The 117,723-nt window shown below is 46.1% G+C and overlaps 4 protein-coding genes across 10 annotated transcripts in view; 2 read left to right on the plus strand and 2 right to left on the minus strand.

Annotated features, from left to right (window-relative positions):
* Nucleotides 1–3,891, minus strand: part of mapre3b (microtubule-associated protein, RP/EB family, member 3b) — a 66,125-nt gene extending 62,234 nt beyond the window's left edge. Inside the window, exon 1 of one of the 2 annotated variants that reach the window (XM_071412375.1) lies at nucleotides 2,439–3,891. The gene's annotated coding sequence lies outside the window, so the exon portion shown is untranslated. Of the gene's footprint in view, nucleotides 1–2,431 lie in introns of both variants that reach the window. The other variant, XM_071412374.1, reaches the window with a different exon arrangement.
* LOC139582411 (kinesin-like protein KIF3C) lies at nucleotides 3,025–31,392 on the minus strand. Of its 2 annotated transcripts, none has more exons than XM_071412371.1 (8): nucleotides 28,776–31,392; nucleotides 14,451–14,552; nucleotides 9,161–9,283; nucleotides 5,957–6,075; nucleotides 5,195–5,317; nucleotides 4,418–4,526; nucleotides 4,154–4,299; nucleotides 3,025–4,057 (listed from the first exon to the last, which is right to left on the minus strand). In XM_071412371.1, the coding sequence occupies exons 1-8, from the start codon at nucleotides 30,210–30,212 to the stop codon at nucleotides 3,970–3,972; spliced, it is 2,247 nt and encodes a 748-aa protein (XP_071268472.1). In that variant the 5' UTR covers nucleotides 30,213–31,392; the 3' UTR covers nucleotides 3,025–3,969. The 2 variants fall into 2 exon arrangements, with proteins under 2 accessions (XP_071268472.1, XP_071268473.1); XM_071412372.1 differs by having other exon boundaries at nucleotides 5,201–5,317; nucleotides 28,776–31,391.
* Nucleotides 31,393–44,162: 12,770 nt separating this feature from the next.
* Nucleotides 44,163–71,665, plus strand: rab10 (RAB10, member RAS oncogene family). The gene is made up of 6 exons (XM_071412380.1): nucleotides 44,163–44,858; nucleotides 54,143–54,203; nucleotides 56,167–56,305; nucleotides 65,104–65,193; nucleotides 68,694–68,795; nucleotides 70,031–71,665. Exons 1-6 carry the CDS (start codon nucleotides 44,732–44,734, stop codon nucleotides 70,115–70,117), a joined length of 606 nt encoding a protein of 201 aa, XP_071268481.1. The 5' UTR covers nucleotides 44,163–44,731; the 3' UTR covers nucleotides 70,118–71,665.
* Nucleotides 71,666–71,798: 133 nt separating this feature from the next.
* On the plus strand, nucleotides 71,799–113,319 carry gareml (GRB2 associated, regulator of MAPK1-like). 5 transcript variants are annotated; one of them, XR_011676359.1, is made up of 9 exons: nucleotides 71,799–76,003; nucleotides 78,113–78,253; nucleotides 92,821–92,951; nucleotides 93,038–93,203; nucleotides 94,210–94,424; nucleotides 104,384–105,019; nucleotides 108,662–108,822; nucleotides 108,989–113,128; nucleotides 113,159–113,319. XR_011676359.1 is itself a non-coding variant. In XM_071412378.1 (8 exons), the coding sequence occupies exons 1-8, from the start codon at nucleotides 75,889–75,891 to the stop codon at nucleotides 109,575–109,577; spliced, it is 2,154 nt and encodes a 717-aa protein (XP_071268479.1). In that variant the 5' UTR covers nucleotides 71,799–75,888; the 3' UTR covers nucleotides 109,578–113,319. The 5 variants fall into 5 exon arrangements, 1 of the variants encoding a protein (XP_071268479.1); XR_011676360.1 differs by having other exon boundaries at nucleotides 113,206–113,319; XR_011676361.1 differs by having other exon boundaries at nucleotides 108,989–113,095; nucleotides 113,206–113,319.
* The last annotated feature ends 4,404 nt before the right edge of the window (nucleotides 113,320–117,723 follow it).

Below are 117,723 nucleotides of genomic sequence, written 5' to 3' on the forward strand. Positions count from 1 at the left end.
TGGGCAGCTCTCGGCTGTGCTTCCCTTTGTAGTCTGTAATGGTTTGCAAGCCCTGCCACATCCGACTAGCGTCAGAGCCGGTGTAGTACGATTCGATCTTAGTCCTGTATTGATGCTTTGCCTGTGTGATGGTTCGTCGGAGGGCATAGGGAGATTTCTTATAAGCTTCCGAATTAGAGTCCCGCTCCTTGTAAGCGGCAGCTCTAGCCTTTAGATGTTGCCTGTAATCCATGGCTTCTGGTTGGGGTATGTACGTACGGTCACTGTGGGGACGATGTCCTCGCTGTACTTATTGATAAAGCCAGTGACTGATGTGGTGTACTCCTCAATGCCACCAGGAGAATCCCAGAACATATTCCAGTCTGTGCTAGCAAAACAGTCCTGTAGTTTAGCATCTGCTTCATCTGACCACTTCTTTATTGACCGATTCACTGGTGCTTCCTGCTTTAATTTTTGCTCGTAAGCAGGAATCAGGAGGATAGAATTATGGTCAGATTTGCCAAATGGGAGGGTGAGGGAGAGCTTTGTATGTGTCTCTGTGTGTGGAGTAAAGGTGGTCCAGATTTCTTTTCACTCTGGTTGCACATTTAACATGCTGATGGAAATTTGGTAAAACTAATTTAAGATTCCCTGCATTAAAGTCCCAGGCTACCAGGAGCGCCGCCTCTGGGTGAGCGTTTATGGCGGAATACAGCTCAATGCTGTCTTAGTGCCAGCCCGTGACTGTGGTGGTATGTAAACAGCTACGAAAAATACAGATGAAAACTCTTTAGGTAGGTTGTGTGGTCTACAGTTTATCATGAGATACTCTACCTCAGGTGAGCAATAGCTCAAGTCTTCCTTAGATATCGTGCACCAGCTGTTATTTACAAAAATAGATAGTCCGCCATCCCTTGTCTTACCAGACGCCGCTGTTCTATCCTGCCGGTGCAGAGTATAGCCAGCCAGCTGTATGTTGATAATGTCGTCGTTCAGCCACGTCACCGTGAAGCATAAGATATTACAGTTTTGAATGTCCCGTTGGTAGTTTAATCTTCCGCGTAGGTCATCTATTTTATTGTCCACAGATTGCACGTTGCAGAATGGAAGGAAGTAGAGGTTTATTCAATCGTCTACGAATTCTCAGAAGGCAGCCCGCCCTCCGGCCCCTTTTTCACCGCCTCCTCTTCACGCAAATCACAGGGATCTGGGCCTGTTCCTGAGAAAGCAGTGTATCGTTTGCGTCGGCCTCGTCTGACTCATTAAAGGAAAAAAAGGACTCTGCCAGTCCGTGGTGAGTAATCGCAGTCCTGATGTCCAGAAGTTATTTTCGGTCATAAGAGACGGTATCGGCAACATTACGTACAAAATAAGTTACAAACGACGCAAATATATATATATATATATATTCTTTTTAAATCGGTATGCACGTAAAACGTCTGCCTTCTTCTCCGGCGCCATCTTACTAATGACCCTCCTACATACTGCTGCTACATGCCCATAAACGTGACACCTATAACACTACAGTGTATTTGGCACAAAAAAAATGTAACAGCATAACTCATATATCCTTACATGACTTTGTCAGGTAAAGACTATGAAACAAAGCTCAAAAGAACAGACTGTCACCTCTGTTTCACCACGCTCCCCACCGGATCTGCGTTGCAGAGCTCCTCACAACACCTTCTACCCCTTCCATTTCACCTCCAGAACTCAAACTGCCATCACTCTGTTTGAACTTGACACCAATCTTCCTCGACATACTCTCTCCCTTGTTATTACTAGACTCAAACCCATCCTCTGCCTCAGTGTTTTCAACCTCCTCTCTCTTTCTCTCCAATCCTCCTCCCTTAACCAATTACCTGACTCCTTCTGAAAATGTTAAACTTTTCCAAGCCAAAATCTATTTTTAGCCTCCTTGAGAGACATGCTAAGCCCTGTACTCCCTCCACTTCAAACTCGAGCCATCCAACATGTCAGTTCAAGCTGCAAGAGCTCTTGATAGGTTGGAAGACGTCCTCTGCAAGTTGTCATAATTACTGTGTAAGTCTATGGAAGGGGGTGAGAACCATGAGCCTCCTAGGTTTTGTATTGTAGTCAATGTACCCAGAGGAGGATGGAAGCTAGCTGTCCTCCGGCTACACCATGGTACTACCCAAGAAGTTGCTGTTGAAGCAACTGGAATACTTCTATATATTTTTATATATATATATGAAATTCACTGAGGAGGATGGTCCTCCCCCTCCTCTGAGGAGCCTCCACTGACATACACATATGCCAATAAAAACACATGGCATGCCCTCACCCCACATAGCTGCAACCACATCCACCCCACTTCTCCCTCTCTCCCCACATTGCCATACCTCCATCCCCCTCTCACCCGATCTCTCAGTTTTAGTCAACTTAGCTGAAAAGATGCTCAGAACACATTAGTTCCACACCAATAACTCACCACTGACCCATGTTGTGGACCTCAGCAACATCCATTCCAATGAGACGCTCGCGGAACAATGATGTTTGAAGTAGGCATCAGCATTTCTCTGAGCCAACAAAAGTTTCAGGAGTTCCTCCATCTCACTTTGATCCGGTATGCGGCAGCGATTCCTTGAGAGTTCAGAACACGAACCTGATCCTTGATTATTGAAATCAGAGGAGAAACTACTATTACCATCGATCGGCTCGTATCTTTAGTTCAGTGTTCATAGTCTGTAGGTAGACAGGCCATAACATCTTGTTTCTTTAGTTCAGTGTTCATAGTCTGTAGGTAGACAGGCCATAACATCTCGTTTCTTTAGTTCAGTGTTCATAGTCTGTAGGTAGACAGGCCATAACATCTCGTTTCTTTAGTTCAGTGTTCATAGTCTGTAGGTAGACAGGCCATTATGTCTCGTTTCTTTAGTTCAGTGTTCATAGTCTGTAGGTAGACAGGCCATAACATCTCGTTTCTTTAGTTCAGTGTTCATAGTCTGTAGGTAGACAGGCCATTATGTCTCGTTTCTTTAGTTCAGTGTTCATAGTCTGTAGGTAGACAGGCCATTATGTCTCGTTTCTTTAGTTCAGTGTTCATAGTCTGTAGGTAGACAGGCCATAACATCTCGTTTCTTTAGTTCAGTGTTCATAGTCTGTAGGTAGGACAGGCCATTATGTCTCGTTTCTTTAGTTCAGTGTTCATAGCCTGTAGGTAGACAGGCCATAACATCTCGTTTCTTTAGTTCAGTGTTCATAGCCTGTAGGTAGACAGGCCATAACATCTCGTTTCTTTAGTTCAGTGTTCATAGTCTGTAGGTAGACAGGCCATTATGTCTCGTTTCTTTAGTTCAGTGTTCATAGTCTGTAGGGAAGGAGAGGTGTAGAAGTAGGAAGAGAGAGGGAGAGATATGGACGGGAGAAAGAGATATGGAAGGGAGAGAGAGATATGGAAGGGAGAGATTGGAGAAGGAGAGAGAGATATGGAGGGAGAGATATGGACGGGAGAAAGAGATATGGAAGGGAGAGAGAGATATGGAAGCGAGAGATATGGAGAAGGAGAGAGAGATATGGAGGGAGAGATATGGACGGGAGAAAGATATATGGAAGGGAGAGAGAGATATGGAAGGGAGAGATATGGAGAAGGAGAGAGAGATATAGAGGGAGAGATATGGAGAAGGAGCGAGAGATACGGAAGGGAGAGATATGGAGAGGGAGAGATACGGGAGGGAGAGATATGGAGAAGGAGAGAGAGAGAGGGAGAGATACGGGAGGGAGAGATATGGAGAAGGAGAGAGAGAGATGGAGAAGGAGAGAGAGATATGGAAGGGAGAGATATGGAAGGGAGAGATATGGAAGGGAGAGATATGGAGAAGGAGAGAGAGAGATATGGGAGGGAGAGAGAGATATGGAAGGGAGAGATATGGAAGGGAGAGATATGGAGAAGGAGAGAGAGAGATATGGGAGAGAGAGAGATATGGAAGGTAGAGGGAAAGAGGGATAGGTAGTGAGGTAGGCTGCTCTTCACTGGGTGGCAGTGGGCGTGGCTGTAGAATGGGTTGCCAGGGAAGCGGTGGAGGTGGAGGAAGTGATGGCTCGCGGAGTCTGACACCTGGAACAGGAAGAAGATATTACATCACACAGGGACAGGATATGACATCACACAAGGACAGGTTAAGAGACACGTGATCTGGAGGAGATGTCTCACCAGGATCGTGACATGCGGACACGTGCAGCTCGCTCCTTGCCTGTCGGGTAGGGGCTATAATTAGGCCCCACCTCCGATGGCCGGTGGTCCAAAGAGACAGTGGTGGGATGAGTCATGTCCAGCTCCAGGAACATGATGTTCTCAGCCTACACACACACACACACACACACACACACACACACACACACACACACAGCTTTTTTTAAAGAATTGGATTACATAACTACAGAGCATTTTCACTCTCCCTATCTCACACACACTTACCCGGTATCTGGAGTGGGCTCCCATCGCTAAGGAGACCCGTGCGTACTGGCTGATTGGTCGTTTGTATCCGACTGCAGAAGCCGGCCTCTTCTTCATCCGGCTGAACCGACTGAGAGAGGGAGAGAGACAGAGCGACAGAGAGAAAAGAATTTGAAATACTTTATTTAAATCCACATATCACATTAAAGTCAAGAAAGAGTCAAACATTTCAGAGGTCACAAATACAAGGACACAGATACAGAAAGCACCTCCTTCTCCATACAGCTAGACTGACCAGACCAGCTGAAACAGAGCAGTACCTTCTCCATACAGCTAGACTGACCAGACCAGCTGAAACAGAGCAGTACCTTCACCATACAGCTAGACTGACCAGACCAGCTGAAACAGAGCAGTACCTTCTCCATACAGCTAGACTGACCATACCAGCTGAAACAGAGCAGTACCTTGCTAGCTGCTTTGACTGTGTACAGACTGTGTACATGGCCGAGACAGTACAGACTGTGTACATGGCCGAGACAGTACAGACTGTGTACATGGCTGAGACAGTACAGACTGTGTACTAGACTGACAGCCAAATATCTAATCTCCAAGGCTTTTTAAGCGTGAGACACAGATACAGAGAGACACAGAGAGACACAGATACAGACACACAAAGACACAGAGAGACAGAGAGACACAGATACACAGAGAGACACAGATACATAGAGAGACTCAGATACACAGACACAGATACAGATACAGATACAGCCACAGACAAACACAGTAGCACACACCCACCCTGACCTCTCTGCAGGGACGAGGGGTGTGAACTTCCACTGGTCCTCCTCAGGGTCAAAGGTCAGTCTGTTCATGATCTTATTCTTCTCCTCCGGAGGAATGAAGTTCTCTATGATCAGATACCTACACACACACACACATTAATATACACACGCACACACACATTAATATACACACATACACACACACATTAATATACACACACACACATTAATATGCATTAATACATACACGCACACACACATTAATATAAACACATACACACACACACACATTAATATACACACATACACACATGCACACATGCACACTCTTGCACACATAGTAAACAAAGTAAAAATTGACCAACTGGGGACATTTTGTTAGTCCCCACAAGGTCAAATGCTATTTCTAGGGGGTTTAGGGTTAAGGTTAGAATTAGTGTTAGGGTTAGAATTAAGTTAAATATTAAGGTTAGGAGCTAGGGTTAGTTGTAGGGTTAGGGTTAGGAGCTAGGGTTAGGATAAAGTTTAGGTTTTTGGGTTAGGGTTAGGGTAAGAGTACGGGTTAGGATTAGGGTTAGGTTTAGGGTTAGGGGTTAGGGAAAATTGGATTTTGAATGGGACTGAATTGTATGTCCCCACAAGGTTAGCTGTACAAGACTGTGTGTGTGTGTGTGTGTGTGTGTGTGTGTGTGTGTGTGTGTGTGTGTGTGTGTGTGTGTGTGTGTGTGTGTGTGTGTGTGTGTGTGTGTGTGTGTGTGTGTGTGTGTGTGTGACTTACTTGAACTTGAGTTCCCTGGTGAGTTCGTTCTGCGTCTGCTCCAGCTCCTGTCGACTCCTGACGTGCTCATCATTAACGTCCTGGATCTCAGCCTTCACACACTGCAGCTTAGCATAGAGCTACAACACCGTAGAACAGACACACTGCAGCTTAGCATAGAGCTACAACACCGTAGAACAGACACACTGCAGCTTAGCATAGAGCTACAACACCGTAGAACAGACACACTGCAGCTTAGCATAGAGCTACAACACCGTAGAACAGACACACTGCAACTTAGCATAGAGCTACAACACCGTAGAACAGACACACTGCAGCTTAGCATAGAGCTACAACACCGTAGAACAGACATACTGCAGCTTAGCATACAGCTACAACACAGTATAACAGACACACTGCAGCTTAGCATACAGCTACAACACAGTAGAACAGACACACTGCAGCTTAGCATAGAGCTACAACACAGTAGAACTCTGTCCATTCCCCCAGCAGTCTCCCACCCTCTCATTGGTCCAGTAGAGAGGGCGTAGGTCATCGTGCGGTGTCGGAACACGGGCCAGGTTTGCGTAAGGGTTCATGGATGAATGTTAATCTCAAATTCAGTAGTCATGTGACCCGCAGTCAGGATGTATGATGTCATATCTGGGATGTGATTACCTTTAGCCAGCATGCTAACAGCTAACTGATGTTATCCCACAGAGATGGATAGAGTCCTTTAGCGGCCAAAAGCCAGTTTTAGCATGGGCAGCACCATTGAGGACTTTCACCATTTTGAAGTAGTCAACTGGGTGGGACTTTCTATGGGTTAAGGAAGGATCATATGAATCCGTCATTGTCATTAGGTATGATCAGCCAATGAATTCAACTCCCGTGTGGTGCAGCGGTCTAAGGCACTGCATCGCATGGTTGCGGAGTCACTACGGCCTGGGGTTCGATCCAAGGCTGTGTCACAACCGGTCGTGACCGGGAGTCCCATAGGGCGGCACCGGATTAGGGGAGGGTTTGGCCGGCGGGGCTTTACTTGGCTATTCTACAGTATCTTAGTCACTTAATAATGTTAACATACTCTTGCATTGCTCATCTCATATGTATATGCTGTATTTTATACTATTCTACTGTATCTTAGTCCGTTCCGCTCTGACATCGCTCGTCTATATGTACAGTTGAAGTCGGAAGTTTACATACACCTCAGCCAAATACATTTAAACTCAGTTTAACAATTCCTGACATTTAATCCTAGTAACAATTGCCTGTCTTAGGTCAGTTAGGATCACCACTTTATTTTAAGAATGTGAAATGTCAGAATAATAGTAGAGAGAATGATTTATTTCAGCTTGTATTTCTTTCATCACATTCCCAGTGCGTCAGAAGTTCACATACACTCTATTAGTATTTGGTAGCATTGCCTTTAAATTGTTTAAACTTGAGTCAAACGTTTCGGGTAGCCTTCCACAAGCTTCCCACAACAAGTTGGGTGAATTTTGGCCCATTCCTCCTGACAGAGCTGGTGTAACTGAGTCAGGTTTGTAGGCCTCCTTGCTCACACACGCTTTTTCAGTTCTGCCCACAAATGTTCTATAGGATTGAGGTCAGGGCTTTGTGATGGCCACTCCAATACCTTGACTTTGTTGTCCTTAAGCCATTTTGCCATGACTTTGGAAGTATGCTTTGGGTCATTGTTCATTTGGAAGACCCATTTGCTACCAAGCTTTAAGTTCCTGACTGATGTCTTGAGATGCTGCTTCAATATATCCACATCATTTTCCTGCCTCATGATGCCATCTATTTTGTGAAGTGCACCAGTCCCTCCTACAGAAAAGCACCCCCACAACATGATGCTGCCACCCCCGTGCTTCACGGTTGGGATGGTTTTCTTCAGTTTGCAAGCCTCCCCCTTTTCCCTCCAAACATAACGATGGTCATTATGGCCAAACAGTTGGCTATATTTGTTTCATCAGACCAGAGGACATTTCTCCAAAAAGTACGATCTTTGTCCCCATGTGTAGTTGCAAACCATAGTCTGGCTTTTTTATGGCGGTTTTGGAACAGTGGCTTCTTCCTTTCTGAGCGGCCTTTCAGGTTATGTCGATATAGGACTTGTTTTACTGTGGATATAGATACTTTTGTACCCGTTTCTTCCAGCATCTTCACAAGGTCCTTTGCTGTTGTTCTTGGATTGATTTGCACTTTTCTCACCAAAGTACGTTCATCTCTAGGAGACAGAACGCGTCTCCTTTCTGAGCGGTATGACAGCTGCGTGGTCCCATCGTGTTTCTACCATATTTTTTTTCTGAGGTCTTGGCTGATTTCTTTTGATTTTCCCATGATGTCAAGCAAAGAGGCACTGAGTTTGAAGGTAGGCCTTGAAATACATCCACAGGTACACCTCCAATTGACTAAAATGATGTCAATAAGCCTATCAGAAGCTACTAAAGCCTTGACATCATTTTCTGGAATTTTCCAAGCTGTTTAAAGGCACAGTCAACTTAGTGTATGTAAACTTCTGACCCACTGGAATTGTGATACAGTGAATTACAAGTGAAATAATCTGTCTTTAAACAATTGTTGGAAAAATTACTTGTGTCATGCACAAAGTAGATGTCCTAACCGACTTGCGAAAACTATAGTTCACAAGAAATTTATGGAGTGGTTGAAAAACAAGTTTTAATGACTCCAACATAAATGTATGTAAACTTCCGACTTCAACTGTATGTATTCTTAATTCATTCCTACTTAGATTTGCGTGTGTTGGGTATATGTTGTGTAATTTGTTAGCTATTATTGTCGGAGCTAGAAGCACTTCGCTACACCCTCAATAACACCTGCTAATCACGTGACCAATAACACCTGCTAATCACGTGACCAATAACACCTGCTAATCACATGACCAATAACACCTGCTAATCACGTGACCAATAACACCTGCTAATCACGTGACCAATAACACCTGCTAATCACATGACCAATAACACCTGCTAATCACGTGACCAATAACACCTGCTAATCACGTGACCAATAACACCTGCTAATCACATGACCAATAACACCTGCTAATCACGTGACCAATAACATCTGATTTGATTTTGATTTGATTAGTGGTGTGTGCGTGTGATATGTGTGTATATCACTTTTCTTTGCTTTTATTGAGACACTTCAACAACAGTTAATGAGAAACAATACCGTGCTTTAAGTGTGGTGTTTTACCTTTTTTAGTTTCTTGGTCTTGGCCTCCACTTCCTGTTGCAGGGAGGAGAATGTTTCTTTGAGTTCTAGAGTCTCTTCATCCTGAACCATCACCTGCTGCTGAATCTCCCTCTCTCTACGACTCTACAATACAAACACAACTTTATTAACACTACAACACAAACACAACTTTATTAGCATCTCCCTCTCTCTACGACTCTACAATACAAACACAACTTTATTAACATCTCCCTCTCTCTACGACTCTACAATACAAACACAACTTTATTAACATTTCCCTCTCTCTACGACTCTACAACACAAACACAACTTTATTAACATATCCCTCTCTCTACGACTCTACAATACAAACACAACTTTATTAACATTTCCCTCTCTCTACGATGCTACAATACAAACACAACTTTATTAACACTACAATACAAACACAACTTTATTAACACTACAATACAAAAACAACTTTATTAACACTACAATACAAACACAACTTTATTTAGATGTCACTCTCTCTAGAACTGTAGACCATAAACATAATATGTAATAACATGTCTGTGAAGAGAACTGCATTGGTACCGAACCCTGCGTGACACCTCAACACAGCAGTGGTACCAGCACTAAATCCTGGGTGACACATGTAGATATTACAGACTCTGTCATGGAGAGGTTGAAAATGTCAGTGAAGACATTTGCCAGTTGGTCTGTGCATGCTCTGAGTGCACGTCCTGGTAATCTATCTGGCCCCACGGCCTTGTGACTGTTGACCTGTTTAAAGGTCTTGCTCACATCGGCTACGGAGAGCGTGATCACACAGTCGTCCGGAACAGCTGGTGCACTCATGCATGCTTCAGTGTTGCTTGCCTCGAAGCGAAGGCATTTAGCCCATCTGGAAGGCTCGTATCACTGGGCAGCTCGCAGCTGGGTTTCCCTTTGTAGTCCGTAATAGTTTGCAAGCCCTGCCACATCCGACAAGTGTCAGAACCGGTGTAGTAGGATTCAATCTTAGTCCTGTATTGACACTTTGCCTGTTTGATGGTTCGTCTGAGGGCATAGCGGGATTTTTTACAAGCGTCCGGATTAGTGTCCCGCTCCTTGAAAGTGGCAGCTCTAGCCATTAGCTCGGTGCGGATGTTGCCTGTAATCCATGGCTTCTGTTTGGGAAATGTACGTACGGTCACTGTGGGGACAACGTCGTCGATGCACTTAGTGATGAAGCTGCTGGCTGAGGTCGTATACTCCTGAATGAATCCCGGAACATATTCCAGTCTGTGCTAGCAAAACAGTCCTGTAGCTTAGCATCCGCTTCATCTGACCACTTCTGTATTGAGTGAGTCACTGGTACTTCCTGCTTTAGTTTTTGAATTATAGTCAGATTTGCCAAATGGAGGGAGCGCTTTGTATGCGTCTCTGTGTGGAGTAAAGGTGAGAGTTTATTTCCTCTGGTTGCACGTGACATGCTGGTAGAAATGAGGTAAGACGTATTTAAGTTTGCCTGCATTAAAATCCCCGGCCACAAGGAGTGCCGCTTCTGGATGAAACCTCAGTGACACCTCAACACAGGCACAGACAGCGTACACATGTTGTGAAAAGTGTTATTTAATGTAATGTCATGTAATGATTTTTATTGTATATAACTGCCTTAATGTTGTTGGACCCCAAGAAGAGTAGCTGCTGCCTTGTCAGGAACTAATGGGGATCCATAATAAACCCCAGGAAGAGTACCTGCTGCCTTGTCAGGAACTAATGAGGATCCTTAATAAACCCCAGGAAGAGTAGCTGCTGTCTTGGCAGGAACTAATGGAGATCCATAATAAACCCCAGGAAGAGTAGCTGCTGCCTTGGCAGGAACTAATGGGGATCCATAATAAACCCCAGGAAGAGTAGCTGCTGTCTTGGCAGGAAATAATGGGGATCCATAATAAACCCCAGGTAGAGTAGCTGCTGCCTTGGCAGGAACTAATGGGGATCCATAATAAACCCCAGGTAGAGTAGCTGCTGCCTTGGTAGGAACTAATGGGGATCCATAAAAAAACCCAGGAAGAGTAGCCGCTGCCTTGGCAGGAACTAATGAGGATCCATAATAAACCCCAGGAAGAGTAGCTGCTGTCTTGACAGGAACTAATGAGGATCCATAATAAACCCCAGGAAGAGTAGCTGCTGTCTTGACAAGAACTAATGAGGATCCATAATATACCCCAGGAAGAGTAGCTGCTGCCTTGGCAGGAACTAATGGGGATCCATAATAAACCCAGGAAGAGTAGCTGCTGCCTTGGCAGGAACTAATGGGGATCCATAATAAACCCCAGGAAGAGTAGCTGCTGTCTTGGCAGGAACTACTGAGGATCCATAATAAACCTCAGGAAGAGTAGCTGCTGCCTTGGCAGGAACTAATGGGGATCCATAATAAACCCCAGGAAGAGTAGCTGCTGCCTTGGCAGGAACTAATGGGGATCCATAATAAACCCCAGGAAGAGTAGCTGCTGTCTTGGCAGGAACTAATGGGGATCCATAATAATCCCCAGGAGGAGTAGCTGCTGCCTTGGCAGGAACTAATGGGGATCCATAATAAACCCCAGGTAGAGTAGCTGCTGCCTTGACAGGAACTAATGAGGATCCATAATAAACCCCAGGAAGAGTAGCCGCTGTCTTGGCAGGAAATAATGGGGATCCATAATAAACCCCAGGTAGAGTAGCTGCTGCCTTGGCAGGAACTAATGGGGATCCATAAAAAAACCCAGGAAGAGTAGCCGCTGCCTTGGCAGGAACTAATGAGGATCCATAATAAACCCCAGGAAGAGTAGCTGCTGTCTTGGCAGGAAATAATGGGGATCCATAATAAACCCCAGGTAGAGTAGCTGCTGCCTTGGCAGGAACTAATGGGGATCCATAATAAACCCCAGGTAGAGTAGCTGCTGCCTTGGCAGGAACTAATGGGGATCCATAAAAAAAACTAGGAAGAGTAGCCGCTGCCTTGGCAGGAACTAATGAGGATCCATAATAAACCCCAGGAAGAGTAGCTGCTGTCTTGACAGGAACTAATGAGGATCCATAATAAACCCCAGGAAGAGTAGCTGCTGCCTTGGCAGGAACTAATGGGGATCCATAATAAACCCAGGAAGAGTAGCTGCTGCCTTGGCAGGAACTAATGGGGATCCATAATAAACCCAGGAAGAGTAGCTGCTGCCTTGGCAGGAACTAATGGGGCTCCATAATAAACCCAGGAAGAGTAGCTGCTGCCTTGGCAGGAACTAATGGGGATCCATAATAAACCCCAGGAAGAGTAGCTGCTGTCTTGGCAGGAACTAATGAGGATCCATAATAAACCTCAGGAAGAGTAGCTGCTGCCTTGACAGGAACTAATGGGGATCCATAATAAACCTCAGGAAGAGTAGCTGCTGCCTTGGCAGGAACTAATGGGGATCCATAATAAACCCAGGAAGAGTAGCTGCTGCCTTGGCAGGAACTAATGGGGATCCATAATAAACCCCAGGAAGAGTAGCTGCTGTCTTGACAGGAACTAATGAGGATCCATAATAAACCTCAGGAAGAGTAGCTGCTGCCTTGGCAGGAACTAATGGGGATCCATAATAAACCCAGGAAGAGTAGCTACTGCCTTGGCAGGAACTAATGGGGATCCATAATAAACCCCAGGAAGAGTAGCTGCTGTCTTGGCAGGAACTAATGAGGATCCATAATAAACCTCAGGAAGAGTAGCTGCTGCCTTGACAGGAACTAATGGGGATCCATAATAAACCCCAGGAAGAGTAGCCGCTGCCTTGGCAGGAACTAATGAGGATCCATAATAAACCCCAGGAAGAGTAGCTGCTGTCTTGACAGGAACTAATGAGGATCCATAATAAACCCCAGGAAGAGTAGCTGCTGTCTTGACAGGAACTAATGGGGATCCATAATAAACCCCAGGAAGAGTAGCTGCTGCCTTGGCAGGAACTAATGAGGATCCATAATAAACCCCAGGAAGAGTAGCTGCTGTCTTGACAGGAACTAATGAGGATCCATAATAAACCCCAGGAAGAGTAGCTGCTGTCTTGACAGGAACTAATGGGGATCCATAATAAACCCCAGGAAGAGTAGCTGCTGTCTTGACAGGAACTAATGAGGATCCATAATAAACCCCAGGAAGAGTAGCTGCTGTCTTGACAGGAACTAATGAGGATCCATAATAAACCCCAGGAAGAGTAGCTGCTGTCTTGGCAGGAACTAATGGGGATCCATAATAAACCCCAGGAAGAGTAGCTGCTGCCTTGGCAGGAACTAATGGGGATCCATAATAAACCCCAGGAAGAGTAGCTGCTGCCTTGACAGGAACTAATGGGGATACATAATAAACCACAGGAAGAGTAGCTGCTGCCTTGGCAGGAACTAATGGGGATCCATAATAAACCCCAGGAAGAGTAGCTGCTGCCTTGGCAGGAACTAATGGGGATCCATAATAAACCCCAGGTAGAGTAGCTGCTGTCTTGGCAGGAACTAATGGGGATCCATAATAAACCCCAGGAAGAGTAGCTGCTGCCTTGGCAGGAACTAATGAGGATCCATAATAAACCCCAGGTAGAGTAGCTGCTGCCTTGGCAGGAACTAATGGGGATCCATAATAAACCCCAGGTAGAGTAGCTGCTGTCTTGGCAGGAACTAATGGGGATCCATAATAAACCCCAGGTAGAGTAGCTGCTGTCTTGGCAGGAACTAATGGGGATCCATAATAAACCCCAGGTAGAGTAGCTGCTGTCTTGGCAGGAACTAATGAGGATCCATAATAAACCCCAGGAAGAGTAGCTGATGCCTTGGCAGGAACTAATGGGGATCCATAAAAAAAAAACAGGAAGAGTAGCTGCTGCCTTGGCAGGAACTAATGGGGATCCATAATAAACCCCAGGAAGAGTAGCTGCTGCCTTGGCAGGAACTAATGGGGATCCATAATAAACCCCAGGAAGAGTAGCTGCTGCCTTGGCAGGAACTAATGAGGATCCATAATAAACCCCAGGAAGAGTAGCTGCTGTCTTGACAGGAACTAATGGGGATCCATAATAAACCCCAGGAAGAGTAGCTGCTGTCTTGACAGGAACTAATGGGGATCCATAATAAACCCCAGGAAGAGTAGCTGCTGCCTTAGCAGGAACTAATGGGGATCCATAATAATAGACACAGAAGATAAGGTTGACAAACCAGAAGAATAAAAAAACAACACAAATTGTACTTTAAGGCAATTATTTGTGTGTGTGTGTGTGTGTGTGTGTGTGTGTGTGTGTGTGTGTGTGTGTGTGTGTGTGTGTACCTGCTCAGCGATCTCCTGTCTGCGTATCTCCAGGGTCTTCTGCTGTTCGTTGGTGTGATCCATGATGTTCCTCCCTCCAACCAGCAGCTTGCTCTCCATCGCCTAGCAACCACAACACACACACACACACACACACCATCAGCTTCCGACACACACACACACACACACACACACACACACACACACACACACACACACACACACACACACACACACACACACACACACACACACACACACACACACACAGAGATACTGTACAGAGCAGTTGTTATGGAGAGAGGGGATGGTACTGGAAAACGTGGCAGTCTTTACTGAAACGCTCTTTGTTTTGTTTTGCAATTTATATGTGTGTGTGTGTGTGTGTGTGTGTGTGTGTGTGTGTGTGTGTGTGTGTGTGTGTGTGTCGGAAGCTGATGGTGTGTGTGTGTGTGTGTGCTCCAATTTCCTTAGTTCATTCCTGAGAGTGAGAGGAAAAAAAGAGAGAGAGAAAGAGAGTTAGAGGGAAAAGAGAGAGGGAGGGAAAGAGAGTGGGGGGAAAGAGAGAGGGAAAGTGAGAGAGAGGGAGGGGAGGGAAAGTGAGAGAGGGGGAGGGAAAGTGAGGGAGAGGGAGGGAAAGTGAGAGAGGGGGAGGGAAAGTGAGGGAGAGAGAGAGGGGGGGAGAGAAAGAGAGAGTGAGGGGGGAGGGAAAGAGAGAGTGAGGGGGGAGGAAAAGAGAGAGAGAGGGAGGGAAAGTGAGCGTGAGTGTGAGAGAGAGAGAGGGAAAGAGAGAGTGGGAGGGAGGGAAAGAGAGAGGAGGGAGAGGGAAAGAGAGAGAGGGAAAGAGAGAGGGGGTGGAGAGAGGGAGGAAAAGAAAGGGAGGGAAAGAGAGAGAGGGAGAGGGAAAGAAAGAGAGAGAGGGAAAGAGAGAGGGGGACGAGAGAGGGAGGAAAAGAAAGGGGGGGAAAGAGAGAGAGGGAGAGGGGGAAGAGAGAGAGGGAAAGAGAGAGGGAGGGAGAGAAAGAGAGAGTGAGGGGGGAGAGAGAGGGAGGGAAAGAGAGAGAGAGGGAGGGAAAGAGGGAGAGAGAGAGGGAGGGAAAGAGGGAGAGAGAGAGGGAGGGAGGGAAAGAGAGAGGGAAAGAAAGAGAGAGGGAGAGAGAGAGGGAGAGAGCGAGGAAAAGAGAAAGAGAGAAAAAGAGAGCGAGGGGTCTGTGTTCTATAATGCATGGGACTGCTTTCTCCACTACCCCTCAGTCAAAACACAGCACATACAGACAGAAAAACACACACCTATCTCATCAATATTGCAGTGTTGCAGTTCAGCATGCTAAGGGATGGAGATTAGTTATTCTCTTTCTGCTACTCACCCCCTACTCTCCCGCCCTCATTCCCTCTCTCTGCCTATCCCTCTCTCTGCCTATCCCTCTTTCTGCCTATCCCTCTCTCTATTTCCCTCTCTTCTTCTCTCTCTGCCTAACCCTCTCTCTTCTTCTCTCTCTGCCTATCCCTCTCTCTTCTTCTCTTTCTGCCTATCCCTCTCTCCTTCCTTCTCTCGAGACATCTCACTCCCTCCTTTTTCTGGTTCATATAAAGTCAATGAACTAAGCAGACCAGAACTGTGAGAAAAAAATGATATGGTAAACTGCATTTAAAAAAATGTAACCTTTATTTAACTAGGCAAGTCAGTTAAAAGAACACATTTTTATTTACAATGATGGCCTACCCCAGCCGACACTGGGCCAATTGTGCGCCGCCCTATGGGACTCCCAATCACGGCCGGATGTGATACAGCCTGGATTCAAACCAGGGACTGATGTGACGCCTCTTGCACTGAGATGCCGTGCCTTAGACCATTGTGCCACTCGGGAGCCCAAACATGAGTGGGACATCTTAATCTATCCACCATCTTTTCTGTCCACTAGGCCATGTGTCGTTCCCTCACACTTCCCTGGCACTACCACTGCCGACACCTATCCAGACAGGTTAAAGGTTAAGGGTCAACAGTTATTGCTATACATATGGGTTAGGGGTCAAGGGTCATACCTATCCATACAGGTTAATGAGTATACCTATCCAGACAGGTTAAGGGTTCTATCTATCCTGACAGGTTAAGGGTTAAGGGTTCTATATATCCTGACAGGTTAAAGGTTAAGGGTCAACAGTTATTGCTATACATATGGGTTAGGGGTTAAGTGTCATACCTATCCAGACAGGTTAATGAGTATACTATTGTGAAAGAGGAGGGGAGGAGAGGAGAAGTAATCACCCACAGGAAACAGCAGGGGTGAAAGAGCAGGGGAGGAGAAGTAATCACCCACAGGAAACAGCAGGGTTGAAAGAGGAGGGGAGGAGAGGAGAAGTAATCACCCACAGGAAACAGCAGGGGTGAAAGAGGAGGGGAGGAGAGGAGAAGTAATCACCCACAGGAAACAGCAGGGGTGAAAGAGCAAGGGAGGAGAAGTAATCACCCACAGGAAACAGCAGGGTTGAAAGAGGAGGGGAGGAGAGGAGAAGTAATCACCCACAGGAAACAGCAGGGGTGAAAGAGGAGGGGAGGAGAGGAGAAGTAATCACCCACAGGAAACAGCAGGGATGAAAGAGGAGGGGAGGAGAAGTAATCACCCACAGGAAACAGCAGGGATGAAAGAGGAGGGGAGGAGAGGAGAAGTAATCACCCACAGGAAACAGCAGGGGTGAAAGAGGAGGAGAGGAGAAGTAATCACCCACAGGAAACAGCAGGGGTGAAAGAGGAGGGGAGGAGAGGAGAAGTAATCACCCACAGGAAACAGCAGGGATGAAAGAGGAGGGGGGGAGTAGTAATCACCCACAGGAAACAGCAGGGTTGAAAGAGGAGGGGAGGAGAGGAGAAGTAATCACCCACAGGAAACAGCAGGGGTGAAAGAGGAGGGGAGGAGAGGAGAAGTAATCACCCACAGGAAACAGCAGGGGTGAAAGAGGAGGGGAAGGAGAAGTAATCACCCACAGGAAACAGCAGGGTATGAAAGAGGAGGGGAGGAGAGGAGAAGTAATCACCCACAGGAAACAGCAGGGGTGAAAGAGGAGGGGAGGAGAGGAGAAGTAATCACCCACAGGAAACAGCAGGGATGAAAGAGGAGGGGAGGAGAAGTAATCACCCACAGGAAATAGCAGGGTTGAAAGAGGAGGGGAGGAGAGGAGAAGTAATCACCCACAGGAAACAGCAGGGATGAAAGAGGAGGGGAGGAGAGGAGAAGTAATCACCCACAGGAAACAGCAGGGATGAAAGAGGAGGGGAGGAGTAGTAATCACCCACAGGAAACAGCAGGGATGAAAGAGGAGGGGAGGAGAGGAGAAGTAATCACCCACAGGAAACAGCAGGGGTGAAAGAGGAGGGGAGGAGAAGTAATCACCCACAGGAAACAGCAGGGGTGAAAGAGGAGGGGAGGAGAAGTATTCGCCCACAGGAAACAGCAGGGATGAAAGAGGAGGAGAGGAGAAGTAATCACCCACAGGAAACAGCAGGGGTGAAAGAGGAGGAGAGGAGAAGTAATCACCCACAGGAAACAGCAGGGATGAAAGAGGAGGGGAGGAGAAGTAATCACCCACGGGAAATAGCAGGGATGAAAGAGGAGGAGAGGAGAAGTAATCACCCACAGGAAACAGCAGGGATGAAAGAGGAGGGGAGGAGAGGAGAAGTAATCACCCACAGGAAACAGCAGGGATGAAAGAGGAGGGGAGGAGAAGTAATCACCCACAGGAAACAGCAGGGATGAAAGAGGAGGGGAGGTGGAGAGAAGTAATCACCCACAGGAAACAGCAGGGATGAAAGAGGAGGGGAGGAGAGGAGAAGTAATCACCCACAGGAAACAGCAGGGATGAAAGAGGAGGGGAGGAGAGTAGAAGTAATCACCCACAGGAAACAGCAGGGGTGAAAGAGGAGGGGAGGAGAAGTAATCACCCACAGGAAACAGCAGGGGTGAAAGAGGAGGGGAGGAGAAGTAATCACCCACAGGAAACAGCAGGGATGAAAGAGGAGGGGAGGAGAGGAGAAGTAATCACCCACAGGAAACAGCAGGGATGAAAGAGGAGGGGAGGAGAAGTAATCACCCACAGGAAACAGCAGGGATGAAAGAGGAGGGGAGGAGAGGAGAAGTAATCACCCACAGGAAACAGCAGGGATCACACAGGAAACAGCAGGGATGAAAGAGGAGGGGAGGAGAGGAGAAGTAATCACCCACAGGAAACAGCAGGGATGAAAGAGGAGGGGAGGAGAGGAGAAGTAATCACCCACAGGAAACAGCAGGGGTGAAAGAGGAGGGGAGGAGAAGTAGGTGAGTAGCTACAATCATACTGCTGAAACCAATGATTCAGGGAGTTGGTTTATGATTTCAACTCTAATTTGATGGCAAGTTTTAAAACATGTTTTATTAAAACATTTGTCGTCACGTGACTATCATTAATGTGATGACTGTGTCATGACTCTCCTGTGAGGATACAAAGGATCAGGTTGCAGTGAGTCCACTCTACAGCGCTCTCTCTCTCGCAGAGGGAGAGGGGGAGGGGGAGAGGGGTGAAGTTGGCCGTTTTATGACGGTATTAAATACCTTGTAGAAACTCTACCTTTGGGCTCTGCGGGATGGAGGGGAAAGAAACATTTTGTTACAAGGAGATTCCAAAAGGCGGGATAATGAAACAATATTTCTGTAATACAAACATTGGGAATGGTCCGTAGGTATTTAAAGAATAACCATGTCCAACAGTTGTTGTTTTGTGATATCATTAAGGATGGTATAACTAAATAACTGTACCTCTACAAATGTATACGTCCCAGTTATCAGATTCACATTTAAATGTTGTGGAACATATGATTAAATTTAAATCTCTAGACTAGTATATTGCCAGGTTGCTACGGCGTGTAAAATGGTTCTAGCTCCACATTAGACCAGCGTGATCGACAGCGTGAGCTGAAAGGTACGGAATGGTTATAAACTCTGAAACTCTGGTTAGAAACTCTGAAACTCTCTATCGAAGAAGACGACACAGGAACATTCAGTATGCAGCTGTTTAAGTACTTTAATCTAGGAAACTCGACAGAAGACGAGAAGACAAAGAACAATTTACTCTCACCACCATAGATACCTCTATTCTAATGGACAGAACCCGCTGAACTATGCGGGGTAGACCTCTGGAGGATCCGTTCTAACACAACCAGAGGCTTACACAACCAGAGACTTTCTGGCGAATTACTCCCCATAGATGGATCGAGTGTTTTCAACAGAGACAGCAAAGACATACACACATAACTATGTACATTGCAATTATTTCGAATGAGCGGCTGTTCATGTGCAAAGTATTTGCATTTTTATTTAGTTAGTTAGTAAATAAATAATTAAGCCAATTTGTATATCGCTGATTCATCATTTATGTTCAGGTTCGTGCAGATATCCAACAATTTTGTGACATTCAGAATGAAGACTGAAGGTAAATAAGAATTAATGAATTGACTGATGTAAGAGATATTTATATCTTTAGAGTTTAGCCGGGAGATAGTAACTCGTTAAATAACTTTCCCGTTACTACTTAATGTTATATGATTAATTGAATCGCGTAATAATTGAACGTGGTATGTAATTATTTTATAAAATAACAGTCAAACACATTAATGATAGTCAAGACACGACAACTGCTATTCATTGAAAAATGACCTACTACGTTTAATTATTACTTGATTAAATGAATCATGTAACAATTAACTCATTAGGAATTTGGGGCACCACAGGAAAAGTTTGTTTAACTTCTTTGGGATAGGGGGCGGTATTTTGACGTCTGGATGAAAAGCGGGCCCAAAGTAAACTGCCTGCTACTCAGGCCCAGAGGCTAGGATATGCATATAATTTGTAGATTTGGATAGAAAACACTCTAAATATTCTAAAACTGTTAAAATAATGTCTGTGAGTTTTACAGAACTGAAATGGCAGGCGAAACCCCGAGGACAAACCATCCCCCCCAAAATAATATTTCATCCTACCACTAATTTCAATGGCTGGCACTTTTATGATAAGGCGAAATCCTCCCAGGTTGCAGTTCCTAGGGCTTCCACTAGATGTCAACAGTGTTTAGAAAGAGTTTCAGGCTGGTTTTTGGAAAACTTAGCCAGAAATTGTAGTTTTTCTAGGTGGCTCCCATTTTGGCTTGTTTCCAAGCGCGTGAATGAGAGCGCGTTCTTTGGTATTTTTCTCCAGTAAAGACAATAACGATTCTCTGTTTTAAATGTTATGGTTTATTTGCGTATTAGGGTACCTGAGGTTTGATTATAAATGTTGATTGACTTGTTTGGATAAGTTTATTGGTAACGTTTGGGATTCATTTTGTATGCATTTTGAAGGAGGGAAACCGAGTGGATTACTGACTGAAGCGCGCCAGCTAAACTGAGTTTTTATGGATATAAAGAAGGACTTTATCGAACAAATGAACCATTTGTAATGTAACTGGTACCTTTTGGAGTGCCAACAGAAGAAGATATTCAAAGGTAAGGCATATATTATAACGCTATTTCTGACTTTCATGTCGCAACTCCCTGGTTGAAAATGATTTGTTATGCATTTGTGTGCTGGGCGCTGTCCTCAGATAATCGCATGGTTTGCTTTCGCCGTAAAGCCTTTTTGAAATCTGACACGGCTGGATTAACAACAAGTTAAGCTTTATTTTGATATATTGCACTTGTGATTTCATGAAAGTTAGGGTTAGGGTTAGTAATATTTATATTTATATAATAGTTATATTTATAGTAATTTTGTCACGATCGTTATAAGGAGTGGACCAAGATGCAGCGTGGTATGTTGCCATCCTTTTATTTAGAAGAGAAACTTAATGAACAAAAACAATAAAACTAACAAATGAAACGTGAAGTTTAGAGTAGTGCTCACAGGCAACTATACCTAGACAAGATCCCACAAAGCACAATGGGAAAATGGCTACCTAAATATGATCCCCAATCAGAGACAACAATAAACAGCTGCCTCTGATTGGGAACCATACTAGGCCAACATAGAAATATAATTCACCTAGATAACCCACCCTTAAATCACACCCCGACCTAACCAACATAGAGAATAAAAGCTCTCTATGGTCAGGGCGTGACAGTACCCCCCCCCCCCAAAGGTGCTGACTCCGGCCGCAAAACCTGACTCAATAGGGGAGGGTCCGGGTGGGCATCTACCGTCGGGGGCGGCTCCGGTGCGGGGCGAAGTACCCACTCCGCTCGTGAACACGTCATCAGAGGAACCGGACCGTGAATCATCGCCGGATGCTCCGGACCGTGGATCGTCGCCGGGGGCTCTAGGCCGTGGAGCGTCGCCGGAGGAACCAGACCGTGAATCGTTGCCGGATGCTCCGGACCGTGGATCGTCGCCGGGGGCTCTAGGCCGTGGAGCGTCGCCGGAGGAACCAGACCGTGAATCGTCGCCGGAGGCTCCGGACCGTGAATCGTCGCCAGAGGAACCGGACCGTAGATCGTCGCCGGGGACTCCGGACCGTAGATCGTCGCAGGGGACTCCGGACCATAGATTGTCGCCGGGGACTCCGGACCGTAGATCGTCGCCGGAGGCTTCGGACTGGGAACCCTCGCAGGAGGCTCCGGACCGCAGACCATCGCTGGAGACTCTGGACCGCAGACCGTTGCTGGAGGCTTTGGACCGTAGACCGTCGCTGGAGGCTTTGGACCACAGACCGTCTCAGGAGGTTCCGGACAGTGAACCGTCTCAGGAGGTTCCGGACTGTCGACCGTCTCAGGAAGTTCCGGACTGTGGACCGTCGTAGGAGGTAGGAAGCAGTGCTCTCTGGGGTGATCATATGAAGACAGAGCAGCTGGAGAAGCAGTGTCCTCTGGGGTGATCATATGAAGACAGAGCAGCTGGAGAAGCAGTGCTCTCTGGGGTGATCATATGAAGACAGAGCAGCTGGAGAAGCAGTGCTCTCTGGGGTGGTCATATGAAGACAGAGCAGCTGGAGAAGCAGTGATCTCTGGGGTGATCATATGAAGACAGAGCAGCTGGAGAAGCAGTGTTCTCTGGGGTGATCATATGAAGACAGAGCAGCTGGAGAAGCAGTGTTATCTGGGGTGATCATATGAAGACAGAGCAGCTGGAGAAGCAGTGATCTCTGGGGTGATCATATGAAGACAGAGCAACTGGAGAAGCAGTGTTCTCTGGGGTGATCATATGAAGACAGAGCAGCTGGAGAAGCAGTGTTCTCTGGGGTGATCATATGAAGACAGAGCAGCTGGAGAAGCAGTGTCCTCTGGGGTGATCATATGAAGACAGAGCAGCTGGAGAAGCAGTGCTCTCTGGGGTGATCATATGAAGACAGAGCAGCTGGAGAAGCAGTGCTCTCTGGGGTGATCATATGAAGACAGAGCAGCTGGAGAAGCAGTGTTCTCTGGGGTGATCATATGAAGACAGAGCAGCTGGAGAAGCAGTGCTCTCTGGGGTGATCATATGAAGACAGAGCAGCTGGAGAAGCAGTGTCCTCTGGGGTGATCATATGAAGACAGAGCAGCTGGAGAAGCAGTGTCCTCTGGGGTGATCATATGAAGACAGAGCAGCTGGAGAAGCAGTGCTCTCTGGGGTGATTCATGTCTCCGTCACGGCCAAAAAGTCAAGGGACTGAAGGGCAGCCTAGGCTGAGATGTACACAAACAACCGTAACATATCTTCAGTCACAACACAGTGTGTGTGTGTGTGTGTGTGTGTGTGTGTGTGTGTGTGTGTGTGTGTGTGTGTGTGTGTGTGTGTGTGTGTGTGTGTGTGTGTGTGTGTGTGTGTGTGTGTGTGTGTGTGTGTGTGTGTGTGTGTGTGTGTCCGCGTTACTGTATTCCATCTCTCTCGCTATCTGCCCTCTCACCTAGCTACATGCCTCCCATTGGTTTACTGAACAGGGGGGAAAATGCAGCCTGCAGATGGATGATGTTGATTGGACCAACTGGCTTCAGAACAAACAGTATAGTAGTTAGGGTTAGGATCAGAACAAAAAGTGTGTAGTAATTATATACAGTGGGGAGAACAAGTATTTGATACACTGCCGATTTTGCAGGTTTTCCTACTTACAAAGCATGTAGAGGTCTGCAATGTTTATCATAGGTACACTTCAACTGTGAGAGACGGAATCTAAAACAAAAATCCAGAAAATCACATTGTATGATTTTTAAGTAATTAATTTGCATTTTATTGCATGACATAAGTATTTGATCACCTACCAACCAGTAAGAATTCCGGCTCTCACAGACCTGTTAGTTTTTCTTTAAGAAGCCTTCCTGTTCTCCACTCATTACCTGTATTAACTGCACCTGTTTGAACTCGTTACCTGTATAAAGGTCCACACACTCAATCAAACAGACTCCAACCTCTCCACAATGGCCAAGACCAGAGAGCTGTGTAAGGACATCAGGGATAAAATTGTAGACCTGCACAAGGCTGGGATGGGCTACAGGACAATAGGCAAGCAGCTTGGTGAGAAGGCAACAACTGTTGGCGCAATTATTAGAAAATGGAAGAAGTTCAAGATGACTGGCCAAGATAAAGCAAAGCAGTGCGACACAAACAACAACACTGAGTTACACATGGAAAAAACAAACGTACAGTCAATAATACAGTAGAAAAAGTCTATATACAGTGTGTGCAAATGAAGTAAGATTAGGGGGTTAATAACTTCTTGAGAATACAGGGGGTGCTATTTTCCCATTAGCATAATTTGCTCTACAGATTAAACTGCCTCTTATTCAATTATTGCTCTTACTATATGCATATAAATAATACCATTGGAAAGAAAACAATCTCTAGTTTCTAAAACCGTTTCAATTTTGTCTCTGAGTGATACATAAGTCATTTGACAGCACTTTCCATGACCAAGAAGAAAAAAGCAAGATGTGTTATGCCAGCTTCAACGCTCTGCCTATATATGGTCGTGCCCCCTATGACCCGGAACACACCTCATTGGCCTTCCTCTGGGTGACAAGAGGACGTCAGAGGAAAAATATCTTGTTTATCTGGGACTGACGTGAAATGAGAGCTAATTCTTTGGCGTGACCGACAACTTCCGGTTCTCTATATCGTGCGACTTGGAGCTGCGATTGTCTTCTGTTGTACGGCCATTATTATCTCCGTCTCGAAGTTTGTTTGATACATGTGACCAGATCATCGTAATGTATGTTTTTTCAATATAGTTTAATCAGATTATTTGAATTTTTTCGGGAGTTTTGCGGTGTTCCGTTGTCTGATTTTATTATCGTTTGAGAAATCCGTGCCACTCGACCAGTACCTGTGCTAAATGGAGTGGGAAAGGAACCATTCTGAACGCAACCAACGACTCATCTTGACAAAGGACACTTTGATCAACATTCTGATGAAAGATCAGCCATAGTAAGACCCAATTTACGATGTTATATCATATCTGTTGTGCATGTGAACTGGCCGTGGGCGCCCAGCCGAATCTGCCTGGTATAGCTATGCTAATTTAGCGCTACATTTTGTTTTCGTTATAAAACATTTAATAAATCTGAAATATTGTTTGGATTCACCAGATGTTGGGCTTTCAATATCTGTACGCTGTGTATTTTTCTGAAATGTTTTAAGATGAGTAATTAGTTATATGACGTTGGTCTCTGTAATTGTTCTGGCTGGGTCGGCACTATTTCAGATTGCAGCTGCAATGTAGAACTGTGATTTATACCTGAAAAATGCACATTTTTCAAAAAAAAACTATGCTATACCATAAATATGTTATCAGACTGTCATCTTATGAAGTTGTTTCTTGGTTAGTGGCTATATATATTTTTATTTAGTCGAATTAGTGATAGCTACTGACGCAGGAAAAAACTGTTGGGAGTAAAAAAATCGTGTCCTTTGCTAACGTGGTTAGCTAATAGATTTACATATTGTGTCTTCCCTGTAAAACATTTTAAAAATCTGAAATGGTGGCTTTATTCACAAGACCTGTATCTTTCATCTGGTGTCTTGGACTTGTGATTTAATGATATTTAGATGCTACAAGTTACTTGTGACGCTATGCTAGCTATGCTACTCAGTGGGGGGGTGGTGGGGGGTGCTCCCGGATCAGGGTTGGTGACTCGTTAAAGGTCAATAAATAGGCCATAGAGGCGAAATAATTACAATTTAGCATAAACACAGGAGTGATAGATGTGCAGAAGATGATGTGCAAGTAGAGATATTGGGGTGCAAACGAGCAAAAACATTTAAAAATAACAATATGGGGATGAGGTAGTTGGATGGGCTATTTACAGATGGATTGTGTACAGGTGCAATGATCTGTGAGCTGCTCTGACAGCTGATGTTTAAAGTTAGTGGGGGAGATATAAGACTCCAGCTTCAGTGATTTTTGCAATTCGTTCCAGTCAGTGGCAGCAGAGAACTGGAAGGAAAGGCAGCCAAAGGAGGAATTGGCTTTGGGGTGACCAGTGAGATATACCTGCTGGAGCGCGTGTTACGGATGGGTGTTGCTATGGTGACCAGTGAGCTGAGGTAAGGCGATGGCCAGCCAACGAGAGCATACAGTATCAGTGGTGGGTAGTATATGGGGCTTTGGTGACAACAGATGGCACTGTGATAGACTACATCCAATTTGCTGAGTAGAGTGTTGGAGGCTATTTTGTAAATGACATCGCCGAAGTCAAGGATCGGTAGGATAGTCAGTTTTACTTGGGTATGTTTGACAGCATGAGTGAATGAGGCTTTGGTGCGAAATAGGGAGCCGATTCTAGATTTAATTTGGATTGGGGATGCTTAATGTGAGTCTGGAAGGAGAGTTTACAGTCTAACCAGACACCTAGGTATTTGTAGTTGTCCATATATTCTATGTCAGAACCGTCCAGAGTAGTGATGCTAGGCGGGCGGGCGGGTGCGGGCAGCGATCGGATGAAGAGCATGCATTTAGTTTTACTTGCATTTAAGAGCAGTTGGAGGCCACGGAAGGAGTGTTGTATGGCATTGAAGCTCGTCTGAAGGTTTGTTAACACAGTGTCCAAAGAAGGGCCAGATGTATACAGAATGGTGTCGTCTGCGTAGAGGTGGATCAGAGAATCACCCGCAGCAAGAGTGACATCATTGATATATACAGAGAAAAGAGTCGGCCCGAGAATTTAACCCTGTGGTACCCCCATAGAGACTGCCAGAGGTCTGGACAACAGGCACTCCGATTTGACACACTGAACTCTGTCTGAGAAGTAGTTGTAGGCGAGGCAGCCATTTGAGAAACCAAGGCTGTTGAGTCTGCCGATAAGAATGCGGTGATTGACAGAGTCGAAAGCCTTGGCCAGGTCGATGAAGATGGCTGCACAGTACTGTCTTTTATCGATGGTGGTTATGATATCGTTTAGGACCTTAAGCGTGGCTGAGGTGCACCCATGACCAGCTCGGAAACCAGATTGCATAGTGGAGAAGGTACAGTGGGATTCGAAATGGTCGGTGATCTGAAAGGCAGGGCAGGATGGATATACTGTAGGTCTGTAACAGTTTGGGTCTAGAGTGTCTCCCCCTTTGAAGAGGGGGATGACCGCGGCCGCTTTCCAATCTTAGGGGATCTCAGACGATACGAAAGACAGGTTGAACAAGCTAGTAATAGGGGTTGCAACAATTCCGGCAGATAATTTTAGAAAGAGAGGGTCCAGATTGTCTAGCCCGGCTGATTTGTAGGGGTCCAGATTTTGCAACTCTTTCAGAATATCAGCTGTCTGGATTTGGGTGAAGGAGAAGGGGGGGCTTGGGCAAGTTGCTGTGGGGGGTGCAGAGCTGTTGGCTGGGGTAGGGGTAGCCAGGTGGAAAGCATGGCCAGCCATAGAAAAATGCTTTTTTGAAATGATTGATTATCGTAGATTTATCGGTGGTGACAGTGTTTCCTAGCCTCAGTGCAGTGGGCAGCTGAAAGGAGGTGCTCTTATTCTCCATGGACTTTACAGTGTCCCAAAACCTGTTGGAATTAGTGCTACAGGATGCAAATTTCTGTTTGAAAAAGCTAGCCTTCGCTCTCCTAACTGACTGAGTATATTGGTTCCTGACTTCCCTGAAAAGTTGCATATCGCGGGGGCTATTCGATGCTAATGCAGAACACCACAGGATGTTTTTGTTCTGGTCAAGGGCAGTCAGGTCTGGGGTGAACCAAGGGCTATATCTGTTCTTAGTTCTACATTGTTTAAATGGGGCTTATTTAAGATGGTGAGGAAAGCACATTTAAAGAGCAACCAGGCATCCTCTACTGACGGGATGAGGTCAATATCCTTCCAGGATACCCGGGCCAGGTCGATTAGAAAGGCCTGCTCGCTGAAGTGTTTAAGGGAGCATTTGACAGTGATGAGGGGTGGTCGTTTGACCGCGGACACATTACGGACGCAGGCAATGAGGCAGTGATCGCTGAGATCCTGGTTGAAGACAGCAGAGGTGTATTTAGAGGGCAAGTTGGTCAGGATGATATCTATGAGGGTCCCCATGGTTACGGATTACAGTACGAACTCTGAAGATAGATGGGGGGCAATCAATTCACATATGGTGTCCAGGGCACAGCTGGGGGCTGAGGGGGGTCTATAACAAGCGGCAATGGTGAGAGACTTATTTCTGGAAAGGTGGAATGGTCCAGAGATGATCCGGTGTAATGGTCCAGAGCTTGCAGTAGGAATCCAGAGATGTGGTAGAGAAAAGCAGTCCGATATGCTCTGGGTTGATATCGCGCTGTGCAGACTGGCAGGTATTGACCGAGCTGAAGCTGGCTGGTGTCTGAGTTAACGGTGAAGACCGCTAGCAGTGGCTAACTGACTACTAGCTAGTAGCTAGTTAGCTGGCTGATGTCCGAGTTAACGGTGAGGACCGCTAGTAGTGGCTAACTGACTACTAGCTAGTAGCTAGTTTGCTGGCTAAGTTCTGAAGGGGGTTCTGGTTCTAAAGTATAAAAATAGCAGATCGGTACCACGTTGGGTGAGGCGGGTTGCAGGAGAGTATATTCAGTCCGTAAAAAAAGTGAGATAACAATACATATGAAATATATATGGGGGAAAAAACGAGGAAAACAATTATTGACACGGGACAAGACGGGACAAGACAAACACACGTATGACTGCTACGCCATCTTGGATCGAATTAAGGTTAGGTTTAGAACAAACAGTGTGTAGTAATTAGGGTTAGGTTCGGAACAAACACTGTGTAGTAATTAGGGTTAGGTTCAGAACAAACACTGTGTAGTAATTAGGGTGTAGTGGGGAGTGTTGTAGTGATAGACCTAATCTCCAGATCATCAGATTATCCACCAGCCTTAAATCTGACACACTGGGATTACGCTGACTCAATACTGTGTGTGTGTGTACGGTACCTTGTACTTGGCAGTCAGCTGCTCGGTGGCGTCCCGCTCCTTCCTCAGATCTCCCATCATCCTCTCCTTCTCTCCCAGAAGCCTCTGCTTCTCCTCAGCCAATAGTGATCCGTCTTCTCTGATGGCCTCCTTCTCCTCTTCCAGCCTCTCCTCCTGCAGCGTCCTCTCCTTCTCCACCTCCTCCTCTCCCTCCTCATCCCCCTCTCCATCCCAGCCCTCCTCTCCATCCTCCTTCCTGTGTTTGCCCCTCCCTTCCCTGTGGCTGAGCTGTGCGCGGAGCCGTGCGATCTCCTTCTGGAACTCTCTGAGCAGGGCGTCTTTAGGGTCTTCGTTAACTCTTGGTTGGTTCTGGATGTTCTTAGCTCTGTTAGCGTAGCGGAGCGTGGTGAGGGTCTCCTCGTAGTGTTGGGGGGCGGGGCCTAGTGTAGCCACCATCACCGTCTTGGCGTTGCCTCCCAGAGAGTCCTGTAATAACCGGGTCAGTTTGGAGTCCCGGTACGGAACGTGGCCGCTACGCCCGTCTGCCAGGGCTGAGATCACGTTGCCTAGCGCCGACAGAGACAGGTTGATCTTAGCGGCCTCCTTCAGGCGTTCTCCGTGGACGCCCGTCTTGGCCTGCCGCTCGCTGCCCGCCAGGTCAACCAGGTTGAGCCGGCCAACCCTGATGTGCTGCCGTCCATCCGGCCCCGGCAGGGAACACTCCACCGTGATGAGGAACAGGGTGTGGGAACGGGAAGAGTGTTCGTTCATGTCTGTCGCTCCCACCGAGCGCACCTGGTTCCCTACGTTCATCAGCTCCTGTATCTCCTTCACGCTCTTACACACGCACGACGTCAGGTCACGCACATACACCCCGCTCTCCGGGCTCTCTCTCAGCTCCAGGGTGCGGTGGGTGTGAGTGTGCACATTGGGGACATGAGGGGCGTGCACGTTGGGATCCAGTAGATCCCTTATCTCCTCTCGGTAGATCTCCAGGTAAGAGGCTCTGACCAGGTACTGGCGGTCAGCGGCGGAGCGGGAGATCTGGGTGAAGACGTGTTCGAAGGCGTTGGGGATGACGCCCCGCTTCTCTGGCTCTAGCCACACCCCCTGCATGGTGTAGGTCTTCCCGGTACCCGTCTGGCCGTAGGCGAAGATGGTTCCGTTAAACCCGTCTAGGACGGAATCGATCAGCGGCCGCACCGTCTCATCATAAAGATCACGCTGTTTAGACGAGGGGTCGTACACAGAGTCGAATGTAAACGTCTTACGCGGCTCGCCGGGCGGACCGCGAGGGTTCCGTAAGACCACCTGACCCAGACGCATGTCCATTTCTACGATCCCGCCCACTCCTCCCGGTGTCCGGGTAACACCAGCCGCTGCAGCCTCCTCTTTCCGGTTTAACGGGCGACAGCGGATTACTACCTTCACCGTCTCACTACTCTTTACCTTAGACATCAGGACTATCTATTATCTATTACTATATATTATAGATTAATATCTACAATTATATCATATATCTTTCTCCTTACTGGATGCTGTTTCCTGTGTATTGATCAGGTATTGATCTGACTGGGATATCTGATCTGTTATTGTATCAATGGGTAGCTATGCCTTCTGGTACCGCCAGAATGGTGCCAAATGGTTCAAATTAAACAAATTCATAGGCCTCGAGCAGTTACTATGTTATTATCATATTATTACTAATTAACTGACTGGTTATTTCTGTAGTCCAACAGTGAAATAAAGTGATCCACTATTAGTCATGCTACAATAATTCAGTAGGCCTATATGACTACAGTAACAGGCAGGCTACAATGTAACAACAGGCCTTATTCAAGTCCTTCCTTGTTACAGACCTAGTGGGGTAAATTAACCTGTATTCAAAAAGGCCTAACCTAGCCTGTTTACCAAGAACATTACATTAGCCAGTTAATTAATCATATTAATCATATTAGTAATATTACTAATCATAATCTGTCGCTGGGCTCTCAGTTAAAACACATTTATTTATGTATTTTCTAAAATTCTCTCTGTCTGTTTTCAACTAGAATCTCTCTGGCACCCAGGCCTTCTCATATCGATTATTATATAATACTTCTTAGATGTTATACTCTCATTCTTAATCCTATCCATCCGTGTGTTTCTCACCGACAACAGTAATGATTTAATCCACAGAATGGATCGCGTTAACCGGTGGTATTAGCTCCGTAATCAGCCTAGCTGACGCTCAGTACAGAGATAAATAGCCTAATCACGAGCTCTCACCGCGCCTGGGCGACGGTTCCGTTGCGGTCCCGGTGCATTCTGTCTGTCGGTAGGGGGTTCAATCCGTAACAAAGCAAGCTCCGCCTTCACACGTCCCGGTAAATCCAAACACTCATCAACGGTTTTACCATAATCCTTGTTCCTCATGTCTGGTTCTGCAGAGCGGAGATACTGTGTGTGCTACTGACAGCTAGCTCTGGGATGAACGAGAGCACTCGCACACACGCACACACACGCACGAACACACACACACAAACACACAAATTACCTCATTCAACCACTCCCCACATCACTGCAGAAGGGGACCGTGGGAAAATGAGTTCTACACCATAATAGTCTGTTAACATTATTATCATAGATCCATGTTACACCCATCCATGTTAAGATCAATAATAAGAAACCAATACCTCCAATACCCTATTGTACAGTAGCTAAGCTCCACCCCTCCCGCTCCTCCAATACCCTATTGTACAGTAGCTAAGCTCCACCCCTCTCGCTCCTCCAATACCCTATTGTACAGTAGCTAAGCTCTACCCATCCCTCTCCTCCAATACCCTATTGTACAGTAGCTAAGCTCCACCCCTCCCGCTCCTCCAATACCCTATTGTACAGTAGCTAAGCTCCACCCCTCCCTCTCCTCCAATACCCTATTGTACAGTAGCTAAGCTCCACCCCTCCCGCTCCTCCAATACCCTATTGTACAGTAGCTAAGCTCCACCCCTCCCTCTCCTCCAATACCCTATTGTACAGTAGCTAAGCTCCACCCCTCCCTCTCCTCCAATACCCTATTGTACAGTAGCTAAGCTCCACCCCTCCCTCTCCTCCAATACCCTATTGTACAGTAGCTAAGCTCCACCCCTCCCTCTCCTCCAATACCCTATTGTACAGTAGCTAAGCTCCACCCCTCCCGCTCCTCCAATACCCTATTGTACAGTAGCTAAGCTCCACCCCTCCCTCTCCTCCAATACCCTATTGTACAGTAGCTAAGCTCCACCCCTCCCGCTCCTCCAATACCCTATTGTACAGTAGCTAAGCTCCACCCCTCCCTCTCCTCCAATACCCTATTGTACAGTAGCTAAGCTCCACCCCTCCCTCTCCTCCAATACCCTATTGTACAGTAGCTAAGCTCCACCCCTCCCGCTCCTCCAATACCCTATTGTACAGTAGCTAAGCTCCACCCCTCCCGCTCCTCCAATACCCTATTGTACAGTAGCTAAGCTCCACCCCTCCCGCTCCTCCAATACACGATTGTACAGTAGCTAAGCTCCACCCCTCCCGCTCCTCCAATACCCTATTGTACAGTAGCTAAGCTCCACCCCTCCCGCTCCTCCAATACCCTATTGTACAGTAGCTAAGCTCCACCCCTCCCTCTCCTCCAATACCCTATTGTACAGTAGCTAAGCTCCACCCCTCCCTCTCCTCCAATACCCTATTGTACAGTAGCTAAGCTCCACCCCTCCCTCTCCTCTAATACCCTATTGTACAGTAGCTAAGCTCCACCCCTCCCTCTCCTCCAATACCCTATTGTACAGTAGCTAAGCTCCACCCCTCCCTCTCCTCCAATACCCTATTGTACAGTAGCTAAGCTCCACCCCTCCCTCTCCTCCAATACCCTATTGTACAGTAGCTAAGCTCCACCCCTCCCTCTCCTCCAATACCCTATTGTACAGTAGCTAAGCTCCACCCCTCCCTCTCCTCCAATACCCTATTGTACAGTAGCTAAGCTCCACCCCTCCCTCTCCTCCAATACCCTATTGTACAGTAGCTAAGCTCCACCCCTCCCTCTCCTCCAATACCCTATTGTACAGTAGCTAAGCTCTACCCCTCCCTCTCCTCCAATACCCTATTGTACAGTAGCTAAGTTCCACCCCTCCCTCTCCTCCAATACCCTATTGTACAGTAGCTAAGCTCCACCCTCCCTCTCCTCCAATACCCTATTGTACAGTAGCTAAGCTCCACCCCTCCCTCTCCTCCAATACCCTATTGTACAGTAGCTAAGCTCCACCCCTCCCTCTCCTCCAATACCCTATTGTACAGTAGCTAAGCTCCACCCCTCCCTCTCCTCCAATACCCTATTGTACAGTAGCTAAGCTCCACCCCTCCCTCTCCTCCAATACCCTATTGTACAGTAGCTAAGCTCCACCCCTCCCTCTCCTCCAATACCCTATTGTACAGTAGCTAAGCTCCACCCCTCCCTCTCCTCCAATACCCTATTGTACAGTAGCTAAGCTCCACCCCTCCCTCTCCTCCAATACCCTATTGTACAGTAGCTAAGCTCCACCCCTCCCTCTCCTCCAATACCCTATTGTACAGTAGCTAAGCTCCACCCCTCCCTCTCCTCCAATACCCTATTGTACAGTAGCTAAGCTCCACCCCTCCCTCTCCTCCAATACCCTATTGTACAGTAGCTAAGCTCCACCCCTCCCTCTCCTCCAATACCCTATTGTACAGTAGCTAAGCTCCACCCCTCCCTCTCCTCCAATACCCTATTGTACAGTAGCTAAGCTCCACCCCTCCCGCTCCTCCAATACCCTATTGTACAGTAGCTAAGCTCCACCCCTCCCTCTCCTCCAATACCCTATTGTACAGTAGCTAAGCTCCACCCCTCCCGCTCCTCCAATACCCTATTGTACAGTAGCTAAGCTCCACCCCTCCCTCTCCTCCAATACCCTATTGTACAGTAGCTAAGCTCCACCCCTCCCTCTCCTCCAATACCCTATTGTACAGTAGCTAAGCTCCACCCCTCCCGCTCCTCCAATACCCTATTGTCCAGTAGCTAAGCTCCACCCCTCCCGCTCCTCCAATACCCTATTGTACAGTAGCTAAGCTCCACCCCTCCCTCTCCTCCAATACCCTATTGTACAGTAGCTAAGCTCCACCCCTCCCTCTCCTCCAATACCCTATTGTACAGTAGCTAAGCTCCACCCCTCCCTCACCTCCAATACCCTATTGTACAGTAACTAAGCTCCACCCCTCCCGCTCCTCCAATACCCTATTGTACAGTAGCTAAGCTCCACCCCTCCCGCTCCTCCAATACCCTATTGTACAGTAGCTAAGCTCCACCCCTCCCGCTCCTCCAATACCCTATTGTACAGTAGCTAAGCTCCACCCCTCCCGCTCCTCCAATACCCTATTGTACAGTAGCTAAGCTCCACCCCTCCCGCTCCTCCAATACCCTATTGTACAGTAGCTAAGCTCCACCCCTCCCTCTCCTCCAATACCCTATTGTACAGTAGCTAAGCTCCACCCCTCCCGCTCCTCCAATACCCTATTGTACAGTAGCTAAGCTCCACCCCTCCCGCTCCTCCAATACCCTATTGTACAGTAGCTAAGCTCCACCCCTCCCGCTCCTCCAATACCCTATTGTACAGTAGCTAAGCTCCACCCCTCCCGCTCCTCCAATACCCTATTGTACAGTAGCTAAGCTCCACCCCTCCCTCTCCTCCAATACCCTATTGTACAGTAGCTAAGCTCCACCCCTCCCGCTCCTCCAATACCCTATTGTACAGTAGCTAAGCTCCACCCCTCCCTCTCCTCCAATACCCTATTGTACAGTAGCTAAGCTCCACCCCTCCCGCTCCTCCAATACCCTATTGTACAGTAGCTAAGCTCCACCCCTCCCGCTCCTCCAATACCCTATTGTACAGTAGCTAAGCTCCACCCCTCCCGCTTACACCACTGTAACCATGCCAGCCCAGTACCTCCACAAACCGGCTTCTTTACCTGCAGGATCGTCTCAGACCAGCCATCCGGACGGCTGTTGAAACTGTGCGTTTGCACTACCAAATAATTTCTGCACTAACTGTCAGAAACCGTGTAAGGGAAGCTCATCTACTTGCTCGGCGTCTTCACCTGGGTCTTGACTTCACCTGGGTCTTCTGAGCCCTCTCCTGTACTCCCTGTTCACCCACGACTGCGTGGCCATGCACGCCTCCAACTCAATCATCAAGTTTGCGGATGACACTACAGTGGTAGGTTTGATCACCAACAACGACGAGACGGCCTACAGGGAGGAGGTGAGGGCCCTCGGAGTGTGGTGTCAGGAAAATAACCTCATACTCAACGTCAACAAAACAAAGGAGATGATTGTGGACTTCAGGAAACAGCAGAGGGAGCACCCCCCTATCCACATCGACGGGTCAGTAGTGGAGAAGGTGGAAAGTTTTAAGTTCCTCGGTGTACACATCACGGACAAACTGAACTGGTCCACCCACACAGACAGCGTTGTGAAGAAGGCGCAGCAGCGCCTCTTCAACCTCAGGAGGCTGAAGAAATTCGGCTTGTCACCAAAAGCACTCACAAACTTCTACAGATGCACAATCGAGAGCATCCTGTCGGGCTGTATCACCGCCTGGTACGGCAACTGCTCCGCCCACAACCGTAAGGCTCTCCAGAGGGTAGTGAGGTCTGCAGAACGCATCACCAGGGGCAAACTACCTGCCCTCCAGGACACCTACACCACCCGATGTCACAGGAAGGCCATAAAGATCATCAAGGACAACAACCACCCAAGCCACTGCCTGTTCACCCCGCTATCATCCAGAAGGCGAGGTCAGTACAGGTGCATCAAAGCAGGGACCGAGAGACTGAAAAACAGCTTCTATCTCAAGGCCATCAGACTGTTAAACAGCCACCACTAACATTTAGCGGCCGCTGCCAACATACTGACTCAACTCCAGCCACTTTAAAAATGGGAATTGATGGAAATTATGTAAAAATGTACCACTAGCCACTTTAAGCAATGCCACTTAATACAATGTTTACATACCCTACATTACCCATCTCATATGTATATATACTGTACTCTATATCATCTACTGCATCTTGCCATCTTTATGCAATACATGTACCACTAGCCACTTTAAACTATGCCACTTTATGTTTACATACCCTACAGTACTCATCTCATATGTATATACCGTACTCTATACCATCTACTGCATCTGCCATGCCGTTCTGTACCACCACTCATCCATATATCTTTATGTACATATTCTTTATCCCTTTACACTTGTGTGTGTGTGTAAGGTAGTAGTGTGGAATTGTTAGGTTAGATTACTGTTGGTTATTACTGCATTGTCGGAACTAGAAGCACAAGCATTTCGCTACACTCGCATTAACATCTGCTAACCATGTGTATGTGACTAATAAAATTTGATTTGATTTGATTTGATTTGACCTGACTGCAGTTCGGCGTCGTAACTGACTTCAGTGGGAAAATGCTCACCTTTGATGGCCACTGGCACGCTGGAGAAGTTTGCATTTCACGGATGAATTCCGTTTTCAACTGCAGACAGTTTGTGGAGGTACTGGGCGAGTTGTGGGGGGCGAGTTGTTTGCTGATGTCAACGTTGTGAACATAGTGACCCATGGTGGCAGTGGGGTTATGGACTAGGCAGGCATAAGCTATGGACAATGAACACAACTGCATTTTATCGATGGCAATTTGAATGCACAGAGATACCGTGAAGAGATTCTGAGCCCCAGTGTCGTCCATTTATCCGCCTTCCAATTCCTGGAAGCTGAAAATGTCCCTGTTCTTCCATGGCCTGCATACTCACCATGACACCCATTGAGCATGTTTGGGAGGCTCTGGATTGACGTGTAGGACAGCGTGTTCCAGTTCCCGCTAATATACAGTAACATCGCACAGCCATTGGAGGAGTGGGACAACATTCCACAGGCCACAATCAACAGCCTGATCAACTCTATGTGAAGGAGACGTGTCAGGCTACATTAAGCAAATGGTGGACACCAGTTTTCTGACTGGTTTTCTGATCCATGCCCATACCTTTTTTGCAAGGTATCTGTGACCAACAGATGGATATCTGTTTTCCCAGTCATGTGAAATCCATAGATTAGGGCCTATTGAATTTATTTTAATTGACAGATATCCTTACACTACATGAACTGTAACTCAGTAAAATCTTTGAAATTGTTGCATGTTGTGTTTATATTTTTGTTCAGTGTAGAAAGTTATATGTAACGTTTACCAGTAGGCTTGCACAACTGCCATGCTCTTTTCACCTGTCCCGTGTTTTCAGATCAGATGAAGGAGAGGAGGAAAACACTATAGAGTTGAGATCAGTGAGATGTGATGAATTATGAAGAAACATCAGCACCAGCTGGTCCTCAGTGATTACGCAGCTTCTGCAATTCACCATCTGTCCAGCGGGGGCAGCAGAGGGCCCAGCCAGGAGTCTGATGGTGAGCATAGAGTAGAGGACTTCACGGATCTACCCCAACCCGATTACACAAGATCCGACCTGTAGTTAACCCTTGGATCAGATCCAACACAATGGTAATGGGCCTCGGATCTGTGTGAAAATATGTGAAATACTAGTATCCGAAATGGCAGCCTATTTGAATGACTCAAATGTAAGAGTTGCACACATTTACATTGTATTCTCTTAAATGATTGTCAGGGGTCCCCTTTCATCAAATCAAATGTGCCAATATAATTTTGTGACAAAATGGCACATTCGCTTTATGAAAACCAGCCACTGCTCACTGCCCGTGATGCGCGGTGAAATAGGCTATAGGCCTACTTGTTGTGGGAGAGGAGGGAATGATAGCCTAGGCCAGGGGGTACTCAATTACTATTTGAGGTCAGTTCTGTCTCAACGACAGGGTCAAATTGAACATTGTGCTGGTTTAAAGCCCATTTCCTGCAATTCTACGCATTCTTCCATGTCTTATGTGTGTTTACGTGATACCAGGGTTAGGGTTAGCCTAACCCTAACCCCCGGTCCGTATTGACCTGTTTTTGGTCCGGATCCGGTTCGTGGTCTGCCAGTTGAGTATGGGAGGCCTAGGCTGTATAATCTTAGCTGATGGTTATATTTTAGCAGAAGAAACTGAATGAAAGAGAGTACAGGGTGGAAAAACCAACAGGCAAATTGTCTGTATTAGCCTCACATTGTGGATACAGAGTGGAAAAGGTTGCCTATATTTTCATGAACTGAGCTATTTAATCGAATTGTTTTATTTATCCAATTTACTAGTTTATTAATGCTATTTAATTTATTTGTCAAGGATTGGCCTATTTAGTAGGCTATGTTGCTATTTTATTGGGTATTTTCTTTAGTTTGTTAACTAATGTTGAATAACTCTAGTCATATTAACTTGTGTGATATTTGTCAGCATAAAGATGATTGACTCATTCCTGCTCTAGTTTTGTGGCTTCCGGTCAAAATAAATAAGTTATACTGTAGAGTTACCAACACATTCTTTCTGTTAGTCTTTAATAAATAGCCTAACATGTTTACCAAGTTAAACTGCTAATGTTGTCTGTGTATGTAGACTGGTAGCCACAGACTTATCTTCAGAAAATATTGTAGCCTAATGTTGAAAGGCTGCCGATTGATTGATTGTGTAAGGCATGGATAGGTATAAGAAATATCAATATCTCTCTTAAATTATGAATCTTGAATTAACTCACTGGATTACACAGCCTTGGTGTTAATGACTGTGGGCCTACACAGCCGTGGTGTTAATGACTGTAGGCCTACACAGCTATGGTGTTAATGACTGTAGGTCTACACAGCCGTGGTGTTAATGACTGTAGGCCTACACAGCCTTGGTGTTAATGACTGTAGGACTACACAGCCGTGGTGTTAGTGACTGTAGGCCTACACAGCCGTGGTGTTAATGACTGTAGGACTACACAGCCGTGGTGTTAATGACTTTAGGACTACACAGCTGTGGTGTTAATGACTGTAGGCCTACACAGCCGTGGTGTTAATGACTGTAGGCCTCCACAGCCGGGGTGTTGATGACTGTAGGCCTACACAGCCGTGGTGTGGATGACTGTAGGCCTACACAGCCGGGGTGTTAATGACTGTAGGCCTACACAGCCGTGGTGTGGATGACTGTAGGCCTACACAGCCGGGGTGTGGATGACTGTAGGCCTACACAGCCGGGGTGTTAATGACTGTAGGCCTACACAGCCGGGGTGTTAATAAATGTAGGCCTACACAGCCGTGGTGTTAATGACTGTAGGCCTACCCAGCCGGGGTGTTAATGACTGTAGGCCTCCACAGCCGTGGTGTTAATGACTGTAGGCCTCCACAGCCGTGGTGTTAATGACTGTAGGCCTCCACAGCCGGGGTGTTAATGACTGTAGGCCTACACAGCCGGGGTGTTAATGACTGTAGGCCTACACAGCCGTGGTGTGGATGACTGTAGGCCTACACAGCTGTGGTGTTAGTGACTGTAGGCCTACACAGCCGTGGTGTTAATGACTGTAGGCCTACACAGCCGTGGTGTTAATGACTGTAGGCCTACCCAGCCGGGGTGTTAATGACTGTAGGCCTCCACAGCCGTGGTGTTAATGACTGTAGGCCTCCACAGCCGTGGTGTTAATGACTGTAGGCCTCCACAGCCGGGGTGTTAATGACTGTAGGCCTACACAGCCGGGGTGTTAATGACTGTAGGCCTACCCAGCCGGGGTGTTAATGACTGTAGGACTCCACAGCCGGGGTGTTAATGACTGTAGGCCTCCACAGCTGTGGTGTTAATGACTGTAGGCCTACACAGCCGTGGTGTTAATGACTGTAGGCCTCCACAGCCGGGGTGTTAATGACTGTAGGCCTACACAGCCGTGGTGTGGATGACTGTAGGCCTACACAGCCGGGGTGTTAATGACTGTAGGCCTACACAGCCGTGGTGTTAATGACTGTAGGCCTCCACAGCCGGGGTGTTGATGACTGTAGGCCTCCACAGCCGTGGTGTTAATGACTGTAGGCCTCCACAGCCGTGGTGTTAATGACTGTAGGCCTCCACAGCCGGGGTGTTAATTACTGTAGGCCTACACAGCCGTGGTGTTAATGACTGTAGGCCTCCACAGCCGGGGTGTTGATGACTGTAGGCCTACACAGCCGTGGTGTGGATGACTGTAGGCCTACACAGCCGTGGTGTGGATGACTGTAGGTCTACACAGCCGGGGTGTTAATGACTGTAGGCCTCCACAGCCGGGGTGTTAATGACTGTAGGCCTCCACAGCTGTGGTGTTAATGACTGTAGGCCTACACAGCCGTGGTGTTAGTGACTGTAGGCCTACACAGCCGTGGTGTTAATGACCGTAGGCCTCCACAGCCGTGGTGTTAATGACTGTAGGCCTACACAGCCGTGGTGTTAATGACTGTAGGCCTACACAGCCGGGGTGTTAATGAATGTAGGCCTACACAGCCGTGGTGTTAATGACTGTAGGCCTACCCAGCCGGGGTGTTAATGACTGTAGGCCTCCACAGCCGTGGTGTTAATGACTGTAGGCCTCCACAGCCGTGGTGTTAATGACTGTAGGCCTCCACAGCCGGGGTGTTAATGACTGTAGGCCTACACAGCCGGGGTGTTAATGACTGTAGGCCTACACAGCCGTGGTGTGGATGACTGTAGGCCTACACAGCTGTGGTGTTAGTGACTGTAGGCCTACACAGCCGTGGTGTTAGTGACTGTAGGCCTACACAGCCGTGGTGTTAATGACCGTAGGCCTCCACAGCCGTGGTGTTAATGACTGTAGGCCTACACAGCCGTGGTGTTAATGACTGTAGGCCTACACAGCCGGGGTGTTAATGACTGTAGGCCTACACAGCCGTGGTGTTAATGACTGTAGGCCTACCCAGCCGGGGTGTTAATGACTGTAGGCCTCCACAGCCGTGGTGTTAATGACTGTAGGCCTCCACAGCCGTGGTGTTAATGACTGTAGGCCTCCACAGCCGGGGTGTTAATTACTGTAGGCCTACACAGCCGGGGTGTTAATGACTGTAGGCCTACACAGCCGTGGTGTGGATGACTTTTCTATCAAACCCGGATCCAAACTAATTTCAGGCTGTATAGGCTGAAGGATGTAAGCCTAAAGGATACATCTACATTATATGTAGAACAAACTATATTAGGCTATTATAATGAGTTAGACCTGAGTTATAGACATTGCCTACCAAAATATGTCTAACACACAGCACTCGCTGACTATTTAGCATCTTAAAATCACCAGATAAAAATCATCTAATCTCAAAGATGTGGTCAACAGAAACTAAATAAACAGATCCATGAAAACCTCCAAATATTCTCCATCCCATTACAGTGTTGTCATAGCAACAATACTAACCTACACCTACATATCACCATTTTTGGAAATCACACCGGAATGCAGATGGGGGACTCCATCCTTCCCTAGTCTACTCAGATTTGATTTTGAATTTAGCCTAAATCAATGGATAGCAAACCAGTTAAAAAGCCTATTGTAAGGTTGCTCAGTAAAATAATAGACATACAGAATATTAGGTTACAGAGAAAAGTGAACTATTCGCTGCTCTCAATCCGGCACGTGATGATCGTCACATAAAAAATCCTCCTACTCAAATATTTGGTCAACAGAAATAAGGAAGACATATTTGAAAACCTCATAATGTTCTAACTATAGGGACAAGGTTATGAAAATACTAAGTTGTAGACCACAAATACATTATTTTAGATACAACTGAAAATGCACTTTGAAGTTCACTGACAGGCGAGTAAAACACAATGTGCTGGCTTGCACGGCAATAAAGCTGCATTCATTATCTATTGGATCCATTCGGGTCGGATACAGACCCGACCCAATTTTGGATCTGATTCTCTTTCAACTCTGACAAGTTTTGGGTTGGATCTTGTCCACCTCGGATCCGAATCGGATATTGATCAAAATAAAAAGAACTGGACCCTGTCGGGGTCGTGTAGAAATTTCAAGGGCAGCGCCATTGAGTGCTTCTACCATCTGAATGTAGTCAACTGGGTGGGACTTCCAGCTTCTTTGGCTGATCCCTCCTGTTGACCCTGTTGGAGTAATGTCCAACCCGGCCATCAGGAGGGATCAGACAATTGTGACTACTTCAAAATGGAGATTGCCTCACTGGCACTACCCATGCTGTCACAGACGCTACAATGGCACAGATACAAAGATGAGTCCTCTATATGTCTCTATAGATGGGAGACAAGTTCAGGACATGTTGTAGTGGGATGTCCTGTTTTTACTGTGTGTGTGTGTGTGGCGTCTGTACTTGGCTGAATGGCCAGAGAGCATACCCTGCATGTCTGTACTTGGCTGAATGGCCAGAGAGCATACCCTGCATGCCTGTACTTGGCTGAATGGCCAGAGAGCATACCCTGCATGTCTGTACTTGGCTGAATGGCCAGAGAGCATACCCTGCATGTCTGTACTTGGCTGAATGGCCAGAGAGCAAACCCTGCATGTCTGTACTTGGCTGAATGGCCAGAGAGCATACCTTGCATGCCTGTACTTGGCTGAATGGCCAGAGAGCATACCCTGCATGTCTGTACTTGGCTGAATGGCCAGAGAGCATACCCTGCAAGTCTGTACTTGGCTGAATGGCCAGAGAGCATACCCTGCATGTCTGTACTTGGCTGAATGGCCAGAGAGCATACCCTGCATGTCTGTACTTGGCTGAATGGCCAGAGAGCATACCCTGCATGTCTGTACTTGGCTGAATGGCCAGAGAGCATACCCTGCATGCCTGTACTTGGCTGAATGGCCAGAGAGCATACCCTGCATGTCTGTACTTGGCTGAATGGCCAGAGAGCATACCCTGCATGCCTGTACTTGGCTGAATGGCCAGAGAGCATACCCTGCATGTCTGTACTTGGCTGAATGGCCAGAGAGCATACCCTGCAGGGATGTACTTGGCTGAATGGCCAGAGAGCATACCCTGCATGCCTGTACTTGGCTGAATGGCCAGAGAGCATACCCTGCATGTCTGTACTTGGCTGAATGGCCAGAGAGCATACCCTGCATGTCTGTACTTGGCTGAATGGCCAGAGAGCATACCCTGCATGTATGTACTTGGCTAATGGCCAGAGAGCATACCCTGCATGTCTGTACTTGGCTGAATGGCCAGAGAGCATACCCTGCATGTCTGTACTTGGCTGAATGGCCAGAGAGCATACCCTGCATGTCTGTACTTGGCTGAATGGCCAGAGAGCATACCCTGCATATCTGTACTTGGCTGAATGGCCAGAGAGCATACCCTGCATGCCTGTACTTGGCTGAATGGCCAGAGAGCATACCCTGCATGCCTGTACTTGGCTGAATGGCCAGAGAGCATACCCTGCATGTCTGTACTTGGCTGAATGGCCAGAGAGCATACCCTGCATATCTGTACTTGGCTGAATGGCCAGAGAGCATACCCTGCATGCCAGGAGGAGTGTCAGAGTGTGTCGAAGCAAGACTGACAGACATGTTCCTCTCTCTGATTAGTGATTGATTGATTAATTGGCCAAATTATTGATCAATTGATCAATGAACAGTCTTGTACACAGGGCCGGACAGGGACAGGACCTATTATACACACACACACGGTTGGTCAGTAAACAACTGAAGTTAAGCCTATACTTGCTGTTGTCAGACTGATGAGTTGTGCATGTTTGGACAAACCCAGAAAGACACTTCTGTTTTTTTGTAACAGGACACCCCAGACACTCCAGTCTGTTTAGAAAAGATGGAAATTACAAATATCCCTGTTATGTTTGATGTGTTATTATTGGACTGAATAATACCAGAAGTCTGTGCCCTGTGGAAAGTACTGAAACTGTACTATAGTAGCGGAATTTAGAGTTATGGAAAACGACCGTGCCATTTACAGGATAACTTATGACATCACTCAGCTTGACTAGCAGCTGGGATGTCAAACCTCTGGCCCAACCTCAACCCAATGTCTGGCCAGCCACCAAACAGCCAACACACCCTGCCCAGAGAGGAAGAGGCAAAGCGAGAGGTTTCACTCTGGCCAAAATCTGTCTAAAATAAGTCCAAGGCTTTTCTATGGGCTTATTTTGGACCTAAGCTTGTCACATTGCCTTCCCGCCATTGGACAACAACTTCCATTGTTAGGATTGAGACATTGGTATCTCGTCATTACATACAGATATCTGACATCGCCAGCCAAGACGAAAATCGGCGGCCATTTTGGATCAAACAGTTACGTTCCACCAGTCAAATGAACTGAGAGTCTGAGCCTGGAAAGGTCCGGAATGGCCATGCAAAAACATTTGCCGTCCCTACACGTCAACCACCCCTTGACAATTGACAATCTGACCAATCGGGTTCAGCTGTATATTTGACAAACAGTTCCCAGAGCCAATCGCCGAGCGAAATTTTGACAATAGTGGCAGGGAGTAGGCGTGTATGTAAACTAGGGTGTCGCCGAGGTGGCTGTATTCGAAGGCGACAGTCTGTTCCGCTAATCATTGACAAAGCAAATAATGTGATAACATCGGCAATTTGACCTCCAAAATTTATAATTCTTCTTGATCGAGAGTCCCAAAATGTTTGGAATGACGGGGTATGCCGATCATTTAATGAGCTCGGTGGTAGTTTGAAGAAAGAGTAAGTCGGGGAGCCATTTTGTCTCGGCAGGGTGAGAGAAAGAAAGTGGAAAAAGGGAATCACACGGGAGAATATATTTTTGTTGGTTTTTATTCACATGCTGTAAGAGAAACGGTTCTGTTTTGGAAATAACATTAGCTACTCGTCGGATACTGTTGCGACACTCTACCCCCTGCGGTATTTAGTTAACTATCAAACTAACTTGGACATCAACATATCAAAATTACAAGCAGATATTATACAGCGTTCCTCTGCTTGGAACGCGGGCTGACTCTAGACCTGCGGTAGATAGTTTATCGTCTGTCTGGCGAACACATCTGGTTTCTCAATGGCGAAGAAGACCTACGACCTGCTTTTCAAACTCCTACTGATCGGGGACTCGGGCGTGGGGAAGACCTGCGTGCTGTTCAGATTCTCAGACGACGCCTTCAATACCACCTTCATCTCCACCATAGGTGAGTTGCCGGGACAGGGGTGTCAACAATCCTGGGGCACAGCTGTTTTGAACCACCAGTAGCTAGCTAGGTAAGTTAGCTAACTTTAGCCATGTAAAGTGTGAAGATGCTAGCTAGCTAACGTTACATAGCTTGTTAGCTACCTAGCTGCTAGCTGATAACAAAAAGGCACAGGCAAGTTTGCTAAACTCAAGTGATTGCCACCAATAACTACCTAGCTAACTTGAGTGTACTAAATGGTTAGTTAAACGTTATAATTACACAATGCCAGTCAAGCTAGCCCGTTTGTTCGGGTGCATTATCCCTGAAGTAGTTATTGCTAAAGTTTCACTTACGCCATTTGTTTGTCTACAGACTTGGAATAGCCATGCTAACGCTAACTAACGACTTCCAACTAACTAGTCTAGTTTTAAAGAAATTAGCTGCCTTTGACTATTGTAAACCTCCTTGTTTTTCATACCATGTAGCTAACTGGTGTAACTATGTATCTAGAAATGCTGGCATGCCAGGCCGGCATCAGGGTTGGCACTAATTACCACAGCCACAAAGTAAAATTTGCCTATGTCGTAAAAATTAATGCAAACACCATTTATTTTTGGAATTAATTTAAGGTTGGGGTTCGGCATAAGGTTAACCGTGTGGTTAAGATTATGGTTAGGTTTAAAATCAGATTTTAAGAGGAGAAATTGCAGAGATGGGCGGGGTTTAGCCGAGAGGATTCGATTAATCTGGCCTGTGCGCCCGGGTAGACGTGTTTTGCAGCGGGTGAACGTTTTGGCACCGGGTTGCCAACCGGACAGTGAGCCAGGTGCCCTTTAGAAGCCCACACCAATGTCAACTCAAAACAAAAGTGATGTAATTAAGCACGTGGAGTAATGAGTAGGATTCTGTGTTTTCACATGCAAAAGTGACTGCCTTCCCAATGAAAACTAGTTTGAATTTTCAAACATATACACTACATGGCTCACTGTCCAAAAGTATGTGGACACCCCTGTTGCTGATGGGTGTATAAAATTGAGCACGCAGGCATGCAATCTCCATAGAAAACGGCAGTAGAATGGCCCGTACTGAAGAGCTCAGTGACTTTCAACGTGGCACCTAAATAGGATGCCACCTTCCCAACAAGTCAGTTTGTAAAATTTCTGCCCTGCTTTAGCTGCCCCGGTCAACTGTAAGTGCTGTTAAGTGGAAACGTCTAGGAGCAACAACAGCGGCTCAGCCGTGAAGTTGTAGGCCACACAAGCGCACAGAACGGGACCGCCGAGTGCTGAAGCATGTAGTGAGTAAAAATCGTCTGTCCTCGGTTGCAACACTCACTACCGACTTCCAAATTGCCTCTGGAAGAAACGTCAGCACAAGAACTGTTCGTCGGGAGCTTAATTAAATGGGTTTCCATGGCCGAGCAGCCGCACACAAGCCTAAGATCACCATGCATCGGCTGGATTGGTGTAAAGCTCAAGTGGACGTGATGATTCACGCTTCACCATCTAGCAGTCCGACGGACGAATCTGGGTTTGGTGGTGCCAGGAGAACTCTGCCTGCCCGACTGCATAGTGCCAACAGAGTATATGCAAATTGCCATCATACAAACTGAGGCAGCAGACTTTGTGAAAATTAATATTTTAGTCATTCTCAAAACTTTTGGCCACGACTGTAGAATTATAGTGAAGACATCAACTATGAAATAATACATGGAATCATGTAGTAACCAAGAAGGTGTTAAACAAATCAATATATATATATATATATATATATAAGGTTGCACATTTTGGGGAATATTAAGAGGTGGAAAATTTCCGTGGAAATATTTGGGAATTAATGGAGAAACTCAGCATAAAAAGAAACGTCGCTTTTTCAGGACTCTGTCTTTCAAAGATAATTTGTAAAAATCCAAATAACTTCACAAATCTTCATTTTAAACACTTTCCCATGCTTGTTCAATGAACCATAAACAATTAATGAACATGCACCTGTGGAACGGTCGTTAAGACACTAACAGCTTACAGACAGTAGGCAATTAAGGTCACAGTTACGAAAACGTAGGACACTAAAGAGGCTTTTCTACTGACTCTGAAAAACACCAAAAGAAAGATGCCCAGGGTCCCTGCTCATCTGCGTGAACGTGCCTTAGGCATGCTGCAAGGAAGCATGAGGACTGCAGATGTGGCCAGGGCAATAAATTGCGATGTCCGTACTGTGAGACGCCTAAGACAGCGATACAGGGAGACAGGACAGACAGCTGATCGTCGGTACATCTGAACATCACACCTGCGGTACAGGATGGCAAAAACAACTGCCCCGAGTTACACCAGGAACACACAATCCCTCCATCAGTGCTCACTGTCCACAATAGGCTGAGAGAGGATGGACTGAGGGCTTGTAGGCCTGTTGTAAGGCAGGTCCTCACCAGACATCACTGGCAACAATGTTGCCTATAGGCACAAACCCACCGTCGCTGGACCACACAGGACTGGCAAAAAGTGCTCTTCACTGACGAGTCGTGGTTTTGTTTCACTAGGGGTGATGGTCGGAATCAAATCAAATTTTATTGGTCACATACACATGGTTAGCAGATGTTAATGCGAGTGTAGCGAAATGCTTGTGCTTCTAGTTCCGACCCTGTAGTAATATCTAACAATTTCACAACAACTACCTTATACACACAAGTGTAAAGGAATGAATAAGAATATGTTCATATAAATATATGGATGAGCGATGGCCGAACGGCATAGCCAAGATGCAGTAGATGGTATAGAGTACACTATATACATATGAGATGAGTAATGTAAGGTATGTAAACATGATATAAAGTGGCATTGTTTAAAGTGACTAGTGATACATTTATTACATCCAATTTTTAATTGTATGTTGGCAGCAGCCACTCAATGTTAGTGGTGGCTGTTTAACAGTCTGATGGCCTTGAGATAGAAGCTGTTTTTCAGTCTCTCGGTCCCTGCTTTGATGCACCTGTACTGATCTCGCCTTCTGGATGATAGCGGGTTAAACAGCCAGTGGCTTGGGTGGTTGTTGTCTGTTATGATCTTTTTGGCCTTCCTGTGACATTGGGTGGTGTAGGTGTCCTGGAGGGCAGGTAGTTTGCCCCCGGTGATGCGATGTGCAGACCTCACTACCCTCTGGAGAGCCTTGCAGTTGTGGGCGGAGCAGTTGCCGTACCAGGCGGTTATACAGCCCGACAGGATGCTCTCGATTGTGCATCTGTAGAAGTTTGAGTGTTTTCGGTGACGAGACAAATTTCTTCAGCCTCCTGAGGTTGAAGAGGCGCTGTTGCGTCTTCTTCACCACGCTGTCTGTGTGGGTGGACCATTTCACTTTGTCCGTGATGTGTATGCAGAGGAACTTAACTTTCCACCTTCTCCACTACTGTCTCATCGATGTGAATAGAGGGGTGCTCCCTCTGCTGTTTCCTGAAGTCCACGATCATCTCCTTTATTTTGTTAACGTTGAGTGTGAGGTTATTTCCCTGACACCACACTCCGAGGGCCCTCACCTCCTCCCTGTAGGCCGCCTCGTCGGTGTTGGTAATCAAGCCTACCACTGTAGTGTCATCTGCAAACTTGATGATTGAGTCAGGCGTGCATGGCCACAAAGTCATGGGTGAACAGTGAGTACAGGAGAGGGCTGAGATCCACACCGTTATTGGGCCCCAGTGTTGAGGATCAGCGGGGTGGAGATGTTGTTACCTACCCTCACCACCTGGGGGTGTCCCGTCAAAGTCCAGGACCCAGTTGCACAGGGCGGGGTCGAGACCCAGGGTCTTGAGCTTGATGACGAGTTTGGAGGGTACTATGGTGTTAAATGCTGAGCTGTAGTCTATGAACAGCGTTCTTACATAGGTATTCCTCTTGTCCAGATGAATTAGGGCAGTGTGCAGTGTGGTTGCGATTGCGTCGTCTGTGGACCTATTGGGGCGGTATGCAAATTGGAGTGGGTCTAGGGTGTCAGGTAGGGTGGAGGTGATAGTCTCTCTTGACTAGTCTCTCAAAGCACTTCATGATGACAGAAGTGAGTGCTACGTAAACACACCAGCCAGCTGGTCTGCGCATGCTCTGAGGACGCGGCTAGGGATGTCGTCTGGGACGGCAGCCTTGCGAGGGTTAACACGTTTAAATGTTTTACTCACGTTGGCTGCGGTGAAGGAGACTCCGCAGGTTTTGGTAGCGTGCCGTGTCAGCGGCACTGTATTGTCCTCAAAGCGAGCAAAGAAGTTGTTTAGTCTGTCTGGGAGCAAGACATCCTGGTACGCGACAGGGCTGGTTTTCTTTTTGTAGTCCGTGATTGACTATAGACCCTGCCACATACCTCTCGTGTCTGAGCTGTTGAATTGCGACTCTACTTTGTCTCTATACTGAAGCTTAGCTTGTTTGCCTTGCGTAGGGAATAGCTACACTTTTTATTTTATTCGGTCATGTTTCCGGTCGCCTTGCCTTGCTTAAAAGCAGTGGTTCGCGCTTTCAATTTTGCGCGAATGCTGCCGTCAATCCATGGTTTCTGGTTGGGGAAAGTTTTAATTGTCTCCATGGGTACAACATCACTTGCTGCACTTGCTAATAAACTCGCTTACCGAATCAGCGTATTCATCAATGTTGTTGTCCGATGCTATCCGGAACATATCTCAGTCCACATGATCAAAGCAATCTGGAAGCGTGGAATCAGATTGGTCGGTCCAGCGTTGAACAGACCTGAGCGCGGGAGTTTCCTGTTTTAGTTTCTGTCTATGGGCTGGGAGCAACAAAATGGGGTCGGGGTCAGATTTGCCAAAAGGAGGGCTTTGTATGCGTTGCGGAAGTTAAAGTAACAATGATCCAGAATTTTTCGAGCCCGGGTCGCGTAATCGATATGCTGATAAAGTTTAGGGAGCCTTGTTTTCAGATTAGCCTTGTTAAAATTCCCAGCTTCAATAAATGCAGCCTCAGGATATGTGGTTTCCAGTTTACATAGAATCCAATGAAGTTCTTTCAGGGCCGTCGAGGTGTCTGCTTGGGGGGGAATATACACGGCTGTGATTATTATCGAAGAGAAATCTCTTGGTAGATAATGCAGTCGGCATTTGATTGTAAGGATTTCTAATTCAGGTGAACAAAAGGACTTGAGTTCCTGTATGTTATGATCACACCACGACTCGTTAATCATAAGGCATACACCCCCGCCCTTCTTACCAGAGAGATGCTTGTTTCTGTCGGCGCGATGTGTGAAGAAACCAGGTGGCTGTACCGACTCTGATAACGTATCCCGAGTGAGAATGTTACAATCTCTGATGTCTCTCTGGAAGGCAACCCTTGCTCGGATTTTGTCTACATTGGCTAGTAGTCTACTTGGGAGCGGTGGGCGATGTGCCCGTCTACGGAGCCTGAACAGAAGACCGCTCCGTCTGCCTCTTCTGCGGCGCCGTTGTTTTGGTTCGCCTGCTGGGATCCGATTCATTGTCCTGGTGGTGGTCTAAACAGAGGATCCGCTTTGGGAAAGTCGTATTCCTGGTCGTAATGTTGGTAAGTTGACGTTGCTCTTATATCCAATAGTTCTTCCCGGCTGTATGTAATAAGACTTAAGATTTCCTGGGGTAACAGTGTAATACATAAAAAAAACAAATACTGCATAGTTTCCTAAGAACGCGAAGCGAGGCGGCCATCTCTGTCGGCGCCGGATGTATTCACTTTTAATGAGCGTTACACCGAGGCCTGTACTCTGGAGTGGGATCGATTTTGGAGGTGGAGGGTCCGTCATGGACTGGGGCTGTGTGTCACAGCATCATCGGACTGAGCTTGTTGTCATTGCAGGCAATTTCAACGCTGTGCGTTACAGGGAAGACATCCTCCTCCCTCATGTGGTACCCTTCCTGCAGGCTCATCCTGACATGACCCTCCAGCATGACAATGCCACCACGCACAGAACGAGCAGTATGGCTGATTTCCTGCAAGACAGGAATGTCAGTGTTCTGCCATTGCCAGCGAGGAGCCTGGATTTAAGAGCAGTTGGAGGCCACGGAAGGAGTGTTGTATGGCATTGAAGCTCGTCTGGAGGTTTGTTAACACAGTGTCCAAAGAAGGGCCAGATGTATACAGAATGGTGTCGTCTGCGTAGAGGTGGATCTGAGAATCACCAGCAGCAAGAGGGACATCATTGATGTTTACAGAGAAGAGTCGGCCTGAGAATTGAACCCTGTGGCACCCCCATAGAGACCGCCAGAGGTCCGGACAACAGGCCCTCCGATTTGACACACTGAACTCTATCTGAGAAGTAGTTTGTGAACCACGTGAGGCAGTCACTCGAGAAACCAAGGCTGTTGAGTCTGCCAATAAGAATGCGGTGATTGGCAGAGTGAAAGCCTTGGCCAGGTCAATGAAGACTGAACAAATTCTTATTTACAATGACGGCCTACTCCAGCCAAACCCGGACGACACTGGGCCGATTGTGCACCGCCCTATGGGCTGGCCGGATGTCATACAGGCTGGATTCGAACCAGGGACTGTTGCACTGGGATGCAGTGCCTTAGACCGCTGCGCCACTCGGGAGCATGAAAGGCTAAATGATTTTCATGCTCGCTTCGAGGCAAGCAACACTTAACCATGCATGAGAGCACCAGCGGTTCCGGATGACTGTGTGATCACGCTCTCTGTAGCCGATGTGAGCGAAACCTATTTAAACGGGTCATTCACAAGGCCGAGGGACCAGACGGATTACTAGGGCATGTACTCAGAGCATGTGTTGACCAACTGTCAAGTGTCTACACTGATATTTTCAACCTCTCCCTGACCCAGTCTGTAATGCCCACATGTTTCAAGCAGACCACCATAGTCCCTGTGCCCAAGAATGTGAAGGTAACCTGCCTAAATGACTACTGCCCTGTAGCTCTCAGGTTGATAGCCATAAAGTGCTTTGAAAGGCTGGCAATGACTCACATAAACACCATCATCCCGGAAACCTTTATACCCACTCCAATTCGCATACCGCCCCAACAGATCCAAATGTGATTTATAGCATATTTATTTTCATCAGGATATTTTCTACTTGCAGCCTGCAATGTTTTTATTTGTTTGTTTTATGTAGGCTGTTTTTACAGAGTTGGCAATAGAAGTTTGTTTATCATTTAGAATATTAACCACATAACAATGGTTTTGAGATTCAAAGACATTATTATAAATGAAATGAAACTGTTCTACAAAAACATGCATATGAAAACCCTAACTGGCATGCAGATCAGTGAAAATGGCAAATTGGCACTCGACTGAAACAGTTTGCTGACCCCTGGTTGTAGCTAATTACTGGCACCTTCAGGAGTGGTAGGTGGATGGTTGGGTTGGTAGCAGGTCTCTGGCTCCTTCAGGTAGGAGGATGGTCGGGTCGGTAGCAGGTCTCTGGCTCCTTCAGGTAGGAGGATGGTTGGGTCGGTAGCAGGTCTCTGGCTCCTTCAGGTAGGAGGATGGTCGGGTTGGTAGCAGGTCTCTGGCTCCTTCAGGTGGGAGGATGGTCGGGTCGGTAGCAGGTCTCTGGCTCCAGGTGGGAGGATGGTCTGGTTGGTAGCAGGTCTCTGGCTCCTTCAGGTAGGAGGATGGTCGGGTCGGTAGCAGGTCTCTGGCTGCTTCAGGTAGGAGGATGGTCGGGTCGGTAGCAGGTCTCTGGCTCCTTCAGGTGGGAGGATGGTCGGGTTGGTAGCAGGTCTCTGGCTCCTTCAGGTGGGAGGATGGTCGGGTCGGTAGCAGGTCTCTGGCTCCAGGTGGGAGGATGGTCGGGTCGGTAGCAGGTCTCTGGCTCCTTCAGGTAGGAGGATGGTCGGGTCGGTAGCAGGTCTCTGGCTCCTTCAGGTGGGAGGATGGTCGGGTCGGTAGCAGGTCTCTGGCTCCTTCAGGTGGGAGGATGGTCGGGTCGGTAGCAGGTCTCTGGCTCCTTCAGGTGGGAGGATGGTCGGTAGCAGGTCTCTGGCTCCTTCAGGTGGGAGGATGGTCGGGTCGGTAGCAGGTCTCTGGCTCCAGGTGGGGGGATGGTCGGGTCGGTAGCAGGTTTCTGGCTCCAGGTGGGAGGATGGTCGGGTCGGTAGCAGGTCTCTGGCTCCAGGTGGGAGGATGGTCGGGTCGGTAGCAGGTCTCTGGCTCCAGGTGGGAGGATGGTCGGGTCGGTAGCAGGTCTCTGGCTCCAGGTGGGAGGATGGTCGGTAGCAGGTCTCTGGCTCCAGGTGGGAGGATGGTCGGGTCGGTAGCAGGTCTCTGGCTCCAGGTAGGAGGATGGTCGGGTCGGTAGCAGGTCTCTGGCTCCTTCAGGTGGGAGGATGGTTGGGTCGGTAGCAGGTCTCTGGCTCCAGGTGGGAGGATGGTCGGTAGCAGGTCTCTGGCTCCAGGTGGGAGGATGGTCGGGTCGGTAGCAGGTCTCTGGCTCCAGGTAGGAGGATGGTCGGGTCGGTAGCAGGTCTCTGGCTCCTTCAGGTGGGAGGATGGTTGGGTCGGTAGCAGGTCTCTGGCTCCTTCAGGTGGGAGGATGGTCGGGTCGGTAGCAGGTCTCTGGCTCCTGGTGGGAGGATGGTCGGGTCGGTAGCAGGTCTCTGGCTCCAGGTGGGAGGATGGTCGGGTCGGTAGCAGGTCTCTGGCTCCAGTTGGGAGGATGGTCGGGTCGGTAGCAGGTCTCTGGTTCCAGTTGGGAGGATCGTCGGTAGCAGGTCTCTTGCTCCAGTTGGGAGGATGGTCGGGTCGGTAGCAGGTCTCTGGCTCCAGGTGGGAGGATGGTTGGGTCGGTAGCAGGTCTCTGGCTCCAGTTGGGAGGATGGTCGGGTCGGTAGCAGGTCTCTCTCCCTCCCTTGTGTCATTTGTGTCTGAATTATTTTGTCAGTGTGTTTAAAGCATCCGACAATCTCGGTGCGTATAATTGATTTTAATTAAAACACATAGGTCTATATATGAAAAATACACTTAAACATTTTGCACTTGCTCAAAAGACTGCTTTCAATCTGCCAATATATTATTTTGAGTTGGACAGCCCTACTGTTGAAATTCCTGCTTTAAAGGATGCCTATATTAAATACCTAATTTCCTGTTTTCTAAAATTGTTACATTTTTTCACATGATGTACAAAACTGAAAGTAAAAAGAAACCAAAATCAAACTTCTGAAGCATAGAAAAATTGCACATAGAATGGATAATGCTTATTAGACTTGTTTGCGGTGAGTGACAGATCTATTATTTACATTTCTTTCTGAAATGAGTTGGGTCTATAACAGACCTTTTAATGGGCTCTGCTCTATATTAATGTGCGCTTCTTTGTTTCTGTGTGTTTTCCAGGAATAGACTTCAAGATCAAAACTGTTGAACTCCAAGGAAAGAAGATCAAACTACAGATATGGTGAGTGGAGGAGGTGTGTGTGTAACAGGGACGCATCGGAGCGGTTCAACGCCATCACCACCTGCTATTGTGAGTGCATAAAACATTAAGGACACCTGCTCTGTCCATGACACAGACTGACCAGGTGAATCCAGGTGAAAGCTACGATCCCTTATTGATGTCACTTGTTAAATCCACTTCAATCAGTGTAGATGAAGGGGAGGAGACGGGTTGAAGAAGGATTGTTAGACCTTGAGCCATGGATTGTGTATTTGTGTCATTCAGAGGGTGAATGGGCAGGGCAAAATGTAGGTGCCAGGCGCACCGGTTTGTGTCTAGAACTGCAAAGCTGCTGGGTTTTCCGTGCTCAAGAATGGTCCACCACCCACAGGACATCCAACCAACTTGACACAACTGTGGGATGCGTTAGGATCAACATGGGCCAGCATCCATGTGGAACGCTTTCAACACCTTGTTGAGTCCATGCCCTGATGAATTCAGGGTGTTCTGAGGGCAAAATACATTTTTTAAATATTACATTTACATAAGTATTCAGACCTTTTACTCAGTACTTTAACCTTTGGCAGCGATTACAGCTTCGAGTCTTTTTATGTATGACGCTACAAGCTTGGCACACCTGTATTTGGGGAGTTTCTCCCATTCTTCTCTGCAGATCCTCTCAAGCTCTGTCAGGTTGGATGGGAGCATCGCTGCACAGCTATTTACAGATCTCCAGAGATCGGGTTCAAGTCCAGGCTCTGGCTGAGCCACTCAAGGACATTCAGAGACTTGTCCTGAAGCCGCTCCTAAAGGGTTAAACAAATAAAAATATATTTTAGTAGCCACCCTTTGCCTTGATGACAGCTTTGCACACTCTTGGCATTCTTTCAACCAGCTTCATGGGGTTGTCACCTGGAATGCATTTCAATTAACAGGTGTGCCTTGTTAAAAGGTAATTTGTGGAATTTCTTTCCTTATTGCGTTTGAGCCAATCAGTTGTGTTGTGACAAGGTAGGGGTAGGGGTGGTATACAGAAGATGGCCCGATTTTGGTAAAATACCAAGTCCCTATTATGTCAAGAACAGCTCAAATAAGCAAAGAGAAATGGCAGTCCATTACTTTAAGACATGAAGGTCAGTCATTCCAGAAAATCTCCTGATGTACTGGCCTGTCTCCTGGTAGCGCCTCCATGCTCTGGACACTACGCTGACAGACACAGCAAACCTTTTTGCCACAGCTCGCATTGATGTGCCATCCTGGATGAACTGCAGTACCTGAGCCACTTGTGTGGGTTGTAGACTCCGTCTCATGCTACCACTAGAGTGAGAGCACCGCCAGCATTCAAAAGTGACCAAAACATCAGCCAGGAAGCATAGGAACTGAGAAGTGGTCTGTGGTCACCACCTGCAGAATCACTCCTTTTTTGGGGGTGTCTTGCTAATTGCCTATAATTTCCACCTTTTGTCTATTCCATTTGCACAACAGCATGTGAAATTTATTGTCAATCAGTGTTGCTTCCTAAGTGGACAGTTTGATTTCACAGAAGTGTGATTGACTTGGAGTTACATTGTGTTGTTTAAGTGTTCCCTTTATTTTTTTGAGCAGTGTATAATGTGTTTAACAGGGACACAGCTGGTCAGGAGAGGTTTATATATAATGTGTTTAACAGGGACACAGCTGGTCTGGAGAGGTTTATATATAATCTGTTTAACAGGGACACAGCTGGTCAGGAGAGGTTTATATATCATGTGTTTAACAGGGACACAGCTGGTCAGGAGAGGTTTATATATAATGTGTTTAACAGGGACACAGCTGGTCTGGAGAGGTTTATATATAATCTGTTTAACAGGGACACAGCTGGTCAGGAGAGGTTTATATATCATGTGTTTAACAGGGACACAGCTGGTCAGGAGAGGTTTATATATAATGTGTTTAACAGGGACACAGCTGGTCAGGAGAGGTTTATATATAATGTGTTTAACAGGGACACAGCTGGTCAGGAGCGGTTCCACACCATCACCACGTCCTACTATCGAGGCGCCATGGGCATCATGCTGGTCTATGACATCACCAACGCCAAGAGCTTCGAGAACATCAGCAAGTGGCTCCGCAACATCGACGAGGTACACACACATTATACACACGCACACACACACACACATTATACACACGCACATTCTCACACAAATATAGATAGAGATACAGTTGAAGTCGGAAGTTTACATACACATAATACATTTAAAATCAGTTTTTCACAATTCCTGTAAAAATTCCCTGTCTTAGGTCAGTTAGGATCACCACTTTATTTTAAGAATGTGAAATGTCAGAATAATAGTAGAGAGAATGATTTATTTCAGCTTTTATTTCTTTCATCACATTCCCAGTGGGTCAGAAGTTTACATACACTCAATTAGTATGGTAGCATTGCCTTTAAATTGTTTAACTTGGGTCAAACGTTTCGGGTAGCCTTCCACAAGCTTCTCACAATAAGTTGGGTGAATTTTGGCCCATTCCTCCTGACAGAGCTGGTGTAACGGAGTCAGGTTTGTAGGCCTCCTTGCTCACACACGCTTTTTTAGTTCTGCCCACAAATTTTCTATAGGATTGAGGTCAGGGCTTTGTGATGGCCATTCCAATACCTTGACTTTGTTGTCCTTATGCCATTTTGCCACAACTTTGGAAGTATGCTTTGGGTCATTGTCCATTTGGAAGACCCATTTGCGACCAAGCTTTAACTTCCTGACAGTGTTTTTACTGTTTTATTTCTCTACCTACCTATTGTTCACCTAATACCTTTTGTGCGCTATTGGTTAGAGCCTGTAAGTAAGCATTTCACTGTAAGGTCTACTACACCTGTTGTATTTGACGCACATGACAAATAAACTTTCATTTGAGGTCTTGAGATGTTGCTTCAATATATCCACATAATTTTCCTACCTCATGATGCCATCTATTTTGTGAAGTTCAGTCCCTCCTGCAGCAAAGCATCCCCACAACATGATGCTGCCCACCCCTGTGCTTCACTGTTGGGATGGTGTTCTTCGGCTTGCAAGCCTCCCCCTTTTTCCTCCAAACAGAACGATGATTATTATGGCCAAACAGTTCTATTTTTGTTTCATCAGACCAGAGGACTGTATTTGGTTTTAAATATACTTAAGTATCAAAATAAATGTAATTGAGAAAATGTACTTAAGTATCAAAAGTAAAAGTTTAAATAACTTAAAATTCCTTATTAAGCAAACCAGATGGCACCATTTTATTTACGGATAGTCAGGGGCACACTCCAACACTCAGACATAATTTACAAACAAAGCATTTGTGTTTAGTGAGTCTTCCAGATCCGAGGCAGTAGATGACGCCCATGGATGTTCTCTGTTTAGTGAGTCCTCCAGATCAGAGGCAGTAGGGATGACCAGGGATGTTCTCTGTTTAGTGAGTCCTCCAGATCAGAGGCAGTAGGGATGACCAGGGATGTTCTCTGTTTAGTGAGTCCTCCAGATCAGAGGCAGTAGGGATGACCAGGGATGTTCTCTGTTTAGTGAGTCCTCCAGATCAGAGGCAGTAGGGATGACCAGGGACCATCTTCCTGTCCTGCTAAACATTCCAAATGTAATGAGTACTTTTAGGTGTCAGGAAAAATGTAAGGAGTAAAATGTACAGCATTTTCTTTAGGAATGAATGTAGTGACGTAAAAGTAAGTTGTCAAAAATAAAAATAGTAAAGTACAGATACCAAAAAAGTAATAATACTTTGTTACTACTGAAGTACTTTACACCACTGCTCAATTGAGAGAATTTCCACACTGCCACGATATGGGCAAATAATCTAGGATTTATTTTTAACCAAATGTTGCAATTGGGATTTGACTTGCGATTTAAAGCAAAACTGTTGGAATCATGGAAATAGAATGACTATTCTATAGTACTAATATAATAGTGGGCACTTTGAATACAGTGTTTGAGATGACAACGGTTTAAAATGCCAGGGAGGAGTTATTGTAACATGGTAGGAACTAAAGTGTTGATAAGTGTTTCCTAGGTGACCCTATAAGCTTTGGCTACATTGCGTGTTTTCTCTTAGCTACTTCACATGTTCTTGCTTTGCATATTCCTCTTTGGTTTAGAAGATACTGTTGCACAAACATGCTGATTTAGGTCTACACCATCACTGGTATTATCAGGCTGTATTAGCTAGCTACGTTTGCTCTGACTCAGTACATGTATTAGCATTAGCGGCTAACAATTAGCATCTCACAAGTGTTAGGGCAACTTGCTAAGAAAAGACAAACTAGCAGTTTGCTGATGTAAGAAACACAAACTAACAGTGTCATTATATTAAGAAGCAAAGTGAAAATAGTGTCATTATATTAAGAAGCTAAGTGAAAATAGCACTGTTATCAACATTGTTGCATGCCATTTAATAGTACCCGCAAAACACCAGTCTCAATATCAACAGTGAAGAGGCGACTCCGGGATGCTGGCCTTCTTGGCAGAGTTGCAAAGAAAAAGTCGTATCTCAGATTGGCCAATAAAAAGATTAAGATGGGCAGGAGAACAGACACTGGACAGAGGAACTCTGCCAAGAAGGCCAGCACTTATAATCCAAGATGGCGTAGCAGTCAGATGTCCTTTGTCCTCGTCCTGTCCCGTGTATATATTTTTTATATATTTTTCTTCGCATTTCTTTTTATATATATTTTTTTTCTTCTTAAAAACTCAACTTCAAAACACTCTCCTGCAACCTACCTCACCAAATGTGGTGCGGATGTGTTTTTTTTTCTCCTCAAAGGTATTATTCACCTCGTATCCGAAATCTACAACAGAAGCTAGCCAGAAGTTAGCCAGCTCACAAGCTAACGTGAGTAGTTCAGCTAACCACAGCTAGCGCTTATCAGCTATCCTTTAGCTCGGAAAACTATTGCCAGTTTTGTACAACGCGACTCAGACCAGAGCATACCAGACCTATTTTCTCTCCATATCCCCGGATTTTTACCGCAAGCTCTGGACATTTACACCTGGATCTTGCAGCTAACTAGCTGCTATCCGAGTGACTATTGGCTAACATCAATTCCGGAGCAAACACCAATTATCCCGGAGCTAGCCAGCTGAAGAGTTCCATCAGCCACTCCTGGGCTACAATTACCTATCCGGACCCGTTTTACTGCCGATGCGGAGCCCCACCGGGCCTTCACGACTGGGATACCGACGTTATCTGCCCGAGGGAGTTATTCAACTGGCCCCTCCATCGCGACGTAACCTGAACGCCCATATGCTAACTGCGGCCCGCTAATCGTTAGCTGTCTTGAGCATATCGGCTGCTATCTGAACAGGTCTATCGAACAATCTTACGCCGCGGGCTAGCTTAGTGGAGGCCTCACTGCTCCATCTACGGCTGCCCCCTGGACACTATGATCACTTGGCTACATAGCTGATGCTTGCTTGACTGTCCATTAATTCACGGTACTCCATTCCGTTTATTTGTGTTTTATCTGTCGGCTCTGTGCTTTAACTCAGGATCTGTGTGTAGTTAATCCGACGCTCTCTGCCTAGCCGTCGCCATTTTTACCTGCTGCTGCTGTGTTAACTGACTAGCTGCTGTTATCTCACCTGTTGTTTTAGCTAGCTCTCCCAATCAAGACCTGCAATCACTTTATGCCTTATTGTATGTCTCCCTCAAATATCAATATGCCTTGCATACTGTTGTTCAGGCTAGTTATCATTGTTTTGGTTTGCAATGGACCCCGTAGTTCCACTCTCCGTACCTCCGATACCTCCTTTGTCCCACCCCCCACACATGCGGTGACCTCACCCATTGAGACCAGCATGTCCAGAGATACAACCTCTCTTATCATCACCCAGTGCCTGGGCTTGCCTCCGCTGTACCCACGCCCCACCATACCCCTGTCTGCACATTATGCCCAGAATCTATTCTACCACGCCCATAAATCTGCTCCTTTTATTCTTTGTCCCCAACGCTCTAGGCGACCAGTTTTGATAGCCTTTAGCCGCACCCTCATCCTACTACTCCTCTGTTCCTCGGGTGATGTGGAGGTAAACCCAGGCCCTGCATGTCCCCAGTCACCCTCATTTGTTGACTTCTGTGATCGAAAAAGCCTTGGCCTCATGCATGTCAACATCAGAAGCCTCCTCCCTAAGTTTGCCTTACTCACCGCTTTAGCACACTCTGCCAACCCTGATGTCCTTGCCGTGTCCGAATCCTGGCTTAGGAAGGCCACCAAAAATTCTGAGATTTCCATACCCAACTATAACACTTTCCGTCAAGATAGAACTGCCAAAGGGGGAGGAGTTGCAATCTACTGCAGAGATAGCCTGCAAAGTTCTGTCATACTTTCCAGGTCTATGCCCAAACAGTTCGAACTTCTAATTTTAAAAATTAATCTCTCCAGAAATAAGTCTCTCACTGTTGCCGCCTGCTACTGACCCCCCTCAGCTCCCAGCTGTGCCCTGGACACCATCTGTGAATTGATCGCTCCCCATCTAGCTTCAGAGTTTGTTCTGTTAGGTGACCTAAACTGGGATATGCTTAACACCCCGGCAGTCCTACAATCCAAGCTTGATGCCCTCAATCTCACACAAATCATCAAGGAACCCACCAGGTACAACCCTAAATCCGTAAACATGGGCACCCTAATAGACATTATCCTGACCAACCTGCCCTCCAAATACACCTCTGCTGTCTTCAATCAAGATCTCAGTGATCACTGCCTCATTGCCTGTATCCGCCACGGGTCCGCGGTCAAACGACCACCCCTCATCACTGTCAAACGCTCCCTAAAACACTTCTGCGAGCAGGCCTTTCTAATCGACCTGGCCCGGGTACCCTGGAAGGATATTGACCTCATCCCGTCAGTTGAGGATGCCTGGTCATTCTTTAAATGTTACTTCCTCACCATATTAGACAAGCATGCTCCGTTCAAAAAATGCAGAACCAAGAACAGATATAGCCCTTGGTTCACTCCAGACCTGACTGCCCTCGACCAGCACAAAAACATCCTGTGGCGAACTGCAATAGCATCGAAGAGCCCCCGCGATATGCAACTGTTCAGGGAAGTCAGGAACCAATACACGCAGTCAGTCAGGAAAGCAAAGGCCAGCTTTTTCAAGCAGAAATTTGCATCCTGTAGCTCTAACTCCAAAAAGTTCTGGGATACTGTAAAGTCCATGGAGAACAAGAGCACCTCCTCCCAGCTGCCCACTGCACTGAGGCTAGGTAACACGGTCACCACCGATAAATCCGTGATAATCGAAGACTTCAACAAGCATTTCTCAATGGCTGGCCATGCCTTCCTCCTGGCGACTCCAACCTTGGCCAACAGCCCCGCCCCCTCCGCTGCTACTCGCCCAAGCCTCCCCAGCTTCTCCTTTACCCAAATCCAGATAGCAGATGTTCTGAAAGAGCTGGAAAACCTGGACCCATACAAATCAGCTGGGCTTGACAATCTGGACCCCCTATTTCTGAAACTGTCCGCCGCCATTGTCGCACCCCCTATCACCAGCCTGTTCAACCTCTCCTTCGTATCATCTGAGATCCCCAAGGATTGGAAAGCTGCCGCGGTCATCCCCCTCTTCAAAGGGGGAGACACCCTGGACCCAAACTGTTACAGACCTATATCCATCCTGCCCTGCCTATCTAAGGTCTTCGAAAGCCAAGTCAACAAACAGATCACTGACCATCTCGAATCCCACCGTACCTTCTCCGCTGTGCAATCCGGTTTCCGAGCCGGTCACGGGTGCACCTCAGCCACGCTCAAGGTACTAAACGATATCATAACCGCCATCGATAAAAGACATTACTGTGCAGCCGTCTTCATCGACCTGGCCAAGGCTTTCGACTCTGTCAATCACCATATTCTTATCGGCAGACTCAGTAGCCTCGGTTTTTCTAATGACTGCCTTGCCTGGTTCACCAACTACTTTGCAGACAGAGTTCAGTGTGTCAAATCGGAGGGCATGTTGTCCGGTCCTCTGGCAGTCTCTATGGGGGTACCACAGGGTTCAATTCTCGGGCCGACTCTTTTCTCTGTATACATCAATGATGTTGCTCTTGCTGCGGGCGATTCCCTGATCCACCTCTACGCAGACGACACCATTCTATATACTTCCGGCCCTTCCTTGGACACTGTGCTATCTAACCTCCAAACGAGCTTCAATGCCATACAACACTCCTTCCGTGGCCTCCAACTGCTCTTAAACGCTAGTAAAACCAAATGCATGCTTTTCAACCGTTCGCTGCCTGCACCCGCACGCCCGACTAGCATCACCACCCTGGACGGTTCCGACCTAGAATATGTGGACATCTATAAGTACCTAGGTGTCTGGCTAGACTGCAAACTCTCCTTCCAGACTCATATCAAACATCTCCAATCCAAAATCAAATCAAGAATCGGCTTTCTATTCCGCAACAAAGCCTCCTTCACTCACGCCGCCAAACTTACCCTAGTAAAACTGACTATCCTGCCGATCCTCGACTTCGGCGATGTCATCTACAAAATAGCTTCCAATACTCTACTCAGCAAACTGGATGCAGTTTATCACAGTGCCATTCGTTTTGTTACTAAAGCACCTTATACGACCCACCACTGCGACCTGTATGCCCTAGTCGGCTGGCCCTCGCTACATGTTCGTCGTCAGACCCACTGGCTCCAGGTCATCTACAAGGCTATGCTAGGTAAAGTGCCGCCTTATCTCAGTTCACTGGTCACGATGGCTACACCCACCCGCAACACGCGCTCCAGCAGGTGTATCTCACTGATCATCCCTAAAGCCAAAACCTCATTTGGACGCCTTTCCTTCCAGTTCTCTGCTGCCTGCGACTGGAACGAATTGCAAAAATCTCTGAAGTTGGAGACTTTTATCTCCCTCAACAACTTTAAAAATCTGCTATCCGAGCAGCTAACCGATCGCTGCAGCTGTACATAGTCCATCTGTAAACTACCCACCCAATTTACCTACCTCACCCCCCATACTGCTTTTATTTATTTACTTTTCTGCTCTTTTGCACACCAGTATCTCTTCTTGCACATGATCATCTGATGATTTATCACTCCAGTGTTAATCTGCTAAATTGTAATTATTCGATTTATTGCCTACCTCATGCCTTTTGCACACATTGTATATAGATTCTCTTTTTTTTTTTCTACCATGTTATTGACTTGTTTATTGTTTACTCCATGTGTAACTCTGTGTTGTCTGTTCACACTGCTATGCTTTATCTTGGCCAGGTCGCAGTTGCAAATGAGAACTTGTTCTCAACTAGCCTACCTGGTTAAATAAAGGTGAAATAAAAAATAAATAAAAAAAACCCCGGAGTCGCCTCTTTACTGTTGACATTGAGACTGGTGTTTTGCGGGTACTATTTAATGAAGCTGCCAGTTGAGGACTTGCGAGGCATCTGTTTATTAAACTAGACACTCTAATGTACTTGTCCTCTTGCTAAGTTGTGCACCGGGGCCTCCCACTCCTCTTTCTATTCTGGTTAGAGCCAGTTTGCACTGCTCTGAAGGGAATAGTACACAGCGTTGTACGAGATCTTCAGTTTCTTGGCAATTTCTCACATGGAAAAGCCTTCATTTCTCAGAACAAGAATAGACTGACGAGTTTCAGAAGAAAGGTCTTTGTTTCTGGCCATTTTGAGCCCACATGCTAATACTCCAGATACTCAACTAGTCTAAAGAAGGCCAGTTTTATTGCTTCTTTAATCAGACAACAGTTTTCAGCTCTGCTAACATAATTGCAGAAGGGTTTTCTAATGATCAATTAGCCTTTTAAAATGATAAACTTGGATTAGCTAACACAACGTGCCATTGGAACACAGGAGTGATGGTTGCTGATAATGGGCCTCTGTACGCCTATGTAGATATTCCATATAAAGTCAGCCGTTTCCAGCTACAATAGTCATTTACAGTTTTAACAGTGTCTACACTGTATTTCTGATCAAGTTAATGGAAGAAAAAAAGTGCTTTTCTTTCAAAAACATTTCTAAGTGACCCCAAACTTTTGAATGGTAGTGTGTACACACACACACACACACACACACACACACACACTGTACAGACACATACACACACTGTACAGACACACACACACTGTACAGACACACGTTATATAGTTGTGAAGAGAGAGAATCCTGCTAAAGCATTCAATGCCTCATTCAGAGAGATGCTGGGATGGGGTTAGTCTGTACTATGATGGGGTTAGTCTGTACTATGATGGGGTTAGTCTGTACTATGATGGGGTTAGTCTGTACTATGTTGGGGTTAGTCTGTACTATGATGGGGTTAGTCTACTATGTTGGGGTTAGTCTGTACTATGATGGGGTTAGTCTGTACTATGTTGGGGTTAGTCTGTACTATGATGGGGTTAGTCTGTACTATGATGGGGTTAGTCTGTACTATGATGGGGTTAGTCTGTACTATGATGGGGTTAGTCTGTACTATGATGGGGTTAGTCTGTACTATGATGGGGTTAGTCTACTATGATGGGGTTAGTCTGTACTATGATGGGGTTAGTCTGTACTATGATGGGGTTAGTCTGTACTATGATGGGGTTAGTCTGTACTATGATGGGGTTAGTCTGTACTATGATGGGGTTAGTCTGTACTATGTTGGGGTTAGTCTGTACTATGTTGGGGTTAGTCTGTACTATGATGGGGTTAGTCTGTACTATGATGGGGTTAGTCTGTACTATGATGGGGTTAGTCTGTACTATGATGGGTTAGTCTGTACTATGATGGGGTTAGTCTGTACTATGATGGGGTTAGTCTGTACAGACTGTTGGTTAGTTAGTACAGACTAACTAACCCCAACACATAGTACAGACTGTTGGGGTCAGTCTGTACGACGACGCGCCGGGGTGTTGTGTGATGTGTTGGGGTTGGAGTTAGTCTGTAACATGTGTTTCAGCATGCCAACGAGGACGTGGAGAGAATGCTGCTAGGCAACAAGTGTGACATGGAGGACAAGAGGGTGGTACCAAAAGCCAAGGGAGAGCAGGTAAGACAAACTATAATTTCAATAGGCTCCATGTTGTTTTAACAGTAGACACGCCTTTCAGCCTGTCAGAGAACGTTGCCAGGCGTCGCCTTTAGCATCAGATGCATGTCAACCTGCAATGTGCAGCAAACGCAAGACCCAACGCTTGATATATATATAATAAATGGTGCAGTAACTTATCTAGGATTCATTGCATGAAGAAATATTTGTGGAAATATATATATTTAAATAAAATATATATATATAGTTATTTGTTTAGATACTAAATGATATGTTTTGTATAATTCTATCAATCAAATGTATTTATAAATCCCTTCTTACATCAGCTGATATCTCAAAGTGCTGTACAGAAACCCAGCCTAAAACCCCAAACAGCAAGCAATGCAGGTGTAGAAGCACGGTGGCTAGGAAAAACTCCTTAGAAAGGCCGTAACCTAGGAAGAAACCTAGAGAGGAACCAGGCTCTGAGGGGTGGCCAGTCCCCCCTCTGGCTGTGCCGGGTGGAGATTATAACAGAACATGGCCAAAATGTTCATAAATGACCAGCAGGGTCAAATAATAATAATCACAGTGGTTGTCGAGGGTGCAACAGGTCAGCACCTCAGGAGTAAATGTCAGTTGACTTTTCATAGCCAATCATTCAGAGAGTCTCTACCGCTCCTGCTGTCTGTAGAGAGTTGAAAACAGCAGGTCTGGGACAAGTTAGCACGTCCAGTGAACAGGTCAGGGTTCCACAGCCGCAGGCAGAACAGTTGAAACTGGAGCAGCAGCACGACCAGGTGGACTGGGGACAGCAAGGAGTCATCAGGCCAGGTAGTCCTGAGGCATGGTCCTAGGGCTCAAGTCTTCCGAGAGAAAGAGAGAGAATTAGAGAGAGCCGTCTTAAATTCACACAGTACACCGGATAAGACAGGAGAAATACTCCAGATATAACAGACTGACCCTAGCCCCCCGACACAAACTATTGCAGGCAGCATAATTACTGGAGGCTGAGACAGGAGGGGTCGGGAGACACTGTGGCACCGTCTGACGGTACCGCCAGACAGGGCCAAACAGGCAGGATATAACCCCACCCACTTTGCCAAAACACAGCCCCCGCACCACTAGAGGGATATCTTCAATCACCAACTTACTATCCTGAGACAAAGCCGAGTATAGCACATGAAGACCTCCCCCACGCCACAAACCCGAGGGGGGGGGCGCCAACCCGGACAGGAAGACCACGTCAGTGACTCAACCCACTCAAGTGACGCACCCCTTCTAGGGACGGCATGGAAGAGCACCAGTAAGCCAGTGACTCAGCCCCTGTAATAGCGAATCCCAGTGGAGAGAGGGGAACCGGCCAGGCAGAGACAGCAAGGGCGGTTCTTTGCTCCAGAGCCTTTCCGTTTACCTTCACACTCCTGGGCCAGACTACACTCAATCATATGACCTACTGAGGAGATGATTCTTCAGTAAAGAGTTAAAGGTTGAGACCGAGTGCGTCTCTCACATGGGTAGGCAGACCATTCCATAAAATGGAGCTCTATAGGAGAAAGCCCTGCCTCCCGCTGTTTGCTTAGAAATTCTAGGGACAATTAGGAGGCCTGCGTCTTGTGACGTAGCGTACGTGTAGGTATGTACGGCAGGACCAAATCGGAAAGATAGGTAGGAGCAAGTCCATGTAATGGGCCTAAACAAAACACCATTGCATGAACAACTGTAAAGAAATAGCATATTTTACGTTTGTTATGTTTGCAAATGTTTGCTTAGTAGCCAAATCAATGCTGCTGTGGGAGTGGTATTGTGCTGAATGCAGGAATCTTCTTGGAAAAAGTGACATTTGGAAATAGAGCTGCACCTATTGAATTATGAGTTATTTGACAACGGTACGTGTTATAAAAAAGGCAGAAAATGCTCTTTCAGATTTCTATATAGAAATCAGTGTTTTATCTGCATGTGACTTTGAAGGAGGATTTGATACTGTGATGCTCTTTTCTCTGCATCTGTCTAAGATGCACCCATCTCTTCATGTACAATTTGACAGCTGATAATTTTGTCACTCATCAGATTATTGTCCATTTAATCTCGTCTATAGGCTAACTCTTTTTTTATGTGTGAAATTGTTTTCGGTGTAGTTTTGATTGGCTGGATATGCAGGCCGACTGGCATCGTTTGATTCCCGCTCATCAACTTGGATAAAGTCAAGGATATGTTTTGCATTATTCTAAAGGCCTTCTGCAACAAGTAGCCTGTTAATTTCCCTTACAATAAATTAGATTAGTAGTGGAATTACAGTAAATAATTTCCCCTACAATAAATTAGATTAGTAGTGGAATTACAGTAAATAATTTCCCCTACAATAAATTAGATTAGTAGTGGAATTACAGTAAATCATTTCCCCTACAATAAATTAGATTAGTAGTGGAATTACAGTAAATCATTTCCCCTACAATAAATTAGATTAGTAGTGGAATTACAGTAAATCATTTCCCCTACAATAAATTTGATTAGTAGTGGAATTAGAGTAAATCAAGCAGTCCTGAAACAGTTTCTTTTTACAAAGTAAAAGATAATGTTATTATTCCGCAAGGCGAGCTGTCAAAACGTAAAAGATAATGTTATCATTCCGCAAGGCGAGCTGTCAAAACGTAAAAGATAATGTTATCATTCCGCAAGGCGAGCTGTCAAAACGTAAAAGATAATGTTATCATTCCGCAAGGCGAGCTGTCAAAACGATAATGTTATCATTCCGCAAGGCGAGCGGTCAAAAAGATAATGTTATCATTCCGCAAGGCGAGCGGTCAAAAAGATAATGTTATCATTCCGCAAGGCGAACTGTCAAAACGTAAAAGATAATGTTATAATTCCGCAAGGCGAGCTGTCAAAACGTAAAAGATAACGTTATCATTCTGCAAGGCGAGCGGTCGAAAAGATAATGTTATCATTCCGCAAGGCGAGCTGTCAAAACGATAATGTTATCATTCCGCAAGGCGAGCTGTCAAAACGATAATGTTATCATTCCGCAAGGCGAGCGGTCAAAAAGATAATGTTATCATTCCGCAAGGCGAGCGGTCGAAAAGATAATGTTATCATTCCGCAAGGCGAGCGGTCGAAAAGATAATGTTATCATTCCGCAAGGCGAACTGTCAAAACGTAAAAGATAACGTTATCATTCTGCAAGGCGAGCTGTCAAATTATTAACATGAGCGGCAACACTGATAAACAGGCATAACACAACCTCATTACACTGTTGTTCTAAATTAAATCAACCTTATCATTCAGTTAGGCCTCATTTTAAATTAGATTGTGAAGCAAACCTGCACAATTATTGCCCATTCCGTCCATTTGTCATTCATTCAGTGGGCATCGTTTGCTTCGCTGGATAGTCAAGGATATGTTTTGCGTTGTTCTATTTTTCTGAAGGTCTACTGCAACATGTACCATATGTTTGTTTCCCTTACATTTGTAATAGAGTTATAGTAATTAAAACAGTCCTGTCCTCTTTCGCTCTCTCTCAGATTGCCAGAGAACATGGTATTAGGTTTTTTGAGACGAGTGCCAAGGCCAACATCAGCATCGAGAAGGCTTTCCTCACGCTAGCAGAAGACATCCTCAGAAAGGTTGGTGGTGTGTGTATCTCTAGCATGTGTGTATGTACAGTACCAGTAAAAGGCTGGACACACCTACTCATTCCAGGGTTTTTCTTTATTTTACTTTTTTCTACATTGTGGAATATTAGTGACGACATCAAAACTATGAAATAACACATATGGAATCATGTAGTAACCAACAAACTGTTAAACAAATCAAAATATATTTTAGATTCTTCAAGGTAGCCACCCTTTGCCTTGATGACAGCTTTGCACACTCTTGGCATTCTCTCAACCAGCTTCATGAGTTAGTCACCTGGAATAGGTGCGCCTTGTTAAAAGTTAATTTGTGGATCTGCAGTCCAAATAAATGCTTCACAGAGTTCAAGGAGACTGCATGAATCAGGCCTTCATGGTCGAATTGCTGCAAAGAAAACACTACTAAAGGACACTAATAATAAGAGATTTGCTTGGGCCAAAAAACACGAGCATTGGACATTTGACCGGTGGAAATATGTCCTTTGGTCCAAATGTGCTATTTTTGGTTCCAATCGACGTGTTTGTGAGACGCAGAGTAAGTGAACGGATGATCTCCGCATGTGTGGTTCCAACAGTGAAGCATGGAGGAGGAGGTGTGATGGTGCTTTGCTGGTGACACTGTCGTGATTTATTTAAGCGGGAAGGCACACTTAACCAGCATGGCTACCACAGCATTCTGCAGTGATACGCCATCCCATCTGGTTTGCACTTAGTGGGACTATCATTTGTTTTTTAACAGGACAATGACCCAACACACCTCCAGGCTGTGTAAGGGATATTTGACCAAGAAGTAGAGTGATGGAGTGCTGCATCAGATGACCTGGTCTCCACAATCACCTGACCTCAACCCAATTTGGATGGTTTGGGATGAGTTGGACCTCAGAGTGAAGGAAACGCGGCCAACAAGTGCTCAGCATATGTGGGAACTCCTTCAAGACTGTTGGAAAAGCATTCCTCATGAAGCTGGTTGAGAGAATGCAAAGTTGTCTAGGCAAAGGGTGGCTACTTTCAACAATCTCAAATCTAAAATATATTTTGTTTCTTTAACACATTTTTGGTTACTACATGATTCCCTGTGTTTCGTAGCTTTGATGTCTTCACTATTATTCTACAATGTAGAAAATAGTCCAAATGAATCGGTAGGTGTGTCCAAACCTTTGACTGGTACTGTATATGTGATGATGGTGGTGTAAGTAATGTTTGTATGTATAATGTGTGTGTTGCAGACGCCCGTCAAAGAGCCCAACAGTGAAAACGTGGACATCAGCGGTGGGAGTGGAGTCACAGGATGGAAGAGCAAGTGCTGCAGTTAGAACAGCCCTCTGTCCCTCCCTCACACACTGACATGCACACTCTTTATCTCTAATAGCTAACTCTCTAACACTCATCCCCTCTATCTGTTGTCATCAATTCTCTTGTGTGAGTGAAAGTGTGTCAACTTTTTAATCTTTCCTTTGGCTGAGGCCGCCTGGTCCCCTCACCTTTCCTTTGGCTGAGGCCGCCTGGTCCCCTCACCTTTCCTTTGGCTGAGGCCGCCTGGTCCCCTCACCTTTCCTTTGGCTGAGGCCGCCTGGTCCCCTCACCTTTCCTTGCCGCCTGGTCCCCTCACCTTTCCTTTGGCTGAGGCCGCCTGGTCCCCTCACCTTTCCTTTGGCTGAGGCCGCCTGGTCCCCTCACCTTTCCTTGCCGCCTGGTCCCCTCACCTTTCCTTTGGCTGAGGCCGCCTGGTCCCCTCACCTTTCCTTTGACTGAGGCCGCCTGGTCCCCTCACCTTTTCCTTTGGCTGAGGCCGCCTGGTCCCCTCACCTTTCCTTTGGCTGAGGCCGCCTGGTCCCCTCACCTTTCCTTTGGCTGAGGCCGCCTGGTCCCCTCACCTTTCCTTGCCGCCTGGTCCCCTCACCTTTCCTTGCCGCCTGGTCCCCTCACCTTTCCTTTGGCTGAGGCCGCCTGGTCCCCTCACCTTTCCTTGCCGCCTGGTCCCCTCACCTTTCCTTTGGCTGAGGCCGCCTGGTCCCCTCACCTTTCCTTTGGCTGAGGCCGCCTGGTCCCCTCACCTTTCCTTTGGCTGAGGCCGCCTGGTCCCCTCACCTTTCCTTTGGCTGAGGCCGCCTGGTCCCCTCACCTTTCCTTTGGCTGAGGCCGCCTGGTCCCCTCACCTTTCCTTTGGCTGAGGCCGCCTGGTCCCCTCACCTTTCCTTTGGCTGAGGCCGCCTGGTCCCCTCACCTTTGGTCGAAGAAAAAAAAAAAGAAAAATGTAGGATTAACATTTTGTACACTAGTGGGTTATATTGTCAAGGTGCCGTATTTGGTCATTTTGACATTTGTAAACAAGTAACGGAGATGGGGTTTATTTAGTCTTGTGCCTTATATGGAAGACGGGTGGAACCTCACCCACCCAATTAAATTAAAAGTTTGTTATTCTGGCTCCTCCCACGGCGAGGCTAAGCAGAAAGGTTTGAATTTCCCCACCAACCAGATCTCGTTAGGATGTCTGCTTCACGATGGGGGATTGTTTTACAGTTTGATTTATTGTCCTTTTTTTGGGTTAAAAAAAATGTCTACATGTTTGGGTTGGGAGCATTTGTGATACGATGTTTATGTAACGTTGGAACTCTGTGTTTTCGTTTAGCAGACGCTCTTATCCAGAGTGACTTATAGGAGCAATTAGGGTTAAGTGCCTTGCTCAATGGCACATGGACAGATTTTTCACCTAGTCAGCTCGGGGATTTGAACCAGAGAGCGTTCGGTTACTGGCCCAACACTCTTACCCGCTAGGCTTCCTGCCCCTGTATGTAAGAGAACGTTCTCAAGGAAATTCAAACAGTTTTGCAGCTCCATTAAAAATAAGCTTGTTTAAGTTATATCCCTGGTGTCTTCTGTTCTTTACCATGCTCCTTAGTGTGTCCAGCAGAGGGAGCCCTTTACCATGCTCCTTAGTGTGTCCAGCAGAGGGAGCCCTTTACCATGCTCCTTAGTGTGTCCAGCAGAGGGAGCCCTTTACCACGCTCCTTAGTGTGTGTCCAGCAGAGGGAGCCCTTTACCATGCTCCTTAGTGTGTCCAGCAGAGGGAGCCCTTTACCATGCTCCTTAGTGTGTGTCCAGCAGAGGGAGCCCTTTACCATGCTCCTTAGTGTGTCCAGCAGAGGGAGCCCTTTACCATGCTCCTTAGTGTGTCCAGCAGAGGGAGCCCTTTACCATGCTCCTTAGTGTGTCCAGCAGAGGGAGCCCTTTACCATGCTCCTTAGTGTGTGTCCAGCAGAGGGAGCCCTTTACCATGCTCCTTAGTGTGTCCAGCAGAGGGAGCCCTTTACCATGCTCCTTAGTGTGTCCAGCAGAGGGAGCCCTTTACCATGCTCCTTAGTGTGTCCAGCAGAGGGAGCCCTTTACCATGCTCCTTAGTGTGTCCAGCAGAGGGAGCCCTTTACCATGCTCCTTAGTGTGTCCAGCAGAGGGAGCCCTTTACCATGCTCCTTAGTGTGTCCAGCAGAGGGAGCCCTTTACCATGCTCCTTAGTGTGTCCAGCAGAGGGAGCCCTTTACCATGCTCCTTAGTGTGTCCAGCAGAGGGAGCCCTTTACCATGCTCCTTAGTGTGTCCAGCAGAGGGAGCCCTTTACCATGCTCCTTAGTGTGTACAGCAGAGGGAGCCCTTGATGTATATAGTTCATACAAGGAAGTCAGTCAATAGAAATCCATTCATTAGACCCTAATCTATAGATGTCTAATGACTGGGCAGGGGTGCAGCCATGGGTGGGCATAGGCCCACTCAATCAGAATTAGGTTTTCCCCACAATGGCTTTATAACAGACAAATCCCCCCCCCCCCACCACCGCCTATTATCCTGCAGATGAAGAAGCCGGATGTGAGCTGGTGTGGTTACACTTGGTCTGTGCTTCTGAGGCCGGTTGGACGTACTGCCAAATTCTCTACAACGACTTTAGGTGGTTTATAGTAGAGAAAATAACATTATTTCACTGGCAACATCTCTGGTGGACATTACTGCGGTCGGAATGCCAATTGCACGCTCCCTCAAAACTTGAGACATCTGTGGCGGGACACAACTTCTTGATATGCCACACCTATCAGGTGTGTGAATCATCCTGTAAAAGGAGAAATGCTAACTAATAGGGATAAACAAATTTGCACATTTTAGAGAGATGCGCTTTTCGTACGTATGAAACATTCCTGGGATCTGTTATTTCAGCTCATGAAACACGGGACCAACACTTTGCACCACCTTGCCTCGATATTTCTGTTCAGTATCCATGTCTTCATTTTTCTCCTCCCTGCAACCTAATGAATGTTCATACCAATCAAGATTTATTGACCAAAAGAACTTGTGGTAAAGGCGGTAGAGCACTCCAAACAACCATCTCTTCAGAGGCAGTCAGACGCTCATCTCTTGTTGGGATCCCCGAGCTGTTCCACAATCTGCTGGATAATAAAATGTCACTGGTTATCATATATACAGCAATAACATAAATAAACTAAGAATTTGTTCTAAACTGACTTGCCTAGTAAAATAAGGGCTACATTTAAAAAAAATAAACACACCTTGCCATTTTCCTGTCCTTTAATTCTGAATAACTCAGCTGAAGTAGATATCCCAACCGTCCATGAGGGCGTACTGTTTGGCACCAGATAGGACCCAGCTTTATTCTATGCTGAAGTAGATATCCCAACCGTCCATGAGGGCGTACTGTTTGGCACCAGATAGGACCCAGCTTTATTCTATGCTGAAGTAGATATCCCAACCGTCCATGAGGGCGTACTGTTTGGCACCAGATAGGACCCAGCTTTATTCTATGATGAAGTAGATATCCCAACCGTCCATGAGGGCGTACTGTTTGGCACCAGATAGGACCCAGCTTTATTCTATGTTGAGTCTGAAAATTCAATGAATCAGTTAAGCACTTTGTCTGTTCTCATGGGAAGAAAGGATCTTGGCAGGCGTTATGTTCTTTTTAACAATGCCTTAGTTACTTTTGAGTTGCTAACATGTCTCCCATTCTCTTATCCTGACAGAAGGGAGCAATAGCACATGTAAAAACAAACAGCTATAATCATCCAGTCATAACTTCCCTCATCAGACTACCATAAAGATTGATTGTTGGAGTGCTGCAGAGATGGTTGTCCTTCTGGAAGGTTCTCCCACATACACAGAGGAACTCTAGAGCTCTGTCAGAGTGAACATCGGGTTCTTGGTCACCTCCCTGACCAAAGCCCTTCTCCCCCGATTGCTCAGTTTGGCCGGGCAGTAAGCTCTTGGAAGAGTTTTGGCTGGTTCCAAACTTCTTCCATTTAAGAATGATGGAGGCCACTGTGTTCTTGGGGACCTTCAATGCTGCAGCAATGTTTTGGTACCCTTCCCCAGATCTGTGCCTCGACACAATCCTGTCTTGGAGCTCTACGGACAATTCCTTCGACCTCATGGCTTGGTTTTTGCTCTGACATGCACTGTCAACTGTGGGACCTTTATATAGACAGGTGTGTGCCTTTCCAAATCATATCCAATCAATTGAATTTTCCACAGGTCGACTCCAATCAAGTTGTAGAAACATCTCAAGGATGATCAATGGAAACAGGATGCACCTGAACTCAATTTCACATCTCATAGCAAAGGGTCTGAATACTTATGTAAATAAGGTATTTCTGTTTTTATTTGTAATACATTTGCAAAAATGTCTAAACCTGTTTTCACTTTGTCATGGCGTATTGTGTGTAGATTGACAAGGGAAAAATAATATTGAATCCATTTTAGAATAAGGCTGTAACGTAACAAAATGTGGAAAAAGTCAAGGGGTCTGAATACTTTCTGAAGGCACTGTACATAAAATGTCTCATGGCATTAGTGTCTTGAGACAGGCTGTCTCTGGAAATCTCTTCAATGTGTTTTGAGACATGTCCTGAACGTAAGTATCTTGAGATATCTCCATTGCATGTCTCAAGACAAAGGTGATGGCTGGGTAATTTACTTTGTGATTGGCTGGAGTGAAATCAACATGACTTCTCTGTAGTGAAGTACAAGTCTGTAGTAGAAACAGGTCTGCAGTAGAAACAGGTCTGCAGTAGAACTCAGTAGAAACAGGTCTGCAGTAGAACTCAGTAGAAACAGGTCTGCAGTAGAACTCAGTAGAAACAGGTCTGACGTAGAAACAGGTCTGCGGTAGAACTCAGTAGCAACAGGTCTGCAGTAGAACTCAGTAGAAACAGGTCTGCAGTAGAACTCCGTAGAAACAGGTCTGCAGTAGAACTCAGTAGCAACAGGTCTGCAGTAGAACTCAGTAGAAACAGGTCTGACGTAGAACTCAGTAGAAACAGGTCTGCAGTAGAACTCAGTAGAAACAGGTCTGCAGTAGAAACAGGTCTGCAGTAGAACTCAGTAGCAACAGGTCTGCAGTAGAACTCAGAAACCAATTACCTATATAAACCCTGGATTACTATGTATTGGCCATTGAGAGGCTTTGAAGCCACCGGTCGACCATATTGTCTCTCCCCAGTAGGAGCACTCCTCCATAGGAATACATGGAATTCTACAGTTTTTCAATAAAATGTTTCAAGGAGAAAATTACATGTATTTAAGTATTTTTGTTGTAATAGGCACAGTACAATTAGCAATCTTAAAAATTCTACTTGAAGGAAAATGTCATTTTTGTTTACCTCACATACTGTATAATTTAAAAGTATTCATTAAGGTGTCTAATAGAAACCAGGGTTGATATTTAGATTCCATTAGATTCATTCACCGCTGCACAGGTTTCAGCCCGCTTCCTCGCGAGGCAGTTGGTTTGAGCCTGTCAATTCTCCCAGCGGAGCTCATTCAGTAAACAACCGGCCTGGAGGATCCGCTGGAGTCAATGATTGGCTGTTCGATGGGAGGGAGTGACGCTTAGAGAGAGATGGGAGGAGGAGTAGATGTCCGCGAGAAGAACAGGAACAGAGCTCGCTAGTTCCCCCGCCCACACCTTCCGTGCGCTCTCTCTCAGATCAACTTTCTCTCCAAAAAATGGTGAGACTGAGCGAAGAGCTGCACCATCCCGGACCTCTCCCGGTGTGGGGTGTGATGACGTAGTGCCAGTATGAGATATGATGGAGAAGCTTTGGACCAGCCTGTCGGAGGTGTCTTGGAGCTCCGTGTCGGTTCCGTTAGATGCTGTGGTCAGTAAGGTCCGCCTGCCCTGTCTGGTCCGCCTGGCGCCTGGTAAGACCTTCGAGGACACACCTCACTGACTCCTCTATCCTCCCTCTATCCATCCTTCTCTTAGCCTACTACACCATCTTCTCTATCTTAACACAATATTCCTTCCTAAACACTAAACTGGCTCTATAACAGTATTATCCGTGTGGAGAATAATAATGATTGATTGAATTTGGAACTGGAACTGGACATTAAAGAAGAATCAGCAGTGGATAAAACTAGTTTATAAACGTGTAAACGTTTGGGCAGGTCTACTGGTATGTAGACTACTCGGTCTGTAATAAACATGACTTGTTGCAGCAGCTTCAATTGAACCCCTCACGGTAGCAAATCAGTTATTTAACAGTTTGGCCAAACCACCACAAAGTGTCTGTTGTGTCGCTAAAGTCCTGCTTTTCATATGTAAATTCTGTAATCTGCCGGTGAGTGTTCTGAATACTAACGAGCAGCGCAAGGAAACCGATCACCAGGTTTGAGGCATTTTACACTGGACAAAAAGCGTGCCCCCACCCCCATATGATGACACCCCCCTAGCTACCGTAGATCTGACTACACCCCCCTAGGTAACATTGATCTGACTACACCCCCCCAGGTTTACATAGATCTGACTACACCCCGCCTAGGTACCATAGATCTGACTACACCCCCATAGGTTTACATAGATCTGACTACACCCCCCTAGGTTTACATAGATCTGACTACACCCCCCTAGGTACCATAGATCTGACTACACCCCCCTAGGTTTACATAGATCTGACTACACCCCCCTAGGTTTACATAGATCTGACTACACCCCCCTAGGTTTACATAGATCTGACTACACCCCCCTAGGTTTACATAGATCTGACTACACCCCCCTAGGTTTACATAGATCTGACTACACCCCCCTAGGTTTACATAGATCTGACTACACCCCCCCCCAGGATTACATGGATCTGACTACACCCCCCTAGGTTTACATAGATCTGACTACACCCCCCTAGGTTTACATATATCTGACTACACCCCCCTAGGTTTACATAGATCTGACTACACCCCCCTAGGTTTACATAGATCTGACTACACCCCCCTAGGTTTACACAGATAGGACTACAGACTCCCCTGTACCTTCCCCTGGCCAGCCACACTTCTCCCCTGTACGTTGCCCTGGCCAGCCACACCTCTCCCCTGTACGTTGCCCTGGCCAGCCACACTTCTCCCCTGTACCTTCCCATGGCCAGCCACACTTCTCCCCTGTACCTTCCCCTGGCCAGCCACACCTCTCCCCTGTACCTTCCCCTGGCCAGCCACACCTCTCCCCTGTACCTTCCCCTGGCCAGCCACACCTCTCCCCTGTACCTTCCCCTGGCCAGCCACACCTCAAACAAAGAAAACAAGGGGTATAAAGAGAAAAACAGGAAGCCAATCAGTTAATGAATCAATCTGTTAACAAGCTCTCAATGAATCAATCCGTTAACAAGCTCTCAATGAATCAATCCGTTAACAAGCGCTCAATGAATCAATCCGTTAACAAGCTCTCAATGAATCAATCCGTTAACAAGCTCTCAATGAATCAATCCTTTCACCTCTCAATGAATCAATCTGTTAACAAGCTCTCAATGAATCAATCCGTTAACAAGCTCTCAATGAATCAATCTGTTAACAAGCTCTCAATGAATCAATCCGTTAACAAGCTCTCAATGAATCAATCCGTTAACAAGCGCTCAATGAATCAATCCGTTAACAAGCGCTCAATGAATCAATCCGTTAACAAGCTCTCAATGAATCAATCCGTTAACAGTATCTCAATTAAGAGCACAGTAATTAGGGAATTAGTCACACCTGTGATGGTTGTGTGACTTGTGTAAATTGTTACTATTGTAAATTGTGTAAATTGTAACTTGTGTATTTGTGCGTCTGGGTCTCTAGGGGAGTGTGTAGAGGGTTGTAACGTGTGTATTTGTGCGTCTGGGTCTCTAGGGGAGTGTGTAGAGGGTTGTAACGTGTGTATTTGTGCGTCTGGGTCTCTAGGGGAGTGTGTAGAGGGTTGTAACTTGTGTATTTGTGCGTCTGGGTCTCTAGGGGAGTGTGTAGAGGGTTGTAACTTGTGTATTTGTGCGTCTGGGTCTCTAGGGGAGTGTGTAGAGGGTCTGTGTGAGGATGATATGGTGTTGCTCCACTCGTGTCGTCAGTGGACCACCGTCACCGCTCTCTCTCTGGAAGAAGGACACTACGTCATCGGACCCAAGATAGACATTCCTCTCCAGTACCAGGGTGAGAACACACACACACACACACACCTCTCCAGTACCAGGGTGAGAACACACACACACACACACACACACACCTCTACAGTACCAGGGTGAGAACACACACACACACACACACACACACACACACACACACACACACACACACACACACACACACACACACACACCTCAACAGTACCAGGGTGAGAACACACACACACACACACACACACACACACACACACACACACACACACACACACACACACACACACACCTCTACAGTACCAGAGGGGGGTACCGGTACAGAGTCAATGTGCGGGGTCACCGGTTAGTTGAGGTAATATGTACATGTAGGTAAAGTTATTAAAGTGACTATGCATAGATAATAACAGAGAGTAGCAGTATTTAACTAGGCAGGTCAGTTAAAGAACAAATTCTTAATTACAATGACGGCCTACCAAAAGGCCTCCTTCTGGGGCTGGGGATACAAATACATTTAATTAAAATATAGAACAAAACACGCATGACAAGAGAGACAACACTACATAAAGAGAGACCTAAGACAACAACACAGCATGGTAGCAACACAACATGGCAGCAGCACAAAACATGGTACAAACATTATTGGGCACAGACAACAGCACAAAGGGCAAGAAGGTAGAGACAACAATATTTCACACAAAGCAGCCACAACTGTCAGTAAGAGTGTCCATGATTGAGTCTTTGAATGAAGAGATGGAGATAAAACTGTCCAGTTTGAGTGTTTGTTGCAGCTCGTTCCAGTCGCTAGCTGCAGCGAACTGAAAATAGGAGTGACCCAGGGATGTGTGTGGTTTGGGGACCTTTAACAGAATGTGACTGGCAGAACGGGTGTTGTACGTGGAGGATGAGGGCTGCAGTAGATATCTCAGAGAGGGGGGAGTGAACGGGTGTTGTATGGGGAGGATGAGGGCTGCAGTAGATATCTCAGAGAGGGGGGAGTGAGGCCTAAGAGGGTTTTTTAAATAAACATCAACCAGTGGGTCTTGCGAAGGGTATACAGAGATGACCAGTTTACAGAGGAGTACAGAGTGCAGTGATGTGTCCTATCACTAACTTCCGGCGCCGAAAAGAGATGGCCGCCTCGCTTCGCGTTCCTTGGAAAATATGCAGTATTCTGTTTTTTTATGTGTTATTTCTTACATCGGTACCCCAGGTAATCTTAGGTTTCATTACATACAGTCGGGAGGAACTACTGAATATACGATTAACGTCAACTCATCATCGTTCCTACCAGGAATATGACTTTCCCGAAACGGATCCAGTGTTTTGCCTTCCACCCAATACAATGGATCTGATCCCAGCCGGCGACCCTGTGCGACGCCGAAAAAGGGGCAAACGAGGCGGTCTCGTGGTCAGGCTTCGGAGACGGGCACATCGCGCTCCACTCCCTAGCATACTACTCGCCAATGTCCAGTCTCTTGACAATAAGGTTGACGAAATCCGAGCACGGGTAGCATTCCAGAGAGACATCAGGGATTGCAACGTGCTCTGCTTCACGGAAACATGGCTAACTCAAGAGACGCTAACGGAGTCGGTGCAGCCAGCTGGTTTCTTCATGCATCGCGCCGACAGAAACAAACATCTTTCCGGTAAGAAGAGGGGCGGGGGGGTATGCCTTATGATTAACGAGACGTGGTGTGATCATCATAACAACACACAGGAACTCAAGTCATTCTGTTCACCTGATCTAGAACTCCTCACAATCAAATGTCGACCGCATTATCTACCAAGGGAATTCTCTTCAATCATAATCACAGCCGTATATATTCCCCCCCAAGCAGACACATCGATGGCCCTGAACGAACTTTATCTGACTCTTTGTAAACTGGAAACCACACACCCTGAGGCTGCATTCATCGTAGCTGGGGATTTTAACAAGGCTAATCTAAAAACAAAACTCCCTAAATTCTATCAGCATATCGATTGTGCTACCAGGGCTGGAAAAACCCTAGATCATTGTTATACTAATTTCCGCGACGCATATAAGGCCCTCCCCCGCCCCCCTTTCGGAAAAGCTGACCACGACTCCATTTTGTTGATTCCAGCCTACAAACAGAAACTCAAACAACAAGCTCCCGCGCTCAGGTCTGTTCAACGCTGGTCCGACCAATCTGAATCCACGCTTCAAGACTGCTTCGATCACGCGGATTGGAATATGTTCCGCATTGCGTCCAACAACAATATTGACGAATATGCTGATTCGGTGAGCGAGTTCATTAGGAAGTGCATTGACGATGTCGTACCCACAGCAACGATTAAAACATTCCCAAACCAGAAACCGTGGATTGACGGCAGCATTCGCGTGAAACTGAAAGCGCGAACCACTGCTTTTAACCAGGGCAAGGTGACCGGAAGCATGACCGAATACAAACAGTGTAGCTATTCTCTCCGCAAGGCAATCAAACAGGCTAAGTCCCAGTACAGAGACAAAATCGAGTCGCAATTCAACAGCTCAGACACAAGAGGTATGTGGCAGGGTCTACAGTCAATCACGGATTACAAAAAGAAAACCAGCCCCGTCGCGGACCAGGATGTCTTGCTCCCAGACAGGCTAAACAACTTTTTTGCCCGCTTTGAGGACAATACAGTGCCACTGACACGGCCCCCTACCAAAACCTGCGGGCTCTCCTTCACTGCAGCCGAGGTGAGTAAAACATTTAAACGTGTTAACCCTCGCAAGGCTGCAGGCCCAGACGGCATTCCCAGCCGCGTCCTCAGAGCATGCGCAGACCAGCTGGCTGGTGTGTTTACGGAAATATTCAATCAATCCTTATCCCAGTCTGCTGTTCCCACATGCTTCAAGAGGGCCACCATTGTTCCTGTTCCCAAGAAAGCTAAGGTAACTGAGCTAAACGACTACCGCCCCGTAGCACTCACTTCCGTCATCATGAAGTGCTTTGAGAGACTAGTCAAGGACCATATCACCTCCACCCTACCGGACACCCTAGACCCACTCCAATTTGCTTACCGACCCAATAGGTCCACAGACGACGCAATCGCAACCACACTGCACACTGCCCTAACCCATCTGGACAAGAGGAATACCCATGTGAGAATGCTGTTCATCGATTACAGCTCAGCATTTAACACCATAGTACCCTCCAAACTCGTCATCAAGCTCGAGACCCTGGGTCTCGACCCCGCCCTGTGCAACTGGGTCCTGGACTTCCTGACGGGCCGCCCCCAGGTGGTGAGGGTAGGTAACAACATCTCCACCCCGCTGATCCTCAACACTGGGGCCCCACAAGGGTGCGTTCTGAGCCCTCTCCTGTACTCCCTGTTCACCCACGACTGCGTGGCCATGCACGCCTCCAACTCAATCATCAAGTTTGCGGATGACACTACAGTGGTAGGCTTGATTACCAACAACGACGAGACGGCCTACAGGGAGGAGGTGAGGGCCCTCGGAGTGTGGTGTCAGGAAAATAACCTCACACTCAACGTCAACAAAACAAAGGAGATGATTGTGGACTTCAGGAAACAGCAGAGGGAGCACCCCCCTATCCACATCGACGGGTCAGTAGTGGAGAAGGTGGAAAGTTTTAAGTTCCTCGGTGTACACATCACGGACAAACTGAATTGGTCCACCCACACAGACAGCGTTGTGAAGAAGGCGCAGCAGCGCCTCTTCAACCTCAGGAGGCTGAAGAAATTCGGCTTGTCACCAAAAGCACTCACAAACTTCTACAGATGCACAATCGAGAGCATCCTGTCGGGCTGTATCACCGCCTGGTACGGCAACTGCTCCGCCCACAACCGTAAGGCTCTCCAGAGGGTAGTGAGGTCTGCAGAACGCATCACCGGGGGCAAACTACCTGCCCTCCAGGACACCTACACCACCCGATGTCACAGGAAGGCCATAAAGATCATCAAGGACAACAACCACCCAAGCCACTGCCTGTTCACCCCGCTATCATCCAGAAGGCGAGGTCAGTACAGGTGCATCAAAGCAGGGACCGAGAGACTGAAAAACAGCTTCTATCTCAAGGCCATCAGACTGTTAAACAGCCACCACTAACATTTAGCGGCCGCTGCCAACATACTGACTCAACTCCAGCCACTTTAAAAATGGGAATTGATGGAAATTATGTAAAAATGTACCACTAGCCACTTTAAACAATGCCACTTAATATAATGTTTACATACCCTACATTACCCATCTCATATGTATATACTGTACTCTATATCATCTACTGCATCTTGCCATCTTTATGTAATACATGTACCACTAGCCACTTTAAACTATGCCACTTTATGTTTACATACCCTACAGTACTCATCTCATATGTATATACCGTATTCTATACCATCTACTGCATCTTGCCATGCCGTTCTGTACCACCACTCATTCATATATCTTTATGTACATATTCTTTATCCCTTTACACTTGTGTGTGTGTATAAGGTAGTAGTTGTGGAATTGTTAGGTTAGATTACTTGTTGGTTATTACTGCATTGTCGGAACTAGAAGCACAAGCATTTCGCTACACTCGCATTAACATCTGCTAACCATGTGTATGTGACTAATAAAATTTGATTTGATTTGATTTGATTTGATTTAAGGAGCATTGGTGGCAAATCTGATGGCCGAATGGTAAAGAACATCTAGCCTCTCGAGAGCACCCTTACCTGCCGATCTATAAATTATGTCTCCGTAATTTAGCATGGGAAGGATGGTCATCTGTATCAGGGTTAGTTTGGCAGCTAGGTTGAAGATTACCATAGAGGAAACCAAGTCTAGATTTAACTTTAGCCTGCAGCTTTGATATGTGCTGAGAGAAGGTGAGGAGGAGGGTTTATTCTCCAGGTCTTTAACCGTTTTCCAGAACTTCTTGGGGTTAGACCCACAGAGAGAGAACTGCTCCTTAAAGTAACTGACTTTGGCCTTCTGGATAGCCTGAGTGCACTTATTTCTCATCAGCCTGAACGAGAGCCAGTCAGCCTGAGTATGCGTGTGCCGAGCCTTTCACCAAATGGTGTTCTTGAGGTGGAGTAACTCTGCCAGATCACGGTCGAACCAGGGGCTGAACCTGTTTTTAATTCTCATTTTCTTTATGGGGGCGTGTTTGTTGACAATACCACTGAAAATATAAAAAAAGAAGGTCCAAGCATCTTCGACAGAGGGGACCAAGCTGATTCTATACCATTTTACAGAGGCCTTTATGAACACAGGCTGTAAAACAGAGGGGACCAAGCTGATTCTATACCATTTTACAGAGGCCTTTATGAACACAGGCTGTAAAACAGAGGGGACCAAGCTGATTCTATACCATTTTACAGAGGCCTTTATGAACACAGGCTGTAAAACAGAGGGGACCAAGCTGATTCTATACCATTTTACAGAGGCCTTTATGAACACAGGCTGTAAAACAGAGGGGACCAAGCTGATTCTATACCATTTTACAGAGGCCTTTATGAACACAGGCTGTAAAACAGAGGGGACCAAGCTGATTCTATACCATTTTACAGAGGCCTTTATGAACACAGGCTGTAAAACAGAGGGGACCAAGCTGATTCTATACCATTTTACAGAGGCCTTTATGAACACAGGCTGTAAAACAGAGGGGACCAAGCTGATTCTATACCATTTTACAGAGGCCTTTATGAACACAGGCTGTAAAACAGAGGGGACCAAGCTGATTCTATACCATTTTACAGAGGCCTTTATGAACACAGGCTGTAAAACAGAGGGGACCAAGCTGATTCTATACCATTTTACAGAGGCCTTTATGAACACAGGCTGTAAAACAGAGGGGACCAAGCTGATTCTATACCATTTTACAGAGGCCAGATCATGAAGGAAGGCTTGCTCATTAAAGTTTTTTAGCAAGTGTCTATGACATCAGGACAAGTCGTTTCACTGAGCAGCCATTACAAACACAGGCTGTTAAACAGTGATCACTAAGGTCATTACAGAAAACACCAGACTGATACCTATCAGGATTATTTGTGAGGATAACATCGAGGAGAGTAGCCTTTTCTGGGTGTTTGGAGTCATACCTTTATGGGATTGGTAATAATCTGAGAAAGATTTAGGGAGTCACATTGCTTTAGGACTTGGTCAGGTGGTTTAAGCATGTCCCAGTTTAGGTCACCTAGCAGGACAAATTCAGACTTGGTGTACGGGGCCAGGAGAGAGCTTAGGGCAGGTAGGGTACCGGTGCTGATGGAGGACGATAACACCCAGCAACAGTCAACTAAGAGCTATTTGAAAGTTTAATGCTTAAAACCAGCAAATCAAATTGTTTGGGGACAGACTTGGTGGAGACAACCGAGCACTGAAGGTGATCCTTGGTAAAGATCGCCACTCCCCCACCTTTTGGAAGATCTGTTTTGCTGAAAAATGTTATAACCAGAAAGGTTAACATCAGTATTCAAAACACTCTTCCTTAACCACGTCTCAGTAATGAACAAAACATCTGGATTGGAGCTGTGAACCCACACTTTCAATTGATCCATTTTAGGTAATAAGCGTCTAGTGTAAACGTACAGAAAACCCAGGCTTTTACAAGAACAGAAATCAGGGGAGGGGAGGGGTTAGAGATGATACTTTCAGACCTTTGGAGAAATGTGTCTGTTGTGGATCAGAGGGGGGAAGAAGAGAACGAGGGAGGAGAGGAGGGGGAGGAAGACAGGAGCTGGAGGTAAGGAAAGATGGAGGAGAAGGGGGGGAGGAGGAGGACAGGAGCTGGAGGTGAGAAGGAGGAGGTAAGAGGAAGAGAAATGGAGGAGGAGAAAATGGGGAGACAGATAGAGGTTGTGTGTGTGTTTGTGTTTGTGTGTCTCCATAGTGATGTATCTCTGTTCAGCGTGAGAATGGAGCTTGTTTAACGGTTACCATAACAACCCCTCTAGCTTCTGATTGGCTGAGAGAGGAGGTCAGATTTAACTAAAGGGCCCCCTGAAGGGGGAAGGGGGGGTGTATACGCCACTGGCAACAGTAGTCTGCTTTTTAATATTTGTTTTAGAAAGTCTGGACACCTTCCTTTTCTCTGACTAGAAACCACATTTATAAACCACGTCTCACCCACGTTTAGAGACCACGTCTCCCCCACGTTTAGAGACCACGTCTCACCCATGTTTAGAGACCACGTCTCACCCACGTTTAGAGACCACGTCTCCCCCACGTTTAGAGACCACGTCTCACCCACGTTTAGAGTCCACGTCTCACCCACGTTTAGAGTCCACGTCTCACCCACGTTTAGAGACCACGTTTAGAGACCACATCTCACCCACGTTTAGAGACCACGTCTCCCCCACGTTTAGAGACCACGTCTCCCCCACGTTTAGAGACCACGTCTCCCCCACGTTTAGAGACCATGTCTCACCCACGTTTAGAGACCACGTTTAGAGACCACATCTCACCCACGTTTAGAGACCATGTCTCCCCCACGTTTAGAGACCACGTCTCACCCACGTTTAGAGACCACGTCTCACCCACGTTTAGAGTCCACGTCTCACCCACGTTTAGAGACCACGACTCACCCACGTTTAGAGACCACGTCTCACCCACGTTTAGAGACCACGTCTCACCCACGTTTAGAGTCCACGTCTCCCCCACGTTTAGAGACCACGACTCACCCACGTTTAGAGACCACGTCTCACCCACGTTTAGAGACCACGTCTCACCCACGTTTAGAGACCACGTCTCCCCCACGTTTAGAGACCACATCTCACCCACGTTTAGAGACCACGTCTCCCCCACGTTTAGAGACCACGTCTCACCCACGTTTAGAGACCACGTCTCACCCACGTTTAGAGACCACGTCTCCCCCACGTTTAGAGACCACGTCTCACCCACGTTTAGAGACCACGTTTAGAGACCACGTCTCCCCCACGTTTAGAGACCACGTCTCCCCCACGTTTAGAGACCACGTCTCACCCACGTTTTTGTATTTATATTCATTATGGATCCTGCCAAGGTAGCATCTACTCTTTCTGGGGTTTATTATGGATCCCCATTAGTTCCTGTCAAGGCAGCAGCTACTCTTCCTGGGGTTTATTATGGATCCCCATTAGTTCCTGTCAAGGCAGCAGCTACTCTTCCTGGGGTTTATTATGGATCCCCATTAGTCCCTGCCAAGGCAGCAGCTACTCTTCCTGGGGTTTATTATGGATCCCAATTAGTTCCTGCCAAGGCAGCAGCTACTCTTTCTGGGGTTTATTATGGATCCCCATTAGTTCCTGCCAAGGCAGCAGCTACTCTTCCTGGGGTTTATTATGGATCCCCATTAGTTCCTGCCAAGGCAGCAGCTACTCTTCCTGGGGTTTATTATGGATCCCCATTAGTTCCTGCCAAGGCAGCAGCTACTCTTCCTGGGGTTTATTATGGATCACCATTAGTTTCTGCCAAGGCAACAGCTACTCTTCCTGGGGTTTATTATGGATCCCCATTAGTTCCTGCCAAGGCAGCAGCTACTCTTGTTGTGGGTTATTATGGATCCCCATTAGTTCCTGCCAAGGCAGCAGCTACTCTTCCTGGGGTTTATTATGGATCCCCATGAGTTCCTGCCAAGGCAGCAGATACTCTTCCTGGGGTTTATTATGGATCCCCATTAGTTCCTGCCAAGGCAGCAGCTGCTCTTCCTGGGGTTTATTATGGATCCCCATTAGTTCCTGCCAAGGCAGCAGCTACTCTTCCTTGGGTTTATTATGGGGTTTATTATGGATCCTGCCAAGGCAGCAGCTACTCTTCCTGGGGTTTATTATGGATCCCCATTAGTTCCTGCCAAGGCAGCAGCTACTCTTCCTGGGGTTCATTATGGATCCCCATTAGTTCCTGCCAAGGCAGCAGCTACTCTTCCTGGGGTTTATTATGGATCCCCATTAGTTCCTGCCAAGGCTGCAGCTAGTCTTCCTGGGGTTTATTATGGATCCCCATTAGTTCCTGCCAAGGCAGCAGCTACTCTTGTTGTGGGTTATTATGGATCCCCATTAGTTCCTGCCAAGGCAGCAGCTACTCTTCCTGGGGTTTATTATGGATCCTGCCTAGGCAGCAGCTACTCTTCCTGGGGTTTATTATGGATCCCCATTAGTTCCTGCCAAGAGAGCAGCTATTCTTCCTGGGGTTTATTATGGATCCCCATTAGTTCCTGCCAAGGCAGCAGCTACTCTTTCTGGGGTTTATTATGGATCCCCATTAGTTCCTGCCAAGGCAGCAGCTACTCTTCCTGGGGTTTATTATGGATCCCCATTAGTTCCTGCCAAGGCAGCAGCTACTCTTCCTGGGGTTTATTATGGATCCCCATTAGTTCCTGCCAAGGCAGCAGCTACTCTTCCTGGGGTTTATTATGGATCACCATTAGTTTCTGCCAAGGCAACAGCTACTCTTCCTGGGGTTTATTATGGATCCCCATTAGTTCCTGCCAAGGCAGCAGCTACTCTTATTGTGGTTTATTATGGATCCCCATTAGTTCCTGCCAAGGCAGCAGCTACTCTTCCTGGGGTTTATTATGGATCCCCATGAGTTCCTGCCAAGGCAGCAGATACTCTTCCTGGGGTTTATTATGGATCCCCATTAGTTCCTGCCAAGGCAGCAGCTGCTCTTCCTGAGGTTTATTGTGGATCCCCATTAGTTCCTGCCAAGGCAGCAGCTACTCTTCCTTGGGTTTATTATGGATCCCCATTAGTTCCTGCCAAGGCAGCAGCTACTCTTCCTGGGGTTTATTATGGATCCTGCCAAGGCAGCAGCTACTCTTCCTGGGGTTTATTATGGATCCCCATTAGTTCCTGCCAAGGCAGCAGCTACTCTTCCTGGGGTTCATTATGGATCCCCATTAGTTCCTGCCAAGGCAGCAGCTACTCTTCCTGGGGTTTATTATGGATCCCCATTAGTTCCTGCCAAGGCTGCAGCTAGTCTTCCTGGGGTTTATTATGGATCCCCATTAGTTCCTGCCAAGGCAGCAGCTACTCTTGTTGTGGGTTATTATGGATCCCCATTAGTTCCTGCCAAGGCAGCAGCTACTCTTCCTGGGGTTTATTATGGATCCTGCCTAGGCAGCAGCTACTCTTCCTGGGGTTTATTATGGATCCCCATTAGTTCCTGCCAAGAGAGCAGCTATTCTTCCTGGGGTTTATTATGGATCCCCATTAGTTCCTGCCAAGGCAGCAGCTACTCTTCCTGGGGTTTATTATGGATCCCCATTAGTTCCTGTCAAGGCAGCAGCTACTCTTTCTGGGGTTTATTATGGATCACCATTAGTTCCTGCTAAGGCAGAAGCTACTCTTCCTGGGGTTTATTATGGATCCCCATTAGTTCCTGCCAAGGTAGCAGCTATTCTTCCTGGGGTTTATTATGGATCCCCATTAGTTCCTGCCAAGTCAGCAGCTACTCTTCCTTGGGTTTATTATGGATCCCCATTAGTTCCTGCCAAGGCAACAGCTACTCTTCCTGGGGTTTATTATGGATCCTGCCAAGGCAGCAGCTACTCTTCCTGGGGTTTATTATGGATCCCCATTAGTTCCTGCCAAGGCAGAAGCTACTCTTCCTGGGGTTTATTATGGATCCCCATTAGTTCCTGCTCTTCCTGGGGTTTATTATGGATCCCCATTAGTTCCTGCCAAGGCAGCAGCTACTCTTCCTGGGGTTTATTATGGATCCTGCCAAGGCAGCAGCTACTCTTCCTGGGGTTTATTATGGATCCCCATTAGTTCCTGCCAAGGCAGCAGCAGCTACTCTTCCTGGGGTTTATTATGGATCCCCATTAGTTCCTGCCAAGGCAGCAGCTACTCTTCCTGGGGTTTATTATAGATCCCCATTTAGTTCCTGCCAAGGCAGCAGCTACTCTTCCTGGGGTTTATTATGGATCCCCATTAGTTCCTGCTGAGGCAGCAGCTACTCTTCCTGGGGTTTATTATGGATCCCCATTAGTTCCTGCTGAGGCAGCAGCTACTCTTCCTGGGGTTTATTATGGATCCCCATTAGTTCCTGCCGAGGCAGCAGCTACTCTTCCTGGGGTTTATTATGGATCCCCATTTAGTTCCTGCCAAGGCAGCAGCTAGTCTTCCTGGGGTTTATTATGGATCACCATTAGTTCCTGCCAAGGCAGCAGCTACTCTTCCTGGGGTTTATTATGGATCCCCATTAGTTCCTGCCAAGGCAACAGCTACTCTTGTTGTGGGTTATTATGGATCCCCATTAGTTCCTGCCAAGGCAGCAGCTACTCTTCCTGGGGTTTATTATGGATCCTCATTAGTTCCTGCCAAGGCAGCAGCTACTCTTCCTGGGGTTTATTATGGATCCCCATTAGTTCCTGCCAAGGCAGCAGCTACTCTTCCTGGAGTTTATTAGGGATCCTCATTAGTTCCTGCCAAGGCAGCAGCTACTCTTCCTGGGGTTTATTATGGATCCCCATTAGTTCCTGCCGAGGCAGCAGCTACTCTTCCTGGGGTTTATTATGGATCCCCATTTAGTTCCTGCCAAGGCAGCAGCTAGTCTTCCTGGGGTTTATTATGGATCACCATTAGTTCCTGCCAAGGCAGCAGCTACTCTTCCTGGGGTTTATTATGGATCCCCATTAGTTCCTGCCAAGGCAACAGCTACTCTTGTTGTGGGTTATTATGGATCCCCATTAGTTCCTGCCAAGGCAGCAGCTACTCTTCCTGGGGTTTATTATGGATCCTCATTAGTTCCTGCCAAGGCAGCAGCTACTCTTCCTGGGGTTTATTATGGATCCCCATTAGTTCCTGCCAAGGCAGCAGCTACTCTTCCTGGAGTTTATTAGGGATCCTCATTAGTTCCTGCCAAGGCAGCAGCTACTCTTCCTGGGGTTTATTATGGATCCCCATGAGTTCCTGCCAAGGCAGCAGATACTCTTCCTTGGGTTTATTATGGATCCCCATTAGTTCCTGCCAAGGCAGCAGCTGCTCTTCCTGAGGTTTATTGTGGATCCCCATTAGTTCCTGCCAAGGCAGCAGCTACTCTTCCTTGGGTTTATTATGGATCCCCATTAGTTCCTGCCAAGGCAGCAGCTACTCTTCCTGCGGTTTATTATGGATCCTGCCAAGGCAGCAGCTACTCTTCCTGGGGTTTATTATGGATCCCCATTTAGTTCCTGCCAAGGCAGCAGCTACTCTTCCTGGGGTTTATTATGGATCCCCATTAGTTCCTGCCAAGGCAGCAGCTACTCTTCCTGGGGTTTATTATGGATCCCCATTAGTTCCTGCCAAGGCAGCAGCTACTCTTCCTGGGGTTTATTATGGATCCCCATTAGTTCCTGCCAAGGCAGCAGCTACTCTTCCTGGTGTTTATTATGGATAGCCATTAGTTCCTGCCAAGGCAGCAGCTACTCTTCCTTGGGTTTATTATAGCTCCCCATTAGTTCCTGCCAAGGCAGCAGCTACTCTTCCTGGGGTTTATTATGGATCCCCATTAGTACCTGCCAAGGCAGCAGCTACTCTTCCTGGGGTTTATTATGGATCCTGCCTAGGCAGCAGCTACTCTTCCTGGGGTTTATTATGGATCCCCATTAGTTCCTGCCAAGAGAGCAGCTATTCTTCCTGGGGTTTATTATGGATCCCCATTAGTTCCTGCCAAGGCAGCAGCTACTCTTCCTGGGGTTTATTATGGATCCCCATTAGTTCCTGTCAAAGCAGCTGCTACTCTTTCTGGGGTTTATTATGGATCACCATTAGTTCCTGCAAAGGCAGAAGCTACTCTTCCTGGGGTTTATTATGGATCCCCATTAGTTCCTGCCAAGGCAGCAGCTACTCTTCCTGGGGTTTATTATGGATCCTGCCAAGGCAGCAGCTACTCTTCCTGGGGTTTATTATGGATCCCCATTAGTTCCTGCCAAGGCAGCAGCTACTCTTCCTGGGGTTTATTATGGATCCCCATTAGTTCATGCCAACGCAGCAGCTACTCTTCCTGGGGTTTATTATGGATCCCCATTAGTTCATGCCAACGCAGCAGCTACTCTTCCTGGGGTTTATTATGGATCCCCATTAGTTCCTGCCAAGAGAGCAGCTATTCTTCCTGGGGTTTATCATGCATCCCCATTAGTTCCTGCCAAGGCAGCAGCTACTCTTGTTGTGGGTTTATTATGGATCCCCATTAGTTCCTGCCAAGGCAGCAGCTACTCTTCCTGGGGTTTATTATGGATCCTGCCAAGGCAGCAGCTACTCTTCTTGGGGTTTATTATGGATCCCCATTAGTTCCTGCCAAGGAAGCAGCTACTCTTCCTGGGGTTTATTATGGATCCCCATTAGTTCCAGTCAAGGCAGCAGCTACTCTTCCTGGGGTTTATTATGGATCACCATTAGTTCCTGTCAAGGCAGCAGCTACTCTTCCTGGGGTTTATTATGGATCCCCATTAGTTCCTGCCAAGGCAGCAGCTACTCTTCCTGGGGTTTATTATGGATCCCCATTAGTTCCTGCCAAGGCAGCAGCTACTCTTCCTGGGGTTTATTATGGATCACCATTAGTTCCTGCCAAGGCAGCAGCTACTCTTCCTGGGGTCCAGCAAAATTTAGGCAGGTATGCATTTTAAAACATTACAATAGATTCACAACAGATTTCACAACACACTAAGTGTGTGTCCTCAGGCCTCTACTACCACATATCTATAACACTAAATCCGTGTGTATAGTACATGTGTGTGTATGCATGTGTCTATGCCTGTGTTTATGTTGCTTCACAGTCCCTGCTGTTCCATAAGATGTGTTTGCATCAGTTACCTGATGTGGAATAGAGTTCCATGTAGTCATGGCTCTATGTAGTACAGTGCACCTCCCATAGTCTGTTCTGGACTTGGGGACTATGAAGAGACCTCTGGTGTCATGTCTTGTGGAGTATACATGGGTGTCTGAGCTGTGGGCCAGTAGTTCAAACAGACAGCTCGGTGCTTTCAACATGTCAATACCTCTCATAAATACAAGTAGTGATGAAGTCAATCTCTCCTCCACTTTGAGCCATGAGAGACAAATGCATATTATTAATATTAGCTCTCTGTGTACATCCAAGTGCCAGCCGTGCAGCCCTGTTCTGAACCAGTTGTAAAGTCCTTTTTTGTGGCACCTGACCACACGACTGAACAGTAGTCCAGGTGTGACAAAACTAGTGCCTGTAGAACCTGCCTTGTTGATAGTGCTGTTAAGAAGGCAGAAACTAGGGCCTGTAGGACCTGCCTTGTTGATAGTGTTGTTAAGAAGGTAGAAACTAGGGCCTGTAGGACCTGCCTTGTTGATAGTGTTGTTAAGAAGGTAGAAACTAGGGCCTGTAGGACCTGCCTTGTTGATAGTGTTGTTAAGAAGGTAGAAACTAGGGCCTGTAGGACCTGCCTTGTTGATACTGTTAAGGTAGAGCATCGCTTTATTATAGACAGACTTCTCCGCATCTTACCTACTACTGCATCAATATGTTTTGACCAGGACAGTTTACAATCCAGGGTTAATCCAAGCAGTTTAGTCATCTCAACTTGCTCAATTTCCACATTATTTATTACATGATTTAGTTGAGGTTTAGTGAATGATTTGTCCCAAATACAATGCTTTTAGTTGTTGAAATATTGAACTAAATGAACCATGTCTCTCCCTGTCTGTGTGCAGGTCGGTTCCGTCTGATAGATGAAGACCGAGACGTTAGGGACCCCATCCAGTATTTCTCCTCGGTGGAGGAAGTGGCCGGAACGTTCCCTGACCGCGTCTTCGCCATGGAAACTATCAGCTTCACTGTCAAGGTCAGGGGTTAGCTGAAGGTGCTTCAGCCAGCTCTACGCTGTCTATTTCAGCTATACATCACAGACCTTGCTCTTTGTGTGTTTAGGTTCTGTCAGGGGAGTTCAGTGAGGACAGTGAGTCGTACAGTGTGGTGTTGCAGCCTGGTGATGAGCTGTCACTCACGGGAAAGGCAGAGTTTCTCACAGCCACGCCCACCACGGAGAAGACTGGACTGAGCGCGCTCCTGAGACGCCTGGGGAAGACCCCCCGCAGTAAGACCCACACCACACACACCACACCCTGAGCTCTCTCTCTGTTTCACACTACACACCACACCACACACACCACACCATACACACCACACCATACACACCACACCATACACACCACACCACACACACCACACACCACACCATACACACCACACACACCACACCATACACACCACACCATACACACCACACCATACACACCACACCATACACACCACACCATACACACCACACACACCATACACACCATACACACCACACCATACACACCATACACACCACACACCACACCACACACACCACACACACCATACACACCACACCATACACACCACACCATACACACCACACCATACCATACACACCATACACACCACACCACACCATACACACCACACCACACCACACCACACACACCATACACACCACACCACACACACCATACACACCACACACACCATACACACCACACACACCACACCACACACACCACACCATACACACCATACACACCACACCATACACACCACACCATACACACCACACACACCACACCATACACACCACACACACCATACACAACACACCACACACACCATACACACCACACCACACACACCACACACCATACACACCACACCATACACACCACACCACACACACCATACACACCACACACACCATACACACCACACACACCATACACACCATACACACCACACACACCACACACACCACACACACCACACACCACACCACACCATACACACCACACACCACACCATACACACCATACACACCACACCATACACACCACACCATACACACCACACACACCATACACACCACACACACCATACACACCACACACCACACCATACACACCATACACACCACACACACCATACACACCACACCACACACACCACACCCTGAGCTCTCTCTGTTTCACACACCACACCACACACACCACACCCTGAGCTCTCTCTCTCTCTCTCTGTTTCAGGTAAAACTCCATGTCTGGTGTGTATGAACCATCGGACCAATCAGAGCATCTCTCTGCCCTTTGCCTGCCGAGGACGGTTCTGCACGCGCTCCCCTCTGGAGCAGGGAATGCTGGGAGCTGACCACACGGTGCGCAGCATCATCGAAAGGGTCCGACTTCCTGTTAATGTTACCGTGCCGACCAGACCACCACGGAACCCCTACGACCGCCACGTGGTGAGACATAAAATCAAATGTTATTTGTCTCTTTGGAAACAACAGGTGGAGACTAACAGTGGAATGCTTATTTACGTGCCGTCCCAACAATGCAGAGAGAAAAGTAATAACACGTAACGATATCTTGGCTACATGGGGAACCAGTAACGAGCGTATGTGAAGAGGCAATGCAGATGGTCCTGTAAACTATTGATCAGTCTGATGGTTTGGGGTTAGAAGCTGTTCAGGCTCCTGTAAACTATTCAGCAGTCTGATGGTTTGGGGTTAGAAGCTGTTCAGGCTCCTGTAAACTATTCAGCAGTCTGATGGTTTGGGGTAGGAAGCTGTTCAGGCTCCTGTAAACTATTCAGCAGTCTGATGGTTTGGGGTTAGAAGCTGTTCAGGCTCCTGTAAACTATTCAGCAGTCTGATGGTTTGGGGTAGGAAGCTGTTCAGGCTCCTGTAAACTATTGATCAGTCTGATGGTTTGGGGTTAGAAGCTGTTCAGGCTCCTGTAAACTATTCAGCAGTCTGATGGTTTGGGGTTAGAAGCTGTTCAGGCTCCTGTTGGTTCCAGACTTGGTGCTCCGGTACCGCTTGCCATGCGGTAGCAGAGAGAACAGTCTATGACTTAGGTGGCTGGAGTCTTTTACAATTTTTAGGGCCTTCGTCTGACACAGTGTGTTATAGAGGTCCTGGATGGCAGGGAGCTTGGTCCCAGTGATGTACTGGGCCGTACGCACTACCCTCTGTAGTGCCTTGCAGTCGGAGGACAAGCAGTTACCATACCAAGCGGTGATGCAGCCAGCCAAGATTCTCAAAAATGGTCTTCTTCAACTCCTAACTTATTGCACAATTTGACTGCAGGTATTTAAAGTAGCCTCAAATATTAAAAAAAAGTAGCCTCAAATATAAAAAAAGTAAAAAGTAGCCTCAAATATTTAAATGTTTAAAAAAAACGTCAAAGAAATAGTTTAAACGGTATTGACGTTATTGAAAAACCATCCTGTGGCTATTTCCGAATACCCTGGTATACAGTATACTGCCCAAGACTAGTTTGGACCATGATAGATCCTTAGTGATGTGTGGACGCCAAGGAACTCTCAACCCGTTCCACTACAATCCCGTTGATTGAATGTTGGCGTGTTCGGTCCTCCGTTTTTTGTAGTCCACAATCATCTCTTTAGTCTTGGTTACGTTGAGGGAGAAGTTGTTGTCCTGGCACCACACGGCCAGGTCTCTGACCCTCCTCCCTATAGGCTGTCTCATCGTTGTCGGTGATCAGGTCTACCACTTGTGTTGTCTGCAAACTTAATGATGGTGTTGGAGTCGTGCCTGGCCGTGCAGTCATGGGTGAACTGGGAGTACAGGAGGGGACTGAGCATGCACCCCTGAGGGGCCCCAGTGTTGAGGATCAGCGTGGCGGATGTGTTGTTACCTACCCTCACCACCTGGGGGGGCAGCCCATCAGGAAGTCCAGGATCCAGTTGCAGAGGGAGGTGTTTAGTCCCAGGGTCCTTAGCTTAGTGATGAGCTTTGAGGGTTCTATGGTGTTGAACGCTGAGCTGTTGTCAATGAATAGCATTCTCACATAGGTGTTCCTTTTGTCCAGGTGGGAAAGGGCAGTGTGGAGTGCTATAGAGAATGCATCATCTGTGGATCTGTTTGGGCGGTATGCAAATTGTAGTGGGTCCAGGGTGTCTGGGATAATGATGTTGATGTGAGCCATGACCAGCCTTTCAAAGCACTTCATGGCTACAGACGTGAGTGCTACATGTCTGTAGTCATTTTGGCAGGTTACCTTGGCGTTCTTGGGCACAGGGACTATGGTGGTCTGCTTGAAACATGTTGGTATTACAGACTGGGTCAGGGACAGGTTGAAAATGTCAGTGAAGACACTTGCCAGCTGGCCAGTGCATGCTCTGAGTATGAGTCCTGGTAATCTGTCTGGTCCTGTGGCCTTGTGAATGTTATGGAGAGCGTGGCCGATGATAACATGTTCTGTACTGTAGGTGACTAACTGTGTAACTCTGTATTCTGTACTGTAGGTGACTAACTGTGTAACTCTGTATTATGTACTGTAGGTGACTAACTGTGTAACTCTGTATTATGTACTGTAGGTGACTAACTGTGTTCTGTACTGTAGGTGACTAACTGTGTAACTCTGTATTCTGTACTGTAGGTGACTAACTGTATTCTGTACTGTAGGTGACTAACTGTATTCTGTACTGTAGGTGACTAACTGTATTCTGTACTGTAGGTGACTAACTCTGTAACTCTGTATTCTGTACTGTAGGTGACTAACTGTGTTCTGTACTGTAGGTGACTAACTGTATTCTGTACTGTAGGTGACTAACTGTATTCTGTACTGTAGGTGACTAACTGTATTCTGTACTGTAGGTGACTAACTGTATTCTGTACTGTAGGTGACTAACTGTATTCTGTACTGTAGGTGACTAACTGTAACTCTGTATTCTGTACTGTAGGTGACTAACTGTATTCTGTACTGTAGGTGACTAACTGTGTAACTCTGTACTGTAGGTGACTAACTGTATTCTGTACTGTAGGTGACTAACTGTGTAACTCTGTATTCTGTACTGCAGGTGACTAACCGTGTAACTCTGTATTCTGTACTGTAGGTGACAAACTGTATTCTGTACTGTAGGTGACTAACTGTGTAACTCTGTATTCTGTACTGTAGGTGACTACCTGTGTAACTATGTTCTGTACTGTAGGTGACTAACTGTGTAACTCTGTATTCTGTACTGTAGGTGACTACCTGTGTAACTATGTTCTGTACTGTAGGTGACTAACTGTGTAACTCTGTATTCTGTACTGTAGGTGACTAACTGTATTTTGTACTGTAGGTGACTTAACTGTATTCTGTACTGTAGGTGACTAACTGTAACTCTGTATTCTGTACTGTAGGTGACTAACTGTGTAACTCTGTATTCTGTACTGTAGGTGACTAACTGTGTTCTGTACTGTAGGTGACTAACTGTGTAACCCTGTATTCTGTACTGTAGGTGACTAACTGTGTAACCCTGTATTCTGTACTGTAGGTGACTAACTGTATTCTGTACTGTAGGTGACTAACTGTGTAACTCTGTATTCTGTACTGTAGGTGACTAACTGTGTAACCCTGTATTCTGTACTGTAGGTGACTAACTGTGTAACTCTGTATTCTGTACTGTAGGTGACTAACTGTATTCTGTACTGTAGGTGACTAACTGTATTCTGTACTGTAGGTGACTAACTGTGTTCTGTACTGTAGGTGACTAACTGTGTAACTCTGTATTCTGTACTGTAGGTGACTAACTGTGTAACCCTGTATTCTGTACTGTAGGTGACTAACTGTATTCTGTACTGTAGGTGACTAACTGTGTAACTCTGTATTCTGTACTGTAGGTGACTAACTGTGTAACCCTGTATTCTGTACTGTAGGTGACTAACTGTGTAACTCTGTATTCTGTACTGTAGGTGACTAACTGTATTCTGTACTGTAGGTGACTAACTGTATTCTGTACTGTAGGTGACTAACTGTGTTCTGTACTGTAGGTGACTAACTGTAACTCTGTATTCTGTACTGTAGGTGACTAACTGTGTTCTGTACTGTAGGTGACTAACTAACTCTGTATTCTGTACTGTAGGTGACTAACTGTGTAACTCTGTATTCTGTACTGTAGGTGACTAACTGTGTAACCCTGTATTCTGTACTGTAGGTGACTAACTGTATTCTGTACTGTAGGTGACTAACTGTGTAACTCTGTATTCTGTACTGTAGGTGACTAACTGTGTAACTCTGTATTCTGTACTGTAGGTGACTAACTGTATTCTGTACTGTAGGTGACTAACTGTAACTCTGTATTCTGTACTGTAGGTGACTAACTGTATTCTGTACTGTAGGTGACTAACTGTGTAACTCTGTACTGTAGGTGACTAACTGTATTCTGTACTGTAGGTGACTAACTGTGTAACTCTGTATTCTGTACTGCAGGTGACTAACTGTATTCTGTACTGTAGGTGACTAACTGTGTAACTCTGTATTCTGTACTGCAGGTGACTAACCGTGTAACTCTGTATTCTGTACTGTAGGTGACAAACTGTATTCTGTACTGTAGGTGACTAACTGTGTAACTCTGTATTCTGTACTGTAGGTGACTACCTGTGTAACTATGTTCTGTACTGTAGGTGACTAACTGTGTAACTCTGTATTCTGTACTGTAGGTGACTTAACTGTATTCTGTACTGTAGGTGACTAACTGTAACTCTGTATTCTGTACTGTAGGTGACTAACTGTGTAACTCTGTATTCTGTACTGTAGGTGACTAACTGTGTTCTGTACTGTAGGTGACTAACTGTGTAACCCTGTATTCTGTACTGTAGGTGACTAACTGTGTAACCCTGTATTCTGTACTGTAGGTGACTAACTGTATTCTGTACTGTAGGTGACTAACTGTGTAACTCTGTATTCTGTACTGTAGGTGACTAACTGTGTAACCCTGTATTCTGTACTGTAGGTGACTAACTGTGTAACTCTGTATTCTGTACTGTAGGTGACTAACTGTATTCTGTACTGTAGGTGACTAACTGTGTAACTCTGTATTCTGTACTGTAGGTGACTAACTGTGTAACCCTGTATTCTGTACTGTAGGTGACTAACTGTGTAACTCTGTATTCTGTACTGTAGGTGACTAACTGTATTCTGTACTGTAGGTGACTAACTGTGTTCTGTACTGTAGGTGACTAACTGTATTCTGTACTGTAGGTGACTCTAACTGTATTCTGTACTGTAGGTGACTAACTGTATTCTGTACTGTAGGTGACTAACTGTATTCTGTACTGTAGGTGACTCTAACTGTATTCTGTACTGTAGGTGACTAACTGTATTCTGTACTGTAGGTGACTAACTGTGTTCTGTACTGTAGGTGACTAACTGTGTAACTCTGTATTCTGTACTGTAGGTGACTAACTGTGTAACCCTGTATTCTGTACTGTAGGTGACTAACTGTATTCTGTACTGTAGGTGACTAACTGTGTAACTCTGTATTCTGTACTGTAGGTGACTAACTGTGTAACCCTGTATTCTGTACTGTAGGTGACTAACTGTGTAACTCTGTATTCTGTACTGTAGGTGACTAACTGTATTCTGTACTGTAGGTGACTAACTGTGTTCTGTACTGTAGGTGACTAACTGTAACTCTGTATTCTGTACTGTAGGTGACTAACTGTGTTCTGTACTGTAGGTGACTAACTAACTCTGTATTCTGTACTGTAGGTGACTAACTGTGTAACTCTGTATTCTGTACTGTAGGTGACTAACTGTGTAACTCTGTATTCTGTACTGCAGGTGACTAACTTTATTCTGTACTGTAGGTGACTAACTGTGTAACTCTGTATTCTGTACTGTAGGTGACTAACTGTGTAACTCTGTATTCTGTACTGCAGGTGACTAACTGTATTCTGTACTGTAGGTGACTAACTGTGTAACTCTGTATTCTGTACTGTAGGTGACTAACTGTGTAACTCTGTATTCTGTACTGCAGGTGACTAACTGTATTCTGTACTGTAGGTGACTAACTGTGTAACTCTGTATTCTGTACTGTAGGTGACTAACTGTATTCTGTACTGTAGGTGACTAACTGTGTAACTCTGTATTCTGTACTGCAGGTGACTAACTGTATTCTGTACTGTAGGTGACTAACTGTGTAACTCTGTATTCTGTACTGCAGGTGACTAACTGTATTCTGTACTGTAGGTGACTAACTGTGTAACTCTGTATTCTGTACTGCAGGTGACTAACTGTATTCTGTACTGTAGGTGACTAACTGTGTAACTCTGTATTCTGTACTGTAGGTGACTAACTGTGTAACTCTGTATTCTGTACTGCAGGTGACTAACTGTATTCTGTACTGTAGGTGACTAACTGTGTAACTCTGTATTCTGTACTGTAGGTGACTAACTGTATTCTGTACTGTAGGTGACTAACTGTGTAACTCTGTATTCTGTACTGTAGGTGACTAACTGTGTAACTCTGTATTCTGTACTGCAGGTGACTAACTGTATTATGTACTGTAGGTGACTAACTGTGTAACTCTGTATTCTGTACTGCAGGTGACTAACTGTATTCTGTACTGTAGGTGACTAACTGTGTAACTCTGTATTCTGTACTGTAGGTGACTAACTGTATTATGTACTGTAGGTGACTAACTGTGTAACTCTGTATTCTGTACTGCAGGTGACTAACTGTATTCTGTACTGTAGGTGACTAACTGTGTAACTCTGTATTCTGTACTGTAGGTGACTAACTGTGTAACTCTGTATTCTGTACTGCAGGTGACTAACTGTATTCTGTACTGTAGGTGACTAACTGTGTAACTCTGTATTCTGTACTGTAGGTGACTAACTGTATTCTGTACTGTAGGTGACTAACTGTGTAACTCTGTATTCTGTACTGCAGGTGACTAACTGTATTCTGTACTGTAGGTGACTAACTGTGTAACTCTGTATTCTGTACTGCAGGTGACTAACTGTATTCTGTACTGTAGGTGACTAACTGTGTAACTCTGTATTCTGTACTGCAGGTGACTAACTGTATTCTGTACTGTAGGTGACTAACTGTGTAACTCTGTATTCTGTACTGTAGGTGACTAACTGTGTAACTCTGTATTCTGTACTGCAGGTGACTAACTGTATTCTGTACTGTAGGTGACTAACTGTGTAACTCTGTATTCTGTACTGTAGGTGACTAACTGTGTAACTCTGTATTCTGTACTGCAGGTGACTAACTGTATTATGTACTGTAGGTGACTAACTGTGTAACTCTGTATTCTGTACTGCAGGTGACTAACTGTATTCTGTACTGTAGGTGACTAACTGTGTAACTCTGTATTCTGTACTGTAGGTGACTAACTGTATTATGTACTGTAGGTGACTAACTGTGTAACTCTGTATTCTGTACTGCAGGTGACTAACTGTATTCTGTACTGTAGGTGACTAACTGTATTATGTACTGTAGGTGACTAACTGTGTAACTCTGTATTCTGTACTGCAGGTGACTAACTGTATTCTGTACTGTAGGTGACTAACTGTGTAACTCTGTATTCTGTACTGTAGGTGACTAACTGTATTCTGTACTGTAGGTGACTAACTGTGTAACTCTGTATTCTGTACTGCAGGTGACTAACTGTATTCTGTACTGTAGGTGACTAACTGTGTAACTCTGTATTCTGTACTGCAGGTGACTAACTGTATTCTGTACTGTAGGTGACTAACTGTGTAACTCTGTATTCTGTACTGTAGGTGACTAACTGTATTATGTACTGTAGGTGACTAACTGTGTAACTTTGTATTCTGTACTGCAGGTGACTAACTGTATTCTGTACTGTAGGTGACTAACTGTATTATGTACTGTAGGTGACTAACTGTGTAACTCTGTATTCTGTACTGCAGGTGACTAACTGTATTCTGTACTGTAGGTGACTAACTGTGTAACTCTGTATTCTGTACTGTAGGTGACTAACTGTATTCTGTACTGTAGGTGACTAACTGTGTAACTCTGTATTCTGTACTGCAGGTGACTAACTGTATTCTGTACTGTAGGTGACTAACTGTGTAACTCTGTATTCTGTACTGCAGGTGACTAACTGTGTAACTCTGTATTCTGTACTGCAGGTGACTAACTGTATTCTGTACTGTAGGTGACTAACTGTGTAACTCTGTATTCTGTACTGTAGGTGACTAACTGTATTCTGTACTGTAGGTGACTAACTGTGTAACTCTGTATTCTGTACTGTAGGTGAATAACTGTGTAACTCTGTATTCTGTACTGTAGGTGACTAATTGTGTAACTCTGTATTCTGTACTGTAGGTGACTAACTGTGTAACTCTGTATTCTGTACTGTAGGTGACTAACTGTATTATGTACTGTAGGTGACTAACTGTGTAACTCTGTATTCTGTACTGTAGGTGACTACCTGTGTAACTCTGTATTCTGTACTGTAGGTGACTAACTGTGTAACTCTGTATTCTGTACTGTAGATGACTAACTGTGTAACTCTGTATTCTGTACTGTAGGTGACTAACTGTGTAACTCTGTATTCTGTACTGTAGGTGACTAACTGTGTAACTCTGTATTCTGTACTGTAGGTGACTAACTGTGTAACTCTGTATTCTGTACTGTAGGTGACTAACTGTGTAACTCTGTATTCTGTACTGTAGGTGACTAACTGTGTAACTCTGTATTCTGTACTGTAGGTGACTAACTGTGTAACTCTGTATTCTGTACTGTAGATGACTAACTGTGTAACTCTGTATTCTGTACTGTAGGTGACTAACTGTGTAACTCTGTATTCTGTACTGTAGGTGACTAACTGTGTAACTCTGTATTCTGTACTGTAGGTGACTAACTGTGTAACTCTGTATTCTGTACTGTAGGTGACTAACTGTGTAACTCTGTATTCTGTACTGTAGATGACTAACTGTGTAACTCTGTATTCTGTACTGTAGGTGACTAACTGTATTCTGTACTGTAGGTGACTAACTTTGTAACTCTGTATTCTGTACTGTAGGTGACTAACTGTGTAACTCTGTATTCTGTACTGTAGGTGACTAACTGTATTATGTACTGTAGGTGACTAACTGTAACTCTGTGTTCTGTACTGTAGGTGACTAACTGTGTAACTCTGTATTCTGTACTGTAGGTGACTAACTGTGTACTCTGTACTGTACTGTAGGTGACTAACTGTGTAACTCTGTATTCTGTACTGTAGGTGACTAACTGCTGTCGTAACTACTGTGTTCTGTACTGTAGGTGACTAACTGTGTAACTCTGTATTCTGTACTGTAGATGACTAACTGTGTAACTCTAGTAGTCTACTGTACTGTAGGTGACTAACTGTGTAACTCTGTATTATGTACTGTAGGTGACTAACTGTGTAACTCTGTATTCTGTACTGTAGGTGACTAACTGTATTCTGTACTGTAGGTGACTAACTGTGTAACTCTGTATTCTGTACTGTAGGTGACTAACTGTATTCTGTACTGTAGGTGACTAACTGTGTAACTCTGTGTTCTGTACTGTAGGTGACTAACTGTGTAACTCTGTATTCTGTACTGTAGGTGACTAACTGTATTATGTACTGTAGGTGACTAACTGTAACTCTGTGTTCTGTACTGTAGGTGACTAACTGTGTAACTCTGTATTCTGTACTGTAGGTGACTAACTGTGTAACTCTGTATTCTGTACTGTAGGTGACTAACTGTGTAACTCTGTATTCTGTACTGTAGGTGACTAACTGTGTAACTCTGTATTCTGTACTGTAGGTGACTAACTGTGTAACTCTGTATTCTGTACTGTAGGTGACTCTAACTGTATTCTGTACTGTAGGTGACTAACTGTATTCTGTACTGTAGGTGACTAACTGTGTTCTGTACTGTAGGTGACTAACTGTGTAACTCTGTATTCTGTACTTTAGGTGACTAACTGTATTCTGTACTGTAGGTGACTAACTGTGTTCTGTACTGTAGGTGACTAACTGTGTAACTCTGTATTCTGTACTGTAGATGACTAACTGTGTAACTCTGTGTTCTGTACTGTAGGTGACTAACTGTGTAACTCTGTATTCTGTACTGTAGGTGACTCTAACTGTATTCTGTACTGTAGGTGACTAACTGTATTCTGTACTGTAGGTGACTAACTGTGTTCTGTACTGTAGGTGACTAACTGTGTAACTCTGTATTCTGTACTGTAGGTGACTAACTGTGTTCTGTACTGTAGGTGACTAACTGTGTAACTCTGTATTCTGTACTGTAGGTGACTAACTGTATTCTGTACTGTAGGTGACTAACTGTGTAACTCTGTATTCTGTACTGTAGGTGACTAACTGTGTAACTCTGTGTTCTGTACTGTAGGTGACTAACTGTGTAACTCTGTGTTCTGTACTGTAGGTGACTAACTGTGTAACTCTGTCTGACTCCAGGTGAGAGAGGGGCATCGCTACAAGCTGTTGAACATTGTCAGTAAGACGGTGGTGTTGTGTCTCGTCCTACGGCCAATACAACTGGTTCCCTCCCACTTCCTGTTGCTACGCTGCATGCCGCGCTTCTCTGTGGCAACGCCCTCGGCAACTACAGACAGCCTGTTGCTACGGCAACATGCCAGCTTCGACCCTGATGGGTACAGCCGAGCCGTCCGTGAGACGCGTCCAGAACTCAGCGAGGAGAGAGTGTGTGTGAGCGAGGATGGTGTGTGTGTGAGCCCGCGGAGGGGAGGTGTGTGTGTGTCAGCGCAGGACTCTCAGCTGCTGTCTGTGTGTGTGTTCGCTGGGGGCGGAATTACAGACAACGTCAGCCAATCGCTGCGCTGCAGAGACTCTCTAGGGGAGGGGACAGAGTACCTCTCTCCCAACTGGACAGAGGCTGAGCTGCAGACCAGTGAAGAGATCCCCTACGAGGAACTGTGGACCAATCAGACTGCAGAGGGCCTGGGGAAGGCAGAGCCACACCGCATCTCCGTCCATTCCTCTTCCTCTTTGGATGGAATGCTGGGGACCGCCCGCCTCGCCATGGTGACAAGAGTATCAACCCCGCCCCCTGTACCTCCAAAATCAGACGCAGTGAGTCTCTCCCATAGAGATACCTAGAGAGCACCTCTCCGTCTATACTAGAAAAGGTGAGGTGCTCTCTCTGGTATATCTATACCATAGAGATTCCCTCGCCTATCTATATCATACAGATACCTAGAGAGCACCTCTCCTATCTATACCATAGAGATTCCCTCGCCTATCTATATCATAGAAATACCTGGAGAGCACCTCTCCTATCTATGCCATAGAGATACCTAGAGAGCACCTCTCCTATCTATACCATGATACCCTCGCCTATCTATATCATAGAGATACCTAGAGAGCACCTCTCCTATCTATACCATAGAGATACCTAGAGAGCACCTCTCCTATCTATACCATAGAGATACCTAGAGAACACCTCTCCTATCTATACCATAGAGATAGGCCCATTCTTCTCCTCTCCTGCTACTCTTCCCCGGGTCCTTAGTGTACAAGAGAAAGTAGTGCACTTCTGTCAACATACCTGGTGAAATAATGGTTAAAAACAACTCTGAGGGGAGGTCCTATAATATCGGTAATTTTTTTCCCAAATAATGTTTTCTCAGTTTTATTTTCCTGGTTTTACATTTTTTGTTTTGTTTTTCACTCTCAAAATTCTAAGTGTTTATAGAGAAACAACGATGGTGTGAGTCTTTTTCAATGCTTAAATCACATTAAATTCCTTATTTTTTATGTTTGGAAGAAACATAAAAAATGTTTTTGTGTAATTCCCCTTTAATTGTGCATCTAGCAAGTGAGGAATGTGCTGTCTAACGTGCCGGTCTAGTGATGGTTCTGTACTGCTGCTGCTCATTTCATGGCAACGTTTGCAAATAATAGATACAAATGATGTACTTCTGCCAGGTGAGCCTACTTTGCAGTTAAAATTTCAAGATGCACTATGCAAAACAAATCTTAAGAACGGGACGCATAGAAATTGCTCACATAGAACAGATCTACCACTTCTTAGACTTGCTTTAAATGATAATGACAGATCTATAACATACATTTCTATGTGCGTTTGGTTGGGTTGCCCAAAAAGAGACATATTGCAGCTTTAATTGGGAAGGTTTTGGGGAAAGTATTTTTGTCAACCCACAAGACGGTTATCACATCAACTTGCTTCACATGGAGTGACAGACAAACACACCACACAGAAAGACAGGGGCAATAATACTGGAAATTAATTGGTATTGTGTTCGTTATTGTGATATTGTGTTCGTTTTTGGCTTTTTAAACCAATAGTGGCTAACCAGCGGTGGGATGATGTCAATATTGCCTTGATTAGATAGTAGCTGGGAGCTTGTGGTGTCTGATACTTGTGAGATTTGTTTATGACAGTTTGCGGTGGAACACGTGAAAATTGCATGTACTTACAGAATTGTTTGGGGAGCTACTTATAGGTGGGCTGCGAGCTATTGGTAGCTGGTGATCAACCTTTTGGAGACCCCTGCCATAGAGATACCTAGAGAGTCCCTCTCCTATCTATACCATACAGATACCCTTGCCTATCTATGCCATAGCGATACCTAGAGAGCACCTCTCCTATCTATGCCATAGAGATACCTAGAGAGCCCCTCTCCTATCTATACCATACAGATACCCTTGCCTATCTATGCCATACAGATACCCTTGCCTATCTATGCCATAGAGATACCTAGAGAGCACCTCTCCTATATATGCCATAGAGATACCTAGAGAGCACCTCTCCTATCTATGCCATAGAGATACCTAGAGAGCACCTCTCCTATCTATACCATAGAGATACCTAGAGAGCACCTCTCCTATCTATGACAGCATGGGCAGCACCAATGAGGGATGTCTCCATTTGTAAGTAGTCCACTGGGTGGGACATCTTTTAGGTTAAGGAAGAACAGAATTCCATCCTGGTCATTAGGAGAATGAAGGAGATTCAGGTCATTAGGAGGGATGAAGGAGATTATCAATTGTTTTGCTCGACTCCTCGTGTCCTCTCCTTCTTTTGATTAAGGTCAAAGGTAATCGAGGAGCGGAAACCATTGTGCTTGTATGAAATGACTCTCCTACATTAGCACGTCATCAATCAAATGATGTTTACAATTTGTTTAATCAACAGTTTTACCCCATTTACCTGTTATCGAATTGGTAGTTACGACCTTGCCTCAGTGCGGCACCTCCCCAGCGGCTAGCGGTGAAGATCCGAACGTGTCCTCCGAAGCATTCAGGAAGTCAACCAAACCAACGTATCAGAGGAAACACCGTTCGACTGATGACCCCAGGCAGCTTGCAGGCACCCGGTCTGCCAAACCCTCCCCGGGCGATGCTCCCGGTCACGGCCGGCTGTGACACTGCCTGGGAGGCCCAAATGATGTTTACAGGGTTGGAATCACATTTATGTGTTGTGTAAAAAAATATATAAAAAAATGGTTGTGCCAGACATTTTATAGATAAAAAGATTACTTGCGTATTGTTTTTAAACTTTTCTCCTCTGAGAAAACAACAGGGCGGTGTGGCAGGACGAACATGATTATCCTCGGCCGGAGCCTCGATAGGAGGCTGTCGAGCAGAGGAGCAAACTATTAAAGCTGCAATATGTAACTTTTTGGGCGATCTCACCAAATTCACATCGAAAGCAAGTCTAAGAAAAGGCATATCTGTTCTATGTGTGCTATTTCTATGCTTCCTGTGCTTAAGTTTAGTTTATACCTGTTCAGACATCACCCTCCAGGGGGCAGTAAATCACCAACCTTGTCTTTATACCTGTTCAGACATCACCCTCCAGGGGGCAGTAAATCACCAACCTTGTCTTTATACCTGTTCAGACAACATCCTCCAGGGGGCAGTAAATCACCAACCTTGTCTTTATACCTGTTCAGACAACACCCTCCAGATGGCAGTAAATCACCAACCTTGTCTTTATACCTGTTCAGACAACACCCTCCAGGTGGCAGTAAATCACCAACCTTGTCTTTATACCTGTTCAGACAACACCCTCCAGATGGCAGTAAATCACCAACCTTGTCTTTATACCTGTTCAGACAACACAGTTTGTTTTACCGACTGTCAGAAGTAGAAGATGAAACTTCAAAATGGTGGAAACCCTTAACCTGGCGCTGTTCATGCTAAACCAGGCTTTGTGTCAGAGAAGCCCTCTATCCATCTTCATGCTAAAGCAGGCTTTGTGTCAGAAATGCCCTCTATCCATCTTCATGCTAACGTTGGCTTTGTGTCAAAAAAGCCCTCATCCATCTCCCCCCACTCTCTCTCTCTCTCCATCTGGTTGTTAAACTCAGGATGACACTGAATTATTGATACACACTTACTGGAATTGGTCACACACACACACACACACTCACTCTGTGTGTTTCAAATCAAACTTTATTTTTCACATGCGCAGAATACAACAAGTATAGACCTTACCGTGAAATGCTTACTTTCAAGCCCTGAACCAACAATGCAGTTTGTATGCTGAGTGTGTTTCAGGAGTGAAAGGTCGAGAGTGACATTTACCAGCATGCCAACACACACACATACCCATACACACACACTCACACACACACACACAAACACACACACATACACACACACTCCTGTATTATTGCACATTCCTCTGGAAATTCTTCAGACTCTATAGAAACCACTCTGTGTGTGTGTGTGTGGTTGTGTGTATAGGTGAGAGAAGAGTGCAGGTTCCTGATCGCTCCTCCAGTTCCTCCTCGATGCTGTAAAGGAGACTCCTCCCCTTCCTGTCCAAGCCCCACCCCCAGTCCACCGGTCCCGCCTCGCTTCCCTCAGACACATCTCTCCTATTACTCTTCTGGACCACCCAACAGGTACACACACACACACACACACACACACAGACACACACACACACACACACACACACACACACACACACACACACACACACACACACACACACACATATACACACAGACTAACCATATCCCTCTCTCTCATCCTTCCCTCTCTCTCTTTCCATCTTTCTCTCTCTAGTTGTTCTGTCTCTCCTCCAGACTCGTCTATCTACTGTTATCCATGTTCCTGGACTGACCCCTCCCACATCAGCCCTGAGCCAATCCCTGCTCTCCCTGCTGACAGCTTGGCCAATCCCCAGCCAGCGCAGGCCACCTGGGTGGAGCCGTGGAGCTATAATTCCTCCTCCTTCTCCCGGCTGAGGCTTCCGCCCCCTCAGAGTCGATTTGCTCCCTTCGGAGCACTAAACCCCTTTAACCGCCCTAGTCCCTCCCCATGCCCCTCCCCAGAGCCTGTACCAGCCAATCAGACAGCAGAGCTCTCCAGAGGCGCCGAGGGAGGCGGGACATGTGAGGGGTCGACTCCGCCTAGTGACCCTGCCTGGCGCCCGCCCACTGACCTGTCTGCCCTCTCATTGGAGGAGGTGTCTGCCAGTCTGAGGTTCATTGGCCTATCAGAGGCAGCGGTGGGCGTGTTCCAGAGAGAGCGTGTTGACGGGAGCCTCCTGGTTCAGCTCGACGAGGAGACCCTGTCACATGACTTCCATCTCAGCCGATTGCACGTCACCAAGATCACACAGTTCATACAGGGCTGGAGGCCCAAGATTTAACAGATCACACAGTTCATACAGGGCTGGGGGCCCAAGATTTAATACCTATTGTGACACTGTCACAAGGTGTTTATCACAACATTGGAGGCTGCTGATTGGAGGACGGCTCATAATAATGGCTGGAACGGAAACCATGTGTTTGATGTACTTGATAGCATTCCACTGCAGCCATTACCACGAGCCCATCCTCCCTGATTAAGGTGCCACCAACCTCTTGTGCGATCTACGTAAAGGACGAAGGCAAGGTTTGCTATTTTAAGGAAGTACTGTAAAGCCGCTCGAGGCGAAGGTTGGCCCTAAACACTACAGATAAACACTACAGATTAACACTACAGATAAGGAAATTGTCAGACAGAGCAATAAATAGTCTCGGATTGCTGTCTACTCCACCAGGCGGCCTCGCCGTCTACTCCACCAGGCGGCCTTGCCGTAATTTTTGAGGGGACCAGGAGTGCCAACTTAGCCCAGATGAGAGCTGAGCGTCCCCTGTTTGCAAAAGTAGCACACTCATAAACACACCCTGTACATTCTGTCTGTTCACTGTAGAGTCACCCTCAGTGGGCAGCTCCCTCAGTGGGCAGCTTCCTCAGTGAGCAGCTTCCTCAGTGGGCAGCTTCCTCAGTGAGCAGCTTCCTCAGTGAGCAGCTTCCTCAGTGGGCAGCTTCCTCAGTGGGCAGCTTCCTCAGTGGGCAGCTTCCTCAGTGGGCAGCTTCCTCAGTGGGCAGCTTCCTCAGTGGGCAGCTTCCTCAGTGAGCAGCTTCCTCAGTGGGCAGCCTGTGACATGACTTCCACTTTAGGACGTTAACAAGGCGACACTCCATCTTAACTCCTCCTCCACATTGACTGGATTGGTTGAACAGTACAGAAGAGAACCCCCCCCCGACAGTAAAATGTTTTTCCGCCTGCAACGTTAGGTTAACCATCCTACATGTCCCTTCTTATTGGTTGAATCAGATGCTGTGTACCTTCCGATTGGATGAACCAGCTGCTGTGTGCCTTCTTATTGGTTGAATCAGATGCTGTGTACCTTCCGATTGGATGAACCGGCTGCTGTGTGCCTTCTTATTGGTTGGAGGAGAGATAGGGACTCTATACTGCCACTTGGAGGGTGATTAGAGAAGTGTGCTAGTCAGAGCATTTAAATCTCTATATTCAAGGTTACCAAGTATCCCTCTGCTGGCCAGTCAACCTATTATAGAATGCCTTTGGGTTGTCGAGAACAAGTTTAAGGCCGAGATTCAATCAGATCGTTGGAGTCATCAAATCGGTGAGAAGCTGCTCTTGCGATCATTAACCCTTCCTTAATGTTATTGAGTGAATTAAGAAGGAATGGCAATGTAATTTGTAGCGACATAATAAGCAAAATGTGGTTTTCCATCAAAATAATAATTACTGTATTCTAACACGACGTAATAAAGGAACTTATGTCGCAAGATAATAGATAAGTCAGACAGGAGAGTTTGAGTGATGAAGTTGGACAGAGGATATCAAAATCTCTCCGCAAGAAACACTTGGATGAACTGGAAAAACACGTGAGCCTTATTCTCTGCCAGATGTTATACAAACTGTTATACATGGATAATATCTATAATAATAGCTATAATATCTGCGTGATTGACTTGTCATTTCAATAGGCCTAGGCTACTAAATACAATCTGGGTTTATGATTGTAATTCAACTTTGCCATGGTTTGCTTAGCTAGATGCAGGTAGCCTATAACTCCTGATAGGCCTATTAGATAGCCTACAGTAGGCAAGGTAAAATGAACAATTTACTACAGTAGGTTGCTTAGTTCAAATTGACACTCATTTATTGAACCTGAATAGCGAGGAGATTTCGGTAAAAAGTGTTTGTTGCCCAATAGCCTGGATTTGACAGCTCTAACACAGTTCTACCTTCGACACCTCAAAATAACCGCTATGCGGATCTGATTGAATCCAGCCCTAAGGTCTTTGATAGGCAGATTAGGAATTTGTTCCAGGAAATAATCTGCCACCTGGTGAGGTTAGCATAGGGCTAACGTGTGCCAGGTTATCTATTGGGACCAGCTACAATTTAGCATTCTGTCACATGACACTACATCAACCATTTTAATTGGCTGATGCTTAAACTTAAACTTGAACTTAAACTTTTTCTAATGTTTGCCAGTATGGGCCCGTGGTGTTTGTTATGCAGGACGCAATGTTTTGGAACCTTCAGATAGAAATAGCCTTTGTAGACCAAATATGCCTTTGACATGTAGAATAAGGAATAACATCAGCTCTGTTCATGGCATTTCTATCTGCAACTGAACGTGGCCCTGCAGTAACTACAAACTGTAGAGTTAACTAACCTCTGGTTGTGGCCCTGCAGTAACTACAAACTGTAGAGTTAACTAACCTCTGGCTGTGGCCCTGCAGTAACTACAAACTGTAGAGTTAACTAACCTCTGGTTGTGGCCCTGCAGTAACTACAAACTGTAGAGTTAACTAACCTCTGGTTGTGGCCCTGCAGTAACTACAAACTGTAGAGTTAACTAACCTCTGGCTGTGGCCCTGCAGTAACTACAAACTGTAGAGTTAACTAACCTCTGGTTGTGGCCCTGCAGTAACTACAAACTGTAGAGTTAACTAACCTCTGGCTGTGGCCCTGCAGTAACTATAAACTGTAGAGTTAACTAACATCTGGCTGCTACAGGGGGTTGCTATGGTGATTTGCTATGGTAAGGGCTGGTGTTGGTCTCTTTACTGTTGATGATGGTGTTTAACCAGGGATTGTGGTGATGATGATGGTGTTTAACCAGGGATTGTGGTGATGATGATGATGATGATGGTGTTTAACCAGGGATTGTGGTGATGATGATGATGATGGTGTTTAACCAGGGATTGTGGTGATGATGATGATGATGGTGTTCAACCAGGGATTGTAGTGATGATGATGATGGTGTTTAACCAGGGATTGTGGTGATGATGATGATGGTGTTTAACCAGGGATTGTGGTGATGATGATGATGATGGTGTTTAACCAGGGATTGTGGTGATGATGAGTATGGTGCTTAACCAGGGATTGTAGTGATGATGATGTTAAAGGTGCTCTGAGAAAATTATAATTTAAGATGGCAACATTAAATAGCTGAGTACATGTTGCATAGAACACCTTGAAACATAATGTCTAATGAGGTCTGAACACCTTGAAACATAATGTCTAATGAGGTCTGAACACCTTGAAACATAATGTCTAATGAGGTCTGAACACCTTGAAACATAATGTCTAATGAGGTCTGAACACCTTGAAACATAATGTCTAATGAGGTCTGAACACCTTGAAACATAATGTCTAATGAGGTCTGAACACATTGAAACATGTCTAATGAGGTCTGAACACCTTGAAACATAATGTCTAATGAGGTCTGAACACCTTGAAACATAATGTCTAATGAGGTCTGAACACCTTGAAACATAATGTCTAATGAGGTCTGAACACCTTGAAACATAATGTCTAATGAGTTCTGAACACCTTGAAACATAATGTCTAATGAGGTCTGAACACCTTGAAACATAATGTCTAATGAGGTCTGAACACATTGAAACATGTCTAATGAGGTCTGAACACCTTGAAACATAATCCTTGAAACATAATGTCTAATGAGGTCTGAACACCTTGAAACATAATGTCTAATGAGGTCTGAACAGCTTGAAACATAATGTCTAATGAGGTCTTAAGGATGTCTATGATCAATAGAAAATTAAATAACCTCAACTGAGCACTTGATTTGTCTGACACACACACACACACACACACACACAGTGGATGTTGTGGAGTTTATTGGATAAGTCATCAATATAAATAACATCAGAAACACATCTACATGTTTAGTGTAAAATACCACATCTACATGTTTAGTGTAAAATACCACATCTACATGTTTAGTGTAAAATACCACAACTACATGTTTAGTGTAAAATACCACAACTCCCTGGAGTTCTCTGGTCTACAGCATTAATAAACCCCCACCTCCCTGGAGTTCTCTGGTCTACAGCATTAATAAACCCCCACCTCCCTGGAGTTCTCTGGTCTACAGCATTAATAAACCCCCACCTCCCTGGAGTTCTCTGGTCTACAGCATTAATAAACCCCCACCTCCCTGGAGTTCTCTGGTCTACAGCATTAATAAACCCCCACCTCCCTGGAGTTCTCTGGTCTACAGCATTAATAAACCCCCACCTCCCTGGAGTTCTCTGGTCTACAGCATTAATAAACCCCCACCTCCCTGGAGTTCTCTGGTCTACAGCATTAATAAACCCCCACCTCCCTGGAGTTCTCTGGTCTACAGCATTAATAAACCCCCACCTCCCTGGAGTTCTCTGGTCTACAGCATTAATAAACCCCCACCTCCCTGGAGTTCTCTGGTCTACAGCATTAATAAACCCCCACCTCCCTGGAGTTCTTTGATTAGATCTACTAACAGACTGCAGTTGCATGGGGACGCTGACTAAACCAATGAGAGCCCAGCAGTGTTGAGGCTCGTCCAATAAGGTTGGAGGTGAGCTGGAGCGGGCGGGGTTACTTGTGGAACTTCCTAGTTGGGTCCTCGCATGGTCCAATAGCAGCTGGCAGGGCGTGAACTGATTACCATAAACATCTTCATAAAGACTCATCATCGCTACCAGACGCTCCTCACCAATGGAATCAACCAATTGGAAAGGACCTGGCCTCATACACACACACACAGCAACCTGTCTCATTGGATGTCATGTGTTTGTAGTCAGGTGGTGTCCAGTGTTTAGTGTGTGTGTGTATCCATAGTATGTGTATAACGTGTGTGTGTGTGTCGTACCTCCCAGATAGGGAGGGAAGCACAGTCCGAACACACCTTCGATGTTTACCTCCTCTGGATTACCTATAATGCCCTCCTGCAGACACAGCACTGCCTTGTTGACGAAAAAAACGTTCAAAATCTGACATTCATATGGCATCGGGAAAATATTTCATTTTGACATATTTTCAACTGAATTGTGCTCAGTGGGTAGGTTTTTATTTATTTATTTCACCTTTATTTAACCAGGTAGGCCAGTTGAGAACAAGTTCTCATTTACAACTGCGACCTGGCCAAGATAAAGCAAAGTAGTGTAACACAAACAACAACACAGAGTTACACATGGAATAAACAAAACATACAGTCAATAATACAGTAGAAAAAGTATATATACAGTGAGTGCAAATTAAGTAGGATAATGGAGGTAAGGCAATAAATAGGCCATAGTGGCAAAATAATTACAATATAGCAATTAAACACTGGAGTGATAGATGAGTGTGCAAGTAGAGATACTAGGGTGCGAAGGAGCAAAATAAATTTAATAAATAACAGTATGGGGATGAGGTAGTTGGATGGGCTATTTACAGATGGGCTATGTACAGGTGCAGTGATCTGTGAGCTGCTCTGACAGCTGGTGCTTAAAGTTAGTGAGGGAGATATGAGTCTCCAGCTTCAGTGATTTTTGCAGTTCGTTCCAGTCATTGGCAGCAGAGAACTGGAAGGAGAGGTGGCCGAAGGAGGAATTGGCTTTGGGGATGACCAGTGAAATATCCCTGCTGGAGCGCGTGCTAGGGCTAGGTGTTGCTATGGTGACCAGTGAGCTGAGATAAGGCGGGGCTTAACCTGGCAAAGACTTATAGATGACCTGGAGCCAGTGGGTTTGGCGACGAATATGAAGCGAGGGCCATCCAACTAGAGCATACAGGTCGCAGTGGTGGGTAGTATATGGGGCTTTGGTGACAAAACGGATGGCACTGTGATAGACTACATCCAATTTGCTGAGTAGAGTGTTGGAGTTGTGAGATTTTATTGGCTCGTTTGAGCTTTATTTGCATATTTCCGTTAGGGAATGCCTGCACTGAAGTGCTGGTGTGCAATAACAATTTGCCAGCGGTGTAAGGTACTTAAGTAGTACTTTCAAGTATTTTTTTGGGTATCTGTACTTTACTTTACTCTTTATATTTTTGACAACTTTTACTCTTACGTCACTACATTTCTAGAGAAAATGATGTACTTTTTACTCCCTACATTTTCCTTTACATCCAAAAGTACTTCTTACATTTTGAATGCTTAGCAGGATAGGAAAATGGTCTAATTCACACACATATCAAGAGAACATCCCTGGTCATCCCTACTGCCTCTGATCTGGCGGACTCACTAAACAGAGAACATCCCTGGTCATCCCTACTGCCTCTGATCTGGCGGACTCACTAAACAGAGAACATCCCTGGTCATCCCTACTGCCTCTGATCTGGCGGACTCACTAAACAGAGAACATCCCTGGTCATCCCTACTGCCTCTGATCTGGCGGACTCACTAAACAGAGAACATCCCTGGTCATCCCTACTGCCTCTGATCTGGCGGACTCACTAAACACGTTTCGTTTGTAAATGATGTCCGAGTGTTGGAGCGTGCCCCTAGCTATCCGTAAATTAAAAAAAACGAGGAAATGGTCTGGTTTGCTTTATACAGTTGAAGTCGGAAGTTTACATACACTTAGGTTGGAGTCATTCAAACTAGTTTTTCAACCACTCCACACATTTCTTGTTAACAAACTATAGATTTGGCAAGTCAGGACATTTACTTTGTGCACGACACAAGTCATTTTTACAACAATTGTTTACAGACAGATTATTTCACTGTATCACAATTGCAGTGGGTCAGAAGTTACATACACTAAGTTGACTGTGCCTTTAAAAAGCTTGGAAATTTCCAGAAAATGTCATGGCTTTAGAAGCTTCTGATAGGCTAATATTCTTCATTTGAGTCAATTGGAGGTGTACCTGTGGATGTATTTCAAGGCCTACATCATGGGAAAATCAATAGAAATCAGCCAACTGTAGACCTCCACAAGTCTGGTTCATCCTTGGGAGCAACTTCCAAACGCCTGAAGGTACCACGTTCATCTGTACAAACAATTGTACGCAAGTATAAACACCATGGGACCACGCAGCCGTCATACCGCTCAGGAAGGAGACGGGTTCTGTTTCCTGGAGATGAACGTACTTTGGTGTGAAAAGTGCAAATCAATCCCAGAACAACAGCAAAGGACCTTGTGAAGATGCTGGATGAAACAGGTACAAAAGTATCTATATCCACAGTAAAACGAGTGCTATATCGACATAACCTGAAATGCCGCTCAGCAAGGAAGAAGCCACTGCTCCAAAAGCTCCATTAAAAAAGCCAGACTACGGTTTGCAACTGCACATGGGGACAAAGATCGTACCTTTTGGAGAAATGTTCTCTGGTCTGATTAAACAAAAATAGAACTGTTTGGCCATAATGATCATCGTTCTCTTTGGAGGAAAAAGGGGGAGGCTTGCAAGCCGAAGAACACCATCCCAACCGTGAAGCATGGGGGTGGCAGCATCATGTTGTGGGGGTGCTTTGCTGCAGGAGGGACTGGTGCACTTCACAAAATAGATGGCATCATGAGGAAGTAAAATGATGTGGATATATTGAAGCAACATCTCAAGACATCAGTCAGGAAGTTAAAGCTTGGTAGCAAATGGGTCTTCCAAATGGACAATGACCCCAAGCATACTTCCAAAGTTGTGGCAAAATGGCTTAAGGACAACAAAGTCAAGGTATTGGAGTGGCCATCACAAAGCCCTGACCTCAATCCTATAGAAAATTTGTGGGCAGAACTGAAAAAGCGTGTGCGAGCAAGGAGGCCTACAAACCTGACTCAGTGGCGGCAGGTAGCCTAGTGGTTAGAGCATTGGACTTGTAACCCGAAAGGTTGCAAGATTGAATCCCCGAGCTGACAAGGTAGAAATCTGTCGTTAACCCACTGTTAACCCACTGTTCGTAGGCCGTCATTGAAAATAAGAATTTATTCTTAACTGACTTGCCTAGTTAAATAAAGGTAAAATAAAAATTACACCAGCTCTTTCAGGGGGAATGGGCTAAAATTCACCTAATTTATTTGCTTGTGGAAGGCGACCCAAAACATTTGACCCAACTTAAACAATTTAAAGGCAATGCTACCAAATACTAATTGAGTTTATGTAAACTTCTGACCCACTGGGAATGTGACTCAAGAAATACAAGCTGAAATAAATATTTCTCTCTACTATTATTCTGACCTTTCACATTCTTAAAATAAAGTGGTGATCCTAACTGACCTAA

This window comes from Salvelinus alpinus, chromosome 8 (assembly GCF_045679555.1).
Source record: "Salvelinus alpinus chromosome 8, SLU_Salpinus.1, whole genome shotgun sequence".
Taxonomy (NCBI): Eukaryota; Metazoa; Chordata; class Actinopteri; order Salmoniformes; family Salmonidae; genus Salvelinus; species Salvelinus alpinus.

Coding starts and splice junctions, on each gene's coding strand:
- LOC139582411 (XM_071412371.1), bottom strand. CDS start 30,212: ATGTCTAAGGTAAAGAGTAGTGAGACGGTGAAGGTAGTAATCCGCTGT. Junction 5,318..5,956: donor ACCAGGGAACTCAAGTTCAA/GTAAGTCACACA, acceptor GTGTGTGTGTAG/GTATCTGATCATAGAGAACT. Junction 4,527..5,194: donor GTCCCTGCAGAGAGGTCAGG/GTGGGTGTGTGC, acceptor TCCCTCTCTCAG/TCGGTTCAGCCGGATGAAGA.
- rab10 (XM_071412380.1), top strand. CDS start 44,732: ATGGCGAAGAAGACCTACGACCTGCTTTTCAAACTCCTACTGATCGGG. Junction 54,204..56,166: donor AAGATCAAACTACAGATATG/GTGAGTGGAGGA, acceptor TGTGTTTAACAG/GGACACAGCTGGTCAGGAGC. Junction 56,306..65,103: donor GGCTCCGCAACATCGACGAG/GTACACACACAT, acceptor CATGTGTTTCAG/CATGCCAACGAGGACGTGGA.
- gareml (XM_071412378.1), top strand. CDS start 75,889: ATGATGGAGAAGCTTTGGACCAGCCTGTCGGAGGTGTCTTGGAGCTCC. Junction 76,004..78,112: donor TCTGGTCCGCCTGGCGCCTG/GTAAGACCTTCG, acceptor CTGGGTCTCTAG/GGGAGTGTGTAGAGGGTCTG. Junction 93,204..94,209: donor CCTGGGGAAGACCCCCCGCA/GTAAGACCCACA, acceptor TCTCTGTTTCAG/GTAAAACTCCATGTCTGGTG.